General features: G+C 44.8%; 5 protein-coding genes across 5 annotated transcripts; all 5 read left to right on the plus strand.

The window, feature by feature from the left end:
• The first annotated feature begins 1,332 nt into the window (after positions 1-1,332).
• Positions 1,333-10,952, plus strand: LOC132710725 (uncharacterized). The gene is made up of 6 exons (XM_060687720.2): positions 1,333-2,489; positions 2,863-3,467; positions 3,721-3,835; positions 3,955-4,022; positions 5,667-5,796; positions 9,263-10,952. The coding sequence occupies exons 2-6, from the start codon at positions 3,054-3,056 to the stop codon at positions 10,492-10,494; spliced, it is 1,959 nt and encodes a 652-aa protein (XP_060543703.2). The 5' UTR covers positions 1,333-2,489; positions 2,863-3,053; the 3' UTR covers positions 10,495-10,952.
• A 7,916-nt stretch (positions 10,953-18,868) lies between these two features.
• Positions 18,869-47,666, plus strand: LOC132710687 (uncharacterized). The gene is made up of 8 exons (XM_087884938.1): positions 18,869-19,037; positions 19,414-20,017; positions 20,274-20,388; positions 20,508-20,575; positions 22,315-22,407; positions 23,624-23,753; positions 26,871-28,450; positions 45,289-47,666. The coding sequence occupies exons 2-8, from the start codon at positions 19,604-19,606 to the stop codon at positions 47,089-47,091; spliced, it is 4,203 nt and encodes a 1,400-aa protein (XP_087741064.1). The 5' UTR covers positions 18,869-19,037; positions 19,414-19,603; the 3' UTR covers positions 47,092-47,666.
• Positions 47,667-52,995: 5,329 nt separating this feature from the next.
• On the plus strand, positions 52,996-62,855 carry LOC117662553 (uncharacterized). Its single transcript, XM_087884876.1, has 6 exons — positions 52,996-54,173; positions 54,550-55,152; positions 55,402-55,516; positions 55,632-55,699; positions 57,343-57,472; positions 60,965-62,855. The coding sequence occupies exons 2-6, from the start codon at positions 54,739-54,741 to the stop codon at positions 62,317-62,319; spliced, it is 2,082 nt and encodes a 693-aa protein (XP_087741002.1). The 5' UTR covers positions 52,996-54,173; positions 54,550-54,738; the 3' UTR covers positions 62,320-62,855.
• A 3,129-nt stretch (positions 62,856-65,984) lies between these two features.
• LOC117659152 (uncharacterized) lies at positions 65,985-91,420 on the plus strand. Its single transcript, XM_087885387.1, is given in 12 exon segments — positions 65,985-66,134; positions 66,498-67,097; positions 67,358-67,469; positions 67,589-67,656; positions 69,489-69,618; positions 70,269-71,978; positions 78,536-79,122; positions 79,409-79,523; positions 79,632-79,699; positions 87,858-87,987; positions 89,153-90,982; positions 90,985-91,420. Coding segments are annotated over 11 exon segments (5,457 nt in total). The 5' UTR covers positions 65,985-66,134; positions 66,498-66,683; the 3' UTR covers positions 91,278-91,420.
• Positions 91,421-97,561: 6,141 nt separating this feature from the next.
• Positions 97,562-115,877, plus strand: LOC117658562 (uncharacterized). The gene is made up of 11 exons (XM_087885388.1): positions 97,562-97,651; positions 98,136-98,728; positions 98,990-99,104; positions 99,191-99,258; positions 100,315-100,444; positions 101,373-103,114; positions 104,887-106,041; positions 106,301-106,415; positions 106,524-106,591; positions 109,369-109,498; positions 111,455-115,877. The coding sequence occupies exons 2-11, from the start codon at positions 98,240-98,242 to the stop codon at positions 114,424-114,426; spliced, it is 6,984 nt and encodes a 2,327-aa protein (XP_087741514.1). The 5' UTR covers positions 97,562-97,651; positions 98,136-98,239; the 3' UTR covers positions 114,427-115,877.
• Positions 115,878-118,075: the final 2,198 nt, after the last annotated feature.

Raw genomic sequence — 118,075 nt, forward strand, 5'->3', positions numbered from 1 at the left:
TTTTAAAAGCCTTTGACGATCCCAGCTGAGCCGTGCGATCATCAGAGGCTTTTTTTTTTACTTTTAAAAGCATTTTTTTGCCCAAACGGGTTGTAGAAGAAATGCTTTTAAAATTTTTTTTAAAAAGCCTTTGTTGATTGTGCAGCTCAGCTGGGCATGGGTGGGGGCAGGGATTTTTGCTACTGGTTCTCCGAACCACCCGCCTCCATCGCTACCGGATTGGGTGATCCGATCCGAACTGGGAGCATTTCACCCGATAACAATGCATGGAATGTGGAACAACCTTTTCTCAGAATGGTAAACTTCTCATAAAAGGATCCACGCTCGGGAGAAAGTATATAGCATTAAATATTTAATTTAGCATTTAATATTAAGTATTAAACTTATCTACCACTCCACAAAGCTTTATAGGAGTCTTTAAGCAGTTTACTAAGTCAGCATATTGTCCCCAGAAATCTGGGTCCTCATTTTACCAACCTGACAATGGTTAAAGACTCAATCATGCATGAGCCGGTCAGATTGAACTCCTGGCTGTGGGCAATTATCTTCTGGTACTGCATTCTAACCTCTGACCCACCATGTCTAGAGATTTTTATGTGTATGCACATTGTGACTTTCTGATCCACATGAGACAAGGTTGAATCCAACAAAGTAAAATTTAATGTTGAGAAAAGTAAGGTTTTATACCTGGGCAGGAAAAACAGATTATGTGAAACCTGGCTCAAAAACAGTAACTGTGTGAAGGGACCTTGGGAATCCGAATGGATGATCGCTTGAATATGAGTCACCTGTGTGGGGTAGCAGCCAAAAAAGCTAATACAATCTTTGGTTGTATAAACAGAGGCATAAAATCAAAATCACATAAAGTATTAGAACTTTTTTTAAAGCCTTAGTAAGACCACACTTGGAATACTGCGTCCAGTTTTGGACATTACATTACAAAAAAGATGTTTAGTCTTTGCAAAAAGTGTAAAGAAGAGCAGCTAAGATGATTAAAGGCCTGAAGACTAAAACATATGAAGAATTGTTGTAGGATTTGGGTTTGGCTAGTCTAGACAAAAGAAGGATTAGGAGTGACGTAATAGCAGTATTCCAGGACTTGAGAGGCTTCCACAAAGAGGAGGGGGTCAATTTATTTTCCAAAGCATCAGAGGGCAGGACAAGAAAAAATGCATGTGAACTAATCAAGGAGAGAAGCAACCTGGAATTAACAAGAATCTTCCTTACAATGTGGACAATCAGCCAAAGATGTCTAGAAAGAGTGCAGAAAAGACTAACCAAGATGATTAGGGGACTGGAGGCTAAAACATATGATGAACAGTTGCAGAAACTGGGCATGGCTAATCTAGTGAAGAGAAGGACCAGGAGAGAATTTAGAATAACAGTTGGAAGGGACCGTGGAGATGGTCTAGTCCAACCCCCTGCTTATGCAGGAAACCCTATGCCATTTCAGACAAATGGTTATCCAATCTCTTCTTTAGAACTTCCAGTGTTGGAGCATTTACAGCTTTTGGAGGCGTGTTGTTCCATTGATTAATTGTTCTGTCAGGAAATTTATCCTTATTTCTCGGTTGCTTCTTTCCTTGATTAGTTTCCACCTATTGCTTCTTGTCCTACCCTCAGGTGCTTTGGAGAATAGGTTGGGCTCCTCTTCTTTGCGGCAGTCCCCGAGATACAAATACTGCTATCATGTCACTCCTAGTCCTTCTTTTCATTAAACTAGACATACCCAGTTCCTGCAATCATTCTTTATGTTTTAGCCTCCAGTCCCCTAATTATCTTGGTTGCTCTTCTCTGCACTTTTTCTAGAGTCTTAAGATCTTTTTTACATCCTAGAGACCAAAACTGGATGCGGTATTCCAGTAAATCCATGTATTTGCCATACACTAAATAAAACAAGCTGTATTTCCCAGACAGCCTCTGGTCCTTGTCTTCTGACCGCCCGTCTGTTTCTGACAGAACTTGGATCCTTTTGAGGCCTCTTCCAAACTCTGCCCAGCCTTCCGGGCAACTCTTCTGGAAGGAAGCGAGTTCAAATCCTCCAGAGAGATTATTCTCCATCTCCACAGATGGTTCCTTGACAGGAAAGAGAGGAAGATGGAGAAAGTGCTCCCTGTGGAGATTTTGAAGCCTTTGTTGGGCAGGGAGGCATTGAGAGGGGCCTTTCCTCCTACTCCCATGACCATCATCCCTGATCTTCCCTCAGATGCGCTCCTCTTTCCCGCGCTTTTCAGGGAATCCTGTAAATTTATGGAAAATCCACTAGAGGGCGCATTCTGCCAAGAGAAGGGAACTCCAGGCGCTTCCCCATTGGGCTACTAGAGGGCGAAAGACAGGGCTGCCTTTGTAGAGGAGGCTTGGAAGGAAATGGCGTCACACAACCTTGCCGCTCTAGGAGGCCGCACTTGCTTTCCTTAACCCCTGGGGCTCCGCAGGAGGTGGAGGACCTGTGGGAGAGTCTGGCCGGGGGAGATCCAGACGTGCCCCTGGTGAGTTGGGGGCTCCTATCGGGCAAAGGGAGGCGGAGGAGGGAGAGACCCTCGCCCGGCCCTCCTCCGGTTTCAACTCCGGGTCCCATGCTCCCCAGCCGCCCCGTGTCCAGGGAGAGCCCGAGTGGGGGGAGGGGAGGGTCGGCCTTGCAGAGACCCAGCAGGAGAGGAGAGAAGCCTGGCGAGGAGGCAGGATTCGCACCAGGCTCCCTGTCTCCGGAGGGGGAGAGAAGCGGGGCGGCCTCTCCAGCTGCCTCCTTCCAGGCCCTCTGCTGGGCTGAGTCTCTTGGGGCTCCGGGGAGGTTGTGTAAATGTTGTTCAGTGGCTGAATTCAATTTCTAATTCTTGGTATTTATTTTTCTTCCCATCTCAGATACAGAAACTGGAAGCCATTTGTGGTCTTTGCAAGGCAAACTTTTCTCTTGGGGGAAGAAGAAAAAGAGCGGAATCCCTTGCAGGGATCAGTCCTGCAGCCCCAGAAATGGTCCCGTGAAGGAAAAGGCATCTGGAGACCCACCAGAGTCCTTGGAGCCATTTGCAGTTGCTCTGCAGGACAGAGAAAGGATGGAGACACAACCTTTTGGAAAGGAGGGAAGCGGAAAAGGCCCTTCAGCTGCTCAGCCTGGGAAGCGGGGGAAGCTCTGGACAAGGACTGGGCAGGAGATCCTGGAGGAGGAAACCCTCCTCCCTTCACAAGTTCAGCCCTGGAACTTCACCCAATACTGGGAGGCTGAGGGTCCCCGAGGACTTTGCAGACGACTCCATGATTTTAGTAGGCGATGGCTGAGACCAGAAAAGCACACCAAAGCCCAGATGCTGGATCTAGTTATTCTGGAGCAGCTCCTGTTTCTTCTGCCCCCAGAGATGGAGGGCTGGGTGCGGGAGTGTGGAGCAGAGACCAGCTCCCAGGCGGTGGCCCTGGCGGAAGGCTTCCTCCTGAGCCAGGCAGAGGAGCAGAAGGAGCAGGTTGAGTTGCAGGTGAGACACTAGGGTGCCCAGAAGGGAATAAAGAATGTGTTTGAATGCTTCACCCCTCCTTCCCAAACTTCTCTGAAGTTCATAATATGTGACTATGTCCCATCAATTATTGTAGAATATTGTTCCATTGTTTTCTCACTCAACGTTACTGATGGATATTGGGGCTTTGAGGTTGAATTCCAAATATAAGAATGCACTTCATTCATGTGATGTATATTAATTCTGCTTCTTCCATCCTTCCTCCTATTTGAAGGGCTGTACTATGGAGATCAGAGATCCTGAGAGAAAGAAGAATCCATCAAATTCCCCTCAGGACCTATTTTTCAGGAGGATCCCTTGGGAAGATCAAAGTCAGGACACCTCGGGAGGTAATCGAACATTCTCTGATTTCCCAGAGAGATCCCATCTGTCTTACCTTATTCTCTTCTGTAGTATACCTTCTCTTATTTTGTTAAATATGCATTTTGAAATTATTTATTTCTTACAGAGAAACAAAGCATGAAGTTTTCAGGTTTTTACGATGGAGCACAAACTGTGATTGAACCTCCAAATCAAGTAAGAAAGAGAAACGTTATTAGATTTCCATTCTCCTTTCCTTCAGGAAGTGGTGTGCAGAGTGCTCTCTCCTTCTATTTCCCTCCCTTGTTTATACTGGATTCTTTTTATGTTCCTGTGCGACATGGACAGCATAGTTGCAGGTTCAAGTTGCTCTCAACCACCATAGCTTCCTCTGTAGACTGTTACTGGGACACAATGGTTTGTCATTTCTGTCCACAGATTCTGGTTAGGAAATGTTTTTTAAAGACCACTAGTTAACTGGTTCTGGTAGGTACTCCTGCAACTATGAGTTTACAAGAAGTAATTTTTTAAAAGTGCTTCAAGAGGTAGGAATAAACGTATCACAGTGGTAGTAACTGTAAGAGACCCATTCTTTTTGCAATTATTTGATTTCGAGTTGTGCAAGGCTAATGAAATTACTCACATTGCCACTTTACCATTTTTAAAAAGCTTTATTTATGACCAGTCATTCAAAAGATAAGCAAATTATATTAAAAAATAAAGCAGAATTTTAAAATCCAAAGAGAATGGCCACACAGAGCATGCAATCACAGTACTTTGGGCTACAAAATAATTTCCAATCCTCTGATTTGTGCCTGGATTAGGAGATCAAACATTCCCACTTTGCAAAGGTTTAGAAATGGCCTTCGCAGAGAATTTTCTCTTCTTTGGTTCTCCCATTCAGCCAATAGCTCAGACTACTACATCAATAAATGATAGGGTGATAGATAAATTGAACCAGAGATGGGATTACTGTACTGAAAGGCACTGAAAGTTCTGCAGAACAATCAGCTTGATAAAAGTTGCCCCAAATATTTCTTCAGTCAAACAAATTTGGAGAATTGTCCATTTTCTCACCTAAATTTAGGACTTGTGTGACACACAGCCATTTAAGTGGGTGCAAATCTTTGCTTTGGGAATTTGGGAACGATGGACCAGAATAACAGAATTGGTAGGGATCTTGGAGATCTAGTCCAACCATCTTCTCAGACAGGAAGCCCTATAATATTTCAGATAAATGGCTGTCCCATTTCTTCTTAAACTCCTCCAGTATGGGAGTATCCACAACTTCTGGAAGCAAGTCATTCCATTGATTAATTGTTCTCACTGTCAGTAAATTTCTCTTTAGTTGTAGATTAGTTCTCTCCTTGATTAGTTTCAATCCATTGCTTCTTGTCCCGCCTTCAGGTGCCTTGGAGAATAAGTTGGACTCCTCTTCTTTGTGGCAGCCCCTTAGATATTGCAAAACTGCTACCATCTCACCCCTAGTTCTTCTTTTCATTGAACTAGATATACCCAATTCCAGCAACCTTTTTTTATGTTTTAGCCTCCAGGACCTTAATCATTTTGGTTGCTCTTTCTAAAGTCTCAAGATGTTTTTTACATCGTAATAACCAATACTGGATGCCAAGTCCTGTCTTACCAAAGCATTATACACCATTGATTTTCATTTTGTTAGATGGGGCCCAATCTGTCGATTCTTCTATATTTCGAGCTCATCTTCTGGAGTATTGTTATTCCTGTCAATTTAGTCTTGTCTTCAAATTTGAGGACTTCCCCTTCTATTCTCTTATCTAAATCATTGATTAAGATGATCAGATACTGCAAATCTTCCTGTTCTGTTCTTTTTTCCGTGTTCAGGAGAGTCTTGTGTCCTTCGAGGAGGTGGCTGTGTATTTCTCTGAGGAGGAATGGTCTCAGCTGGATCCTGACCAAAAAGCCCTGCATTCGGAAGTCATGCTTGAAAACCATAGGAACGTGGTCTCTCTGGGTAAGAGTTTTCTAGTCCCCAATCAGAGAGTTCAAGAAGACAGATTATAGTTAGTTTTTTTATTTTAAAAAATCACTAATCCAATATTATTTCCTTGGAGGGAGAAGGAAACGATCTGGCCTTCTCGTACTCCAAGGAAGGAAAGAGGTCAATGTCTCTTTGTTTAAATTCTTTCTTTGAATGAGGTGTGCCCTTATGTGTCCTCTGGAGGTCAACTGAGAGGAATGTGTTGTCATTTGTCCTCTGAAACCTCCCAAAATTGTGTGAGAACAGAACATTCATGGTCAGGCCAATGTGACTCAGTGTATCCTAGGACATAGGTAATCCCAGAGTGATGACAGTTCACTTAGCGACCATTTGAAGTTATGATTTAGCTCCCCTCAATACTTTAGACCCAGTCCTAAAATTACGAATGTTGCACCACTACGGCCATCCACAGTTACGAATGACAATAGAGGCACTGCAACATTCGCCCTACTTATTCCCCCACCCTACTCTGTGACGATGTAGCGAGCCATCGGTTCCTTTGCCTGCTTTGGTACATTTTCAAAAAACATAGGGCTAAAGCGATGAGAAATCTTGCACTACTGATCTTGTGTGATCTCGTACTATAGTACATTAGGCCTCTGTTCTCTGCTAACTGAGGCCTGCACAAGATCCGGGGCAAAAGGCTTTGCAAACAGAGGGATGAACTCTTCGTTTTCAAAGACTTTACCCCCGATCACCATCACATGGATTTGTAACTGACAAACCAATCACACTCAACATGTAGTTCTCAATGGAACTGCATCTACATGGAGGGAAGTATGCAGTGGGATAGCCCAAGTCTCTCTCTTAGGCCCAGTACTCTTCAACATCTTCATCAGAGGTAGTATTTAGCCGGTTTGCACTGTTCGCTAGTACTGGTGGTGGCCATTTCCTGGAGGTCAGAGAACTGGTAGCGATGGCTGACTGGCCACACCCCCGTACCGGTCCCCCTGTCGCCGGTTGCTCACCCCGCCCGATGCTTGCGCCGCCTCACCTGCGCAACTCTGGCGGCTTCGGGAGACTCTAGCTTGGGGGGGGGGGGCAGCCTGGCAAGCTTTTCAGCCCGTCTGCTGAGAGGAGCAGCTGACCCAGGTGAGCGGTGTCCACCGGGGAGGGGTGGTAGGGAATGCGGCCGCCAGGCCAACCACGATTCCCATCGGCCTCGGCAGGGGAGCGCAGAGTGCTGGGGCCGTTGCTGAGGAGGCGACTGGGGGGGGCTTCCTCCTCCTCTGGGCACAGAGTGGCTTTTGCAGCCAGGCGGTCTCAGGGGTTGCAGGGCGTCCCGGAATGCCTTCCCACGCCTGCTGGCAGCGCTTCATGCTCCTGCGAAGCTTGCTGAGCTGACCCCCCTTTTCACCGGGCTAGAATCTCCCGAAGCTGCCGGCGTTGCAGCCCCCCCCCCGCCCCTGCTTGGAGCTCCGGGCGGCAGCCGGAGCTCTCAGCACTTTTTCCAGTGGCAGGAAAACATTATGAGGGGGAATCCTCACTCACCTTTCAACCTCTGGAGCTCAAAGAGGCAGTCGGGCGGTGGTGAATCAAAGCGTCAGGCAAAAGGTGAGCGAGGATTCCCCCTCAGAACTTTTTTCTGCTACTGGAAAAAGTGCTGGGAGCTCGCTGCCACTGCTCCCGCCATGACTCAGAGTGTTCCAATATTTCAGAGGCTACCATTAAGAAGAAGAGGGAATCAAGCTATTCTCCAAAGCACTTGAGGGTAGGAGAAGAAGCAATGGGTAGAAACTAATCAAGGAGAGAAGAATCGCCCAAAGAGATGGCTGCGCACATGGATGCTGCGGCTGGGCGCTCTTTCTTTCAGTGTATGATGTGGATGATTCTGTGTGTGTTCTGGATTTTTGAAGTTTTTAAGAAGAGATTGGATAACCATTTGTCTGAAATCGTATAGGGTTTCCTGCCTAAGCATGCGGTTAGAATAGAAGACCTCCAAGGTCCCTTCTAACTCTGTTATTCTATTCTATTTTATGTTGTGCAGTCCTCAGTTCGTAGAAAACTCAGGCCTAAAGTACTATAGTGTGAATGAGAGCTTGCAGTACTGAACCTGCGTGATCTGGCACTAAGGTAGTTTAGGCCTCTGTTCTCTGCTAACTGAGGCCTGTACCTTTTCTGGCCTAGGCGTTACCAAACCACGAAGCAGACTCCTTATCCCAACAAAAAACCCTTTTTATTAAGTTACTGTGAATTTCTCTCATTCACACTCAACAAAGTCTTTCAAGGGAGAATTTACAGTAACAGACCTTATCTGGCTTGGAGAGATGTCAGGCCAATATCTTCAAAACCGGGCAAGGAGTTTCTGAGAGTCACAAACCAATTAGGGGAACTACTGCATTTTTTGGAGTATAAGACTCACTTTTTCCCCCCTAAAAGAGGATGAAAATTTGGGTGCGTCTTATACACCGAATGTAGTCCCGCCCACCTTCCGGCCCCCCAGAAAATGAGGTGCACGGAGGCGGCAATAGGCTATGGCAATCCCTGCAGCTTGAAACAGGTGAGGCCGATCCAACCAACAATCAGTTGCTTGTGCTAATCAGGCTGTGATGAAAATGAAAATGAAACAGGCTGTTTGCTACAAAGAGGCAAATTGCTGGGAGGCAGAGGTAGATTTTTCTTTTCTTGTTTTCCTCCCCAAAAAAGGTAGGCGTGTCTTATTGTCCGGAGCATCTTATACTCCGAAAAATACGGTAACTGTCTCCTGCAAACTCCACTCCCCTTTTGCTCCTCTTTTATTCCCTCTAGAAGGGGCTAGTCAACGTCCACCTGTGGCCTTACTCCGAAGTCAACCCTTGTTCTTTAGCTGTTCCCTTTGTCTGGCAACTCTGCACATGCGCACAGTGGGAACAGGCTCCAGCTGTTCATCTGGCTAACTGATGTCTGACTCTGAAGGCAGCTAATAACTGGCATTCAGCCCTGGCCCCCTCTCTGCCTCCGACGCAGAGCCTTCATCAGAGCCTTTCCTAGAATCCAGGACTGGTCCATGTTCCTCCCCAACCTCCTCACTGTACGAATCTGCTGTCAGCTCCACTTGCCACTGGCGGGCCTCAACAGGACCAGATCTGGCCAAAGAACCCTTGTAAGCCAATGAGACTTTTGAGCAGTGAAATAGCCTTTCTTGAGCCTCCCAGCCTTTCCAGTCTTGGCGCAAAGAGCGTTTACAAGCCAAGGTTATTCCTTAACTCAAAACTGACTTTGAGTGGGATTTGCATATATATAGATAGATAATTGTAAAGAAAGATACTTTCTAGATATTTTCAAAGCTTTCATGACTCATGAATATAGAAATCATCATGTCTATATCACACCACTGTAAGCATGCAAAATACAACATAATGGAATTTTGGAAACATTCAGGAGAATATTCGCTGACTTTCTACAGTTTGATGTTTTTCTCTAACTGTGTTATCATTTTCATTTCTCTTTTCCTTTGAAGGTAATAATGGGCAGGAGGATCAAGATTCCTGTGAACTGTTCCAAGTGACCAATGCTAAAGATGAAACAGAGAAGTTTGGATTTCGAATGGAATTCGAAAGCCATGAGAGAAGCCAGTCAAATAATTGGAATCAGGATAGCTCATATTCCACTGATGCTCCAATTCAAGACTTTCTTGACCAACAAGAGAAAATAAGGAAAAAATATATTGGGAAAAGTGTAAACGAAGACTATTTAACCCAAAACAAAGGAAAAGATGCTATAAGATACAATGGACAAAATTACAATGGGACATTCATTTATTCTCTTGGAAATAACTTCTTTACATCTGAAAAAGTGATTCACACAAAAAAGAAACCTTATGAATGTTTGGAATCTGGAAAACATTTTGGAACAAGCTGGCAACTTACTTCCCACGAAAGGATTCACACCGGGGAGAAACTGTGTTCAGAATCCCCTTTAGCTCATGCAGCCCAATCCCTCCAAGCAGCAGGAGAGAAACCCTATAAATGCATGGAGTGTGGAAAGACCTTTGCTCAACGCAGGTATCTTGCTTCCCATAAGATTATTCACTCAGAAGAGAAACCATTTAAATGCATGGAGTGTGGAAAGAGCTTTGCTCAAAGAGGTAATCTTGCTTACCATAAGATGATCCACTCAGAAGAGAAACCATTTAAATGCATGGAGTGTGGAAAGACCTTTGCTCATAGAAGTACACTTAATTCCCATAAAATGATCCACACAGGGGAGAAGCCATTTAAATGCATGGAGTGTGGAAAGACCTTTGCTAAAAGATGTAATCTTTCTTACCATAAGATGATCCACTCTGAAGAGAAACCATTTAAATGCATGGAGTGTGGAAAGACCTTTGCTCATAGAAGTACACTTAATTCCCATAAGATGATCCACACAGGGGAGAAGCCATACAAATGCATGGAGTGTGGAAAGACCTTTTCTCGAAGAAGTAGTCTTATTTCCCATAATATGATCCACACAGGGGAGAAGCCCTATAAATGCATGGAGTGTGGAAAGATGTTTACTCAGAGTAGTACTCTTACTTCTCATAAGATGATCCACACAGGGAAGAAACCATTTAAATGCATGGAGTGCGGAAACAGGTTTGCTCAGAGCGGTGGACTAGCTAACCACAGAAAGATCCACACAGGGGAAAAGCCATTTAAATGCATGCAGCGTGGAAAGACTTGCTCAATGCCACTATCTTGCTTCCCATGAAATGATCCACACAAGAGAAGCCGTATAAATGCATGGAGTGTGGAAAGATGGAAGCCATAGACCTGAGCGAATCTGTGGAGTGGAAATATCAGAGCGTGCTCCGCAACCAGATCTTGGAGCGGCTGCCTGAGAAATTCAACAAGCTGAACTTGGGCACCCTGGGTCATTCACACCAGGCGGAAGACCCATAAGGAGCCAACTTTGACAATATTCCAAGTGCGGTCTTGCAAGGCATTGTAAAGCTGTATTAACACTTCATGTGGTCTTGATTCTATCCCTCTTAATGCAAGCTATGATTGAGTTGGGTTTTTTGGCAACTGCTGACTCGTGTTTAAGTGATTGTCCATTAGGCCTCCAAGATCCCCATTGCACTTTCTACTGTTGAGCCAGGTATCACCTATTTTATGCCTATGTATTTAGTTTTTTTTTCCTAAATAAAGAACCTTACATTTCTCAAATATTGTTTTTCATTTTCTTAGATGGGGTCCAATCTATTGATCCTTCTGTATCTTGAGCCTATCTTCTGGAGTATTGGTATTCTTGTCAGTTTGGTCTTGTCTGCAAATTTAATGAGTTCCTGTTTTATTCCCTTGCCTAAATCATTGATGAAGTTGAACAGATCTTGCAAATCATCCTGTTCTCTTCTTTTTTCCGTGTTCAAGAGTTCCCCTTGTTGAAATGTGCCCACCAGGCTTCTGTGCATTCCATCAGCCGAGGGCTCAGGGTAGACTTTCGAGCCGCTACCCTCCGCCGCAGGCAGATGGAACCGACTAGCTGATTCCGTCCCAGGTGCCTGATGCATCTGGATAGGTTCCTGACGGAGCTTGGGCCATTCCCTGAGGCTCTGGCTCACGACTCAACTGAAGAACTGGTGGCCGCCTCGGATAGGGCAGCCACTGGAGCTTTAGACCACGTCATGCCTTTGCAGCCTCTGACCTGGTGCCGATCCCAATTGGCTCCCTGGTTTTCCAAGGAGCTGAGAGATTAAGCGCCGGAAAAGACGCCTGGAGAGCGATTGGAGGGCCAGCTGTTCCGAATCTGACCGAACACTGGTGAGGTCTCATATTAAGATCTACCTAGTGGCGATAAGAGCAGCAAAATCTAATTATTTTTCCACTCTTGTTGCGTCTGCAGATAACCGCCCAGCCGCCCTGTTTAGGGTGACCCACTCCCTATTTCATTTGGGAGTGCGGGAAGACCCTTTGCAGGGTAGGGCTGATGATTTTGTGCAATACCTGCATGATAAAATCGCTCACATTTGGGAAGGCTTGGACTCCGATTGGGTAGGTTCAGATGAGGTGATGGAGGTGGGTCCTGAGTGTGTTATCTGGAAGGAGTTTGACCATGTGACTCCCGAGGACATGGACAGGGTTCTGGGTAGCCTTAGCGCTGCCACATGTTTATTGGATCCGTGTCCCTCTTGGTTGGTGCTGGCCTCGCGGGCTGTCAAACGAGGCTGGCTCCACGAGATTATTAATACTTCTTTGAGTGAGGGTTTCTTCCCCTCCGCCTTGAAAGAGGCGTGGTGAGGCCCCTCCTCAAGAAGCCTTCCCTGGACCCGGCTGTATTAGCGAACTACCATCTAGTCTCCAATCTTCGCTTTGTGGCAAAGGTTGTTGAGAGTGTGGTGGTGTGACAACTTCCCCAGTACATAGATGAAGCAGTCTATCTAGATCCGTACCAGTCGGGCTTCAGGCCGGGTTACAGCACGGAAACGGCATTAGTTGCATTGGTTGATGATCTCTGGAGGGCTCGGGACAGGGGTTGTTCCTCTCTCCTGGTCCTATTAGATCTCTCATGGCTTTTGATACCATCGACCATGGTATCGTGCTGTGCCAGTTGGAGGGGTTAGGAGTGGGGGGCACCGTGTTGAGGTGGTTCTCCTTCCTCTCTGACTGTACATAGTCTGTGTTGGCAGGGGGACAGAGGTCGACCTCGAGGCACCCTGTTTGTGGGGCGCCGCAAGGGTCAGTCCTCTCACCCCTCCTGTTTAACACTTATGTGAAACCACTGGGTGAGATCATCTGTGGTTTTGGGACAAAGTTCCATCAGTACGCTGATGATACTCAGCTGTACATTTCCACCCCGGACCACCCCAATGATGCCCTTGACGCAATGTCCCGGTGCCTGGAGGCCGTGCGGATCTGGATGAGGAGAATGTTTTATTGTGGCTGTGCACCGCCCTGAGTCCCTCGGGAGAAGGGCGGTATAAAAATTTAAATAATAAATAAATAAATAATTGTGTCCTTCTAGGACATTGACATGACATTGGCATCCTTCAGTCTCAAAACCTCAGTGCCTTCCGTCGCGCCCTTAAAACCCATTTATTTAAACAAGCCGGGCTGGCTTAAGATGAAATTTTTAACTGTTTTTAAATGTTTTAAACGTTTTTAATTGGTAAATGAGTTTTAATTGGGCCAAATTTATATATCTTTTAATTGTTTTTAATATTTGTTCTGCATGTTTTTTTAATCTGGCTGTACACCGCCCTGAGTCCTTAGGGAGAAGGGCGGTATAGAAATCCAATATAAAATAAAATAAAATAAAATAAAAGACTATGCTATTTAGGACCTCTGGAAAGAGGTCCTAAAACAGCATCTAGTGTGACTAAAAAGGCCAAGTCGAGAGTGGCAATCCCTTCCACACTGAGGACAGATACATTCTGTCCCCTGCCCAGCCCCCAGATTTTCCTGGTTCTGAGACTGTCTCTTTGCCTCAGCCTACTGAACAAGTGTCTCCTCTAATTGGAGAAGGCCATGCTGCGTCTTTAGCCTCCAAGCTGAACAGTTGGAGGTCAAGGTTTCCCAGTTGTTAATGTCCATTCCCAGGGCCTTTAGGTCCCTCTTGCAGATATCCTTATATCACAGCTGTGGTCCTTTGAGGAGGTGGCTGTGTATTTCTCTGAGGAGGAATTCTCTAAGCTGGATCCTGACGAAAAAGCGCTGCATTCGGAAGTCATGCTTGAAAACTATAGGAATGTGGTCTCTCTGGGTAAGAATGTTTTCTTATCCTGAATCCGAGAGTTCAAGAAGACAGATTATAATTTTTTTTTAATTAAAAAATCAATAATCAGATATCATCTCCTGGGAGGGAGAAAGAAAGGATCAGGCCGTCTTGTACTCCAAGGAAGGAAAGAGGTCAATGTCTCTTTGCTTAGATTCTTTCTGTGCCATTTCTTATCTGTATTTTTCCATTTAGAGTAGAATAAAAATAGAATAAAAATAAAAAGAGCCTTGGTAGTACAGTGGTTTAATGCACCCTGTTATTAACACAGCTGCCTGCAATTTCTGCAGGTTCAAATCTTACCAGGCTCAAGGTTGACTCAGCCTTCCATCCTTTCTAAGGTGGGTTAAATGAGGACCCAGGGCAATAAGCTGACTTTGTATAAAATATACAAAAGTATGAAGGCTATTGCTTAATGCATTGTAAGCCGCCCTGAGTCTCCGGAGAAGGGCGGCATATAAATCAAATTAAAAAAAAAAATAGAATAAGAGTTGGAAGGGATCTTGAAAGACTCCTAGTCCAATCCTACACCACCTCAAATAAATGGTTATCTAACATCTCCTTAAAAATTTCCACTGTTGGAGCATTCAGAGCTTCTGGAGGCAAGTTGTTCCACTGATTGTTCTGAGGAAATTTCTCCTTAGTTCTAAGTTGCTTCTCTTCTTGATTAGTTTCCCCCCATTGCTTCTTGTTCTACTCTCAGGTGCTTTGAAGAATAGTTTCACTCCCTATTCTTTGTGGCAATGCCTGAGATATTGGAACACTGCTATCAGGTCTCCCCCTAGTCCTTTTCATTAAACTAGACATACACAGTTCCTGCAACCATTGTTCGTATGTTTTAGCCTCCAGTCCCCTAATCATCTTTGTTGCTCTTCTCTGCATTCTTTCTAGAGTCTCAACATTTTTTTTACATCGTGACGACCCAAACTGAATGCACTATTCCAAGTGTGCCCTAACCAAGGCATTATAAAGTGGTCTTAACACTTCATGTGATATTGATTCTATCCCTCTGTTTATTTAGCCTAGAATTGTGTTGGCTTTTTTGGCAGCTGCTGCACACTGCTGGCTCATATTTAAATGGTTGTCTACTAGGACTCCAAGATCCCTCTCACAGTTACTATTGAGAAAGGTACCACATATACTGTACCTGTGCATTTTGTTTTTCTTGCCTAAATATAGAGCCTTACTTTTTTCAGCATTGAATTTCATTTTGTTAGATAACGCCCAATATTCAAGTCTGTCAAGATCCTTCTGTATCTTAAGCTTATCTTCTGAAGTGTTGGCTATTCCTGCCAGTTTGGTGTCATCTGCAAACTTGATGAGTTCCCCATCTATCTCCTCGTCCAAGTCATTGATGAAGATGTTGAAGAGTCCTGGGCCTAAAACAGAGCCTTGGGCTACCCCACTGCATACTTTCCTCCATGTAGCTACAGTTCCATTGAGGACTACACGTTGAGTGCGGTTGGTCAGCCACTTATGTATCCATCTGGTGGTGATGCTGTCTAACCCACATTTTTCTACTTTATTTAGTAGTAGGTTATGGTCTACTTTATCCAATGCCTTACTGTAGGCCAAGAAAATTATCTGAACAGTATTCCTCTGATCCACTAATTTATTTCTATTTGAACTTATCCGTGGAGGCTGAAAAGAATGAGGTGTGCTTTTATGTGTCCCCTGGAGGTCATGTGAGAGGAACGTGTTGTCATTTGTCCTCTGAAACCTCCCAGAATTGTGTGAGAACAGATCTTTCATGAACAGGCCATGGAAGAACATTCTCCCAAACCAATTGAAGAACGAAGGCCTAATGCAATGTGACTCTATCCTATGGTATAGGTAATCCCCAAGTTATGACAGTTCACTTAGTGACCATTCAAAGTTATGATTCCCCCTCCCCCCATACTTTAGACGAAGTCTTGAAATTATGAATGTTGCAGCACTGTGGCCATCCATACTTACGAATGACAGCAGGGGCACTGTAACATTCGCCCTACCTATTCCCCGCAAGCAAATCTCGCACTACTGATCTCATGTGATCTCGCAGTATAGTACATTAGGCTATAGTACATCTGTTTTCTGCTAACTGAGGCCTGTACTAGATCTGGCCGAAGAGCCCTTGCAGGCCGATGAGACTTTGGGGCAATGAAATAGCCTTTCTTGAGCCTCCCAACCTTTCCAATGTCGACGCGAAGTGTGTTTACAAGCCAAGGGGAGGCTTCAAGCAAAGAATTTTACCCCAAAATCTCATCACGGGGATCGAAGAACGGGCTGAGCGGGAGTCCTGCCTGCCAAACAGACGCCATGGAGCAGCTGTTCCAAGGTACACCGGGGAATGAACTTGTTTCAAAATTGTTTCAGTTCTCATGAGATCATCATGTCTATATCACACCACTGTAGGCATGTGGTATATAGAACATAATGGAATTTCTTGCCCAACAAGAGAAAATAAAGAAAAAATGTATTGGGAAAAGTGTGAAACTAATTATATGTAAATGAACACTATGTAACCCAAAACAAAGGAGAATGTGCTATAAGAAGATACAACGGAAAAAATTACAATGGGACATTCATTCCTTCTCATGGAAATAAGTTCCTTACATCTCAAAAAGTGATTGACACCAAAGAGAAGCCTTTTAAATGTTTGGAATGTGGGGCATGTTTTAGAACAAGCAGACAATTTACTTCCCATGAAAGGATTCACACTGGAGAGAGGGTATATAAATGCAGAGTCTGGTAACAGGTTCAGAAGATACAGTAATCTTATTTCCCATAAAAGGATCCACTAAGTAAATATTTACTCGTAGCAATGAACTTACTATCCACAAAACGATCCGTACGAGGGAAAAGCCATTTTAACGCATGGAGTGTGAGAAGCCCTTTACTCAAAATGGTAGCCTTATTTCCCATAAGATGATCCACACAGGAGTGAAGCTGTATAAATGCATGGAAAGTTGAAAGTTGAAAGACGCTATGTTTTCATTTGCATGCTGTGTTTCCTGAGATTGTTCGTGAAGAGACAGGTGAGTCCCTTATCCTTAACTGCTGGATGGAGGGCTAGGCTGGGCTGAAGCAGACGAGAAAAAGCGAGGTGAAAAGCTAAGGACAAGGGGCTCACCTGCCTCTCCACAAGACCTTTCGGGACACACATTGTGCAAATGTACTTGCAAACCCTAGCACGAGCAATAGCAGCTGTGCCTTCCCCCTTCCAAAACATGCCAGGATGTGATCTAAATAAGACCTGGCTTGACCTGCTATTGAAACTCTTTCCAGCTCTTTCTCAAAGTGTTATTGCAGCAGCTGCCTGAAAAATGCTTGCAACGGCTGCTGGATCCGGAGTGTCTTGTCCCATGCCTCTGCCTGCTGCCAGTGCCACCTGCAGCAGTTGAAAGCAAAAAGTGGGACTCACCTGCCGCCCCTTACACTGCGGAAGGCGGCAAAATGTAGAGAACAGCCACCGTCCCTTTGGGAAAGAGCCAGGAGGCGTTTCAATAGCAGTTCAAGCCAGGTCTTATTTAGATCACATCCTGGCATGTTTTGGAAGGAGGAAGGCACAGCTGCTATTGCCCGTGCTGGGGTTTGCAAGTTCTGCAGGATTTTTTAATATCTCCCTTCCAAAACATATGGATGACAGAGGAGTCCCGCTTTTGACACACTCACCACTCGCAGCAACTGACATGAGCGACTTATGGGGGCTCTTCATCCTCCTGACAGCAGTGCTTCGGCTGCCCTGCTGGGCTTCTCCTGCTTGACAGGGGAGGGGGGAGGCCCAAATCTATGGAGCACTCCTCTGCCACTGGCCTGCCAGGGCCCCTTCCTCAGCGGCTGCCACTGTAACCACGCCGCTTCCCCCACCACTGCATTCAGGCTGCTGAGCACTGTCCTGCGCATCTACTCTGCTGCAATTCTCTTCATTGCATTAAAAATTACTAACACACTAAACCATCTGGTCTGCAACCAGAGCCATTTAGACCCGTTTCCCATAGGAAAAAAAACATTGGGTGCCACAAAACCTGGGTGGGCGTGGCCAACTCCATGTCACTCATTCCCTCCAGTCTCATGACCCTTTAGCCATGCCTAACCAGCAGGTCATTAGGGCAGACAACCAGTTATTAATAAACAACCCACCGGGAACAACAACCCCCCCTCCCTTTACCTTCCCCTCTCTCCTCCCCCTCTGTATCTGTCTCTCTCTCCCTCCCACACTCTGTATCTCTCATCCCCCCCATCTTCCCTCTCTCCCCTCTCTGTATCTATGTCTCTCTCTCCCCCTCTGTATCTGTCTTTCTCTCTCTCTCTCCATCTATCTCTCCCCACTCTATGTCTCTCTCCCCCATCTTCCCCCTCTTTGTATCTCTCCTCTCCGCCTCTCTCTTCCTCTGTATCTCTCGACCCCTTTCCCCTCTCTGTATCTATGTCTCTCTCCTCCTCTCCTCTCTATCTCCCCTCTCTGTATCTCTCTCCCCCTCTATCTGTATCTGTCTCTCTGTCTTGCCCTCCCTCTCCCTCTCCCTCTCTCTCTGTATGAGATTCTCTCTGTCTCTGTCTGTCTCTGTGTGTGTATGTCTGTGTGTGCGAGCACGTGCACACCCAGCAAGTTCTCCTTGGGACTCTTCGCTACTCCTTTTTGTTCTTCTTGGCAACTTGCATCCTCCTCCACCTCCTCTCGCAACACACTGGCTGGCTGTGGCGGGGCTGGGAGCATGCGCACAAGTGGGAAGAGCCACCTCAAGCGGCCGGGCCTCATCATGAGGTAAAATTTCTGGAATATCCATGGATTTCAGCTTTCCCTCCATTTTGGAACTTTTTTTCTTTTTTGTTTTCCTTCACAGTCTTTCCGCAGATACAAGAGACGGGGTCACCCGGGGTGTTCATCAGAAGAGGCTGGAGGGGTCTCTGCCTTTTCTGCTTCCCCCGTTTGCTGTGAGGCTGAGGGAATAATTTGGGAAGGGCATCTGTATGTATTGAATTAAAGAAATAGAAAACAATAATTTTCCTCATTGTGGCTTCCCTTCCTGTGTCCCATCTTTCTCCACTTCAGGCTAACAAGAACAAGCTGTGTTTCCCAGAGAGCCTCCTGGTTCTTCTCTTCTGACAGGATTTGGACCCTTTTGAAGCCTCCACAGACGGTTCCTGGACAGGAAGGAGAGGAAGATGGCAGAATTGCTGCCTCTGGAGACCAAAAAGCTTTTCTCGTGCAGGGAGGCATTGAGAGGGGCCTTTCCTCCTACTCCCATGCCCATCATCCCTGCCCTTCCCTCAGATGCGCTCCTCTTTCCCGCGCTTTTCAGGGAATCCTGTAAATTTATGGAAAATCCACTAGAGGGCGCATTCTGCCAAGAGAAGGGAACTCCAGGCGCTTCCCCATTGGGCCACTGGAGGACGAAAGACAGGGCTGCCTTTGTAGAGGAGGCTTGGAAGGAAATGACGTCACACAACCTTGCCGCTCTAGGAGGCCGCACTTGCTCTCCTTAACCCCTGGCGCTCCGCAGGAGGCGGAGGACCTGCGGGAGAGTCTGGCGGGGGGAGATCAAGACGTTCCCCTGGTGAGTTGGGGGCTCTTCCGTGGGAAAAGGGAGGCGGAGGAGGGAGAGACCCTCGCCCGGCCCTCCTCCGGCTCACCTCCGGGTCCCATGCTCCCCAGCCGCCCCGTGTCCAGGGAGAGCCCGAGTGGGGGGAGGGGAGGGTCGGCCTTGCAGAGACCCAGCAGGAAGGGAGAGAAGCCGGGCGAGGAGGAGGCAGGATTCGCACCAGGCTCCCTGTCTCCGGAGGGGGAGAGAGGCGGGGCGGCCTCTCCAGCTGCCTCCTTCCAGGCCCTGCGCTGGGCTGAGCCTCTTGGGGCTCCGGGGAGGTTGTGTAAATGTTGTTCAGTGGCTGAATTCAATTTCTAATTCTTGGTATTTATTTTTCTTTCCCTCTCAGATACACAAAGTCGAAACCATTTGAAATCCTTGCAAACCAAAATTTTCTCTTGCTGGGAAAAAAAAAGAGCGGAATCCCTTGGAGGAATCAGTCCTGCAGCCCCAGAAATGGTCCCGTGAAGGAAAAAGCATCTGGAGACCCACCAGAGTCCTTGGAGCCATTTGGAGGTGCTCTGCAGGACAGAGAAAGGATGGAGACACAACCTTTTGCAAAGGAGGGAGCCGGAAAAGGCCCTTCAACTGCTCAGCCTGGGAAGGGGGGGGAGCTCTGGAGAAGGACTGGGCAGGAGATCCTGGAGGAGGAAACCATCCTCCCTTCAGAAATTCAGCCTTGGAAGTTCCTCCAATACTGGGAGGCTGAGGGTCCCCGAGGACTTTGCAGCCGGCTCCATGACTTTAGTAGGCAATGGCTGAGACCAGAAAAGCACACCAAAGCCCAGATGCTGGACCTGGTGGTTCTGGAGCAGCTCCTGTTCCTTCTGCCCCCAGAGATGGAGGGCTGGGTGCGGGAGTGTGGAGCAGAGACCAGCTCCCAGGCGGTGGCCCTGGCTGAAGGCTTCCTCCTGAACCAGGCAGAGGAGCAGAAGGAGCAGGTCAAGTTGCAGGTGAGACACTTTAGGGAGCTCAAAAAGAAATAAAAAATGCGTTCGAATGCTTCACCCCTCCTTCCCAAACTTCTCTGACATTCATAATATGTGACTATATCCCATCAATTCTTGTAGGATATTGTTCCATTGTTTTCTCACTCAACGTCACCAATGGATATTGGGGGCTTTGAGGTTGCATTCCGAATATAAGAATGCACTTCATGTCATGTGTTGTACATTAATTCTGCTTCTTCCATCCTTCCTCTATTTGAAGTGCTGCACTGTGGAGATCAGAGATCCCGAGGGAAAGAAGAATCCATCAAATCCCCCTCAGGACCTATTTTTCAGGAGGATCCCTTGGGAAGATCAAAATCAGGACACTTCAGGAGGTAATCCAAGCTCCTCCGATTTCCCAGAGAGATCCCATCTGTCTTACCTTATTCTCTTCTGTAGTATACCTCCTCTTATTTTGTTAAATATGCATTTTGAAATTAATTATTTCTTACAGAGAAACAAAGCATGAAGTTTTCGGGTTTTTACGTTGGAGATCAGACACTGGTTGAACTTCCAAATCAAGTAAGAAAGGGAAACATTATTAGATTTCCATTCTCCTTTCCTTCAGGAAGTGAAGCGGGTGTGCAGAGTTGGCTCTCCTTCTATTTCCCTCCCTTGTTTGGACTGGATTCTTTTTATGTTCCTGTGCGACATGGACAGCATGATTGCAGGTTCAAGTTGCTCTCAACCAGCATAGCTTCCTCTGTAGACTCTTACTGGGACACAATGGTTTGTCATTTCTGTCCACAGATTTTGGTTAGGAAATGTTTTTTAAAGACTACTAGTTAACTGGTTCTGGTTGGTACTCCTGCAACTATGAGTTTACAAGAAGTAATTTTTTAAAAGTGCTTCAAGAGGTAGGAATAAACGTATCACAGTGGTAGTAACTGCTAGAGACCCATTCTTTTTGCAATTATTTGATTTGGAGTTGTGCAAGGCTAATGAAAAATAACTAATTACTCACATTGCCACTTTACCATTTTTAAAAAGCCTTATTTATGACGAGTCATTCAAAAGATAAGCAAATCATATTAAAAAATAAAGCAGAATTTTAAAATCCAAAGAGAATGGCCACACAGAGCATGTAATCACAGTACTTTGGGCTACAAAATAATTTCCAATCCTCTGATTTGTGCCTGGATTAGGAGATCAAACATTCCCACTTTGCAAAGGTTTAGAAATGGCCTTCGCAGAGAATTTTCTCTTCTTTGGTTCTCCCATTCAGCCAATAGCTCAGACTACTAGATCAATAAATGATAGGGCGATAGATAAATTGATCCAGAGGTGGGATTACTGTACTGAAAGGCACTGAAAGTTCTGCTGAACAATCATCTTGGTAAAAGTTGCCCCAAATATTTCTTCAGTCAAACAACTTTGGAGAATTGTCCATTTTATCACCTAAATTTAGGATTTGTATGACGCACAGCCATACAAATCTTTGTGGAAATCTTTGCTTTGGGGACAGTGGAGCAGAATAACAGAATTGGTAGGGATCTTGGAGATCTCCTAGTCCAACCACCTTCTCAGACAGGAAGCCCTATAATGGCTGTCCAATTTCTTCTTAAACTCCTCCAGTATTGCAGCATCCATAACTTCTGGAAGCAAGTCATTCCATTGATTAATTGTTCTCACTGTCAGGAAATTTCTCTTTAGTTGCAGATTAGTTCTCTCCTTGATTAGTTTCCATCCATTGCTTCTTTTTTTTTTATTGAAAAAGTTTTTCAAATACAGATTTTTCCCCCTTTCCCCCCTCCCCCTCCCCTCCCCCCATGGCTTCTCCAAGATGAAATCCAAATTGATATCACATTATATAATACTTTACCACCCTTTTACACCACCCCCTATGTGCTAAACATTTCTTTCTAACATTATTATTATATCCCCCGTATACTATACATTTCAAAACAGCATTCGGCTATAAAACTATATAATAGATCCTAATTTGGCATTTATTCTACTCATAATCTACCCATTTCCTCCACCCCCATATGTATATCTCTTAATTCAAATCTTTTAAGTATATTAATATCTAAACATAACATCCGTTTTCCTAAACTAAGCAATCAGTAACCTAACCTATCTCCTTGTACCATATCAATTTTGTTTCACCCACTTTCCTGCAGGTCTACCATACATAATATATTTAATATCTTTATTCTTCTGCCCGTATCACTAAAAGATATTTCCATATATAAATAAAATCCTCAAATGACTTTAAATTTGTATTCCATATAGTATCTTCTGTAATGTCTTTCAACTAGATTGTTAATTCCATTGACCATGTTCGGGTAACATCAAATCCTGCTTCCAACAGTGTATTTAGTATCTTCAATTACCATCTGCCCCCATCATTGGTAAGTATTTCTGTATATAACCCCCCACCCGAGTGACTTTATATTTATATTCCATATGGTATCTTCTGTAATGTCTTTTGTCTAGATTATTAATTCCAACAACCACGTTAGGGTAACAACCAGATCATCTGCATGCCCCTATTCCATAGTTCTCTTGCCTTGTAGCTCAACATATGCGTAGTCCATCTTTCATAGAGTCCATAATAGAAAGTTCCAGTCCACTCAATCGCAGGCCATCTTCCACATCCCAAAGACACCAGCACTGCAGAGATCTGTTATTCTTCTCAAAATAGTATAAGTCTTTTATTTGCCTCCGTTATGTTTTCATGTATCTGCCTTCTATAAGTCCCACTTATTATATTAAATCGTCTCTAAATAACTGGCATTAGTCTGTTGGGAAAAAAGGTTTTTTAGTTTAAAATTTTTAAGTTTTGTAGAACCTGCTTCTTCTTTTCTTAACTTGTTGTGGCTTAGATCCCCACCATGGTTGCTTTTTTAAGACTTGTATGTTAACTGATTGAATTACATGCTGGTCTTTAACTTGATAAGACATCAAATCAAGATCCAAAGCCGCCTCTCTTATATTTATAGGTGATCCCACTATAGCCTCTGAGGGTAAATCCAAAAGCGGCTCATCCAAAAAGCCCTCTGTAACTTGTTGTTTTTCCATTACCTCCATCTCCATCTGCTTACTCTGAGCTGCAATCTCTTGTTCATTTCTCTGGTTTCTCTTCAAATCGTATAAATCTTTCGCCTTTTCCATCCATTGCTTCTTGTCCCGCCTTCAGGTGCCTTGGAGAATAAGTTGGCCTCCTCTTCTTTGTGGCAGCCCCTTAGATATTGCAACACTGCTATCATCTCATCCCTAGTTCTTCTTTTCATTGAACTAGATATATCCAATTCCAGCACTGTTTTTTATATGTTTTAGCCTCCAGGACCCTAATCATTTTGGTTCCTCTTTCTAAAGTCTCAAGATCTTTTTACATTGTAGTAGCCAATACTGGATGCCAAGTGCTGTCTTACCAAAGCATTATACACCCTTGATTTTCATTTTGTTAGATGGGGCCCAATCTGTCGATTCTTCTATTGTTATTCCTGTCAATTTAGTCTTGTCTTCAAATTTGAGGACTTCCCCTTCTATCCTCTTGTCTAAATCATTGATTAAGATGATCAGATACTGCAAATCATCCTGTTCTGTTCTTTTTTCCGTGTTCAGGAGAGTCTTGTGTCCTTTGAGGAGGTGGCTGTGTATTTCTCTGAGGAGGAATGGTCTCAGCTGGATCCTGACCAAAAAGCGCTGCATTCGGAAGTCATGCTTGAAAACCATAGGAACGTGGTCTCTCTGGGTAAGAGTTTTCTAGTCCCCAATCAGAGAACTCAAGAAGACAGATTATAGTTAGTTTTTTATTTTAAAAAATCACTAATCCAATATTATTTACTTGGAAGGAGAAGGAAACGATTTGGCCTTCTCGTTTTCCAAAGAAGGAAAGAGGTCAATGTCTCTTTGTTTAAACTCTTTCTTTGAATGAGGTGTACCCTTATGTGTCCTCTGGAGGTCAACTGAGAGGAATGTGTTGTCATTTGTCCTCTGAAACCTCCCAAAATTGTGTGAGAACAGAACTTTCATGGTCAGACCATGGAAGTATATTCTTCCAATTCAAGAACGAAGGCCTCATGCAATGTGACTCAGTGTATCCTAGGATATAGGTAATCCCGGAGTTATGACAGTTCACTTAGCGACCATTTGAAGGTATGATTTACCCCCCTCAATACTTTAGACCCAGTCCTAAAATTACGAATGTTGTACCACTACGGCCATCCACAGTTATGAATGACAATAGAGGCACTGCAACATTCGCCCTACTTATTCCCCCACCCTACTCTGTGACGATGTAGCGAGCCATCAGTTCCTTTGCCTGCTTTGGTACATTTTCAAAAAACATAGGGCTAAAGCGATGAGAAATCTTGCACTACTGATCTTGTGTGATCTCGTACTATAGTACATTAGGCCTCTGTTCTCTGCTAACTGAGGCCTGCACAAGATCCGGGGCAAAAGGCTTTGCAAACAGAGGGATGAACTCTTCGTTTTCAAAGACTTTTCCCCCCGATCACCACCACGTGGATTTGTAACTGACAAACCAATCACACTCAACATGTAGTTCTCAATGAAACTGCATCTACATGGAGGGAAGTATGCAGTGGGATAGCCCAAGTCTCTCTCTTAGGCCCAGTACTCTTCAACATCTTCATCAGAGGTAGTATTTAGCCAGTTTGCACTGGTTCGCCAGTACCGGTGGTTGCCATTTCCTGGAGGTCAGAGAACTGGTAGCGATGGCTGACTGGCCACGCCCCTGAACCAGTCCCCCTGTCGCTGGTTGCTCACCCCGCCCGATGCTTGCCCCGCCTCACCTGCGCAACTCTGGCGGCTATGAGAGACTCTAGCCTGCGTGGGGAGAGCGGCCTGGCAAGCTTTTCAGCCCGTCTGCTGAGAGGAGCAGCTGACCCAGGTGGGTGGTGTCCACCGGGGAAGGGTGACAGGGAATGGGGCTGCCAGGCCGACCACGATTCCCATGGGCCTCGGCAGGGGAGCGCAGAGTCCTGGGGCCGTTGCTAAGGAGGCGACTGGGAGTGGGCTTCCTCCTCCTCTGGGCACAGAGTGGCTTTTGCAGCCAGGCGGTCTCAGGGGTTGCAGGGCGTCCCGGAATGCCTTCCCGCGCCTGCTGGTGGCGCTTCATGTTGCTGCGAAGCTTGCTGGGCTGACCCCCCTCCCCACCAGGCTAGCATCTCCCGAAGCCGCCGGCGTTGCAGCCACACACACACACACACCCTCGCTTGGAGCTTCAAGTGGCGAACAGCAGCAGGAGTGAGCTCTCAGCACTTTTTCCAGTGGTGGGAAAACGTTCTGAGGGGGAATTCTCACTCACCTTTCAACCTCTGGAGCTCGAAGAGGCGGGGGGGCGGTAGTGAATCAAAGCGTTGGGTGAAAGGTGAGCAAGGATTCCCCCTCAGAACTTTTTTCTGCTACTGGAAAAAGTGCTGAGAGCTCGCTGCCGCTGCTCCCACCATAACTCAGAGTGTTCCAATATTTCAGAGGCTATCATTAAGAAGAAGAGGGAGTCAAGCTATTCTCCAAAGCACTTGAGGGCAGGACGAGAAGCAATGTGTAGAAACTAATCAAGGAGAGAAGAATCGCCCAAAGAGATGGCTGCACACATGGATGCTGCGGCTGGGCGCTCTTTCTTTCAGTGTATGATGTGGATGATTCTGGGGGTGTTCTGGATTTTTGAAGTTTTTAAGAAGAGATTGGATAACCATTTGTCTGAAATGGTATAGGGTTTCCTGCCTAAGCATGCGGTTAGAATAGAAGACCTCCAAGGTCCCTTCTAACTCTGTTATTCTATTCTATTTTATCTCGTGCAGTCCTCAGTTCGTAGAAAACTCAGGCCTAAAGTTCTATGGTGTGGGACCAGTAGAATGAGAGCGTGCACTCCTGAACCTGCGTGATCTGGCACTAAGGTAGTTTAGGCCTCTGTTCTCTGCTAACTGAGGCCTGTACCTTTTCTGGCCTAATTGTTCCCAAACCACGAAGCAGACTCCTTATCCCAACAAAAATCCCTTTTTATTAAGTTACTGTGAATTTCTCTCATTCACACTCAGCAAAGTCTTTCAAGGGGGAATTTACAGTAACAGACCTTATCTAGCTTGGAGAGATGTCAGGCCAATATCTTCAAAACTGGGCAAGGAGTCTCCGAGAGTCACAAACCAATTAGGGGAACTACCGTATTTTTCGGAGTATAAGACTCACTTTCCCCCCCCTAAAAGAGGATGAAAATTTGGGTGCGTCTTATACACTGAATGTAGCCCCGCCCATCCTCCGGCCCCCCAGAAAATAGGGTGTACTGAGGCAGCAATAGGCTATGGCAATCCCTGCAGCCTGAAACAGGTGAGGCCGATCCAACCGACAATCAGTTGCTTGTGCTAATCAGGCTGTGATGAAAATGAAAATGAAACAGACTTTTTGCTGCAAAGAGGCAAATTGCTGCAAGGCAGAAGTAGATTTTTCTTTTCTTGTTTTCCTCCCCAAAAAAGGTAGGCGTGTCTTATAGTCCGGAGCATTTTATACTCCAAAAAATACAGTAATTGTCTCCTGCAAACTCCACTCCCCTTTCACACCTCTAAAGAGCGCTTACAAGCTAAGCTTATTCCTTAACTCAAAACTGACTTTGAGTGGGATTTGCATATAGATAGATAGATAATTGTAAAGAAAGATATTTCTAGATATTTTCAAAGCTTTCATGACTCATGAATATAGAAATCATCATGTCTATATCATACCACTATAAGCATGCAAAATACAACATAATGGAATTTTGGAAACATTCAGAAGAATATTCGTTGACTTTCTACAGTTTGATCTTTTTCTCTAACCTTGTTATCGTTTTCATTTCTCTTTTCCTTTGAAGGTAATAATGGGCAGGAGAATCAAGATTCCTGTGAACTGTTCCAAGTGACCAATGCTAAAGATGAAACAGAGAAGTTTGGATTTCGAATGGAATTCGAAAGCCATGAGAGAAGCCAGTCAAATAATTGGAATCAGGATAGCTCATATTCCACTGATGCTCCAATGCAAGACTTTCTTGCCCAACAAGAGAAAATAAGGAAAAAATATATTGGGAAAAGTGTAAACGAAGACTATTTAACCCAAAACAAAGGAAAAGATGCTATAGGATACAATGGACAAAATTACAATGGGACATTCATTTATTCTGTTGAAAATAACTTCTTTACATCTGAAAAAGTGATTCACACAAAAAAGGAGCCTTATGAATGTTTGGAATCTGGAAAACATTTTGGAACAAGCTGGCAACTTACTTCCCATGAAATGATTCACACTGGAGAGAAACTGTGTTCAGAATCCCCTGTAGCCCAGTCCCTCCAAGCAGCAGGAGAGAAACCCTATAAATGCATGGAGTGTGGAAAGACCTTTGCTCAGCGCAGGTATCTTGCTTCCCATAAGATGATCCACACAGGGGAGAAACCCTATAAATGCATGGAGTGTGGAAAGACGTTTGCTCAAAGAGGTAATCTTGCTTACCATAAGATGATCCACTCAGAAGAGAAACCATTTAAATGCATGGAGTGCGGACAGACCTTTGCTCATAGAAGTAAACTTAATTCCCATAAGATTATCCACGCAGGGGAGAAGCCATACAAATGCATGGAGTGTGGAAAGACCTTTTCTCGAAGAAGTAATCTTATTTCCCATAAGATGATCCACACAGGGGAGACGCCGTATAAATGCATGGAGTGTGGAAAGACCTTTATTTATAGCAATGGACTTAGATACCACAAAATGATCCATACAGGAGAGAAACCATATACATGCATGGAGTGCGGAAAGACCTTTGCTCAACGCAGTTATCTTGCGTCCCATAAGATGATCCACACAGGGGAAAAGCTATTTAAATGTATGGAGTGTGGAAAGACCTTTGCTCGAAGAGATAATCTTATTTCCCATAAGATGATCCACACAGGGGAGAAGCCATTTAAATGCATGGAGTGTGGAAAGACCTTTGCTAAAAGAGGTAATCTTGCTTACCATAAGATGATCCACTCAGAAGAGAAACCATTTAAATGCATGGAGTGTGGAAAGACCTTTGCTCATAGAAGTAAACTTAATTCCCATAAGATTATCCACACAGGGGAGAAGCCATACAAATGCATGGAGTGTGGAAAGACCTTTTCTCGAAGAATTAATCTTATTTCCCATAAGATGATCCACACAGGGGAGACGCCGTATAAATGCATGGAGTGTGGAAAGATGTTTACTAAGAGTAGTTCTCTTACTTCTCATAAGATGATCCACACAGGGAAGAAACCATTTAAATGCATGGAGTGTGGAAACAGGTTTGCTCAGAGCAGTGGACTGGCTAACCACAGAAAGATCCACACAGGGGAAAAGCCATTTAAATGCATGCAGTGTGGAAAGACTTTTGCTCAACGCCGCTATCTTGCTTCCCATGAAATGATCCACACAAGAGAAGCCGTATAAATGCATGGAGTGTGGAAAGATGGAAGCCATAGACCTGAGCGAGTCTGTGGAGTGGAAATACCAGAGCATTCTCCACAGCCAGATCTTGGAGCGGCTGCCTGAGAAATTCAACAAGCTGAACTTGGGCAGCCTGGGGCATTCACACCAGATCAGGAGCGGCTGGAAGACCCATAAGGAGCCAACTTTGACAATATTCCAAGTGCGGTCTTACAAGACATTGTAAAGCTGTACTAACACTTCATGTGGTCTTGATTCTATCTTAATGCAGCCTATGATTGAGTTGGGTTGTTTGGCAACTGCTGACTCATGTTTAAGTGATTGTCCACCAGGACTCCAAAATCCCCGTTGCACTTTCTACTGTTGAGCCAGGTATCACCTATTCTATGCCTATGTATTTAGTTTTTCTTTCCCAAATAAAGAACCTTACATTTCTCAAATATTGTTTCTCATTTTCCTAGATGGGGTCCAATTTGTTGTGCCTTCCGTATCTTGAGCCTATCTTCTATCAATATCAACTATCTTGAGTGTTGGTATTCCTGTCAATTTGGTCTTGTCTGCAAATTTAATGAGTTCCTGTTTTATTCCCTTGCCTAAATCATTGATGAAGTTGAATAGATCTTGCGAATCCTCCTGTTCTCTTCTTTTTTCTGTGTTCAACAGTTCCCCTCGTTGAAATGTGCCCACCAGGCTTTCGCGCATTCCATCAGCCGAGGGCTCAGGGTAGGGGCGGGGGGGTGGCGGCTATTATAAAGGAAAGTCTTTGTCCGAGGGAGGCCACTGTACCTCAGATAGCCGGATGTGAGTCCCTCCTTGTGGGCTTGCTGATTGCGTACCTGGCTCCCTGCCACGTAGCGGCAGCCCTGCCCGAGCTGCTCAATGTAATAGCCGAGGTGGCGGTGGATACCCCCAGACTTATGGTCATGGGGGATTTCAACCTGCCATCTGTCAGTGAAATGTCAGAGGCAGCTCGGGAGTTCATGGCTTCCATGACGGCCATGGACCTGATCCAGTTAGTTCAAGGTCCTACTCACATGGGGGACACACTCTGGACTTGATTTTTGTCTCTGGTCAGTGGCTGAATGATCTAGAAACAGAGGATATAGCCATCAATCCCTTGTCATGGTCAGATCACTCCTTTGACTAGACTTTCGAGCCGCTACCCTCCGCTGAAGGGAGTCGGAACCGACTAGGTGGTTCTGTCCCAGGTGCCTGATGGATCCGGATAGATTCCGGACAGAGTTTGGGCCATTCCCTGAGGCTCTGGCTCACGACTCGACAAGCTCAGACTCAACCAAGACGAGAGTGGCAATCCCTTCCACACTGAGGGCAGATACATTCTGTCCCCTGCCCAGCCCCCAGATTTTGCTGCTTCCGGTACTGTCTCTTTGCCTCAGCCTACTGAACAAGTGTCTCTTCTAATTGGAGAAGGCCATGCTGCGTCTTTAGCCTCCAAGCTGAACAGTTGGAGGTCAAGGTTTCCCAGTTGTTAATGTCCATTCCCAGGGCCTTTAGATCCCTCTTGCAGATATCTTTATATCGCAGCTGTGGTCCTTTGAGGAGGTGGCTGTGTATTTCTCTGAGGAGGAATGCTCTAAGCTGGATCCTGACCAAAAAGCGCTGCATTCGGAACTCATGCTTGAAAACTATAGGAATGTGGTCTCTCTGGGTAAGAGTGTTCTTATCCTGAATCCAAGAGTTCAAGAAGACAGATTATAGTTTTTTTTAAATTAAAAAATCAATAATCAGATATTGTCTCCTGGGAGGGAGAAGGAAAGGATAAGGCCTTCTCGTACTCTAAGGAAGGAAAGAGGTCAATGTCTCTTTGCTTAGATTCTTTCTGTGCCATTTCTTATCTGTAGTTTTCCATTTAGAATAGAATAGAATAAGAGTTGGAAGGGACCTTGGAAGTCTTCTAGTCCAATCCTACACCACCTGAAATAAATGGTTATCTAACATCTTCTTAAAAACTTCCAGTGTTGGAGCATTCAGAATTTCTGGAGGCAAGTTGTTCCACTGATTGTTCTAACTGAGGAAATTTCTCCTTAGTTCTAAGTTGCTTCTCTTCTTGATTAGTTTTCCCCCATTGCTTCTTGTTCTACCCTCAGGTGCTTTGAAGAATAGTTTCACTCCCTCTTCTTTGTGGCAATGCCTGAGATATTGGAACACTGCTATCATGTCTCCCCCTAGTCCTTTTCATTAAACTAGACATACACAGTTCCTGCAACCGTTGTTCATATCTTTTAGCCTCCAGTCCCCTAATCATCTTTGTTGCTCTTCTCTGCATTCTTTCTAGAGTCTCAACATTTTTTTTACATCGTGACGACCAAAACTGAATGCACTATTTTAAGTGTGGCCTAACCAAGGCATTATAAAGTGGTCTTAACACTTCATGTGATATTGATTCTATCCCTCTGTTTATGCAGCCTAGAATTGTGTTGGCTTTTTTGGCAGCTGCTGCACACTGCTGGCTCATATTTAAATGGTTGTCCACTAGGACTCCAAGATCCCTCTCACAGTTACTATTGAGAAAGGTACCACATATACTGTACCTGTGCATTTTGTTTTTCTTGCCTAAATATAGAGCCTTACTTTTTTCAGCATTGAATTTCATTTTGTTAGATAGCACCCAATGTTCAAGTCTGTCACGATCCTTCTGTATCTTAAGCTTATCTTCTGAAGTGTTGGCTATTCCTGCCAGTTTGGTGTCATCTGCAAATTTGATGAGGTCCCCATCTATCCCCTCGTCCAAGTCATTGATGAAGATGTTGAAGAGTCCTGGGCCTAAAACAGAGCCTTGGGCTACCCCACTGCATACTTTCCTCCATGTAGCTACAGTTCCATTGAGGACTAAACGTTGAGTGCAGTTGGTCAGCCACTTAAGTATCCATCTGGTGGTGATGCTGTCTAACCCACATTTTTCTACTTTATCTAGTAGTAGGTTATGGTCTACTTTATCCAATGCCTTACTATAGGCCAAGAAAATTATCTCAACTGTATTCCTCTGGTCCACTAATTTATTTCTATTTGAACTTATCTGTGGAGGCTGAAAAGAATGAGGTGTGCTTTTATGTGTCCCCTAGAGGTCATGTGAGAGGGACGTGTTGTCATTTGTCCTCTGAAACCTCCCAGAATTGTGTGAGAAGAGATCTTTCATGAACAGGCCGTGGAAGAACATTCTCCCAAACCAATTGAAGAACGAAGGCCTAATGCAATGTGACTCTATCCTATGGTATAGGTAATCCCCAAGTTATGACAGTTCACTTAGTGACCATTCAAAGTTATGATTCCCCCTCCCCCCATACTTTAGACGAAGTCTCGAAATTATGAATTTTGCAGCACTACGGCCATCCACATTTGCCCTACCTATTCCCCGCAAGCAAATCTCGCACTACTGATCTCATGTGATCTCGCACTATAGTACATTAGGCTATAGTACATTTGTTTTCTGCTAATTGAGGCCTGTATTAGATCTGGCCGAAGAGCCCTTGCAGGCCGATGAGACTTTGGGGCAGTGAAATAGCCTTTCTTGAGCCTCCCAACCTTTCCAATGTCGACACGAAATGTGTTTACAAGCCAAGGGGAGGCTTCAAGCAAAGAATTTCGCCCCAAAATCTCATCACTGGGATCGAAGAACAGGCTGAGCGGTAGTCCTGCCTGCCAAACAGACGCCGTGGAGCAGCTGTTCCAAGGTACACCGGGGAATGAACTTGTTTCAAAATTGTTTCAGTTCTCATGAGATCATCATGTCTATATCACACCACTGTAGGCATGTGGTACATAGAACATAATGGAATTTCTTGCCCAACAAGAGAAAATAAAGAAAAAATGTATTGGGAAAAGTGTGAAACTAATTATATGTAAATGAACACTATGTAACCCAAAACAAAGGAGAAGGTGCTATAAGAAGATACAATGGAAAAAATTACAATGGGACATTCATTCCTTCTCATGGAAATAAATTCCTTACATCTCAAAAAGTGATTGACACCAAAGAGAAGCCTTTTAAATGTTTGGAATGTGGGGCATGTTTTAGAACAAGCAGACAATTTACTTCCCATGAAAGGATTCACACTGGAGAGAAGGTATACAAATGCAGAGTCTGGTAACAGGTTCAGAAGATACAGTAATCTTATTTCCCATAAAAGGATCCACTAAGTAAATATTTACTCGTAGCAATGAACTTACTATCCACAAAACGATCCGTACGAGGGAAAAGCCATTTTAACGCATGGAGTGTGGGAAGCCCTTTACTCAAAATGGTAGTCTTATTTCCCATAAGATGATCCACACAGGAGTGAAGCTGTATAAATGCATGGAAAGTTGAAAGTTGAAAGACGCTATGTTTTCATTTGCATGCTGTGTTTCCTGAGATTGTTCATGAAGAGACAGGTGAGTCCCTTATCCTTAACTGCTGGATGGAGGGCTAGGCTGGGCTGAAGCAGACGAGAAAAAGCGAGGTGAAAAGCTAAGGACAAGGGGCTCACCTACCTCTCCCAAGACCTTTCGGGACACACATTGTGCAAATGTACTTGCAAACCCTAGCACGAGCAATAGCAGCTGTGCCTTCCCCCTTCCAAAACATGCCAGGATGTGATCTAAATAAGACCTGGCTTGACCTGCTATTGAAACTCTTTCCAGCTCTTTCTCAAAGTGTTACTGCAGCAGCTGCCTGAAAAATGCTTGCAACGGCTGCTGGATACGGAGTGTCTTGTCCCATGCCTCTGCCTGCTGCCAATGCCGCCTGCAGCAGTTGAAAGGAAAAAGTGGGACTCCGCAGTGCCGCCCCTTGCACTGCGGAAGGTGGCAAAATGTAGAGAACAGCCACCGTCCCTTTGGGAAAGAGCCAGGAGGCGTTTCAATAGCAGTTCAAGCCAGGTCTTATTTAGATCACATCCTGGCATGTTTTGGAAGGGGGAAGGCACAGCTGCTATTGCCTGTGCTGGGTTTTGCAAGTTCTGCAGGATTTTTAAATATCTCCCTTCCAAAACATGGATGACAGGGGAATCCCGCTTTTGACACACCCACCACTCGCAGCAACTGGCACGAGTGACTTATGGGGGCTCTTCATCCTCCTGACAGCACTGCTTCGGCTGCCCTGCTGGGCTGCTCCTGCTTGACAGGGGAGGGGGGAGGCCCAGATCTATGGAGCACTCCTCTGCCACCAGCCTGGCAGGGCTCCTTCCTTAGAGGCTGCCACTGTAAGCACGCCACGTCCCCCACCACTGCATTCAGGCTGCTGAGCACTGTCCTGCGCATCTACTCTGCTGCAATTCTCTTCATTGCACTAAAAATTACTATCACACTAAACCAGGGGTCTGCAACCTTAAACACCCAAAGAGCCATTTGTACCCGTTTCCCATAGGAAAAAAACCACTGGGTGCCACAAAACCTGGGTGGGCGTGGCCAACTCCATGTCACTCATTCCCCCCAGTCTCATGACCCTTTAGCCATGCCTACCTAGCAGGTCATTAGGGCAGACAACCAGTTATTAATAAACAACCCACCGGGAACAACCCCCCCTCCCTTTACCTTCTCCTCTCTCCTCCCCCTCTGTATCTCTGTCTCTCTCTCTCCCCCCACCCTGTACCTCCCTCTCTCTCTCACTCTGTATCTCTCTCCCCCCATCTTCCCTCTCTCCCCTCTCTGTATCTATGTCTCTGTCTCCCACCTCTGTATCTGTCTTTCTCTCTCTCTCTCCATCTATCTCTCCCCTCTCTATGTCTCTTTCCCATCACCCCCCTCTTTGTATCTCTCCTCTCCGCCTCTCTCTTCCTCTGTATCTCTCGACCCCTTTTCCCTCTCTGTATCTATGTCTGTCTCCTCCTCTCTATCTCCCCTCTCTGTATCTCTCTCCCCCTCTATCTGTATCTGTCTTTCCCTCACTCTCCCTCTCTCTCTGTATCTCTCTCTGTATGTGATTCTCTATGTCTCTCTGTCTGTGTGTGTGTATGTCTGTGTGTGCGAGCACGTGCACGCCCAGGAAACTCTTCTTGAGGCTCTTCGCTACTCCTTTTTGTTGTTCTTGGCAAGTTTTTGATAATCCGAGCTGGCTGAGGAACGAGTGCATCCTCCTCCACCTTCTCTCGCAACACCCAGGCTGGCTGTGGTGGGGCTGGGAGCATGCGCACAAGTGGGAAGAGCCACCTCAAGCGGCCGGGCCTCATCATGAGGTAAAATTTCTGGAATATCCATGGATTTCAGCTTTCCCTCCATTTTGGAACTTTTTTTCTTTTTTCTTTTCCTTCACAGTCTTTCCGCGGGTACAAGAGACGGGGTCACCCAGGGTGTTCATCAGAAGAGGCTGGAGGGGTCTCTGCCTTTTCTGCTTCCCCAGTTCACTGTGAGGCTGAGGGAATAATTTGGGAAGGGCATCTGTATGTATTGAATTAAAGAAATAGAAAACAATAATTTTCCTTATGGTGGCTTCCCTTCCTGTGTCCCATCTTTCTCCACTTCAGGCTAACAAGACACAAGCTGTGTTTCCCAGACAGCCTCCTGGTTCTTCTCTTCTGACAGGATTTGGACCCTTTTGAAGCCTCCACAGACGGTTCCTGGACAGGCAGGAGAGGAAATGGCGGAATTGCTGACTCTGGAGACCAAAAAGCTTTTCTTGGGCAGGGAGGCATTGAGAGGGGCCTTTTCTCCTACTCCCATGCCCATCATCCCTGCCCTTCCCTCAGATGCGCTCCTCTTTCCCGCGCTTTTCAGGGAATCCTGTAAATTTATGGAAAATCCACTAGAGGGCGCATTCTGCCAAGAGAAGGGAACTCCAGGCGCTTCCCCATTGGGCTACTAGAGGGCGAAAGACAGGGCTGCCTTTGTAGAGGAGGCTTGGAAGGAAATGGCGTCACACAACCTTGACGCTCTAGGAGGCCGCACTTGCTTTCCTTAACCCCTGGCGCTCCGCAGAGGGAGGAGGACTTGCGGCAGAGTCTGGCGGGGGGGGGAGATCCAGACGTTCCCCTGGTGAGTTGGGGGCTCTTCCGTGGGAAAAGGGAGGCGGAGGAGGGAGAGACCCTCGCCCGGCCCTCCTCCGGCTCACCTCCGGGTCCCATGCTCCCCAGCCGCCCCGTGTCCAGGGAGAGCCCGAGTGGGGGGAGGGGAGGGTTGGCCTTGCAGAGACCCAGCAGGAGAGGAGAGAAGCCTGGCGAGGAGGAGGCAGGATTCGCACCAGGCTCCCTGTCTCCGGAGGGGGAGAGAGGCGGGGCGGCCTCTCCAGCTGCCTCCTTCCCGGCCCTGCGCTGGGCTGAGTCTCTTGGGGCTCCGGGGAGGTTGAGTGAAGGTTGTTCAGTGGCTCAATTCAATTTCTAATTCTTGGTATTTATTTTTCTTTCCATCTCAGATACACAAAGTCGAAACCATTTGAAATCCTTGCAAACTAAAATTTTCTCTTGGGGGAAGAAAAAAGAGCGGAATCCCTTGGAGGGCTCAGTTGTGGAGCACCAGAAATGGTCCCGTGAAGGAAAAGGCATCTGGAGACCCACCAGAGTCCTTGGAGCCATTTGCAGTTGCTCTGCAGGACAGAGAAAGGATGGAGACACAACCTTTTGGAAAGGAGGGAAGCGGAAAAGGCCCTTCAGCTGCTCAGCCTGGGAAGCGGGGGAAGCTCTGGACAAGGACTGGGCAGAAGATCCTGGAGGAGGAAACCATCCTCCCTTCACAAGTTCAGCCCTGGAACTTCATCCAATACTGTGAGGCTGAGGGTCCCCGAGGACTTTGCAGCCGACTCCATGATTTTAGTAGGCGATGGCTGAGACCAGAAAAACACACCAAAGCCCAGATGTTGGACCTGGTGGTTCTGGAGCAGCTCCTGTTCCTTCTGCCCCCAGAGATGGAGGGCTGGGTGCGGGAGTGTGGAGCAGAGACCAGCTCCCAAGCGGTGGCCCTGGCTGAAGGCTTCCTCTTGAGCCAGGTGGAGGAGCAGAAGGAGCAGGTCGAGTTGCAGGTGAGACACTAGGGTGCCCAGAAGGGAATAAAAAATGTGTTTGAATGCTTCACCCCTCCTTCCCAAACTTCTCTGACGTTCATATGTGACTATATCCCATCAATTATTGTAGAATATTGTTCCATTGTTTTCTTACTCAACGTCACTGATGGATATTGGGGACTTTGAGGTTGAATTCCGAATATAAGAATGCACTTCATGTCATGTGATGTACATTAATTCTGCTTCTTCCATCCTTCCTTCAAATAGAAGCGCTGTACTGTGGAGATCAGAGATCCTGAGGGAAAGAAGAATTCATCAAATCCCCCTCAGGACCTATTTTTCAGGAGGATCCCTTCGGAAGATCAAAATCAGGACACTTCAGGAGGTAATCCAAGCTCCTCCGATTTCCCAGAGAGATCCCATCTGTCTTACCTTATTCTCTTCTGTAGTATACCTCCTCTTATTTTGTTAAATATGCATTTTGAAATTATTTATTTCTTACAGAGAAACAAAGCATGAAGTTTTCGGGTTTTTACGATGGAGCTCAGACACTAGTTGAACTTCCAAATCAAGTAAGAAAGGGAAACATTATTAGATTTCTATTCTCCTTTCCTTCAGGAAGTGAAGCGGGTGTGCAGAGTTGGCTCTCCTTCTATTTCCCTCCCTTGTTTGGACTGGATTCTTTTTATGTCCCTGTGCGACATGGACAGCATGATTGCAGGTTCAAGTTGCTCTCAACCAGCATAGCTTCCTCTGTAGACTCTTACTGGGACACAATGATTTGTCATTTCTGTCCACAGATTCTGGTTAGGAAATGTTTTTTAAAGACTACTAGTTAACTGGTTCTGGTTGGTACTCCTGCAACTATGAGTTTACAAGAAGTAATTTTTTAAAAGTGCTTCAAGAGGTAGGAATAAATGTATCACAGTGGTAGTAACTGCTAGAGACCCATTCTTTTTGCAATTATTTGATTTGGAGTTGTGCAAGGCTAATGAAAAATAACTAATTACTCACATTGCCACTTTACCATTTTTAAAAAGCCTTATTTATGACGAGTCATTCAAAAGATAAGCAAATCATATTAAAAAATAAAGCAGAATTTTAAAATCCAAAGAGAATGGCCACACAGAGCATGCAATCACAGTACTTCGGGCTACAAAATAATTTCCAATCCTCTGATTTGTGCCTGGATTAGGAGATCAAACATTCCCACTTTGCAAAGGTTTAGAAATGGCCTTCGCAGAGAATTTTCTCTTCTTTGGTTCTCCCATTCAGCGAATAGCTCAGACTACTAGATCAATAAATGATAGGGCAATAAATCAGTTGATCCAGAAATGGGATTACTTCACTGAAAGTTCTGCAGAATCAATCAGCTTGATAAAAGTTGCCCCAAATATTTCTTCAGTCAAACAAATTTTGAGAATTGTCCATTTTCTCACCTAAATGGTCGGATTTAGTCGGATCATTCCCTCCTTCGCCTTGACCTTCGAACTGCTACACCCTGCCGCAGGGAGGCTGAACCGATGAGGTGGTTCCGGCCCAGGCACCTGATGGACCCGGATCAGTTCCAGATGGAGCTTGGGCCGTTTCCTGAGGCTCTGGCTCACGGCTCGACCGAAGACCTGGTGGCCGCCTGGGATAGGGTGGCCGCTGGAGTTTTGGATCGGGTCGTGCCTTTGTGGCCTCTGACCCGGCGCCGATCTCGCTCGGCTCCTTGGTTCACCAAGGAGGTGAGGGAGATGAAGCGCCGGAAAAGACGCCTGGAGAGCGGTTGGAGGGCCAGCCGGTCTGAATCTGACCGAACACTGGTAAGGTCTCATATTAAGACTTACCTTGTGGCGATAAAAGCGGCAAAATGTAACTATTTTTCCGCTCTTATTGCATCATCAGATAACCGCCTGGCCGCCCTGTTTAGGGTGACCCGCTCCCTGCTCCTTCAGGAAGCGCGGGAGGACCCCTTGGAGGGTAGAGCTGAGGAATTTGTACAGTATCTGTATGATAAAATCACTCAGATTCAGGAACATCTGGATTCTGGCAGGGTAGATTCAGGGGGGAGGATGGAGGCAGGTCTTGAGAATATTGTCTGGGAAGAGTTCGATTCTGTGACTCCCGAAGACGTGGACAGGATATTGAGTAGACTGAATGCTGCCACATGTTTATTGGACCCATGTCCCTCCTGGTTGGTGCTGGCCTCTCGGGAGGTTACACGAGGCTGGCTCCAGGGAATTATAAATGCTTCTCTGAGTGAGGGTGTCTTTCCTGCCACCTTGAAAGAGGCGGTGGTGAGACCTCTCCTCAAGAAGCCTTCCCTGGACCCAGCAATATTGGCGAATTACTGTCCAGTCTCCAACCTTCGCTTTGTTGCGAAGGTTGTTGAGTGTGTGGTAGCATGACAGCTCCCTCGGTACCTGGATGAATCGGCTTATCTGGATCCGTTCCAGTCAGGCTTCAGGCCTGGGTACAGCACGGAAACGGCATTGGTTGCATTGGTTGATGATCTCTGGAGGGCTCAGAACAGGGGTTGCTCCTCTGTCCTGGTCCTATTAGACCTCTCAGCGGCTTTTGATACCATCGACCATGGTATCATGCTGCACCGGCTGGAAGAGCTAGGGGTGGGAGGCACCGTGTTGTGGTGGTTCTCCTCCTTCCTCTCCGACCGGTTGCAGTCAGTGTTGGCAGGGGGGTAGAGGTTGACCCCGAGGCCCCTTGTTTGTGGGGTGCCACAAGGTTTGGTCCTCTCGCCCCTTCTGTTCAACATTTATGTGAAGCTGCTGGGTGAGATCATCCGTGGTTTCGGGGTGAAGTACCACCAGTACGCTGATGACACCCAGCTGTACATCTCCACCCCGGACCACCCCAATGATGCCCTTGAAGTGATGTCCCGGTGCCTGGAGGCTGTATGGATCTGGATGGGGAGGAACAGACTCAGGCTCAACCCATCCAAGACCGAGTGGTTGTGGTTTCCGACATCCCTATATAGTCAGTCGGTGCCATCACTGATTATTGGGGACGAGTCATTGGCCCCCACGGAGAGGGCTCGCAACTTGGGAGTCCTCCTGGACTCACAGCTGCCTTTAGAAGAGCACTTGATGGCTGTGGCTGGGAGGGCGTTTTATCAGCAACTGATTCGACAGTTGCGTCCCTTTCTGGATCGGGACTCATTAAATACGGTCACTCATGCCCTTGTCACTTCCCGCCTGGACTACTGCAATGCTCTCTACATGGGGCTCCCCTTGAGGAGCACCCGGAGGCTCCAGCTGGTCCAGAATGTGGCTGGGCGGGTGGTTATGGGGGCGACGGGGCACTCCCATGTGACCCCCCTCCACGAGCTGCACTGGCTCCCAGTGGTCTTCCGGGTGGGCTTCAAGGTTTTGGTTACCACCTTTAGAGCGCTCCATGGCTTAGGACCGGGGTATTTACGAGACTGCCTTCTGCCACCAGTAGCCTCTCACCGACCAGTACGCTCTCATAGAGAGGGGCTCCTCAGGGTGCCGTCGGCCACACAATGTCAACTGGCGGCCCCCAGGGGGAGAGCCTTCTCTGTGGGGGCACCTGCCATCTGGAACAAGCTCCCCCTGGAGATACGGAGGATCCCGGACCTGCATCAAAACATTTCTTTTCCAGCAGGCCGGCCGGCCTGGCCTAACCTCTCTTTTAAACTTTTTAAAATTTTAAAATTCTTCAATTTTAAATTTGTCTTATGAATTTGGGGTGTTTTAAATTTCGTTTTCCGGGCCAGAATAACAGAATTGGTAGGGATCTTGGAGATCTAGTCCAACCATCTTCTCAGACAGGAAGCCCTATAATATTTCAGATAAATGGCTGTCCCATTTCTTCTTAAACTCCTCCAGTATGGGAGTATCCACAACTTCTGGAAGCAAGTCATTCCATTGATTAATTGTTCTCACTGTCAGTAAATTTCTCTTTAGTTGTAGATTAGTTCTCTCCTTGATTACTTTCAATCCATTGCTTCTTGTCCCACCCTCAGGTGCTTTGGAGAATAAGTTGGCCTCCTCTTCTTTGTGGCAGCCCCTTAGATATTGCAACACTTCTACCATCTCACCCCTCGTTCTTCTTTTCATTGAACTAGATATACCCAATTCCAGCACCGTTTTTTATATGTTTTAGCCTCCAGGACCCTAATAATTTTGGTTGCTCTTTCTAGAGTCTCAAGATCTTTTTTACATCGTGGTAACCAATACTGGATGCCAAATGCTGTCTTACCAAAGCATTATACACCATTGATTTTCATTTTGTTAGATGGGGCCCAATCTGTCGATACTTCTATATTTCGAGCTCATCTTCTGGAGTATTGTTATTCCTGTCAATTTAGTCTTGTCTTCAAATTTGAGGACTTCCCCTTCTATTCTCTTGTCTAAATCATTGATGAAGATGATCAGATACTGCAAATCCTCCTGTTCTGTTCTTTTTTCTGTGTTCAGGAGAGTCTTGTGTCCTTCGAGGAGGTGGCTGTGTATTTCTCTGAGGAGGAATGGTCTCAGCTGGATCCTGACCAAAAAGCCCTGCATTCGGAAGTCATGCTTGAAAACCATAGGAACGTGGTCTCTCTGGGTAAGAGTTTTTAGTCCCCAATCAGAGAACTCAAGAAGACAGATTATAGTTAGTTTTTTTTTGTTTTAAAAAATCATTAATCCAATATTATTTCCTTGGAGAGAGAAGAAAACGATCTGGCCTTCTCGTACTCCAAGGAAGGAAGGAGGTCAATGTCTCTTGGTTTAAACTCTTTCTTTGAATGAGGTGTGCCCTTATGTGTCCTCTGGAGGTCATGTGAGAGGAATGTGTTGTCATTTGTCCTCTGAAACCTCCCAAAATTGTATGAGAACAGAACTTTCATGGTCAGGCCATGGAAGTACATTCTCCCAATTCAAGAATGAAGGCCTCATGCAATGTGACTCAGAGTATCCTAGGATATAGGTAATCCCCGAGTTACGACAGTTCACTTAGTGACCATTTAAAGTTATGATTTACCCCCCTCAATACTTTAGACCCAGTCCTAAAATTACGAATGTTGCACCACTACGGCTGTCCACAGTTACGAATGACAATAGAGGCACTGCAACATTCGCCCTACTTATTCTCCCACCCCACCCTGTGACGATGTAGCGAGCCATGGGTTCCTTTGCCTGCTTTGGTACATTTTCAAAAAACATAGGGCTAAAGTGATGAGAAATCTTGCACTACTGATCTTGTGTGATCTCGTACTACTCTGTTCTCTGCTAACTGAGGCCTGTATCTTTTCTGGCCTAGGTGTTCCCAAACCACGAAGCAGACTCCTTATCCCAACAAAAATCCCCTTTTATTAAGTTACTGTGAATTTCTCTCATTCACACTAGGCAAAGTCTTTCAAGGGAGAATTTACAGTCACAGACCTTATCTGACTTGGAGAACTGTCAGGCCGATATCTTCAAAACTGGGCAAGGAGTCTCCGAGAGTCACAAACCAATTAGGGGAACTACCGTATTTTTCGGAGTATAAGACTCACTCTTTTCTCCCCTAAAAGAGGATGAAAATTTGGGTGCGTCTTATACACTGAATGTAGCCACGCCCACCCACCGTCCCCCCCAGAAAATGGGGTGCACGGAGGCAGCAATAGGCTATGGCAATCCCTGCAGCCTGAAACAGGTGAGGCCGATCCAACTGACAATCAGTTGCTTGTGCTAATCAGGCTGTGATGAAAATTATTATTATTATTATTATTATTATTATTATTATTATTATTATTATTATTATTATTATTATTTATTGAATTTATATACCGCCCTACTCCCGAAGGACTTAGGGTGGTGAACAGCCAAAAGATAAAATACATATAATACAAATGTTAAAAAACCATTAAAATACAATTAAATAAATTGGCCCAGAGAACAAAATTTAAAACACCCCACATTTACAAGACAAATTTAAAATTTAAAAAATTTAAAAACAGTTTAAAAGAGAGGATAGGCCAGGCCGGCCTGCTGGAATAGGAATGTTTTGAAGGCACGGCGGAAATCGCACAGATTCCTCCAAATTTCCGGGGGGAGCTTGTTCCAGATGGCGGGTGCCCACACAGAGAAGGCTCTCCCCCTGGGGGCCGCCAGTCGACACTGTTTGACGGACGGCACCCTAAGAAGCCCCTCTCTATGGGAGCGTACTGGTTGGTGAGAGGCTACTGATGGCAGAAGGCGGTCTCGTAGACACCCCGGTCCTAAGCCATGGAGCGCTCTAAAGGTGGTAACCAAAACCTTGAAGCACACAGGGAAGACCACTGGGAGCCAGTGCAGCTCGTGGAGGGGGGTCACATGGGAGTGCCACGTCGCTCCCATAACCACCCACGCAGCTGCATTCTGGACCAGCTGGAGCCTCCGGGTGCTCCTCAAGGGGAGCCCCATATAGAGGGCATTGCAGCATTGCAAAATGAAAATGAAACAGGCTGTTTGCTGCAAAGAGACAAATTGCTGGGAGGCAGAGGTAGATTTGTACATCTCCACCCCAAATCACCCCAATGATGCCCTTGATGTGATGTCCCGCTGCCTGGAGGCCGTGCGGGTCTGAATGGGGAGAAATAGGCTCAAACTCAACCCTTCCAAGAGTGAGTGGCTGTGGCTTCTGGCGTCCCGGTATAATCAGCTGGTGCCATCACTGACTATTGGGGGTAAATCTCTGCCCCCCACAGAGAGGGCTCGCAATCTGGGCATCCTTCTGGACTCACGGCTGTCTTTAGAAGAGTACATGACGGCCATAGCCAGGAGGGGGTTTTATCAGGTTCGTCTGATCCGCCAGTTGCGTCCCTTTCTGGACCGGGATGCCTTGCGTACAGTCACTCACGCCCTCGTCACCTCCTGTCTGGACTATTGTAATGCTCTCTACATGGGGCTCCCCTTGAAGAGCACTCGGAGGCTCCAACTGGTCCAGAATGCGGCCGTGCGGGTGGTTATGGGTGCACCTCGTTACGCCCATGTAACACCTCTCCTGCGCAAGCTGCACGGGCTCCCAGTGGTCTTCCGAGTGTAATTCAATGTGTTGGTTACCAACTTTAAAGCGTTCCATGGCATAGGACCAGGATATTTACAGGACCGCCTTCTGCCACCAACAACCTCCCACTGACAAGTTCGCTCCCACAGAGAGGGACTCCTCAGGGTGCCGATGGCCAAGTTGTGCCGGCTGGCGACACCCAGGAGGAGAGCCTTCTCTGTCGGAGCTCCTGCCCTTTGGAATGAATTGCCCCTGGATATTCGTAACATCTCTGATCTCTGGGTCTTTCGCTGTGCCCTCAAGACCCTACTGTTCCGACAGGCGGGGCTGTCTAATTGAATGATTTTAAATTGGGTTTTAACTTTTGGTTTTAAAATTCGGCCAAAACTATTTAATGATTTTAATTAATTTTAACTATGATATTGTATATTTATGTTTTTAATTGGCTGTACACCGCTCCGAGTCCTTCGGGAGGAGGGCAGTATATAAATAAAATTATTCTTATTCTTCTTCTTCTTCTTCTTCTTCTTCTTCTTCTTCTTCTTCTTCTTCTTCTTCTTCTTCTTCTTCTTATTTATTTATTTATTTATTTATTTATTTATTTATTTATTTATTTATTTATTATTTTCTTGTTTTCCTCCCCAAAAAAGGTAGGTGTGTCTTATAGTCCGGAGCATCTTATACTCCGAAAAATACGGTAACTGTCTCCTGCAAACTCCACTCCCCTTTCGCTCCTCTTTTATTCCCTCTAGAAGGGGCTATTCATTGTCTACCTGTGGCCTTACTCCCAAGTCGACCCTTGTTCTTTAGCTGTTCCCTTTGTCTGGCAACTCTGCACATGCACATTGGGAACAGGCTCCAGCTGTTCGTCTGCCTAAATGATGTCTGACTCTGAAGGCAGCTAATAACTGGCATCCAGCCCTGGCTTCCTCTCTGCCTCCGATGCAGAGCCCTCATCAGAGCCTTCCCCAGAATCCAGGAATGGTCCGTGTTCCTCCCCAACCTCCTCACTATACGAATCTGTTGCCAGCTCCACTTGCCGCTGGCAGGCCCCACCAGGATCACATCTGGCCAAAGAACCCTTGCAAGCCAATGAGACTTTTGAGCAGTGAAATAACCTTTCTTGAGCCTCCCAACCTTTCCAGTCTTGGCGCGAAGAGCCAAGATTATTCCTTAACTCAAAACTGACTTTGAGTGGGATTTGCATATATATATATATAGAGATAGATAATTGTAAAGAAAGATATTTTCTAGATATTTTCAAAGCTTTCATGACTCATGAATATAGAAATCATCATGTCTATATCACACCACTGTAAGCATGCAAAATACAACATAATGGAATTTTGGAAACATTCAGAAGAATATTCGTTGACTTCCTACAGTTTGATCTTTTTCTCTAACCGTGTTATCATTTTCATTTCTCTTTTCCTTTGAAGGTAATAATGGGCAGGAGAATCAAGATTCCTGTGAACTGTTCCAAGTGACCAATGCTAAAGATGAAACAGAGAAGTTTGGATTTCGAATGGAATTCGAAAGCCATGAGAGAAGCCAGTCAAATAATTGGAATCAGGATAGCTCATATTCCACTGATGCTCCAATGCAAGACTTTCTTGCCCAACAAGAGAAAAAATATATTGGGAAAAGTGTAAATGAAGACTATTTAACCCAAAACAAAGGAAAAGATGCTTTAAGATACCATGGACAAAATTACAATGGGATATTCATTGATTCTCTTGGAAATAACTTCTTTACATCTGAAAAAGTGATTCACACAAAAAAGGAGCCTTATGAATGTTTGGAATCTGGAAAACATTTTGGAATAAGCTGGCAACTTACTTTCCATGAAAGGATTCACACCGGGGAGAAACTGTGTTCAGAATCCCCTTTAGCCCAGGCAGCCCAATCCCTCCAAGCAGCAGGAGAGAAACCCTATAAATGCATGGAATGTGGAAAGACCTTTGCTCAGCGCAGGTATCTTGCTTCCCATAAGATTGTCCACACAGGGGAAAAGCCATTTAAATGCATGGAGTGTGGAAAGACCTTTGCTCAAAGACGTAATCTTATTTCCCATAAGATGATCCACACAGGGAAGAAACCATATAAATGCATGGAGTGTGGAAAGACCTTTACTCAAAGAGGTCATCTTATTTCCCATAAGATGATCCACACAGGGGAGAAGCCATTTAAATGCATGGAGTGTGGAAAGACCTTTACTCAAAGAGGTCATCTTATTTCTCATAAGATGATCCACACAGGGAAGAAACCATATAAATGCATGGAGTGTGGAAAGACCTTTGCTCATAGAAGTAAACTTAATTCCCATAAGATGATCCACACAGGGGAGAAGCCATACAAATGCATGGAGTGTGGAAAGACCTTTACTCAAAGAGGTCATCTTATTTCCCATAAGATGATCCACACAGGGGAAAAGCCATTTAAATGCATGGAGTGTGGAAAGACCTTTGCTCAACGCAGTTATCTTGCTTCCCATAAAAAGATCCACTTGGAAGAGAAACCATTTAAATGCATGGAGTGTGGAAAGATGTATACTAAGCGCAGTGCTCTTACTTCTCATAAGATTATCCACACGGGGGAGAAACCATACAAATGCATGGAGTGTGGAAAGACCTTTGCTCAACGCAGTTATCTTGCTTCCCATAAAAATATCCACTTAGAAGAGAAACCATTTAAATGCATGGAGTGTGGAAAGACATTTACTGATAGTAGGGCTCTTACTTCTCATAAGATGATCCACACGGGGGAGAAACCATACAAATGCATGGAGTGTGGAAAGACCTTTGCTCAACGCAGTTATCTTGCTTCCCATAAAAATATCCACTTAGAAGAGAAACCATTTAAATGTATGGAGTGTGGAAAGACATTTACTGATAGTAGGGCTCTTACTTCTCATAAGATGATCCACACGGGGGAGAAACCATACAAATGCATGGAGTGTGGAAAGACCTTTGCTCAACGCAGTTATCTTGCTTCCCATAAAAATATCCACTTAGAAGAGAAACCATTTAAATGCATGGAGTGTGGAAAGACGTTTACTGATAGTAGGGCTCTTACTTCTCATAAGATAATCCACACAGGGGAGAAGCCGTATAAATGCATGGACTGTGGAAAGACCTTTGGTCAACGCAGTTATCTTACTTCCCATAAGATGATCCACTCAGAAGAGAAACCATTTAAATGCATGGAGTGTGGAAAGACCTTTGCTCATAGAAGTAAACTTAATTCCCATAAGATTATCCACACAGGAGAGAAGCCATACAAATGCATGGAATGTGGAAAGACCTTTCCTCGAAGAGGTAATCTTATTTCCCATAAGATGATCCACACAGGGGAGAAGCCATATAAATGCATGGACTGTGGAAAGACCTTTGGTCAACGCAGTTATCTTACTTCCCATAAAAAGATCCACTCAGAAGAGAAACCATTTAAATGCATGGAGTGTGGAAAGATGTTTACTAAGAGTAGTACTCTTACTTCTCATAAGATGATCCACACAGGGGAGAAGCCATTTAAATGCCTGGAGTGTGGAAACACGTTTGCTCAGAGCAGTGGACTGACTAACCACAGAAAGATCCACACCGGGGAAAAGCCATTTAAATGCATGCAGTGTGGAAAGAGTTTTGCTCAACGCCGCTATCTTGTCTCCCATGAAATGATCCACACGAGAAGCTGTATAAATGCATGGAGTGTGGAAAGATGGAAGCCATAGACCTGAGCGAGTCTGTGGAGTGGAAATACCAGAGCGTGCTCCGCAGCCAGATCTTGGAGCGGCTGCCTGAGAAATTCAACAAGCTGAACTTGGGCAGCCTGGGGCATTCACACCAGATCGGGAGCGGCTGCACGTCCCATAAGGAGCCAACTTTGACAATATTCCAAGTGCGGTCTTACAAGGCATTGTAAAGCTGTACTAACACTTTATGTGGGAGTGTGGGAGCACCCGCCCTCTGGAACGAGCTACCTCCCGTAATACGACTGATTCCAGATCTCCGTATTTTCCGTAAGACCCTGAAGACGTTTTTATTTCAGCAAGCCGGCCTGGCCTGAATAGGTTTTATGGGTTAGTTTTTAATGGAATAGCTTGGGGTTGTAAATTGGGAGGCCGATTAATTTAATTTATTTTTAGTTATCTTAACTTTTATATTGTATGTTATCTTAGTTTTCAGCTGTTCACCGCCCTGAGTCCCTTCGGGGAGAAGGGCGGTATATAAATTCAATAAATAAATAAATAAATAAATAAATAAATAAATAAATAAATAAATGTGGTCTTGATTCTATCCCTCTTAATGCAGCCTATGATTGAGTTGGGTTTTTTGGCAACTGCTGACTTGTGTTTAATGATTGTCCACTAGGACTCCAAGATCCCCGTTGCACTTTCTACTGTTGAGCCAGATATCACCTATTCTATGCCTATGTATTTAGTTTTTCTTTCCTAAATAAAGAACCTTACATTTCTCAAATATTGTTTTTCATTTTCTTAGATGGGGTCCAATCTGTTGATCCTTCTATATCTTGAGCCTATCTTCTGGAGTGTTGTTATTCCTGTCAATTTGGTCTTGTCTGCAAATTTTATGAATTCCTGTTTTATTCCCTTGCCTAAATCATTGATGAAGTTGAACAGATCTTGTGAATCCTCCTGTTCTCTTCTTTTTTCCGTGTTCAAGAGTCTTGTGTCCTTCTAGGACATTGGCATGACATTGGCATCTTTCAGTCTCAAAAGACTATGGTATTTAGGACCTCCGGAAAGAGGTCCTAAAACAGCATCTAGTGTGACTAAAAAGGCCAACTCAAGAGTGGCAATTCTTTCCACACTGAGGGCAGATACATTCTGTCCCCTGCGCCCAGCCCGCAGATTTCGCTGGTACCGGGACTGTCTCTTTGCCTCAGCCTACTGAACAAGTGTTTCTTCTAATTGGAGAAGGCCATGCTGCGTCTTTAGCCTCCAAGCTGAACAGTTGGAGGTCAAGGTTTCCCAGTTGTTAATGTCCATTCCCAGGGCCTTTAGGTCCCTCTTGCAGATATCCTTATATCGCAGCTGTGGTCCTTTGAGGAGGTGGCTGTGTATTTCTCTGAGGAGGAATGCTCTAAGCTGGATCCTGACCAAAAAGCGCTGCATTCGGAACTCATGCTTGAAAACTATAGGAATGTGGTCTCTCTGGGTAAGAATGTTCTTATCCTGAATCCAAGAGTTCAAGAAGACAGATTATAGTTTTTTTTTAATTAAAAAATCAATAATCAGATATTGTCTCCTGGGAGGGAGAAGGAAAGGATCAGGCCTTCTCGTACTCTAAGGAAGGAAAGAGGTCAATATCTCTTTGCTTGGATCCTTTCTGTGCCATTTCTTATCTGTATTTTTCCATTGAGAATAGAATAGAATAACAGAGTTGGAAGGGACCTTGGAGATCTTCTAGTCCAATCCTACACCACCTCAAATAAATGGTTATCTAACATCTTCTTTAAAACTTCCAGTGTTGGAGCATTCAGAGCTTCTGGAGGCAAGTTGTTCCACTGATTGTTCTAACTGTGAGGAAATTTCTCCTTAGTTCTAAGTTGCTTTTCTCCTTGATTAGTTTTACCCCATTGCTTCTTATTTTACCCTCAGGTGCTTTGAAGAATAGTTTCACTCCCTCTTTGTGACAATGCCTGAGATATTGGAACACTGCTATCATGTCATGTAGGACTCCAAGATCCCTCTCACAGTTACTATTGAGAAAGGTACCACATATACTGTACCTATGCATTTTGTTTTTCTTGCCTAAATATAGAGCCTTACTTTTTTCAGCATTGAATTTCATTTTGTTAGATAGCACCCAATGTTCAAGTCTGTCAAGATCCTTCTGTATCTTAAGCTTATCTTCTGAAGTGTTGGCTATTCCTGCCAGTTTGGTGTCATCTGCAAACTTGATGAGTTCCCCATCTATCCCCTCGTCCAAGTCATTGATGAAGATGTTGAAGAGTCCTGGGCCTAAAACAGAGCCTTTGGCTACCCCACTGCATACTTTCCTCCAAGTAGCTACAGTTTCATTGAGGACTACACGTTGAGTGCGGTTGGTCAGCCACTTACGTATCCATCTGGTGGTGATGCTGTCTAACCCACATTTTTCTACATTATCTAGTAGTAGGTTATGGTCTACTTTATCCAATGTCTTACTGTAGGCCAAGAAAATTATCTGAACAGTATTCCTCTGGTCCACTAATTTATTTCTATTTGAACTTATCTGTGGAGGCTGAAAAGAATGAGGTGTGCTTTTATGTGTCCCCTGGAGGTCATGTGAGAGGAACATGTTGTCATTTGTCCTCTGAAACCTCCCAGAATTGTGTGAGAACAGATCTTTCATGAACAGGCCATGGAAGAACATTCTCCCAAACCAATTGAAGAACGAAGGCCTAATGCAATGTGACTCAGAGTATCCTATGGTATAGGTAATCCCCAAGTTATGACACTTCACTTAGTGACCATTCAAAGTTATGATTCCCCCTCCCCCCATACTTTAGACGAAGTCTCGAAATTATGAATGTTGCAGCACTACGGCCATCCATACTTACGAATGACAGCAGGGACCCTGCAACATTCACCCTACCTATTCCCCGCAAGCAAATCTCGCACTACTGATCTCATGTGATCTCGCACTATAGTACATTAGGCCTCTATTTTCTGCCCTTGCAGGCCGATGAGACTTTGAGGCAGTGAAATAGCCTTTCTTGAGCCTCCCAACCTTTCCAATGTCGACGTGAAATGTGTTTACAAGCCAAGGGGAGGCTTCAAGCAAAGAATTTCGCCCCAAAATCTCATCACTGGGATCGAAGAACGGGCTGAGCGGGAGTCCTGCCTGCCAAACAGACGCCGTGGAGCAGCTGTTCCAAAGTACACCAGGGAATGAACTTGTTTCAAAATTGTTTCAGTTCTCATGAGATCATCATGTCTATATCACACCACTGTAGGCATGTGGTACATAGAACATAATGGAATTTCTTGCCCAACAAGAGAAAATAAAGAAAAAATGGATTGGGAAAAGTGTGAAACTAATTTTATGTAAATGAACACAATGTAACCCAAAACAAAGGAGAAGCTGCTATCAGAAGATACAATGGAAAAAATAATTATGGGACATTCATTCCTTCTCATGGAAATAAGTTCCTTACATCTCAAAAAGTGATTGACACAAAAGAGAAGATGATCTGCCCCCGTCCACACACACACACAAACACAGCCAGCCGAGGGTTAAGGAAGCAGTTGGCACACACCCAGGTCTTTGTCTCCAACTTGGCAGCGATATACACACCGTCTGCCAAGTGCTTTATTTTCACAGAAACAGAAAGATAATATACTCAGCGTACAAGAGTCCAACAGAAATAAATATTCCTCTCCGCAGTTTCGGACGAGGCTTTAGTGACTATCCAAGGTTTATTTTTGTTTGTCACAGGGATCACTGGCCACCACCCTCTATTATATAGTCTCTGGGGTGTGGTCCAGTGACTCAGTTCTAATCCCTAGCACGCCTCCTGAGCTGCTGCAATCGTTTATCACGCCTTCGGAGGCGTGGGTCCAGGAATGATGTCTCTCCTTCACTCTCATCCGAGACACCTGTCTCCCTGCTAATCTCCTCTCCCTCGGCCGGCACCTGAGACAGTGCCACAGGGGAGGGGCCTGGAGAGGGAGGCCTGGCTGACTCCTCTTCCTCATGCTCGGAGCTTTCTTCCTCCGATGGGATAGGCTCAGAGGGTGGGGCCACAACAAAAGCCTTTTAAATGTTTGGAATGTGGGGCATGTTTTAGAACAAGCAGACAATTTACTTCCCATGAAAGGATTCACACTGGAGAGAAGGTATACAAATGCAGAGTCTGGTAACAGGTTCAGAAGATACAGTAATCTTATTTCCCATAAAAGGATCCACTAAGTAAATATTTACTCGTAGCAATGAACTTACTATCCACAAAACGATCCGTACGGGGGAAAAGCCATTTTAACGCATGGAGTGGGGGAAACCCTTTACTCAAAATGGTAGTCTTATTTCCCATAAGATGATCCACACAGGAGTGAAGCTGTATAAATGCATGGAAAGTTGAAAGTTGAAAGACGCTATGTTTTCATTTGCATGCTGTGTTTCCTGAGATTGTTCATGAAGAGACAGGTGAGTCCCTTATCCTTAACTGCTGGATGGAGGGCTAGGCTGGGCTGAAGCAGAGGAGAAAAAGCGAGGTGAAAAGCTAAGGACAAGGGGCTCACCTGCCTCTCCACGAGACCTTTCAGGACACACATTGTGCAAATGTAAAAGCTTCTCCTTCCAAGTCAGCAGCAGCGCCTGAATCAAAAAGCACCGCAAGTCCGTGTGCCCTTTTTGTTTGGTGCCCTCTTTTCGGGAAGTGTTTCAATTATTCAGATCACATCACGGACAATAGCAGCTGTGCCTTCTCCCTAAACACATCAGGATGTGAACTGAATAAGACATGGCTTGACCTGCTATTGAAACACTTTTCAGCTCTTTCTCAAAGTGTTACTGCAGCAGCTGCCTGAAAAATGCTTGCAACGGCTGCTGGATACGGAGTGTCTTGTCCCATGCCTCTGCCTGCTGCCAGTGCCGCCTGCAGCAGTTGAAAGCAAAAAGTGGGACTCACCTGCCGCCCCTTGCACTGCGGAAGACGGCAAAATGTAGAGAACAGCCACCGTCCCTGTGGGAAAGAGCCAGGAGGTGTTTCAATAGCAGTTCAAGCCAGGTCTTACTTAGATCACATCCTGGCATGTTTTGGAAGGGGGAAGGCACAGCTGCTATTGCTGGTGCTGGGGTTGGCAAGTTCTGCAGGATTTTTTAATATCTCCCTTCCAAAACATATGGATGACAGGGGAGTCCCGCTTTTCACTTTTGACACACTCACCACTCGCAACTGGCACGAGCGACTTATGGGGGCTCTTCATCCTCCTGACAGCACTGCTTCGGCTGCCCTGCTGGGCTGCTCCTGCTTGACAGGGGAGGGGGGAGGCCCAGATCTATGGAGCACTCCTCTGCCACCGGCCTGCCAGGGCCCCTTCCTCAGCAGCTGCCAGTGTAACCATGCCACTTCCCCTGCCACTGCATTCAGGCTGCTGAGCACTGTCCTGCACATCTACTCTGCTGCAATTCTTTTCGTTGCATTAAAAATTACTAACACACTAAACCAGGGGTCTGCAACCTTAAACACCCAAAGAGCCATTTGGATCTGTTTCCCACAGGAAAAAAACCACTGGGTGCCACAAAACCTGGGTGGGCGTGGCCAACTCCATGTCACTCATTCCCCCAGTCTCATGACCCTTTAGCCATGCCTACCCAGCAGGTCATTAGGGCAGACAACCAGTTATTATAAACAACCCCCGGGGAACAACAAATCCCCCTGCCCCCTCCCTTTATCTTCCCCTCTCTCCTCCCCCTCTGTATCTCTCTCTCTCCCCCCACCCTGTACCTCTCTCCCTCCCTCTCTCACTCTGTATCTCTCTCTCCCCCCATCTTCCCTCTCTCCCCTCTCTGTATCTCTCTCCCCCCTCTGTATCTGTCTTTCTCTCTCCATCCATCTCTCCCCTCTCTATGTCTCTCTCCCCCATCTCCCCCCTCTTTGTATCTCTCCTCTCCGCCCTTCTTCCTCTGTATCTCTCCCGCCCTCTCCCCTCTCTGTATCTAGTCTCTCTCCTCCTCTCCTCTCTATCTCCCCTCTCTGTATCTCTCTCCCCCTCTATCTGTGTCTGTCTCTCTATCTCTCCCTCTCCCTATCTTTCCCTCCCTTTCCCTCTCTCTCTGTATCTGTCTCTCTATGTCCTTCTGTCTGTCTGTGTGTGTGTATATCTGTGTGTGTGAGCATGTTCGCACCCAGCAAGTTCTCCTTGGAGCTCTTCGCTACTCCTTTTTGTTCTTCTTGGCAACTTGCATCCTCCTCCACCTCCTCTCGCAACACCCTGGCTGGCTGTGGCGGGGCTGGGAGCATGCGCACGAGCGGGAAGAGCCACCTCAAGCGGCTGGGCCTCATCATGAGGTAAAATTTCTGGAATATCCATGGATTTCAGCTTTCCCTCCATTTTGGAACTTTTTTTCTTTTTTCTTTTCCTTCACAGTCTTTCCGCAGGCACAAAAGACGGGGTCACCCAGGGTGTTCATCCGAAGAGGCTGGAGGGGTCTCTGCCTTTTCTGCTTCCCCAATTTGCTGCGAGGCTGAGGAAATAATTTGGGAAGGGCATCTGTATGTATTGAATTAAAGAAATAGAAAACAATAATTTTCCTCATTGTGGCTTCCCTTCCTGTGTCCCATCTTTCTCTGCTTCAGGCTAGCAAGACCCAAGCTGTGTTTCCCAGAGAGCCTCCTGGTTCTTCTCTTCTGACAGGATTTGGACCCTTTTGAAGCCTCCACAGACGGTTCCTGGACAGGAAGGAGAGGAAGATGGTGGAATTGCTGCCTCTGGAGACCAAAAAGCTTTTCTTGGGCAGGGAGGCATTGAGAGGGGCCTTTTCTCCTACTCCCATGCCCATCATCCCTGCCCTTCCCTCAGATGCGCTCCTCTTTCCCGCCCTTTTCAGGGAATCCTGTAAATTTATGGAAAATCCATTAGAGGGCGCATTCTGCCAAGAGAAGAGAACACGAGGCGCTTTCCCATTGGGCCACTGGAGGGCGAAAGACACGGCTGCCTTTGTAGAGGAGGCTTGGAAGGAAATGACGTCACACAACCTTGCTGCTCTAGGAGGCCGCACTTGTTTTCCTTAATCCCTGGGGCTCCGCAGGAGGCGGAGGACCTGCGGGAGAGTCTGGCGGGGGGGGGATCAAGACGTGCCCTGGGTAAGTTGGGGGCTCCTACCGGGCAAAGGGAGGCGGAGGAGGGAGAGACCCTCGCCCAGCCCTCCTCCGGCTTCAACTCCGGGTCCCATGCTCCCCAGCCGCCCCGTGTCCAGGGAGAGCCCGAGTGGGGGGAGGGGAGGGTCGGCCTTGCAGAGACCCAGCAGGAGAGGAGAAAAGCCGGGCGAGGAGGAGGCAGGATTCGCACCAGGCTCCCTGTCTCCGGAGGGGGAGAGAGGCGGGGCGGCCTCTCCAGCTGCCTCCTTCCAGGCCCTGCGCTGGGCTGAGTCTCTTGGGGCTCCGGGGAGGTTGAGTGAAGGTTGTTCAGTGGCTGAATTCAATTTCTAATTCTTGGTATTTATTTTTCTTTCCATCTCAGATACACAAAGTCGAAACCATTTGAAATCCTTGCAAACCAAAATTTTCTCTGGCTGGGAAAAAAAAGAGCGGAATCCCTTGGAGGGATCAGTCCTGCAGCCCCAGAAATGGTCCCGTGAAGGAAAAAGCATCTGGAGACCCACCAGAGTCCTTGGAGCCATTTGCAGTTGCTCTGCAGGACAGAGAAAGGATGGAGACACAACCTTTTGGAAAGGAGGGAGCCGGAAAAGGCCCTTCAGCTGCTCAGCCTGGGAATTGGGGGAAGCTCTGGACAAGGACTGGGCAGAAGTTCCTGAAGGAGGAAACCATCCTCCCTTCAGAAGTTCAGCCCTGGAACTTCATCCAATACCAGGAGGCTGAGGGTCCCCGAGGAATTTGCAGCCAACTCCATGACTTTTGTAGGCGATGGCTGAGACCAGAAAAGCACACCAAAGCCCAGATGCTGGACCTGGTGGTTCTGGAGCACCTCCTGTTTCTTCTGCCCCCAGAGATGGAGGGCTGGGTGCGGGAATGTGGAGCAGAGACCAGCTCCCAGGCAGTGGCCCTGGCTGAAGGATTCCTTCTGAGCCAGGTGGAGGAGCAGAAGGAGCAGGTGGAGTTGCAGGTGAGACACTTTAGGGAGCTCAAAAGGAAATAAAGAATGTGTTTGAATACTTCACCCCTCCCTCCCAAGCTTCTCTGACATTCATAATATGTCCCACCAATTCTTATAGTATATTGTTCCACTGTTTTCTCACTCAGTGTCACTGATGGATATTGGGGACTTTGAGGTTGCATTCCGAATATAAGAATGCACTTCATGTCATGTGGTGTACATTAATTCTGCTTCTTTTTTCCTTCCTCCAATTTGAAGTGCTGCACTAGGGAGATCAGAGATCCTGAGGGAAAGAAGAATCCATCAAATCCCCCTCAGAAGCTATTTTTCAGGGGGATCCCTTGGGACAATCAAAGTCAGGACACTTCAGGAGGTAATCGAAGATCCTCTGATTTCCCAGAGAGATCCCATCTGTCTTACCTTCTTCTCTTCTGTAGTATACCTCCTCTTATTTTGTTAAATATGCATTTTGAAATTATTCCTTACAGAGAAACAAAGCATGAAGTTTTCGGGTTTTTACGATGCAGCTCAAACTGTGATTGAACCTCCAAATCAAGTAAGAAAGGGAAAAGTTATTAGATTTCTATTCTCCTTTCCTTCAGGAAGTGAAGCGGGTATGCAGAGTTCGCTCTCCTTCTATTTCCCTTCCTTGTTTGGCCTGGATTCTTTTTATGTTCCTGTGCAACATGGACACCATAATAGCAGGTTCAAGTTACTTTCAACCAACATAGCTTCCTCTGTAGACTATGAGTTTACAAGAAGTAATTTTTTAAAAGTGGTTCAAGAGGTAGAAATAAACGTATCACAGTGGTAGTAACTGCTAGAGACCCATTCTTTTTGCAATTGTTTGACTTGGAGTTGTGCAAGGCTAATGAAAAATAACTAATTACTCATATTGCCACTTTACCATTTTAAAAAAGCCTTATTTATGACCAGTTATTCAAAAAATAAGCAAATCATATTAAAAAATAAAGCAGAATTTTAAAATCCAAAGAGAATGGCCACACAGAGCATGCAATCACAGTACTTTGGGCTACAAAATAATTTCCAATCCTCTGATTTGTGCCTGGATTAGGAGATCAAACATTCCCACTTTGCAAAGGTTTAGAAATGGCCTTCGCAGAGAATTTTCTCTTCTTTGGTTTTCCCATTCAACTAATAGCTCAGACTACTCGATCAATAAATGATATATAAGTTGATCCAGAAGTGGGATTACTTTACTGAAAGGCATTGAAAGGTCTGCAGAATCAATCAGCTTGATAAAAGTTGCCCCAAATATTTCTTCAGTCAAACAAATTTTGAGAATTGTCCATATTAAGTTTCGGTTTTTTGTTTTTTTTTTTAAATTTGATTTATATGCCACCCTTCTCCGGAGACTCAGGGCGGCTTACAATGCGCTAAGCAACAGCCCTCATACTTTTGTATATTTATACAAAGTCAGCTTATTGCCCCCACAACTGGGTCCTCAATTTACCTACCTTAGAAAGGATGGAAGGCTGAGTCAACCTTGAGCCTGGTGAGATTTGAACCTGCAGTAATTGCAGGCAGCTGGTGTTAATAACAGGGTGCTTTAGATCACTGTACTTCCAAGGCTCAAGACTTGTGTGACTCACAGCCATTTAACTTGGTGCAAATCTTTGCTTTGGGAATTTGGGAACAATGGAGCAGAATTGGTAGAGATCTTGGAGATCTCCTAGTCCAAACCCCTTCTCAGACAGGAAGCCCTTTGCTTCTTGTCCTGCTCTCAAGTACTTTGGAGAATAAATTGGCCTCCTCTTCTTTGTGGCAGCCCCTTAGATATTGCCACACTGCTACCATCTCACCCCTCGTTCTTCTTTTCATTGAACTAGATATACCCAATTCCAGCAACCGTTTTTTATATGTTTTAGCCTCCAGGACCCTAATCATTTTGGTTGCTCTTTCTAGAGTCTCAAGATCTTTTTTACATCGTGGTAATACTGGATGCCAAGTGCTGTCTTACCAAAGCATTATACACCGTTGATTTTCATTTTGTTAGATGAGGCCCAACCTGTCGATACTTCTATATTTCGAGCTTATCTTCTGGAGTATTGTTATTCCTGTCAATTTAGTCTTGTCTTCAAATTTGAGGACTTCCCCTTCTATTCTCTTGTCTAAATCATTGATTAAGATGATCAGATACTGCAAATCCTCCTGTTCTATTCTTTTTTCCGTGTTCAGGAGAGTCTTGTGTCCTTCGAGGAGGTGGCTGTGTATTTCTCTGAGGAGGAATGGTCTCAGCTGGATCCTGACCAAAAAGCGCTGCATTCGGAAGTCATGCTTGAAAACCATAGGAACATGGTCTCTCTGGGTAAGAGTTCTCTAGTCCCCAGTCAGAGAACTCAAGAAGACAGATTATATTTAGTTTTTTTATTTTAAAAAATCATTAATCCAATATTATTTCCTTGGAGGGAAAAGGAAACAAACTGGTCTTCTCGTACTCCAAGAAAGGAAAGAGGTCAATGTCTCTTTGTTTAAATTCTTTCTTTGAATGAGGTGTGCCCTTATGTGTCCTCTGGAGGTCATGTGAGAGGGATTCTCTCAATTCAAGAATGAAGGCCTCATGCAATGTGACTCAGTGTATCCTAGGGTATAGGGAATACCTGAGTTACCACAGTTCACTTAGCGGACATTATGATTTACCCCTCTCAGTACTTTAGACCCAGTCCTGAAATTACGAATGTTGCACCACTATAGCTGTCCATAGTTACGAATGACAATAGAGGTGCTGCAACATTCGCCCTACTTATTCCCCCACCCCACCCTGCCAAGACTTAGCCTGCGACAATGTAGCGAGCTATCGGTTCCTTTGCCTGCTTTGGTACATTTGCAAAAAATATAGGGCTAAAGTGGTGAGAAACCTTGCACTACTGATCTTGTGTGATCTCGTACTATAGTACATTAGGCCTCTGTTCTCTGCTAACTGAGGCCTGCACAAGATCCGGGGCAAAAGGCTTTGCAAACATTTTCAATGTCAAAGTCATTTTCAAAGACTTTTCCCCCCGATCACCACCACATGGATTCGTAACTGACAAACCAACCACACTCAATGTGTAGTTGTCAATGGAACTTCATTTACATGGAGGGAAGTATGCAATGGGATAGCCCAAGTCTCTGTTTTAGGCCCAGTACTCTTAATCAGAGGTAGTATTCAGCCAGTTCGCACCGGTTTGCCAGAACCGGTGGTGGCCATTTCCTGGAGGTCAGAATACTGGTAGCGATGGCCGACTGGCCACGCCCCTGAACCGGTCCCCCTGTCGCTGGTTGCTCACCCCGGCCGACGCTCGGCCCGCCTCATCTGCGCAACTCTGACGGCTTCGGGAGACTCTAGCCCGGGTGGGGGGGTGGGGGCTGGCAAGCTTTTCAGTCCATCTGCTGATAGGAGCAGCTGACCCAGGTGAGCGGTGTCCACCGGGGAGGGGTGGCAGGGAATGGGGCCGCCAGGCCGACCACGACTCCCATGGGCCTCAGCAGGGGAGCGCAGAGTGCTGGGGCTGCTTCCGAGGAGGCGGCTGGGGCGGAAAGCCTCTTCCTCCTCTGGGCACAGAGTGGCTTTGTGGCCAGGCAGTCTCGGGGATGTCGGGGCGTCCCGGAAGGCCTTTCCGCACCTGCTGGTGGTGCTTCATGTTGCTGCGAAGCTTGCCGGGCTGCCCCCCCCCCACTGGGCTAGCATTTCCCGAAGCCGTCTGGCCCCCCTCCCCCACTTGGAGCTCCAAGTGGCAGGCTGTGGCAGGGTGAGCTCTCAGCACTTTTTCCAGTGGCGGGAAAATGTTCTGAGGGGGAATCCTCACTCACCTTTCACCCTCTGCCTGGAGCTCACTGCCACCGAACTTTCTTTCGCAAAGAACCCTTGCAAGCCAATGAGACTTTTGAGCAGTGAAATAGCCTTTCTTGAGCCTCCCAACCTTTCCAGTCTCAGCGCGAAGAGCGTTTACAAGCCAAGATTATTTCTTAACTCAAAACTGACTTTGAGTGGGATTTGCATATATATCTACAGGTGAAACTCAAAAAATTAGAATATTGTGCAAAAGTTCATTTATTTCAGTAATGCAATTTAAAAGGTGAAACCAATATATGAGATAGACTCATTACATGCAAAGCGAGATAGTTCAAGCGTTGATTTGTCATACTTTTGATGATTATGGCTTACAGCTCATGAAAACCTCAAATTCACAATCTCAGAAAATTAGAATATTGTGAAAAGGTTCAATATTCTAGGCTCAAAGTGTCCCACTCTAATCAGCTAATTAAGCCATAACACCTGCAAAGGGTTCCTGAGCCTTAAATGGTCTCAGTCTGGTTCAGTAGGAATCACAATCATGGGAAAGACTGCTGACCTGACAGTTGTGCAGAAAACCATCATTGACACCCTCCATAAGGAGGGAAAGCCTCAAAAGGTAATTGCAAAAGAAGTTGGATGTTCCCAAAGTGCTGTATCAAAGCACATTAATAGAAAGTTATGTGGAAGGGAAAAGTGTGGAAGAAAAAGGTGCACAAGCAGCAGGAATGACCGCAGCCTGGAGAGGATTGTCAGGAAAAGGCCATTCAAAAATGTTGGGGACTTTTACAAGGAATGGACAGAGGCTGGAGTCAGTGCATCAAGAGCCACCACACACAGACGGATCCTGGACATGGGCTTCAAATGTCGTATTCTTCATCAAGCCACTCCTGAACAACAAACAACGTCAGAAGCGTCTTACCTGAGCTAAAGAAAAAAAGAACTGGTCTGTTGCTCAGTGGTCCAAAGTCCTTTTCTGATGAGAGCAACTTTTGCATCTCATTTGGAAACCAAGGACCCAGAGTCTGGAGGAAGAATGGAGAGATGCTTGAAGTCCAGTGTGAAGTTTCCACAGTCTCTGTTGATTTGGGGAGCCATGTCATCATCTGGTGTTGGTCCACTGTGCTTCATTAAGTCCAGAGTCAATGCAGACGTCTACCAGGAGATTTTGGAGCACTTCATGCTTCCTACCACAGATGAGCTTTATGGGGATGCTGACTTCATTTTCCAGCAGGACTTGGCACCTGCCCACACTGCCAAAAGTACCAAAACCTGGTTCAATGACCATGGGATTACTGTGCTTGATTGGCCAGCAAACTCGCCTGACCTGAACCCCATAGAGAATCTATGGGGCATTGCCAAGAGAAAGATGAGAGACATGAGATCGAACAATGCAGAAGAGCTGAAGGCCGCTAGTGAAGCATCCTGGTCTTCCATAACACCTCAGCAGTGTCACAGGCTGATAGCATCCATGCCACGCTGCATTGAGGCAGTAATTGATGCAAAAGGGGCCCAAACCAAGTACTGAGTACATATGCATGCTTATACTTTTCAGAGGTCCGATATTGTTCTATGTACAATCCTTGTTTTATTGATTTCATGTAATATTCTAATTTTCTGAGATTATGAATTTGGGGTTTTCATGAGCTATAAGCCATAATCATCAAAATTATGACAAATCAAGGCTTGAACTATCTCGCTTTGCATGTAATGAGTCTATCTCATATATTAGTTTCACCTTTTAAGTTGCATTACTGAAATAAATATACTTTTGCACGATAATTCTAATTTTTCGAGTTTCACCTGTATATAGATAATTGTAAAGAAAGGTATTTTCTAGATATTTTCAAAGCTTTCATGACTCATGAATATAGAAATCATCATGTCTATATCATACCACTATAAGCATGCAAAATACAACATAATGGAATTTTGGAAACATTCAGAAGAATATTCGTTGACTTTCTACAGTTTGATCTTTTTCTCTAACCTTGTTATCGTTTTCATTTCTCTTTTCCTTTGAAGGTAATAATGGGCAGGAGAATCAAGATTCCTGTGAACTGTTCCAAGTGACCAATGCTAAAGATGAAACAGAGAAGTTTGGATTTCGAATGGAATTCGAAAGCCATGAGAGAAGCCAGTCAAATAATTGGAATCAGGATAACTCATATTCCACTGATGCTCCAATGCAAGACTTTCTTGCCCAACAAGAGAAAATAAGGAAAAAATATATTGGGAAAAGTGTAAATGAAGACTATTTAACCCAAAACAAAGGAAAAGATGCTATAGGATACAATGGACAAAATTACAATGGGACATTCATTTATTCTCTTGGAAATAACTTCTTTACATCTGAAAAAGTGATTCACACAAAAAAGGAGCCTTATGAATGTTTGGAATCTGGAAAACATTTTAGAACAAGCTGGCAACTTACTTCCCACGAAAGGATTCACACCGGGGAGAAACTGTGTTCAGAATCCCCTGTAGCCCAGGCAGCCCAGTCCCTCCAAGCAGCAGGAGAGAAACCCTATAAATGCATGGAGTGTGGAAAGACCTTTGCTCAACGCAGGTATCTTGCTTCCCATAAGATGATCCACACAGGGGAGAAACCCTATAAATGCATGGAGTGTGGAAAGACCTTTGCTCATAGAAGTAATCTTATTTACCATAAGATTGTCCACACAGGGGAAAAGCCATTTAAATGCATGGAGTGTGGAAAGACGTTTGCTCATAGAAGTAATCTTATTTCCCATAAAATGATCAACACAGGGAAGAAACCATATAAATGCACGGAGTGTGGAAATACCTTTATTTGTAACAATGGACTTAGATGCCACAAAATGATCCACACAAGAGAGAAACCATATAAATGCATGGACTGTGGAAAGACCTTTGCTCAGAGCAATGAACTTACTTCTCATAAGAGAATCCACACAGGAGAGAAACCATATAAATGCATGGAGTGTGGAAAGACCTTTGCTCATAGAAGTAATCTTATTTCCCATAAGATGATCCACACAGGGACAAAGCCATTTAAATGCATGGACTGTGGAAAGACCTTTGCTCGACGCAGGTACCTTGCTTCCCATAAGATGATCCACACAGGGGAAAAGCCATTTAAATGCATGGAGTGTGGAAAGACCTTTGCTCAACGCAGTTATCTTGCTTCCCATAAAAAGATCCACTCAGAAGAGAAACCATTTAAATGCATGGAGTGTGGTAAGACCTTTGCTCAGAATAGTAATCTTACTTCTCATAAAACGATCCACGCTAAGGGTAAAGTATATAGCAATAGCAATTCCACTTTAGACTTCTCTACCACTCCACAAAGCTTTATAGCAGTCTTTGAGCAGTTTACAAAGTCAGCATATTGTCCGTAGGAAGCTGGGTCCTCATTTTACTGACCTGACAAAGATTAAAGACTGAATCAACAATTAGCCAGTCAGGACCAAACTCCTGGCTGTGGGCAATTAACTTGTAGTAGTGCATTCTAACCTCTGATCCACCATGTCTATAGATTTTTATGTGTACGGATATTGTGCCTTTCTGATCCAAATGATTCCAGATTCAATCCAACAAAGTGAAGTTTAATGTGGAGAAAAGTAAGATTTTACACCTGGGTGGGAAACAGATTACATGAAACCTAGTTCAAAAACAGTAACTGAGAGGGACCTTGGGAGTCTGAAGGAATGGTCATTTAAACATGAGTCACTTGTGTGCAGCAGCAGCCAAAAAATCTAATACAATCCTTGGTTTGTATAAACAGACCACACTTAGAATACTGCATCCAGATTTGGTCATTACATTACAAAAAAGATGCTGAGACTTTGCAAAGAAGAGCAGCTAAAATGATTAAAGGCCTGAAGACTAAAACAAGAACTGTTGCAGGATTTGGGTTTGGCTAGACAAGAGAAAAGGAAGATTAGGAGTGATGGCAGTATTCCAGTACTTGAGAGGAGGTACAAAGAGGAGGTGGTAAATTTATTTCCCAAAGCACCATAGGGCAGGACAAGAAATAATGCATATGAACTAATCGAGGAGAGAAGCAATCTGGAATTAACAATCTTCCTTACAGTGAGGACAATTAACCAGTGGAACAGCTTTCCTCCAGACATTGTGGGTGTTTCATCACTGGACGTTTTTAAGAAGAGACTGGATAAGGACTTCCGGTGGCACCGCATGCGCTGACAGACGCTCCTCTCGGACCGTCAGCCCCGCGATTTCGTTAAAACCGCCAAGACAACGCAAATCAGCACCGCAGGCGCTGACAGACACTCCTCTCGGATACATTGTAAAAAAGTTAAAGCATTTTGGATTAAAATATGGTGGATTATCCAAGATATTCTTAAAAAGAAGATAAAGTTTACTTCACAATTGTTTTTGTTGGGTATAATTACAGATTGTACGGTTATAGAGACTAAATTGATTTTAAATGTAATAATTGCAGCTTGACTTTTGGTGGCCCAATATTGGAAGAAGGAAGATTTGCCTACTATTGAAGAATGGACATTAAAAGTAGCGAATTTGGCAGAAATGGCGAAGATTTCAGCATATTTGAAAGATCACTCACAAGAAAGATATATATCGGAATTGAGAAGATGGATTGATTATATTCAAAACAAATATCGGACTAAAAAGTATCAAATAGCTTATGAATGAACAGAAAAATTAAGAGTATTTATGTTTAGTTAAGTAAAAGGGGAGTTAAAGTGTGAAGGGAGGGATAGGAATCCTTAGTTTATTAGCTTAGTTTAGCATATGATTGTTAATTGTTATACCCTGTATTTTGTTCTGGGAAGTTCGGGGGGGTGGGGGGGGTAAGGAAGGGAGGGGGGAGGGGGAAATACTTGTAAAAAATTTTTTTCTTTTTCTTTTTCTTTTTGTAAAACACTTTAATAAAAAAAAAAGAAGAGACTGGATAAGTCACTTGTCTGAAATGGTATAGGATCTCCTCCTTGAGCAGGGGGCTGGACTAGAAGAGCTCCAAGTTCCCTTCCAGCTTGATTCTGATTCTGAACCCTCAATCCTCAATCCTTTCTTGTGATAACTGGGAAAGAAAACCATAAGGCCATAGGGACCTGATAAGTGGTCCTCAAACTTTTTAAATTCACGGTCCCTCTGTCTGTTGGGTGGCTGGACTGGCTGGGTGGGCGTGACTAGGTGGTCATGTTACTGGGTGGGTGTGGCCAATTTAACAGTCCATTAAACAATGCACACAAATTAAACTTTAATTTCTTTTGCTCCTGGGAGTGTTTTATTTGCTTTTGTTTGCATGTTGCTCTTTTGGTTGACTTTTCTTTTTACTACATTGTTTTTTCAGTTGTTTAGGAGTCTAGTGGTCGACTTAAGGAAACTCAGTTTTGCAGCAATTATTCTCAGCCTCAAAGATCTTACAATCAAGAAGTCTCTCTCTGTGTCTCTTGTCTCTCTCTCTCTCTCCCTCTCTGTCTATGTCTATATATCTCTCTCTCCCTGTCTATCTCTCTCTCTGTCTATCTTCTGGAGGTGGGGTGTGTGAAAAAGTGGCCTGTTTTTGGCCCTCCAGGGCATCTGCGTGCCATGTTTTTCATCTCCCCTGCCTCCAGAACGTCTCTGCAAGCCAAAAACAGGCTAAAATGGGCCGGTTTTTGGCCTAAAATGGGCCGGGTTTTGGCCTCCTGGGGTATCTGCGCACCTCGTTTTTCTCTTCCCCTTCTGCAGAAGCATTCTGCAGGCTAAAAATGGCCCATTTTTTGGCCAAAAACAAGCTAAAACGGCCCCGTTTTTCACCTTCCCAGCCTCCAGAACATATGTGGAGACCAAAATTGTTGGCCTTACCTTCCAGTTCCAGCCCGCAGAGCTCACAAAGGTAAATCCTGCGCTTGGCCGAAGTGTGGGGGCCAATGGATGGTCGGGGCAGCCTTGTGGTCCTGTGTCGGCCGGATTAATGGGTTCAACGGTCTGCATGCAGCCCGCAGGCCATACTTTGAGGACCTTTGCCATAAGGAGAACGAGGTTGTTGTTGTTGTTGTTGTTGTTGTTGTTATTATTATTATTATTATTATTATTATTATTATTATTATTATTATTATTATTAATTTGATTTGTATGCCACCCTAAATTAGAAAATGCAACTCATGGGCTCTTCGTCCTAATTTTGTGCTGATCTTTCCTTGCTTTCCCTCATGTTGCCCATCTCTGAACTCACACAATCTTATCAATATCTTTTTAAACTCGGGTCTCCAGAACTGGTCACAGTGTTCCAAATGGGATCTGACTAAAGCCCTATGTAGTGGGTTAGGACCTCCTTTTCACTGATGGTGATATATCTGGTGAGGCATCCCAGAATTTTGTTTGCCTTCAGAGCTGCTGGGCCACACTTTGCTCATTTTGCAGGTATCATTTTTTTCAGTTCTGTGGAAACTGTTCACACAGTTGTGTGAAAAAAGTGCTGCTTGAACTCAGAATAGTTCTAGCATTCTGGAAATATGCATACCTTTGTGTCTCTTCCAAGCTTTGTCCATACATGGAGCATTAAAGCAAGTAATTTTATTAAGAGAAAGTGGTAGGGAAATATGGATGCATATTACTCTCTCTCTCCCCCTCTCTCCCTCTGTATATCTCCTCATTCTCTCAGAAAGCCCAGTGACCACTCCTTGGGGCTGTTCGCTACTCCTTTTCTTTGTTTCTGACAGGATTTGGACCCTTTTGAGGTCTCCTCCAATCTCTGCCCAGTCTTCAGGGTGGCTGTTCTTGAGGGAAGCGAGTTCAAATCCTCCAGAGAGATTTTTCTCCATCTCCACAGAGGGTTCCTAAACAGGAAAGAGAGGAAGATGGAAAAAGTGCCGCCTCTGAAGTTGATGCCTTTCTCGGGCAGGGAGCCCTTGAGAGGGGCCTTTTCTCCTACTCCCAAACCCATCATCACTATCCTCTCCCTTCCCCTCAGACACGCTCCTCTTTCCCGCCCTTTCTACAATCCCGCCACTTTGCGCCAAATTCGCCAGGGGGCGCTCTCTGCTAAGACAAGTGAACTCCCGGTGCTTCCCCATTGGTCCACTGGAGGGCGAACGTCACAGCAGCCTTTCCAGAGGAGGCTGCGAAGGAACCCGCTTGACGCTCTAGGACGCCGCACTCGCTCTTCTTAACCCCTGGGGCTCCACAGGAGGCGGGGTGGCTGCAGGAGAGTCTGGCGGGGGGACATCCAGACATTCCCCGGGTGAGGTGGATATTCTTCCCGGGCAAAGGGAGGTGGAGGAGGGAGAGACCCTCGCCCGGCCCTCCTCCGGCTTTCACCGCGGCTCCCATGCTCCCCAGCCGCCCTCTCCATGCTCAGCAGGAAAGGAGAGAAGCCGAGCGAGGAGGAGGCAGGATTCGCACCAGGCTCCCTGTCTCCGGAGGGGGAGAGAAGCAGGGCGGCCTCTCCAGCTGCCTCCTTCCCGGACCTGCTGGGGTGGGGGCGGGGGGGGGGATCTCGGTCCTGCGCTGGTATGAGCTGCTTTGGGCTCCGGGCAGGTTGGGTGAATGTTGTCCAATTGCTAAATTCCACTTTCTAATTCTTGGCGTTGATTTTTCTTTCCAGGTACAGAAACACGAAGCCATGTGAAATCTTTGCAAGCCAAAAGTTTCTCTTCAGAAAAAAAAGAGCGGAATAACTTGCAGGGATCAGTCCTGCAGCACCAGAAATGGTCCCGTGAAGGAAAAGGCATCTGGAGACCCACCAGAGTCCTTGGAGCCATTTGCAGTTGCTCTGCAGGACAGAGAAAGGATGGAGACACAACCTTTTGGAAAGGAGGGAAGCCGAAAAGGCCCTTCAGCTGCTCAGCCTGGGAAGGGGGGGAAGCTCTGGAGAAGGACTGAGCAGAAGATCCTGGAGGAGGAAACCATCCTCCCTTCAGAAGTTCAGCCCTCGAAGTTCATCCAATACCAGGAGGCTGAGGGTCCCCGAGGACTTTGCAGCCAACTCCATGACTTTTGTAGGCGATGGCTGAGACCAGAAAAGCACACCAAAGCCCAGATGCAGGACCTGGTGGTTCTGGAGCAGCTCCTGTTCCTTCTGCCCCCAGAGATGGAGGGCTGGGTGCGGGAGTGTGGAGCAGAGACCAGCTCCCAGGCAGTGTCCCTGGCTGAAGGATTCCTTCTGAGCCAGGTGGAGGAGCAGAAGGAGCAGGTGGAGTTGCAGGTGAGAAACTTTAATCTAGGGAGCTCAAGAGAGAATAAAGAATGTGTTTGAATACTTCACCCCTCCTTCCCAAACTTCTGACATTCATAATATGTCGTGATGTCCCACCAATTCTTGTAGGACATTGTTCCATTGTTTTCTCACTCAACCTCATTGATGGATATTGGGGGCTTTGAGGTTGTGTTCCGAATATAAGAATCTACTTTATGTCATGTAATGTACATTAATTCTGCTTCTTTTTTCCTTCCTCCTATTTGAAGTGCTGCACTGTGGAGATCACAGATCCTGAGAGAAAGACGAATCCATCAAATCCCCCTCAGGAGCTATTTTTCAGGAGGATCCCTTGGGAAGATCAAATTCAGGACACAGGAGGTAATCGAAGATCCTCTGATTACCCAGAGAGATCCCGTCTGTCTTACTTTATTCTCTTCTGTAGTATACCTTCTTTTATTTTATTAAATATGCATTTTAAAATTATTTATTCCTTTCAGAGAAACAAAGAATGAAGTTTTCTGTTTTTTACGATGGAGCTCAAAGAGTGGTTGAACCTTCAAATCAAGTAAGAAAGAAAAAAGTTATTAGATTTGTATTCTCCTTTCCTTCAGGAAGTGAAGCGGGTGTGCAGAGTTCTCCCTCCTTCTATTTTCCCCCTTGTTTGGACTGGATTATTTTTGTTTTCCTGTACAGCATGGACAGCATAATAGCAGGTTCAAGTTGCTCTCAACCAGCATAGTTTTCTCTGTAGACTCTTACTGAGACACAATGGTTTGTCATTTCTACCCTTAGATTCTGTTTAGGAAATGTTTTTTAAAGACCACTGGTTAACTAGTTCTCCGAGGTACTCTTCCAACTATGAGTTTACAAGAAGTAATTTTTTAACAAGTCCTTCAACTAATAGGAATAAATGTATCACTGTAGTAGTGACTGCTAGAGACGCATTCTTTTTGAAATTATTTGACTTGGAGTTTTGCAAGGCTAATGAAAAATAATTAAATACTCACATTGCCATATTGCCATTTTTAAAAAGCCTTGTTCATAATCAGTCGTTCAAAAAAATAAGCAAATCATATTTAAAAAAAAACACAGAATTTTAAAATTGAAAGAGGATGGCCACATAGAGCATGTAATCGCAGTACATCGGGCTACAAAATAATTTCCAATCCTCTGATTTGTGCCCAGATTAGGAGATCAAACATTCCCACTTTTCAAGGCTGAAAAATGACCTTCGCACAGAATTTTCTTTTCTTTGTTTTCTCCCATTCAGCCAGTGGCTCAGACTACTAGATCAATAAATAATAGAGTGATAAATCAGTTGATCTAGAAATGGGATTCCTTTACTGAAAGGCACTGGAAGTTCTGTAGAATCAATCAATTTGATAAAACTTGCCCCAAATATTTCTTCAGTCAAACAAATTTTGAGAATTGTCCATTTTCTCACCTAAATTTAGGACTTGTGTGACGCACAGCCATTGAACCTAGTGCATATCTTTGCTTTGGGAATTTGGGAACAGAATAATAGAGTTGGTAGGGATCTTGGAGGTCTTCTAGTCCAACTCCCTGTTCAGACAGGAAGCCCTATAACATTTCAGATAAATGGCTCCAATTTTTTCTTAAACACCTCTAGTATTGGAGCATCCACAACTTCTGGAAGCAATTCATTCCACTGATTAATTGTTCTGACAGGAGATTTCTCTTTAGTTGCAGATTAGTTCTGTCCTTCATTAGTTTCCATCCATTGTTTCTTGTCCCGCCTTCAGGTGCTTTGGAGAATAGGTTGGACTCCTCTTCTTTGTGGCAGCCCCTTAGATCTTGCAACACTGCTATCATGTCACCCCTTCTTTCCATTAAACTAGACCTACCCAATTCCAGCAACTGTTCTTTATGTTTTTGCCTCCTGACCCTAATCATTTTGGTTGCTCTTCTCTGTATTGTTTCTAGAGTCACAAGATCTTTTTTACATATGGGAACCAAAACTGGATACAACAATCCAAGTCCTGGTCTTACAAAGGCATTATAATGTGGTACTAACCATGTGATCTTGATCCTATCCCTACCTTAATGCAGCCTATGACTGGGTTTTTTTTGGCAATTGAAGCATACTGCTGACTCATGTTTAATTGATTGTCCACTAGGACTCCAGGATCCCTGTTGCACCTATTCTATGCCCATGCATTTGGTAAATGTAGCACCTTACATTTCTTACTATTGAATTTCATTTTGTTCAATGGAGCCCAATCTGTCGCTCCTTCTTATCTTCTGGCGTGTTGGTATTCCTGTCAATTTTGTCTTTTCTGCAAATTTGATGGGTTTCCCTTATATCCTCTTGTCTAAATCATTGATGAAGATGAACAGATCTTCTGAATCCTGTTCTGTTCTTTTTTCCATGTTCAGGAGAGTCTTGTGTCCTTCGAGGAGGTGACTGTGTATTTCTCTGAGGAGGAATGGTCTCAGCTGGATTCTGACCAGAAAGCGCTGCATTCGGAAGTCATGCTTGAAAACCACAGGAACGTGGTCTCTCTGGGTAAGAGTTTTCTAGTCCCCAATCTGAGAATTCAAGAAGACAGATTATAGTTCGTTATATATTTAAAAAATCACTAATCAATGTCTCCTTGGAGGGAGAAGGAAAGGATCTGGCCTTCTCGTATTCGAAGGAAGGAAAGAGTCAATGTCTATTTGGTTATATGCTTTCTGTGCCATTTCTTATCTGTATTTTTCCATTTTTATTTGAAGGTATCTGTGGAGGCTGAAAAGAATGAGGTGTGCTTTTATGTGTCCTCTGGACGTCATGTGAGAGGAATGAGTTGTGATGTGTCCTCTGGAATCTCTAGAAATTACGTTAGAACATAACTTTCAAGATCAGGCCGTGGAAGAGCATGTAATGCGAGATCACGCGAGATCAGTAGCCTGAGATCTTGCACTACTAATCTTGCGTGATCTTGCACTAAAGTAGTTTACACCTCACTTCATAGAGAACAGAGGCCTAAACTTCGAAATCGTGCAAGATCAGTAGTGCAATACCTCAGGATAGTGAACTTGCGTGATCTCGCACTAATTCCTTCTTGGATGTTTCCCCTGATTATTTCTTAACTCAAAACCGGCTTTGAGTGAGATTTGTAGTTGGATCTTTTTCTCTAACCTTGTTATCATTTTCATTTCTCTTTTCCTTTGAAGCTAATAATGGGCAGGAGAATCAAGATTCCTCTGAACTGTTCCAAATGATCAATGCTAAAGATGGAACGGAGAACTTTGGAATTCGAATGGAACCAGAAACCCATGACAGAAACCAGTCAAATGATTGGAATCAGGAAAGCTCATCTTCCACTGATGCCCAACAAGAGAAAATAAGGAAAAAATGTATTGGGAAAAGTGTGAAAACTGTAAACGAATACTATTTAACCCGAAACAAAGGAGAAGATGCTATATGGCCAAATGGAAAAAATTACAATGGGACATTGATTCTTTCTCTTGGAAATAACTTCCTTACATCTCAAAAAGTGATTCTCACAAAAAAGGAGCCTTATAGATATTTGGAATCTGGAAAACATTTTAGAACAAGCAGTCAACTTACTTCCCATGAAAGGATTCACACTGGAGAGAAACGGTTTTCAGAAGCACCTGTAGCCCAGGCAGCAGAAGAGAAACCCTATAAATGCATGGAGTATGGAAAGACATTTGCTGTGAGCAATAGACTTACTATGCATAGAAAGATTCACACAGGGGAGAAGCTGTATAAATGCATGGAGTGTGGGAAAGCCTTTACTCGTAGCAGGGAACTTTCTAACCACAAACAGATCCACACAGGAGAGAAACCATATAAATGTATGGTGTGTGGAAAGACCTTTGCTCAGAGCAGTGGACTTACTATGCACAAAAAGATCCACACAGGGGAAAAGCCATTTAAATGCATGGAGTGTGGGAAAACCTTTACTCAAAAAGGTAATCTTATTTCCCATAAAATGATCCACACAGGGGTGAAGCCGTATAAATGCGTGGAGTGTGGAGAAACCTTTACTCAAAAAAGTAGTCTTATTTCCCATCAGGTGATCCACACAGGGGAGAAGCCGTATAAATGCATAGAGTGTGGAAAGACCTTTGCTCATAGACGTAATCTTATTTCCCATAAGGTGATCCACACAGGAGAGAAGCCGTACAAATGCATGGTGTGTGGAAAGACCTTTGGTCAAAATTGTTATCTTATTTCCCATAAGATGATCCACACAGGAGAGAAGCCGTACAAATGCATGGAGTGTGGAAAGACCTTTGCTCTGAGCAGTAGACTTACTATGCACAAAAAGATCCACACAGGGGAAAAGCCTTTTAAATGCATGGAGTGTGGAAAGACCTTTGCTCAAAGAGGTCATCTTATTTCCCATAAGATGATCCACACAGGGGAAAAGCCTTTTAAATGCATGGAGTGTGGAAAGACCTTTGCTCAATGCAGTTATCTTGCTTCCCATAAAAAGATCCATTCAGAAGAGAAACCATTTAAATGCATGGAGTGTGGAAAGACGTTTACTAAGAGCAGTGCTCTTACTTCTCATAGCAGAATCCACACAGGGGAGAAGCCATACAAATGCATGGCGTGTGGAAAGACCTTTGCTCAGAGCAGTGGACTTAGTTGCCACAAAAAGATCCATACAGGGGAAAAACCATATAAATGCATGGAATGTGGAAAGACCTTTGCTCAGAATAGTAATCTTACTTCTCATAAAAGGATCCATGCTCGGGAGAAAGTATATATCAATAGCAATTCAACTTTAGACTTATATACTACTCCACAATGCTTCACAGCACTGTCTGAGCAGTTTACAAAGTCAGCATATTGTCGCCAGGAATCTGGATCCTCATTTTATGAACCTCAAAAGGATGAAAGGCTGACTCAACAATGAGCTGGTCAGGATTGAACTCCTGACTGTGGGCAATTAGCTTGTAGTACTGCATTCTAACCTCTGATCCACCATGTCTATAGATTTTTATATGTATGCATATTGTGCCTTTCTGATCCAAATGAGACAAGGTTGAGTGCAACAAAGTGAAATTTAATGTGGAGAAAAGTAAGGTTTTACACCTGGGCAGGAAAAACAGATTACATGAAACCTGGCTCAAATACAGTAACTGTGAGAAGTACCTTTGAATCCTAATGGATGGTCAATTAAACATGAGTCACCTGTTTCTGTCGGGACAAGGAGTCTACTTCGTGGCTTGGGGAAACCTAGGTCAGAACAATGGAAAAAGTGCCACCTGTGCAGATGTTGAAGACTTTCTGTGACAGGGAGGCTCCTATTTCCTATGTTTTGCAGGGAATCCTGTAAATTTACGCAAAATCCACTAGGGGTCGCCTTCTGCCAAGAGAAGGGAACATCAGGCGATTCCCTATTGGCCCACTGGCATCCCTTAACCCGTGGGGCTCTGGCAGAAGCAGAGGCTGCCTTTATAATGCGTTAGTAAGATCACACTTGGGATACTGCATCCAGTTTTGGTCATTACATTACAAAAAAAGATGCAAAGAAGAGTAGCTAAGATGATTAAAGGCCTGAAGATTAAAATGAAGAGCTGTTGTAAGATTTGGGTTTGGCTAGTCTAGAGAAAAGAAGAATTAGGAGTGATAGCAGTATTCCAGTACTTGAGAGGTTGCCACAAAGAGGAGGAGGTCCATTTATTTTCCAAAGCACCGGAGGACAGGACAAAAAACAATGCATGTGAACTAATCGAGGAGAGAAGCAATCTAGAATTAATAATTTTCCTTACAGTTGTTCTGTCCCCGTCTCCACACACACACACACACACAGCCAGCCGAGGGTTAAAGGAAGCACTTGGCATGCACACCGTTTGTTATCAGAAACTTGGCAGCAAGACGAGCACCGACTGCCAAGTGCTTTTACTTCAATAAATGGGAGTATCCCTTCACCATATAAACAGAAATACACACAGTTTGCAAATAGTCCAGTTCAAAACAAGAAACCTTCGACAGAGTTTGCAAATAGTCCAGTTCAAAACAAGAAACCTTCGGCAGATTTAAGTGTTGTTCAAAGTGACTAGCCAGAGTTAGTTTTTGTCCGTCACAGAGTCTTAAATGGCCACCACACTCTCTTATATAGTCTCTGGGGTGTGGTCCAGTGACTCAGCCTAATCCCTGGCACGCCTCCTCAACTGCTGCAACCGTTTATCACACCTTCGTTGGCGTGGATCCAGGAATGACAGATTGCCTCCATCGCTATCATCGGAGTCACCTGGCTCCTGGCTAATCTCCTCTTCCTCGGCCGGCACCTGAGGCACTGCCAGAGGGGAGGGGCCTGGAGAGGGAGGCCTGGCCGACTCCTCTCCTTCATGTTCGGAGCCTTCTCCCTCCGATAAGATAGGCTTGGAGGACGGAGCCACAACAACAGTGTGGACAATTGACCAGTGAACAGCTTTCCTTCAGACATTGTGGGTGCTTCATCACGGCACGTTTTTAAGAAGAACTGGACAGTCACTCGTCAGAAATGCTATAGGAACTCCTGCTTGCGCAGGGCGCTGGACTAGAAGAGCTCCAAGTTCCCTTCCTGCTTGATTCTGATTCTGAATCCTCAATCCTTTCTTGTGCTTTTTTGCTAAGTTGGAGGTTTGAAAGCAAACATGAGCATCAGTGGAGATGAAGGTTATCGTTTGGCCTGAAAGTGATGTGTGGCTGCCAATATTTAAGTGGTGGAGATTCCCCAATCATTTCAAGAAGTTCCCTCTGATTAGTATTTCCACTAGAGCAGAGTTGCAGGCAGAAATGCAGAAGTCCTGAATCCCCTACTATTGTTTCAGCTTTTCTTACTTGCTTAATATTTACTTAATATTGTCAAAATCTGTCTTTTCACCCTGCCTCATACTATGTAATGCAAGTTATAAATGAGAGAAAACCATAAGGATAATGGGGTTATAATGATGGTGAATTAGAAAATGGAACTCATAAGCGCTTTCTCCTTATTTTGTGGTGATCTTTCTTTGCCTTCCCTCATGTTGCCCATCTCCAGCCTCACACAATCTTACCAATATCTTTTTTTAAGTGAGGTCTCCAGAACTGGACACGGTATTCAAATTGGGGACTGACTAAAGCCCTATGTAGGGGGTTAGGATCTCCTTTTTCTTGATTTTATTTATTTATTTATTCTGTGGAGAATCTATAAGATAAAAGATATAAGTATAAACATGATTATGATTACATGAAATGGATACAAATAAATGGGGACATTAGGACCTGGGACGGTAGGCATGCTGGTGCACTTATGCACACCCCTCACAGACCTCTTAGGAATGGGAGCGGTTTACCTTAAAGTTTGTGTCTATTCTGTGTGAGGGTATTGTGGTTGAAGCTGAAGTAGTCACTGAGAGGAAGGACATGGTAGCAGATAATTTTATGCACTACGCTTAGGTATATACATACATACATCTGGTGAGGCATCCCAAATTTTGTTTGCCTTCACAGCTGCCGGGCCACACGGTTTACTCGTTTTGCAGTTATCATTTTTTCAGTACCATGGTAAAGTGCTGCTTGAACTCAGAATAGTTCTAGCGTTCTGGAAATACGCATGCCTTTGTGTCTCTTCCGACCTTTGTCCATACATGGAGCATTGAAGCAAGTACTTTTATTAAGAGAAAACAGTGGTAGGGAAATTTAGATGCATATCCCCCAGCTAGCCAGTTTACTGACCAACCCAGGTAGTTTTTGATTTACAATAATTTATTAAGTAACCTTTTGAAATCACAATGGCACTGAATTAATGATGGTTCTAACTGCCTGCCTTCATTTTTTCTTTCCTCCCTCCTTTTGTTCCTTCACCGCCTCCCCGTCCCTCCCTCCCTTGTCCCAAATTAGGGATACTCTAGAGAATCAGAATGAAAATCATTCCAGTCAGTGTACTAACATTGCAAATGATCAAACAAGCAGGGAGACCTTTGAAAATCTTTGGGGTCAAACTAAGGTGAAATTAAGAACTACTTCAAAAAACTAGAATAGAATAGAATTCTTTATTGGCCAAGTGTGATTGGACACACAAGGAATTTGTCTTTGGTGCATAGACAGTGTACATAAAAAGACAAGATACACTCGCCGAGAATCACAAGGCGCAACACCCAGTGACAGTCATACGGTACAATAAGCAATCAAGTCATAGTAGAAAACAATATCAATATAAATCGCAAGGATACAAGAAACAAAGTTACAGTCATGTAGTCACAAGTGAGAGGAGATGGGCAACAGGAACAATGAGAAAACCAATAGCAATGCAGCCTAATGTGAATAGTTTGACGGTGTTGTCAAAAACATGTCAACTACTTCAGTCCTGTCCGTCTATCTTTGCTTGCGGAATGTGCAGCATAGCTGGAGAATGAGGTTGGATGGCATGGCGAGATGCCATCCTTGCACCACCTCTTGCCTCACCTCATGGCAGCAACACCAGCGGAGGTATGGAGAAGGCATGCAATCCAGTCTGCCGGATGCGCGGCCACCTACCCATTCTCTCTTATTCGAAGCAGTGATGGGGCAGGCAGCTGCGTATGTGTCCAGGGGCTGCATCGTATGCCTCCCCCAAACCCCGTGCCTCTCCTTTGTATGTGGGTGATGGTGCTGCCCCGAGGAGTGGTGGGGCAGGTGTGGTGCCATGCAGTGGTGGGTTTCAAAATTTTTTACTACCGGTTCTGTGAGTGTGGCTTGGTGCGCATGGCATGGCTTAGTAGGCGTGGCAGGGGAAGGATATAAAATCTCCATTCCCTCCCCACTCCAGGGGAAGGATGCTATAAAGACCCCATTTCCCTCCAATCACCTTGGACTCGGGAGGCAGAGAATAGATGGGGGCAGGGCCAGTCACAATTTTTACTACCAGTTCTCTGAAGTACTCAAAATTTCTGCTACCGGTTCTCCAGAACTGGTCAGAACCTGCTGAAACACACCTCTGATGCCATGCAACAGTCCCAGCCCATTTGGCCTCCGCTGTCAAATATGGTCCTCCAGCTCCGCTGCACACTCTGGAAGCAAAGACAGACAGTGGGGCAATGACGGGGAACAATGGGGCTTTTCATCCCTCACCTCAGAAGTAAGGGGAAAGGGAAGTAGGAAAAGTAGGTTGTGATTGTGGGAACCCGACGTGGAAGCAAGGCTCTGTTTCTTGCAGATTTGTCCCGACTCTCCCATCCCCTTTGAACCTGGTCTCTATTCTCGGAGGGAGATGGAAGGCTGGGCGGGGCTGAAGCAGAGGAGAAAGGGGGGTGGGAAGAAGCTGCACAGCAAAGGATGAGGGGCTCTTCAGCCTCTCCACAAGACATCCCAGAAAACCCGGTGTGCTGCTGGATATGGAGCGGCTAGTCCCATGCCTCTGCCACTGCCTGTGCCTCCTGCAGCAGTCCCAGTTGCTGCAATCAAGCAGTGAGCATGTAGAGAGCGAAAAGTGGGACTCGCCTGCCGACCCTTGCCCTGCGGAAGGCGGCGAAACATAGAGAACAGCTACCCTCCCTTTGGGAAAGAGCCAGGAGGCGTTTCAATAGCAGGTCAAGCTATTCAGATCACATCCTGGCCTATTTTGGAAGGGAGAAGGCGTAGCTGCTGTTGCCCATGCTGGGGTTTGCAAGTTCTGCAGGATTTATTTTTATCTCCCTTCCAAAACATACGGATGACAGGGGAGTCCTGCTTTTCACTTTTGACACACTCACCAGTCCCAACAATTGGCACCAGCAACTCATGGGGGCTCTTTGTCCTTCTGACAGCACTGCTCTTGGGCACCCTGCAGGGCTTCTCCTGCTTGACCATTCGGTGGGGAGCAGAGGTGGGTTTCAGCAGGTTCTGACCAGTTCTGGAGAATCGGTAGTGGGAATTTTGAGTAGTTTGGAGAATCAGTAAATACACCTCTGACTGGCCGCGCCCCATCTATTCTATTTGGTTTCCCAGAGAGCCTCCTGGTCCTTCTCTTCTGACTGCCCAGCTCTTTCTGACAAGATTTAGAGGCCTTCTCAAAATCTCTGGCCAGCCTTCCAGGTGGCTGTTCTTGAGGGAAGCGAGTTCAAATCCTTCCGAGAGATTTTTGTCCATCTCCACAGGTGTCCTGGATAGAAAGGAGAGGGAGATGGATGCTGGCAGCAGAGTTGTACAGTGAGGTTGGGGATGAACATGGACCTGTCCTAGAGTCTGGGAAAGCTTTGCATCAGAGGCAGAGAGGGGGCCAGGACTGTATGCCAGTTATCAGTTGCCATCGGAGTCAGACATCAGTGAGGCAGACAAACAGCTGGAGCCTTTCCCAGTATGTGCATGTGCAGAGTTGCCAGATGAAGGGGACAGCTAAAGAACAAGAGTCGATTTGGGAGTAAGGCCACAGGTGGACGATGAATGGCCCCTCCAGAAGGAATAAAAGAGGAGTGAAAGGGGAGTGGAGTGGAGTTTGCAGGAGACAATTAGTTTGCTTAATTGGTTCCTTGCCACGTTTTGAAGACATCGGCCTGACAGCTCTCCAAGCCAGATATGGCCTGTGACTGTAAATACTCCCTTTAAAGACTTTGATGGATGTAAAAGAGAGAAATTCACAGTAACTTAATAAAAAGGGGTTTCCGTCTGGAGAAGGAGTCTACTTCGTGGTTGGGGAAGTCTAGGTCAGAACAATGGAGGAAAGTGCCACCTCTGCAAATGTTGAAGACTTTCTCTGACAGGGAGGCTCCTATTTCCTGCGCTTTGCAGGGAACCCTGTAAAGCTACGCAAAAACCACTAGGGGTCGCCTTCTGCCAAGAGAAGGGAACATCAAGCGATTCCCAATTGGCCCACTGGAGGGCGAAAGACAGGGCTGGCTTTCCAGAGGAGGCCAGGAGGAAATGACATCATAGACCCTTGCCTCTCTAGGACTTTGAACTCGCTTCCATTAACCCCTGGGGATCCCCAGGAGGCGGAGAGGCTGCGGGAGAGTCGGGGGGGGGGGGAGATCCAGACATTCCCCAGGTGAGTTGGGGGCTCTTCTCGTGCAAAGGGAGGCAGAGGAGGGAGAGACTCACGCCCGGCCCCCCTCCGACTTCAACTCCAGAGCCCATGCTCCCCTGCTGCCCTCTCCATGCAGAGGGAAAGTGGGGATCCCAGGAAGGCTGGGGGATTTGGAGCTCCCTTCCCACCCGTGTCCAGGAAAGAGGCTGAGTGGGGGGAGGGGAAGGTGGGAAGGAGAGAAGCCGGGCGAGGAGGAGGCAGGATTCGCACCAGGCTCCCCGAGGGCCCCATCCTCAACAGCCCAGCCTGTGTCTGGAAGGGGAGAGAAGCAGGGCGGCCTCTCCAGCTGCCTCCTTCCCGGCCCTTCTCGGCGGGAACTCGGCCCTGCGTTGGGATGAGCCGCTTGGGACTCCTGGAAGGTTGGGTGAAGGTTGTTCCGTGGCTGAATTCCACTTTCTAATTCTTAATATTTATTTTTCTTTTCATCTCAGGTACAGAAACTCGAAGACATTTGAGATCTTTGCAAGCCAAAATTTTATTTTGGGCAAAAAAATAAAAATAAAAAGAGCGGAATCCCTTGCAGGGATCAGTCCTGCAGCCCCAGAAATGGTCCCGTGAAGGAAAAGGCATCTGGAGACCCACCAGAGTCCTTGGAGCCATTTGCAGTTGCTCTGCAGGACAGAGAAAGGATGGAGACACAACCTTTTGGAAAGGAGGGAGCCGGAAAAGGCCCTTCACCTGCTCAGCCTGGAAAGGGGGGGAAGCTCTGGACAAGGACTGGGCAGGAGATCCTGGAGGAGGAAACTATCCACCCTTCAGAAGTTAAACCCTGGAACTCCATCCAATACCGGGAGGTTGAGGGTCCCCGTGGACTTTGCAGCCGACTCCATGACTTTTGTAGGCGATGGCTGAGACCAGAAAAGCACACCAAAGCCCAGATGTTGGACCTGGTTGTTCTGGAGCAGCTCCTCTTCCTTCTCCCCACAGAGATAGAGGGTTGGGTGCGGGAGTGTGGAGCAGAGACCAGCTCCCAGGCAGTGTCCCTGGCGGAAGGCTTCCTCCTGAGCCAGGTGGAGGAGCAGAAGGAGCAGGTTGAATTGCAGGTGAGACGTTTAATCTAGGGAGCTCAAAAGAGAATAGAGAAGGTGTTTGAATGCTTCACCCCTCCTTCCCAAACTTCTCTGACATTCATAATATGTGGCGATGTCCCACCAATTCTTATAGGACATTTTTCCATTGTTTTCTCACTCAACCTCACTGATGGATATTGGGGGTTTTGAGGTTGTGTTCCGAATATGAATCCACTTTACGTCATGTGATGTACATTAATTCTTTAATTTTTTAAAGAATTCTTTAATTCTGTAATTTTTTCCTTCCTCCTATTTGAAGTGCTGCACTGTGGAGATCAGAGATCCTGAGAGAAAGATGAATCCATCAAATCCCCCTCAGGAGGTATTTTTCAGGAGGATCCCTTGGGAAGATCAAAGTCAGGACACCTCAGGAGGTAATCGAAGATCCTCTGATTACCCATCTGCCTTCCCTTCTTCCCTTCTGTAGAATACTTCCTCTTATTTTGTTAAATATGCATTTTGAAATTATTTATTCCTTACAGAGAAACAAAGCATGAAGTTTTCTGGTTTTTATGATGGAGCTCAAACAGTGGTTGAACCGCCAAATCAAGTAAGAAAGGAAAAACGTTAGATTTTGTATGGTCCTTTCCTTCAGGAAGTGAAGTGGGGGTGCGGAGTGCTCTCTCCTATTTCCCCCGTTGCTTGGACTAGATTATGTGTTCCTATGAGACATGAACAGCATAATATTATGAAAAATAACTAAATACTCACATTGCCACATTACCATTTTTAAAAGGACTTGTTCATAACCAGTAGTTTAAAAAAATTAGCTAATCGTGTTAAAAAAAAAACACAGAATTTTAAAATTGAAAGAGGATGGCCACATAGAGCATGTAATCACAGTACTTTGGGCTACAAAATAATTTCCAATCCTCTGACTTCTGCCCAGATTAGGAGAGCAAACATTCCCGCTTTGCAAAGGCTGAGAAATGAACTTCACAGAGAATAATCCCTTCTTTGTTTTCTTCCATTCAACCAATGGCTCAGACTACTAGGTCAATAAATGATAGGGCGATAGTTCAGTTGATCCAGAAGTGGGATTACTTTGCTGAAAGGCACTGAAAGTTCTGCAGAATGTATCAATTTGATAATACTTGCCCCAAATATTTATTCAATCGAATAAATTTTCCGAATTGTCCATTTTCTTCCTTAAAATTAGGACTTGTATGAAGCACAGCCATTGAATTTAGTGCACATGTTTGCTTTGGGAATTTGGGAACAATGGAACTGAATACCAGAGTTGTTAGGGATCTTGGAGGTCTTCTAGTCCAACCCCCTACTCAGACAGGAAGCCCTATAACATTTCAGATAAATGGCTATCCAATTTCTTCATAAACACCTCTGTATTGGAGCATCCACAATTTCTGGAGGCAAGTCATTCCACTGATTAATTGTTCTCACTGTCAGGAAATTTCTCTTTAGTTGTAGTTTAGTTCTCTCCCTGATTTGTTTCCATCCATTACTTCTTTTTTTTTTTGAATATTTTTTTAATTTTTTTTAAAGAAAACAAAAAAAATCATAAAACACATTTTTCAAAACGAAGCTTTGCTCCAGTCAGGAATGAAAACAAATCATTAACAAATCTTATTTTCAATTAACACAACTCAATATTTTACTCCCTCTGAGAAGGCTCGCAATCTTGGCATCCTCCTTGATTCACGGCTGTCCTTGGTGGACCATCTATCGGCTGTGACAAGGGGGACCTTTGCACAGGTTCGCCTAGTGCGCCAGTTGCGGCCTTTCTTAGACAGGGATGTCCTCCGTACAGTCACTCAAGCTCTCATTGTCTCTCGGTTGGATTACTGCAATGCCCTCTACATTGGGTTGCCCTTATGGTGCACCTGGAGGCTCCAGCTAGTCCACAATGCGGCCGCGTGGGTTTTTACGGGAGCTTTCCATTACTCTTGTGCAACACCTCTCCTGCGCGACCTGCACTGGCTGCCGGTGGCCTTCCGGATCTGCTTCAAGGTGCTGGTATTGACCTATAAAGCTGTTGTGACTCCGAACCCCGAGCCCGTCTTATCGGAGGGAGAAGACTCTGAAGGTGAAGGAGAGGAGTTGGCCAGGCCTCCCTCTCCAGGACCCTCCTCTCTGGCAATGCCTCAGGTGTCTCCCGAGGCAGAAGAGATTGACCAGGAGCTAGGTATCTCCGAACAGTCACAGTCGGACAGTGACGGAGATAAGTCTTGGCTGGATCCACGCCAGCGTCGGAGAGACAAGCACACGCAGCAGAAAAAGAGGCGTGCCAGAGATTAAGCTGAATCACTAGACCACACCCCACAGGGGATAAAAGGGGGTGTGATGGCCATTCAGGCTCTGTGACGGACAAAACTAAACAACTAGTGAGTCGCATTGTATCTCTGAAACTACCTTATCTGCCTGCTTTGGATTTAATACGGACTGGACTTGACAATTCTTTGACTTTGTGTATTTGTTTTGGTTTATCTGACAGCGGAGGAACACCTCCCTCTGTGAGTAGTTCTTGGCAAGCAGCTACTGGGTTGCTGCCAATCCTGTTATCGAAGGAATTTATTGTCTGCAAGTTTTATTTAACCCCTGGCTGACTGTTTGTGTGCGTGTGTGAGACAGGGACAGAACAAAAGCCCTACATGGCATGGGCCCGGGGTACTTGCAGGACCACCTCCTACCAGCCTCCCACTGCCCTGTGCATTCACATAGAGCTGCCCTCCTCCGGGTGCTGTCGACCAGACAGTGTCGGCTGGCGACTCCCAGGATGAGGGCGTTCTCTGTGGCTGAACCAACCCTTTGGAATTGGTTACCCACCGAGCTCTGGATGGCTCCCGATCTCCGCACTTTCCGCGCTGGCCTGAAGACATGGCTGTTCCAGCAGACTCCCTGATCATTCTACGAGGTTTTAAATTTGGGAATTTTAATTTTAGATTGGTTTTAGATTTTATTGTTATTGTGTTTTATTTATGTGAGCCGCCCCGAGTCCTTCGGGAGAAGGGCGGCATATAAATTTATATATATATATATATATAAATAAATAAATAAATAAATAATTTAAACAAATATTTCCCTCAAATCTATCTATATAACTATGCCATTATCCCCAAAAGCCCGTTACTTAAATCTTAAATCCTAACCAATTATCAATTCATGTTTTTCTTTCCTTTGCTTAGATGGATATTTTAACAATAAAAATCATACAATTATATTAAACAAATTAAAAATTCATTTATTATTCAATTATTATTAAACCTAACTTACACATTTTATCTTAACTATCACTCTCAACATACACCTCCTCTTTTAATTATCCCACCTCTTTTTAGTATCTTTGATGTTAAACCAATCATTTCTATTTCTTGACTGTTAATCACAGCATGACCCTTTGTTTTAGCTATTGAATATAGCATATTTTTATTTTTGGCCATTACCCAGCATGACCTTTGTTTGGCTGTTAAACACAGCATATTAATTTTGTTTTTTGGGCCGTTACATGGCATCTTCAGGTTTGTTTGGCTGTTAAACACAGCATCTCTATTTTTGTTACACAGCATATTAAGTTTCGGTTTTTTGTTTTTTTTTAAATTTGATTTATAAGCCGCCCTTCTCCAGAGACTCAGGGCGGCGTACAATGTGCTCAGCAATAGCCTTCATCCTTTTGTATATTTATACAAAGTCAGCTTATTGCCCCCACAACTGGGTCCTCAATTTACTTACCTTAGAAAGGATGGAAGGTTGAGTCAACCTTGAGCCTTGGCGAGATTCGAACCTGCAGTAATTGCAGGCAGCTGGTCTTAATAACCAGCTTAATAACAGAGTGCCTTAGACCACTGTACTACCAAGGCTGATACCCAGCATGATCATTTGTTTGGCTGTTCAATACAGCATATTATAGCTTTTTGGCTGTTAAAATACAGCATGTTCAAAGTTGGTTTAACAATCTCCACTTAAACCTTTCTTTGTTGTTTCCCTCCATCTGTACATTGCTTTTCATTTAATCATATTTTTCTTTGTCCTTTTTCATAACATTTTAACCTTGAGACATGGTTCTTGCTTAAAACATATTTTTAAGTATATTTTTAAATTCCTTTTAACATTTTCAATTAATCATATTCACCCTTATTCTTTATCTTAACATTTTACCATTAAAGCATAGTTCTTGCATTAAACATATCATTACATGTATTAATTAATTTCATTTAACATTCTTAATTTCTATAAAAGCCTCCCTTTAATTTATTACACTCATCTTACTTTATTTTAGTTTTAATCACATTATCTTCATTTCCTCGTCTGCAAACATAAATTTCCTTCCATTTTTCAAATTTTTGATTTTATTCTCCATAAGTCCAATTAAGTCTCTTTCATATTTTTATTCCGGATATAATGTATCAAATCTCTTTCTTTTAAGGCTGCGCTTAATCCTTCTTCTATTCCTGCGCCAACATTCAAATTATTATTATTCAACTATAGGAGTTTCATTGTAGATTCCTTTTCTTTTCACCAAAGTCCAGCTGCTTGCAGTCAGGAAAAAAAAAATCCTCCACAGTTCAACAATTTTTTTTTTCCCTGTAGGGCTCAAAGTTATCATAACAAAGGGAGGTTACAAAGTTCCTCTTTTACGCTAGATGGTGTCTCTCTACAATCCACATTTCCCATTAGTCATGCAAGACTCCATTTTATTTCTTATTATATAACCATCCACTTTATTTTCTTTTAGTTAAAAAGTATCAAATCTTCTTTTTTTTTTCCTTTAGTCAAATTCAAATTTTTGATGTGTTTAATCTTTTTGCCATATCTCTAAATTAAGTCTCTTAGTTCTGTTCTAAAGCAGTTGTTTCTCGGGTCTTTGTTTTTTAAAGTTACAGTTTTAAAAAATTCCAAAGCCCCTTTGTTTCTTAGCCGCTGTTTTAGGCTAGGGGTCTTCTAGTTATTAATATAGCTCCAAACATTGTTACAAGCCAGGGCTGTTATCACTCACCCAGCTTCAAAAGGCTCCGTTTTACTTCACTTTTCTTGCCCGGTTGTCCCAGCTTCGTGGCAGCTGACATGGCTGCCGCCCCCTGCCGCCGACTCACAGAGGGTTGCCTCTGACCTCCGAGGAACTTGCCTGTTCCTCTCGGTCTTCCGAGGTGCCCCTCTTCTTCCCCCGTCCCTGCAGGACAGGCTCGGTCCGCAGACCCATCGGCGGCGGTTCGGCACCACCCATTACTTCTTGTCCCGCCTTCAGGTGCTTTGGAGAATTGGTTGGCCTCCTCTTCTTTGTGGCAGCCCCTTAGATCTTGCAACACTGTATCATGTTACTCCTAGTCCTTCTTTTTATTAAACTAGATATACCTAATTCCAGCAACTGTTCTTTATATGTTTTAACTTCCAGGCATCTAATCATTTTGGTTGCTCTTCTCTGTACTCTTTCTAGAGTCTCAAGATCTTTTTCATTCTGTTAGCTGGGGCCCAATCTGTCAATCCTTCTATATCTTGAGTTTATCTTCTTGAGTGTTGGTGTCAGAGTTCCAGAAAAAGAGTTCCCTCTCTTCCAAGGAAAGACTCTGAAGCAAGCATTTTCAAAGTTCTATTTAGTAGAATAGATAAACTGGCACATCTGGGAAAACCCAAATCTGAGAGGTCCGGGTTTTCCCTCAGTAAATCAAAAAACCCCAAACCATCCCCTCAGTCCTCAGTCGATCACATGCTCCAATCAACCGCCATCCCATCTCGAGACATCCTCCAGATGCAGGATTGTCCTGACCTTGACCGACAGGAAGAATGCTATTATGTCTACAAACAACCCCTCTACTAAATCCCTCCTCCTACTTTCCCACACATGAGAAGGTGGCAACATGGAAGCTTCTGGCCTAATATGGCTTCCAAAGCTGACAGGCGCCCCACCCCCACCCTGCAGGAAAAAACGCACCCTGAAAAATAAAACACACAAGGTTGACACCTTGTACAGGATCCCTTAACCCCCTCTCCCCCCTCCAGGCGGACCTTTTGGTTTCTCAGGGAATTTATCATGAAATTGCTTTACTAGAGTATCAGCATTCACTTTTCACCCAAGTAGCTTCAGACAACGGGTACCCTTTCCAATGTACCAAATATTGTAACCAACCCCTGTATAGTCTAGAGTCAAGGATCTTCTTCACCTGATAATGAGTTTTCCCTTGTACTACCAAAGGAATGGGGGTAGCAGCTGGTAAGGGCCTTAAGTTAGATTCTCTTGCTGGTTTCAAATAAGCTACTGTAAAAAACTGGGTGCACTTTCCCTCATATGCGAGGAGGCTAAATTGGACAGTCACTGGGTTAATCACTTTCACTATAGGGAAGGGACCTATGAATTTGGGTCCAAATCTCTTGCTAGGTAACCTCAATCTTAGGTATTTGGTTGACAAATACACCTTATCTCCTATTCGGAAAGGTGGTTGGAGAGACTGGCGTTTGTCAGCCTGGGCCTTATATTTTTCTGCTAATTCAGCTGAAGCTTACTTAGTATTCTCTCAACCCTTTTTTAATGAGATCATCCATTCTGTTAGGGACATGGAAGTGGGCGGCTCTCTAGGCAACTCAGGCATCGGTACAAAACCCATGCCCGTAGTTATCTGAAAAGGAGTCAACCCAGTACTGCCGTGTACTGCATTATTATAAGCCACTTCCGCGAATGGTAATAAGTCTGCCCAGTTTTCTTGTTGATGATTTACATAACATCTAATGTATTGTTCCACCACTGAGTTCAATTTTTCAGCCGATCTGTTAGTCGATGGGTGGAAAGCTGAGCTAAGCCCCTGGGATGACCCAATGGACTTGAGGAACTCTTTCTAGAACTTAGCAGTGAACTGGACCCCGCGATTTGATTCTCCTTGGAACCCCATGTAGTCTGTAGATATGCTTCATGAAAAGCTTTGCCAGCTTCTTGGCCGAGGGTAGTCCGTTGCAGACAGTGAAGTGTGCTTCTTTGGAGAATAAATCAATCACAGTCCTAATCACCTTGTCCCCCCCCCCCGCTGTCAGGGAGTTCGACTATGAAGTCCACTGCAATCTCCTCCCAGGGTTTGGTGGGTTCAGCCATGGTCTGGATAAGCCCAGGGGGCTTCCCTGGTCTGGACTTCATGGTGGCGCAGGTGGCACAGCTTTTTACATTGTCTTCTACATCAGCTTTCATTCTTGGCCACCAGAATAGTCTCCTAGTCAAATGGAGGGTTTTTAAAAATCCAAAATGGCCCCCTAGTTGAGAATCATGACCCCTCCTTAGCACCAGACGTCGCATGCTGCTGGGCACATAAATCTTACTCCCCTTCCAAGCCAATCCCTCTCTTAGGGTTAGGTCCGTCTGGTTTTCCTTGAACCAGGAATCGGTTGAGAGCGCTCTGCTGTCAACTTGTCTTCAGGGAGGTTGGAACCATGGTGCGTTTGCGCTCTAGTGCGGTCTTGGGCTGCTGGCTGAGTTTCAGAGATCATGGCATGAACTATCTCTTCTCATCGGCTGTCAAACTGGCGTTTACGGGAGAAAGCATCAGTTAATAGGTTCCCCCCCACCCCGGAATGTATTTCAGGTTAAAGCTTTTGAAATACTGAGCCAAGCGAACCTGCTTGGGGAAAAGCTTCCGTGGGGTCTTCAGCGCCTCAAGGTTTTTGTGGTCAGTCCACAGTTCAAAAGGCTCCCTAACCCCCTCTAGGAAGTGTCTCCAGGATAGGAGAGCCCATCACACCGCAAAAGCCTCCTCTCTCATATCGCCCATCTGCGCTCAGTGTCCGTTAGCTTTCTCGATATGTAAGCACATGGCATTAGTTCATTTTGGGTGTTCCTTTGCAGTAGAATAGCAGCCACCGCCACATCATTCGCGTCAGCCTGGACCACAAAGGGTTTATTTGGGTCAGGGTGCTGGAGGATCGGGTCCACTGCAAATAGGCATTTTAATTGTTCAAAGGATTTTTGACAATCCATTGTCCAAGCTAGGGGTTGGCTAGGTTTTGGCTTGGTGAGAGATGGACCGGTTTTTAGTAATTCCATCAAGGGGAAAGCAACCTCAGCAAAGGAAGGGATGAATTGTCTGTAAAAATTTGCAAACCCCAGGAAGCTTTGAAGTTGCTTACGGGTTCATGGGGGTTGCCAGTCCAGCACTGCCTTCACCTTCCCTGGGTCCATTTCAATTCCTTGATTCGACACCCTGTATCCCAGGTAGTCCTCCTTATGGAACTCACATTTTGAGAGCTTTGCATAAAGTTTGGCCGCTAGGAGTTTTTTCAGCACTTGCCTGACTAATTTGACATGTTCTTCCATATTTTCGCTGAATATAAGAATGTCATCCAGGTAAACAAGGACCCCCTTCCACAGGTACTCATGCAGAACTTCATTGATCAGTTGCATGAAGACTGCGGTGGCCTCTTGGAGTCCCTAAGGCATAACCCGGAATTGGAAGCTGCCCAGGGGGCAGTTAAAAGCAGTCTTCCATTCGTCTCCCTCCTTTATGCGAACCCGGTAGTAGGCTTCCCTTAGATCTAACTTGTGAAAATCTTGCCTTTTGACATATGGTTCAGCAAGTCTTTCATTAGTGGTGGGGGTAGGTATTTTGTATTCAAATGAAGTTTACCCCCCTAAAGTCGACACACAACTTGACAATTCCTGTCAATTTTGTCTTCTGTGCAAATTTGATGAGTTCCCTTTCTATCCTCTTGTATAAATCATTGATGAAGATGAACAGATCTTGCGAATCCTCCTGTTCTGTTCTTTTTTCCATGTTCAGGAGAGCATTGTGTCCTTTGATGAGGTGGCTGTGTATTTCTCTGAGGAGGAATGGTCTCAGCTGGATCCTGACCAAAAAACGCTGCATTCGGAAGTCATGCTTGAAAATCATAGGAACGTAGTCATGCTGGGTAAGAGATTTCTACTCCACAATCAGAGAGTTCAAGAAGACAGATAATATTTAGTTTTTTATTTTAAAAATCACTAATCAGAGATCATTTTCTTGGAGGGAGAAGGAAAGGATCTTGCCTTCTGGTACTCCAAGGAAGGAAAGAGTCAGTGTCTCTTTGCTTAGATGTTTTCTGTGCCATTTCTTAGCTGTATTTTTCCATTTTTATTTGAATTTATCTGTGGAGGCCGAAAAGAATGAGGGGTGCTTTAATGTGTCCTCTGGCGGTCATGTCAGAGGAATGTGTTGTCATTTGTCCTCTGAAACCTCCCAAAATTGTGTGAGAACAGAACTTTCAAGCTCAGGCCATGGAAGAGCATTGGTTCCTTTACCTGCTTTGATGCATTTGTGCAGAAAATATAGGGCTAGAGGAGTAAGAGATCATTTGAGATCAGTAGCGCGAAATCTCGCAGTACTGATGTTATGTCATCTCGCACTATAGTTCGTTAGGCCTCTGTTCTCTGCTAACTGAGACCCGTACCAGATCTGGTCGAAGAGCCCTTGCAAGCTGATGAGACTTTGGGTCTCCCAATCTTTCCAGTCTCGGTGTGAAGAGCATTTACAAACCAACGGGAGGCTTCAAGCAAAGGATTTTGCCCCAAAGTCTCATCACTGGGATCGAGGAACGGGCAAGTGGGGGTCTGGCAACCAGAGACATATTGCAGAGAAGCTGCTCCAAGGTACACCGGAGAAGGAGCTTCTTTCAAAATGGTCTCAGTTCTCATAGGTCTCTACTGAAATTAGCCCACCTCAATAAAACTTAAGTTTTCTCCTAATTTCTTCTTGGATGTTTCCCCTGATTATTCCTTAACTCAAAACTGGATAGATTTACATATCTATCTATCTATCTTTATATCGATCGATTGATCGATCGAAATAGATAGATAGATAGATAGATAGATAGATAGATAGATAGATATGTAAAAAAAGATACTTTCTAGATATTTTCAAAGCTTTCATGACTCATGAATATAGAAATCATCATGTCTGTATCACAGCACTGTAGGGATGCAATATACAATTTAATGGAATTTTGGAAAAAAATCAGAACAACATTTGTTGACATTTTGCAGTTTGATCTTTTTCTCTAACCTTGTTATCATTTTTGTTTCTCTTTTCCTTTGAAGCTAATAATGGGCAGGAGAATCAAGATTCCTCTGAACTGTTCCAAGTGATCATTGTTAAAGATGAAATAGAGAACTTTGGAATTCGAGTGGAACTAGAAACCCATGAGAGAAACCAGTCAAATGATTGGAATCAGGAAAGCTCATCTTCCACTGTTGCTCCGATGCAAGACTTTCTTGCTCAACAAGAGAAAATAAGGAAAAAATATATTGGGGAAAGTGTAAACGAACACTATATAACACAGAACTACGGAAAAGATGCTATAAGAAGACAAAATTACAGTGGGACATTCATTAATTCTCTTGGAAATAACTTCCTTACATCTCAAAACATGTTTCACACAAAAAAGGATCCTTATAAATCTTTGGAATCTGAAAAACATTTTAGAACTAGCGGGCAACTTACTTCCCATGAAAAGATTCACACTGGGGAGAAACAGTATTCAGAAGCACATGTAGCCCACACAGCCCAGGTCCTCCAGGCAGCAGGAGAGAAACCCTATAAATGCACGGAGTGTGGAAAAACCTTTACTAAAAAAAGTAATCTTATTTCCCATCAGGTGATCCACACAGGGGAGAAACCATATAAATGCACGGAGTGTGGAAAGACCTTTGCTCAGCGCAGTTATCTTGCTTCCCATAAAAAGATCCACACAGGGGAGAAACCATTCGAATGCATGGAGTGTGGAAAGACCTTTGCTCAAAGTGGTCATCTTTTTTCCCATAAGATGATCCACACAGGGAAGAAACCATATAAATGCATGGAGTGTGGAAAGACCTGTTCTCGAAGAGGTCATCTTATTTCCCATATGAAGATCCACACAGGGGAGAAGCCGTATAAATGCACGGAGTGTGGAAAGACCTTTGCTCAACGAAGTTCTCTTACTTCCCATAAAAAGATCCACTTGAAAGAGAAACCATTTAAATGCATGGAGTGTGGAAAGACATTTACTAGGAGCACTGCTCTTACTTCTCATAAGAGGATCCACACGGGGGAGAAACCATTTGAATGCATGGAGTGTGGAAAGACCTTTTCTCAAAGAGGTACTCTTATTTCCCATCATATGATCCACATAGGGGAGAAATATAAATGCATGAAGTGTGGAGAAACCTTTAATAAAAAAAGTAGCCTTATTTTCCATCAGGTAATCCACACGGGGCAAAAGCCATTCAATTTCATGGAGAGTGGAAAGACAGTTGCTCAAAGTGGTCATCTTATTACCCATAAGATGATCCACACAGGGGAGAAACGATTTAAATGCATGGAGTGTGGAAAGATGTTTACTAACACCAGTGCTCTTACTTCTCATAAGATGATCCACACAGGGGAGAAACCATTTGAATGCACGGTGTGTGGAAAGACCTTTGCTCAAAGAGGTAATCTTATGTCCCATCAGATGATCCACACAGGGGAGAAACCATTCGAATGCATGGTGTGTGGAAAGACCTTTGCTCAAAGAGGTAATCTTATTTCACATCAGATGATCCACACAGGGGAGAAACCATTCGAATGCATGGAGTGTGGAAAGAGGTTTACTAAGAGCTGTGGTCTTACTTCTCATAAGATGATCCACACAGGGGAGAAACCATTTGAATGCATGGAGTGTGGAAAGACCTTTGCTAAAAAAGGTAATCTTATTTCCCATCATATGATCCACATAGGGGAGAAATATAAATGCATCGAGTGTGGAAAAACCTTTAGTAAAAAAAGCAGTCTTATTTTCCATCAGGTAATTCACACAGGGGAAAAGCCATTTAAATGCATGGAGAGTGGAAAGACCTTTGCTCAAAGTGGTCATCTTATTACCCATTAGATGATCCACACAGGGGAGAAGCCATTTGCATGGAATGTGGAAAGACCTTTGCTCAGAGCAGTGGACTTAGTTGCCACAAAAAGATCCATACAGGGGAAAAGCCATATAAATGCATGGAATGTGGAAAGACCTTTGCTCAGAATGGTAATCTTACTTCTCATAAAAGGATCCATGCTCAGGAGAAATTATATAGCAATAGCAATTCAACTTTATACTACTCCACAATGCTTCACAGCACTGTCTTAACAGTTTACAAAGTAAGCATATTGTCACCAGGAATCTGGATCCTCATTTTATCAACCTCAAAAGGATGAAAGGCTGACTCAACAATGAGCCGGTCAGGATCGAACTCCTGGCTGTGGGTAATTAGCTTCTGGTACTGCATTCTAACCTCTGACCCGCCATGTCTATAGATTTTTATGTGTATGCATATTGTCTTTCTGATCCAAATGAGACAAGTTTGAATCCCACAAAGTGAAATTTAATGTGGAGAAAAGTAAGGTTTTACACCTGGGCGGGAAAAACAGATTCCATGAAACCTGGCTCAAATACAGTAACTGTGAGAGGGACCTTGGAAATCCAAATGGATGGTCACTTGAATGTGAGTCATCTGTTTCTGTCCGGACAAGGAGTCTACTTCGTGGTTTGAGGAAGCCTAGGTCAGAACAATGGAAAAAGTACCACCTCTGCAGATGTTGAAGATTTTCTCTGACAGGGAGGCTCCTATTTCCTTTTTTTTTTTTTTTTTTTGGTTTGATTTATATGCCACCAAATTTGATTATTTGCACCAAATCCACCAAGGGGCGTTCTCCGCCAAAAGAAGGGAACATCAGGTGGTTCCCTATTGGCCCACTGGAGGGTGAAAGATCCAGACATGACACTTTATAAAGCCTTAGTAAGACCACACATGGGATACTGCATCCAGTTTTGGTCATTACATTATTAAAAAGATGTTCAGACTTTGGAAAAAGTACAAAGAAGAACAGCTAAGATGATTCAAGGGCTGAAGACTAAAACAGATAAAGAACTGTTGCAGGATTTGGGTTTGGCTAGTTTAGAGAAAAGAAGGATTAGGAGGGCCATGATAGCTGTATTCCAGTACTGTCACAAAGAGGAGGCGGTCCATTTATTTTCCAAAGAACCAGAGGGAAGGACAAGAAACTGCATGTGAACTAATCCAGGAGAGAAGCAACCTGGAATTAACAAGAATCTTCTTTACAGTGTGGACAATTGACCAGTGAACAGCTTTCCTTCAGACATTGTGGGTGCTTCATCACGACACGTTTTTAAGAAGAACTGGACAGTCACTTGTCAGAAATGCTATAGGAACTCCTGCTTGCGCAGGGCGCTGGACTAGAAGAGCTCCAAGTTCACTTCCAGCTTGATTCTGATTCTGAATCCTCAATCCTTTCTTGTGTTTTTTTGCTAAGTTGGAGGTTTGAAAGCAAACATGAGCATCAGTGGAGATGAAGGTTATCGTTTGGCCTGAAAGTGATGTGTGGCTGCCAATATTTAAGTGGTGGAGATTCCCCAATCATTTCAAGAAGTTCTCTCTGATGAGTATTTCCACTAGAGCAGAGTTGCAGGCAGCAGTGCAGAAGTCCTGAATCCCCTACTATTGTTTCGGCTTTTCTTACTTGCTTAATATTTACTTAATATTGTTGAAATCTGTCTTTTCACCCTGCTTAATATTATGTAATACAAGTTATAAATGAGAGAAAACCATAAGGATAATGGAGTTATCCCTGGGACGGTAGGCACGGTGGTGCACTTATGCACGCCTCTTACAGACCTTGTAGGAATGGGAGCGGTTTACCTTAAAAGTTTGTGTCTATTCTGTGTTCTGGTATTGTGGTTGAAGCTGAATTAGTCACTGAGAGGAAGGACATGGTAGCAGATAATTTTATGCACTACGCTTAGGTACATAACATACATACATCTGGTGAGGCATCCCAAATTTTGTTTGCCTTCACAGCTGCCGGGCCACACGGTTTACTCGTTTTGCAGTTATCATTTTTTCAGTACCATGGTAAATTTGTTCACACAATTCTGTGAAAAAAGTGCTGCTTAAATTAAGAATAGCTTTAGCATTCTGGAAATACGCATGCCTTTGTGTCTCTTCCGACCTTTGTCCATACATGGAGCATTGAAGCAAGTAGTTTTATTAAGAGAAAACAGTGATAGGGAAATGTGGATGCATATCCCCCAACTAGCCATCTTACTGAGCAACCCAGGTAGTTCTTGATTTACAATCATTTATTAAGTAACCTTTGAAATCACAATGGCGCTGAATTAATGATGGTTCTAACTGCCTTCCTTCCTTTCTTCTTTCCTCCCTCCTTTTGTTCCTTCCCCCTCCAACCCTCCCTCCCTCCCTTGTCCCAAATTAGGGATACTCTAGAGCAGTGGTCCTCAACCTTCCTAATGCTGCGACCCTTTAATACAGTTCCTCTTGTTGTGGTGACCCCCAACCATAAAATTATTACTAAGACCATTGAAAATATGTTTTCAATGGTCTTAGGAGTCCCCTGTGCCCCCCAAAGGGGTCGCGACCCACAGGTTGAGAACCACTGCTCTAGAGAATCAGAATGAAAATCACTCCAGTCAGTGTACTAACATTGCAAATGAACAAACAAGCAGGGAGACCTTTGAAAATCTTAGGGGTCAAACTAAGGTGAAGTTAAGAACTACTTCAAAAAAACTAGAATAGAATAGAATTCTTTATTGGCCAAGTGTGATTGGACACACAAGGAATTTGTCTTTGGTGCATACGCTCTCAGTGTACATAAAAAGACAAGATATACTCGCCGAGAATCACAAGGCGCAACACCCAGTGACAGTCATACGGTACAATAAGCAATCAAGTCATAGTAGAAAACAATATCAATATAAATCGCAAGGATACAAGAAACAAAGTTACAGTCATGTAGTCACAAGTGAGAGGAGATGGGCAACAGGAACGATGAGAAGACTAATAGCAATGCAGCCTAATGTGAATAGTTTGATGGTGTTGTCAAACAGTTGTCAACTACTTCAGTCCTGTCCGTCTATCTTTGCTTGCAGAGTGTGCAGCAGAGCTGGAGTATGAGGTTGGACGGCGTGGCGAGGTGCCATCCTTGCACCACCTCTTGCCTCACCTCATGGCAGAAACACCAGCAGAGGTTTGGAGGAGGCATGCGATCCAGCCCGTCGGATGCGCAGCCACCTGCCCATTCTCTCTGTATCTGGCCGAAGCAGTAATGGGGCAGGCAGCTGCATGATGCGTCCAGTGGCTGCATTGCATGCGTCCCCGACACCTCGTGCCTTTCCCTTTGTATGTGAGTGATGGTGCTGCCACAAGGAGTGGCGGGGCAGGGGTGATGCCATGCAGGGGTGGGTTTCAAAATTTTTTACTACCGGTTCTGTGAGTGTGGCTTGGTGGGCGTGGCATGGCTCGGTGGGTGTGGCAGGGGAAGGATACTGTAAAATCTCCATCCCCTCCCCACTCCAAGAGAAGGATACTGCAAAATCTCCATTCCCACCCCACTCCAGGGTAAGAATACTGTAAAATCGCCATTTCCTCCCAATCAGCTGGGACTCAGGAGGCAGAGAATAGATGGGAGCGGGGCCAGTCAGAATTTTTACTACCAGTTCTCTGAAGTACTCAAAATTTCTGCTACCGGTTCTCCAGAACTGGTCAGAACCTGCTGAAACCCACCTCTGGTGCCATGCAACAGTCCCAGCCCATTCAGCCTCTGCTGTCGAATCTGGTCCTCCAGCTCCGCTGCATACTCTGCAAGTAAGGACGGGGGGGAGGGGGAAATGACGGGGAACAATGGGGCATCTGACGGCTGTGGCCAGGAGGACTTTCTATCAGGTTCGCCTGATCCGCCAGTTGCGTCCCTTTCTGGATCGGGACTCCTTATGCACGGTCACTCATGCCCTCGTCACTTCCTGCCTGGACAACTGTAATGCTCTCTACATGGGGCTCCCCTTGAGGAGCACCCGGAGGCTCCAACTAGTCCAGAATGCGGCTGCGCAGGTGGTTATGGGAGCGACATGGCGCTCCCATGTAACACCTCTCCTGCGCGAGCTGCACTGGCTCCCGGTGGTCTTCCGGGTGTGCTTCAAGGTATTGGTTACCACCTTTAGAACGCTCCATGGCTTAGGACCTGGGTACCTACAAGACCGCCTTCTGCCACCGATAGCCTCCCACTGGCCAGTATGCTCCCACAGAGGGGGGCTCCTCAGGGTGCCATTGGTCAAACAGTGTCGACTGGCGGCCCCCAGGGGGAGAGCCTTCTCTGTGGGGGCACCTGCCTTTTGGAACGAGCTCCCCCCCCCCCGAGATACGGAGGATGCCCTCAAGACTTTTTTATTCCAACAAGCTGGGCTGGCCTAACTCTTTTTAATTGCTTAATTTTAAATTTGTTTTAAAAAGGGGGGTTTTAATTAGTATGGGCCAAATTTGTTTAATATGTTTTAAATTGTTTTTTAAATTTGATATTGTATGTGTTTTATTTTGGCTGTTCACTGTCCTGAGTCCTTTGGGAGAAGGGCGGTATATAAATCCAAATAAACAAACAAACTTTTCATCCCTCACCTCAGAAGTAAGGGGAAGGGGAAGGAGGAAAAAGAGAGCGGTTGTGGTTGTGTGAACCCAGCATGGAAGCAAGGCTCTGTTTCTTGCAGATTTGTCCTGACTCTCCCATCCTCTTTGAACCTGGTCTCTATCCTCAGAGGGAGATGGAGGGCTGGGCTGGGTTGAAGCAGAGGAGAAAAGGGAGGGGGCAGGAGAAGCTGCGCAGCAAAGGATGAGGGGCTCTCCAGCCTCTCTATAAGACCTGCTGTGAGAACCGGTGTGCAAATGTAAAAGCCTCTCCTTCCAAGTCAGCAGCAGCGCCTGAAGGAAAGAGTGCTGCAAGTCCGCGGGCTCTTCCACTCTGTTGTCTCCCTTTTCAGGAAGTGTTTGGATACCAGGTCAAGTCGGGTGTTATTCAGATCACATCCCACCTTGTCCCAAAACACGCCGGGATGTGAGGTGAATAAGACACGGCTTGACCTGCTGTTGAAACACTTCCTGGCTCTTTGCCAGAATGTGCTTACAGTGGCTGCTGGATGCAGAGCGGCCGGTCCCATGCCTCTGCTTCTGCCTCCTGCAGCAGTCCCAGTTGCTGCAAGCAAGCAGCGAGCATGTCGAGAGCAAAAAGTGGGACTTGCCTGCCGCCCCTTGCCCCGCAAAAGGCTGCAAAATGTACAAAATAGCTACCCTCCCTTTGGGAAAGAACCAGGAGGAGTTTCAATAGCAGGTCAAGCTATTCAGATCACATCCCAGCCTGTTTTGGAAGGTAGAAGGTGTAGCTGCTGTTTCCCGTGCTGGGGTTTGCAAGTTCTGGAGGATTTATTTTCATCTCCCTTTCAAAACATACGGATGATAAAGGAGTTCTGCTTTTCTCTTTCGACACCCTCACCACTCACAACAATTGGCATGAGTGACTCATGAGGGCTCTTTGTCCTCCTGATAGCACTGCTCTCGGCCACCCTGCTATGCTGCTCCTGCTTGACCAGGGGGCGCGGAGCAGAGGTGAGTTTCAGCAGGTTCTGACCAGTTCTGGAGAACCGGTAGTTGGAATTTTCAATAGTTTGGAGAACTGGTAAATACCACCTCTGACTGGCCCTGTCCCATCTATTCTCTGCCTCCCGAGTCCCAGCTGATCGGGAGGAAATGGGGATTTTGCAGTAACCTTCCCCTGGAGTGGGGTGGGAATGGAGATTTTACAGTATCCTTCCCTTGCCATGTCCACCAAACTATGCCCACCAAGCCACACCTAAAGAAATAGTAGTAAAAGATGTTGAAACCCATCACTGGTGGAGAGGCACACATTTACAACCTCTGGCGCTCTCCCCCACCCCCGGTCTGCCAGGGCCCCTTCCCCACGGCTACCAATGTGACCCCGCCACCTTGCCCGCCTCCATGTTCAAGCTGCTGAGTGCCATCCTGCGTGTCTACTCGGTGCTGCAATTCTCTTTGTTGCCTTAAAAATTGCTAACACAGTCAACTGTTTGGATGCCTGGGGGTGGCATATTCCGGCTCTTGCTGGGTTGAAGCTGTTTTTTCAAAAATTGCTTATTAAACGTTCTATGTGAAACTGTGTGAGGTAAATTTCCTACTCAATCCCTATGTAAAAATGTTTCTTTTTTTCATCATAGATATCGGCCTGGCACCTCTTCAAGCCAGGTATGGTCTGTGACTGTAAATTCTCCCTTGAAAGACTTCGATGGATGTGAATGTGAGGAATTCACAGTAACTTAATAAAAGGGGGTTTCCGTCTGGAGAAGGAGTCTACTTAGGGGTTTGGGGAAACCTAGGTCAGAATAATGGAGAAAGTGCCACCTCTGCAAATGTTGAAGACTTTGTCTGACAGGGAGGCTCCTATTTCCTGCGCTTTGCAGGGAATCCTGTAAATTTACGCAAAATCCACTAGGGGTCGCCTTCTGCCAAGAGAAGGAAACATCAGGCGATTCCCAATTGGCCCACTGGAGGGCGAAAGACAGGGCTGGCGTTCCAGAGGAGGCCAGGAGGAAATGACATCATAGAGCCTTGCCTCTCTAGGACCTTACACTCGCTTCCCTTAACCCCTGGGGATCCACAGGAGGCGGAGAGGCTGCGGGAGAGTCTGGGTGGGGCGGAGATCCAGACGTTCCTCAAGTGAGTTGGGGGCTCTTCTCGTGCAAAGGGAGGCAGAGGAGGGAGAGACTCCTGCCCGGCCCTCCTGCGGCTTCAACCCCGTGTCCCATGTTCCCCAGCCACCCTCTCCATGTAAGGGGAAAGCGGGGATCCCAGGAAGGCTGGGGGATCCAGAGCTTCCTTCCCGCCCATGTCCAGGGAAGAGGTCGAGTGGGGGAGGGGAGGGTCGGCCTTGCGGAGGCCCAGCAGGAGAGGAGAGAAGCCGGGTGAGGAGGAGGCAGGATTCGCACCAGGCTCCCCGAGGGCCCCATCCTCCACAGCCCAGCCTGTGTCCGGAGAGCATTAGAAGCAGGGCGGCATCCCTAACTACCTCCTTCCCCGCCCTGCTGGGGGATGCCCTGCCCCAGGATGAGCCACTTGGGGCTCCAGGCAGGTTGGGTGAAGGTTGTTCAGTGGCTGAATTCCACTTTCTAATTCTTAATATTTATTTTTCTTTCCATCTCAGGTACAGAAACTCGAAGCCATTTGAGATCTTTGCAAGCCTAAATTTTCTTTTGGGGAAAAAAAAAAAGAGCAGAATAATTTGCCTGCAGCACCAGAAATGGTCCCATGAAGGAAAAGGCATCTGGAGACCCACCAGAGTCCTTGGAGCCATTTGCAGTTGCTCTGCAGAAGAGAGAAAGGATGGAGACACAATCTTTTGGAAAGGAGGGAACCAGAAAAGGCCCTTCAGTTGCTCAGCCTGGGAGCTGTGGGGAGACCTGGACAAGAACTGGGCAGAAGATCCTGGAAGAGGAAACTATCCGCCCTTCAGAAGTTCAGCCCTGGAACTTCATCCAATACCGGGAGGCTGAGGGTCCCCGTGGACTTTGCAGCAGAGTGTATGACTTTTGTAGGCGATGGCTGAGACCAGAAAAGCACACCAAAGCCCAGATGCTGGACCTGGTGGTTCTGGAGCAGCTCCTGGCTCTTCTGCCCCCAGAGATGGAGAGCTGGGTGCGGGAGTGTGGAGCAGAGACCAGCTCCCAGGCAGTGGCCCTGGCTGAAGGCTTCCTCCTGAGCCAGGTGGAGGAGCAGAAGGAGCAGGTCAACTTGCAGGTGAGGCATTTTAATCTAGGGAGCTCAAAAGAGAATAGAGAAGGTGTTTGAATACTTCACCCTCCTTCCCAAACTTCTCTGACATTCATAATATGTGGTGATGTCCCACCAATTCTTATAGGACATTGTTCCATTGTTTTCTCACTCAACCTCACTGATGGATATTGGAGGCTTTGATGTTGTGTTCTGAATATAAGAATCTACTTTACGTCATGCGATGTACATTAATTCTGCTTCTTTTTTCCTTCCTCCTATTTGAAGTGCTGCACTGTGGAAATCAGAGATCCTGAGAGGAAGACAACTCCATCAAATCCCCCTCAGGAGCTATTTTTCAGGAGGATCCCTTGGGAAGATCATAGTGAGGACACATCAGGAGGTAATCTGTTTTACCTTCTTCTCTTCTGTAGAATACCTCCTCTTATTTTGTTAAATATGCATTTTGAAATTATTTATTCCTTACAGAGAAACAAAGCATGAAGTTTTCTGGTTTTTACGATGGAGCTCAAACAGTGGTTGAACTGCCAAATCAAGTAAGAAAGGAAAAACGTTGTTAGATTTGTATTCTCCCTTCAGGAAGTGAAGTGGGTGTGCGGAGTGCTCTCTCCTATTTTCCCCGTTGCTTGGACTGGATTATGTGTTCCTATGCGACATGAACAGCATAATATTATGAAAAATAACTAAATACTCACATTGCCACATTACCATTTTTAAAAAGACTTGTTCATAACCAGTAGTTTAAAAAAAAATATCTAATCATGTTAAAAATAAACACAGAATTTTAAAATTGAAAGAGGATGGCCACATAGAGCATGTAATTACAATACTTTGGGCTACAAAATAATTACCAATCCTCTGATTTGTGCCCAGATTAGGAGAGCAAACATTCCCGCTTTGCAAAGATTGAGAAATGAGCTTCACAGAGAATAATTCCTTCTTTGTTTTCTCCCATTCAGCCAATGGCTCAGACTACTAGGTCAATAAATGATAGGAGGATAGATCAGTTGATCCAGAAGTGGGATTACTTTGCTGAAAGGCACTGAAAGTTCTGCAGAATCTATCAATTTGATAATACTTGCCCCAAATATTTATTCAGGCAATAACTTTTCCGAATTGTCCATTTTCTCCCTTAAAATTAGGACTTGTATGAAGCACAGCCATTGAACTTAATGCACATGTTTGGTTTGGGAATTTGGGAACAATGGAATCGAATACCAGGGTTGTTAGGGATCTTGGAGGTCTTCTAGTCCAACCCCCTACTCAGACAGGAAGCCCTATAACATTTCAGATAAATATCCAATTTCTTCATCAACACCTCTGGTGTTGGAGCACCCACAATTTCTGGAGGTAAGTCATTCCACTAATTAATTGTTCTCATTGTCAGGAAATTTCTCTTTAGTTGTAGGTTAGTTCTGTCCCTGATTTGTTTCCATCCACTACTACTTGTCCCGCCTTCAGGTGCTTTGGAGAATTGGTTGACCTCCTTGTCTTTGTGGCAGCCCCTTAGATCTTGCAACACTGCTATCATGTCACCCCTAGTTCTTCTTTTCATTAAACTAGACTGTCCTGTTCTTTTTTTCCATGTTCAGGAGAGTCTTGTGTCCTTCGATGAGGTGGCTGTGTATTTGTCTGAGGAGGAATGGTCTCAGCTGGATCCTGACCAAAAAGTGCTGCATTCAGAAGTCATGCTTGAAAATCATAGGAATGTAGTCATGCTGGGTAAGAGATTTCTACTCTACAATCAGAGAGTTCAAGAAGACAGATAATATTTAGTTTTTTATTTTAAAAATCACTAATCAGTTATCATCTTCTTGGAGGGAGAAGGATTTGACCTTCTCGTACTCCAAGGAAGGAAAAAGTCAATGTCTCTTTGCTTAGATGCTTTCTGTGCCATTTCTTAGCTGTATTTTTCCATTTTTATTTGAACTTATCTGTGGAGGCCAAAAAGAATGAGGTATGCTTTTATGTGTCCTCTGGAGGTCATGTCAGAGGAATGTGTTGTCATTTGTCCTCGGAAACCTCCCAAAATTGTGTGAGAACAGAACTTTCAAGCTCAGGCCATGGAAGAGCATTCTCCCAATCCAATTCAAGAATGAAGGCCTTGAATGCCGAAGTTACCACAGTTGACAAGTTAGACTTTGGGTCTCCCAGTCTTGGCATGAAGAGCGTTTACAAGCCAACGGGAGCCTTCAAGCAAAGGATTTTGCCCCAAAATCTCATCACTGGCATCGAGGAACGGGCGAGTGGGGGTCTGGCACGCCAGAGACATATTGCAGAAAAGCTGCTCCCAAGGTACACTGGAGAAGGAGCTTCTTTCAAAATGGTCTCAGTTCTCGTAGGTCTCTGCTGAAATTAACGCAAATTTCTCCTTGGATGTTTCCCCTTATTATTCCTTAACACAAAACTGGCTTTGAGTGAGCATATCTATCTCTCTATCTATGTAAAGAGAGAGATAATTTCTAGATATTTTCAAAGCTTTCATGGCTCATGAATATAGAAATCATCATGTCTGTATCACAGCACTGTAGGGATGCAATATACAACTTAATGGAATTTTGGGGAAAAAATCAGAACATTTGTTGACATTTTGCAGTTTGATCTTTTTCTCTAACCTTGTTATCATTTTCGTTTCTCTTTTCATTTGAAGCTAATAATGGGCAGGAGAATCAAGATTCCTCTGAACTGTTCCAAGTGATCATTGTTAAAGATGAAATAGAGAACTTTGGAATTGAAATGGAACTAGAAACCCATGAGAGAAACCAGTCAAATGATTGGAATCAGGAAAGCTCATCTTCCACTGTTGCTCCGATGCAAGACTTTCTTGCCCAACAAGAGAAAATAAGGAAAAAATATATTGGAGAAAGTCTAAACGAACACAATTTAACCCAGAACAAAGGAGAAGATGCTATAAGAAGACACAATAGACAAAATTACAATGGGACATTCATTAATTCTCTTGGAAATAACTTCCTTATATCTCAAAACGTGTTTCACACAAAAAAGGATCCTTATAAATGTTTGGAATCTGGAAAACATTTTAGAACTAGCGGGCAACTTACTTCCCATGAAATGATTCACACTGGGGAGAAACAGTATTCAGAAGCACATGTAGCCCACACAGCCCAGGTCCTCCAGGCAGCAGGAGAGAAACCCTATAAATGCACGGAGTGTGGGAAAACCTTTACTAAAAAAAGTACTCTTATTTCCCATCAGGTGATCCACACAGGGGAGAAACCATATAAATGCACGGAGTGTGGAAAGGCCTTTGCTCAACGCAGTTATCTTGCTTCCCATAAAAAGTTCCACTTGGAAGAGAAACCATTTAAATGCATGGAGTGTGGAAAGATGTTTACTAAGACCAGTGCTCTTACTTCTCATATGATGATCCACACAGGGGAGAAACCATTTGAATGCAAGGAGTGTGGAAAGACATTTGCTCAAAGAGGTAATCTTATTTCCCATCAGATGATTCACACAGGGGAAAAGCCATTTAAATGCATGGATTGTGGAAAGACCTTTGTTCAAAGAGGTAATCTTATTTCCCATCATATGATCCACATAGGGGAGAAATATAAATGCATGGAGTGTGGAAAAACCTTTACTAAAAAAAGCAGTCTTATTTTCCATCAGGTAATCCACACAGGGGAAAAGCCATTTAAATGCATGGAGAGTGGAAAGACCTTTGCTCAAAGAGGTCATCTTATTTCCCATAAGATGATTCACACAGGGGAGAAGCCATTTAAATGCATGGAGTGTGGAAAGACCTTTGCTCAACGCAGTTATCTTGCTTCCCATAAAAAAATCCACTTGGAAGAGAAACCATTTAAATGCATGGAGTGTGGAAAGATGTTTACTAAGCGCAGTGCTCTTACTTCTCATAAGATGATCCACACAGGGGAGAAACCATTTGAATGCATGGAGTGTGGAAAGACCTTTGCTCAAAAAGGTAATCTTATTTCCCATATGGTCCACATAGGGGAGAAATATAAATACATGGAGAGTGGAAAGATCTTTGCTCAAAGTGGTCATCTTATTTCCCATAAGAAGATCCACACAGGGGAGAAGCCATTTAAATGCATGGAGTGTGGAAAGACCTTTGCTCAACGCAGTTATCTTGCTTCCCATAAAAAGATCCACTTGGAAGAGAAACCATTTAAATGCATGGAGTGTGGAAAGATGTTTACTAAGCGCAGTGCTCTTACTTCTCATAAGATGATCCACACAGGGGAGAAACCATTTGAATGCATGGAGTGTGGAAAGACCTTTGCTCAAAAAGGTAATCTTATTTCCCATCATATGATCCACATAGGGGAGAAATATAAATGCATGGAGAGTGGAAAGACAAAGTGGTCATCTTATTTACAGTTAGATGATCCACACAGGGGAGAAGCCATATAAATGCATGGAACATGGAAAGATCTTTGCTCAGAATAGTAATCTTACTTCTCATAAAAGGATCCATGCTCCGGAGAATGTATATAGCAATTTCACTTTACATTTAGAATAGAATAGAATAGAATAGAATAGAATAGAATAGAATAGAATAGAATAGAATAGAATAATTTTATTTCTATACCGCCGTTCTCCTGAAGGACTCAGGGCAGTGTACAGCCTATTAAGAACACAAGACAACATCAGTTAAAATTGTTTAAAATTATTAAATGAATTCGGCTCAATTTAAAACCCCAGGAATTTAAAACCCAATTTAAAATTGTTATGTTGATAGCCCAGCCTGGCGGAACAACAGGGTCTTGAGTGCACAACGAAATGCCCTGAGGTTGGAGATCTTACGCATTTCCAGGGGCAGTTCATTCCACAGGGCTGGGGCTCCCACAGAGAAGGTCCTCCCCCTGGGTGTCGCCAGCCGACATAACTTGGCCGATGGCACCCTGAGGAGACCCTCTCTGTGGGAGCGAACTGGCCGGTGGGAGGCTATTGGTGGCAGAAGTTGGTCTCGAAGGTACCCAGGTCCTAAGCCATGGAGCGTTTCCCATTTCCATAACAAGAGCACTTAGACTTACAGTACAGTGCTTTACAACCTCTCTAAGCAGTTTTAGAAAATCAGCATAATGCCCCCAACAGTCTGGCTCCCCATTTTACAGACCTTGGAAAGAAGGATGGAAGGCTAAGTCAACCTTGAGCTGCTGAGACCTGAACTGCCAAAGTGCTGGCAGCCCGTGATCAGCAAAAGTAGCCTGCAGCACTGCGTTCTAACTACTGTGCCACCACAGCTCTTATATATACCAGTCCACAAAGCTTTAGAGCAATCTTTGAGCAGTTTACAAAGTCAGCATATTGTCCCCAGCAATCTGGGTCCTCATTTTACCAAATTGAGAAAGATTAAAGGCTGAATCAACTATGAGCCGGTCCCATCGAACTCAGCTTTAGGCTTTTCCTCCATTTTGGAACTGGTTTTCTTTTTTCTTTCTCTTCAGAGTCTTTCCGCAGGTCACCTGGAGTGTTTATCAGAATTAGGGTGTCTGCCCTTTCTGCTTCCCCCCTTCAATGTGAGGCTGAGTGAATAATTTGAGAAGGGCACCTGTATGTATTCAATTAAAGAAATAAACAAATGCATGAAAATCATTTTCCTGATTGTGGCTTTCTTGCCTGTGTCCCATCTTCCACCACTTAAGACCAGAGTTCGCAAGAACAGCAAGACACAAGCTGTGTTTCCCAGAGAGCCTACTGGTCTTTCTCTTCTGACCACTCAACTGTTTCTGACAGGATTTGGCCCCTTTTGAGGCCTCCTCCAATCGCTGCTCAGCCTTCAGGAGGGCTGTTCTTGAGGGAGTTCAAATCCTCCAGAGATTTTTCTCCATCTCCACAAACAGTTCCTACTTCTGGGACAGGAAGGAGAAGATGGAGAAAGTGGCACCACTAGAGACGTTGAGCTATTGTCTGACAGGGAGACATTGAGAAGGGCCTTTACTCCTACTCCCAAGCCCATCATCCCTGCTCTCTCCCTTCCCCTCAGACGCGCTCCTCTTTCCCGCCCTTTCTACAATCCCGCTACTTTGCGCCAAATCCACCAGGGGGAGCTCTCTGCTAAAACAAGTGAACTCCCGGTGCTTCCCCATTGGTCCACTGGAGGGCGAACGTCACAGCTGCCTTTCCAGAGAAGGCTACGAAGGAACCCGCTTGACGTTCACGTGACGCTCTAGGACGCCGCACTCGCTCTCCTCAACCCCTGGGGCTCAGCAGGAGGCGGAGCGGCTGCGGGAGAGTCTGGCGGGGTGAGATCCAGACGTTCCCAGGGTGAGTTGGGGGCTCTTCCCGTGCAAAGGGAGGCAGAGGAAGGAGAGACCCTCGCCCGGCCCTGTTCCGGCTTCAACTCCGGAAGCAGAAGAAGCGGGGATGCCGGGAAGGCATTGGGGATCCCTTCCCGCCCATGTCCAGGGAAGAGGTCGAGTGGGGGAGGGGAGGGTCGGCCTTGCGGAGGCCCAAGGGGAGAGGAGAGAAGCCGGGCGAGGAGGAGTCAGGATTCGCACCAGGCTCCCACAGGGCCCGATCCTCCGCAGCCCGGCCTGTCTCCGGAGGGGGAGAGAAGCGGGCGGCCTTTCCAGGTGCCTCCTTCCCGGCCCTGCTCAGGGGGAACCTCGGCCCTGCGCTGGGATGAGCCGTTTGGGGTTCTGGGCAGGTTGGGTGAATGTTGTTCAGTGGCTAAATTCTACTTTCTAATTCGTGGCGTTTGTTTTTCTTTCCATCTCAGATACAGAAACTGGAAGCCATTTGAAATCTTTGCAAACCATTTTTTTTTTTCTTGGTGGAAGAAGAAGAAGAGCGGAATCCCTTGTAGGGATCAGTCCTGCAGCACCAGAAATGGTCCCTTGAAGGAAAAGGCATCTGGAGACCCACCAGAGTCCTTGGAGCCATTTGCAGTTGCTCTGCAGGACAGAGAAAGGATGGAGACACAACCTTTTGGAAAGGAGGGAAGCAGAAAAGGCCCTTCAGCTGCTCAGCCTGGGAGTTGTGTGGAGACCTGGACAAGAACTGGGCAGGAGATCCTGGAGGAGGAAACTATCCTCCCTTCAGAAGTTCAGTCCTGGAACTTCATCCAATACCAGGAGGCTGAGGGTCCCCGAGGACTTTGCAGCCGACTCCATGACTTTTGTAGGCGATGGCTGAGACCAGAAAAGCACACCAAAGCCCAGATGCTGGACCTGGTGGTTCTGGAGCAGCTCCTCTTCCTTCTGCCCCAGGAGATGGAGGGTTGGGTGCGGGAGTGTGGAGCAGAGACCAGCTCCCAGGCAGTGTCTGTGGCGGAAGGCTTCCTCCTGAGCCAGGCGGAGGAGCAGAAGGAGCAAGTCGAATTGCAGGTGAGACATTTAATCTAGGGAGTTCAAAAGAGAATAGAGAATGTGTTTGAATATTTCAACCCTCCTTCCCAAACTTCTCTGAAATTCATAATATGTTGGGATGTCCGACATATTCTTGTAGGACAGTGTTCCATTGTTTTCTCACTCAACCTCACTGATGGATATTGGGGGCTTTGAGGTTGTGTTCCAAATATGAATCCACTTTTCGTCATGTGATGTACATTAATTCTGCTTCTTTTTTCCTTCCTCCTATTTGAAGTGCTGCACTGTGGAGATCAGAGATCCTGAGGGAAAGAAGAATCGATCAAATCCCCCTCAAGACCTATTTTTCAGGAGGATCCCTTGGGAAGATCCAAGTCAAGACACATCAGGAGGTAATCGAAAATCCTCCGATTACCCATCTGCCTTACCTTCTTCTCTTCAGTAGAATACCTCCTCTTATTTTGTTAAATATGCATTTTGAAATTATTTATTCCTTACAGAGAAACAAAGCATGAAGTTTTCTGGTTTTTACGATGGAGCTCAAACAGTGGTTGAGCCGCCAAATCAAGTAAGAAAGGAAAAACATTGTTAGATTTGTATGGTCCTTTCCTTCAGGAAGTGAAGTGGGTGTGCGGAGTGCTCTCTCCTATTTTCCTCGTTGCTTGGACTGGATTATGTGTTCCTACGCGACATGGACAGCATAATATCATGAAAAATAACTAAATACATTGCCACATTATCATTTTTAAAAAGCCTTGTTCATAACCAGTGGTTTAAAAAAATAAGCCAATCATGTTAAAAAACAACACAGAATCTTAAAATCTAAAGCGGTTGGCTACATCATGTAATCACAGTACTTTGGGCTACAAAATAAATTCCATTCCTCTGATTTGTGCCCAGATTAGGAGAGCAAATATTCCCACTTTGCAAAAGCTGAGAAATGAACTTCACAAAGAATAATCCCTTCTTTGTTTTCTCCCATTCAGCCAATGGCTCAGACTACTAGGTCAATAAATGATAGGAGGATAGATCAGTTGATCCAGAAGTGGGATTACTTTGCTGAAAGGCACTGAAAGTTCTGCAGAATCTATCAATTTGATAATACTTGCCCCAAATATTTATTCAGGCAATAAATTTTCCGAATTGTCCATTTTCTCCCTTAAAATTAGAACTTGTATGAAGCACAGCCATTGAACTTAGTGCACATGTTTGCTTTGGGAATTTGGGAACAATGGAACCGAATATCAGAGTTGTTAGGGAACTTGGAGGTCCGTCTTCTAGTCCAACCCCCTCCTCAGACAGGAAGCCCTATAACATTTCAGATAAATGGCTATCCAATTTCTTCATCAACACCTCTGGTGTTGGAGCACCCACAATTTCTGGAGGCAAGTCATTCCACTGATTAATTGTTCCCACTCTCAGGAAATTTCTCTCTAGTTTTAGGTTGGTTCTTTCCTTGATTAGTTTCCATTCATTGCTTCTTGTCGTGTCTTCAGGTGCTTTGGAGAATAGGTTGGGCTCCTCTTCTTTGTGGCAGCCCCTTAGATAATTGCAACACTGCTATCATGTCACCCCTACTTCTGTTCACTAAACTAGACATACCCAATTCCAGCAACCATTTTTTATGTTTTACCCTCCCGGACTGAATCATTTTGGTTGCTCTTCTCTGTATTCTTTTTAGAACAGTGACGGCGAACCTTTTTGGCACCCAGTGCCGAAAAGGGGGTGCACGCTTGTGTGCACTCATCAAGGCCGCAACCAGGAAGAGGAACTGCCCAGGGGGCATGCGCGCGCTGGATAAAGTACTTTTGGGTTCGGCCATGCACATGTGCACTGGCCAGCAAATCTTCCAGTTACTGCCGTGCATACACATGTATTGATCAGCTAGCAGCCTGCATGCTCATGGCGCCTATGCTCACATGCATGTGTGCCAGGCCAGATGCTTCTAGCCCCAGAGGAGGGATCCGCAGTTCTGCACTGTGGGGAGGAAGTGTTTATCTTGGCCTTTTGTGATGGGAGGGACAAGGGGCAGCACCAAGTGTTTATCTCAGACTTTTGAGATGAGATGCCAGAACAAGAGGCAGCACCAATGAGAATTCTTCCTGCTTCAGCGTCATCGGTCTCTGGGCAGAGTCCTTTGGGACTTCACCTGAAGGAGGAAAGACAGTTCTGCGGAGAGAGAGAAGAGGAGAAGGTGGGAGGGAGGATCTTGGCCCGAATAACCAACTTGGCTTCTTCTCTGCGCAGAACTCTCTCCTCCAGTGGGTGAAGTCAAGGGAGATTCTGCCCAGAGACCGATGACACTGCAGAAGGGCGAATTCCTATTGGTACTCCTTCTTTCTGGACACTCACAATTCGAAGTTTGAGGAAGCCCCGTTCCTGGCTCACAGACCAGCAATTCCGGTTTTCCGGCACTGCCACTTGCACAAAGGCCAGCTGATCGTCGCATGCGCATGTGTGCCAGAATCCTGGAACAGGAACGGGTGACACCGTGCATGCCAGGTGACATGGCTCCGTGTGCTACTTTGGGCACATGTGCCATATGTTCATCATCATGGTTCTAGAGTCTCAAGATCTTTTTTACGTCAGTCATCACCCAGCCCACTCTACCATGCATATATGCACTCCTCCCACCGGCCAGCTGGTTTTCGGGTCTCTGCTGCATATGCACGGGGGCAGGGCGCATGCGGTGGGACGCGTGCAGGTGCACGAGCCCCCAAAATGCAATGTGCCCTGTTTTACCCTGGAAGGCCTCCTGCACCAACCTGGAAGCAAAAACGGTCCACGGGGGTGTCGCACGAGGGCCCCTGCCCCCCCCCATTTTGGGCCTGGAAAGCAGACGTAGTATTCAGCCAGTTTGCACCAGTTCAGGCGAAACAGTAGCAGCAATTTGGCCTGGGTCACTGAACTGGTAGCAACTTCTGGCTGGCCACGCCCCCTGCCCAGTCGCCACTCACTCGACCGGTTGCCACTTGCTCACCCCGTCCGGCTGCTCAACGCTTACCCCAGCCACCCCTGCCCTATATATGTTGCCTTCGCCACATGGCCCAGCTAATCGCCTCGCTAGTCACCTCACTAATGCCTGCTCAGCTCACGAAATGTAATCAATGCATGCCTTCCGCTTGCTCTTTGCTTTGGGTCGGGGCCCCAGGGACACGCAATTTCCTTAGGTCTTGGAGGCACTGCCCACCTCAGCTGGGTCAAGGAAAGTGTGCTTCCCTGGATCCAGCCTTGCCCTGGAGCTGCTGCCCACTTTGATGAGTTCCCCTTCTATCTTCTTGTCTAAATCATTGATGAAGAAGAAGAGATCTTGCAAATCCTCCTTTTCTGTTCTTTTTTGTTCAGGAGGGTGTTGTGTCCTTTGAAGAGGTGGCTGTATATTTCTCTGAGGAGGAATGGTCTGAGCTGAATCCTGAACAAAAAGCGCTGCATTCGGAAGTCATGCTTGAAAATCACAGGAACGTGGTCTCTCTGGGTAAGTTTTCTAGTCCGCAATTAGAGAGGGAGAAGGAAAGAATCTGACCTTCTCATACTCCAAGGAAGGAATGAGTCAATGTTTCTTTGCTTACATGCTTTCTGTGCCATTTCTTAGCTGTATTTTTCCATTTTTATTTGAACTTATCTGTGGGGGCTGAAAAGAATGAGGTGTACTCTTATGTATCCTCTGGAGCTCATGTGATAGGAATGTGTTATCATTTGTCCTCTGAAACCTCCCAAAATTGTGTGAGAACAGAACTTTCACTCTGAGGCCTCATGAAATGTGACTCAGAGCATCCTAGGACAGTGATGGCAAACCTTTTTTTCCTTGGGTGCCGAAAGTGTGCGTATGCACGACAGTGTCCAAACGCGTGCCACACCCATAATGCAATGCTGCCCCATAGGCCATGGCCCCCATGCATGCGTGCCTGAACACCCCTCTCCCCCATGCACATGCAACCCCTGTTTTGGTGCTAGCAGGCCTCCCTGAAGCCTCCTAGGACCAAAAATGGGGCACAGTTGCGCCACGCCCCCCTCCCCACGCCTGCGCTCGTGACACACACACCCCTGGCGCGTGCACGTGTCTCCTGGTAGACACCCAAAAATCAGCTGGCCAGCAGGAGGCGCATGGGTATGCATGGTGGAGCTGACCTGGGTGTCGGCTTGCATGCTTGCAGAGATGGCTCCACATGCCATCTGTAGCACACGTGCCATAGGTTCTCCATCACGGTCCTAGGGTATAGGTTATGGCCAAGTTACACAGTTCACTTAGCAACCATTCAAAGTTATGATCCCCCCACCCACTACTTTAGACCCAATCCTGAAATTTCAAATGGCCGTCCACACTTTACTAATGACAGCAGAGGTACTGCAACATTTGCCTTACCTATTCCCCCATCCCACCCTGCCAAGACTTGCCTTGTGATCATGTAGAGTTCCTTTGCCTTCTTTGGTGCATTTGCAGAAAACATTTCAATTTCAATTTCAAATCTTTATTGTCAGTGCATAACATATGTACAATGAGATTGGTTGAGCTCCCTCAATGCAGTGAAGTGATGACCAGGTGAGAGTTGTCCCTGAGAATTTTCCTCATTTTTGTAAGGCAACAAGCCCTAGTGAGCTCATCTAGTGGTATCGGGACAGTGCTTCCTCACCGAAAGTTCTCCACCGCCACTTCGACTGGCCACTGGGCTCTTTTGGGGGCTGCCGCTTGTTCAGGCCTCCCCCCCCCAGCTTTCCCTGCTTTGCTCCCTACTTTTTCCTCCATCTCTCCACCTTCCCTGAGTCTTCCAACTCCCTGGGGTGTCCAAGGAGCAGCCAGGGCTCAGGATCCCAGAATGTAACTCTGCTTGGAGCAAAGTTTAGGGAGTACTGGCTTAATGTCAGCCTCCAAGTAATGCATCCATCATAAAATGAACTCCGAGGCATTCCAGTTCCTCAAAGAACAAATTTATTTAGAAATACCATCTTGGTACTAACTAGTGGAAAGCCAGTACTGAAAGTTCCCAGGCTTTCCATGACACTATAAATAGCATTTTCTCAATTTTTCAAAACAATATGTCACATTGTCCAATTATTTCACCGTCCCAACTGGAGACAGCTCCCAGTCAATCCCATCTAGGTGCAGGCTGAGTGTCCTTGACTTCCAGAAAAAGGAATGTTGTTATGGCTAATTCTCCACCGGCTCCTTGTTTTCCCAGGCACTAAATGTGGCAGCCCTGAAGCTCCAAAGAAAAAGATGGCTTCCAGGGCTGACAGATATTTTCTAGATATTTTCAAAGCTTTCATGAATTATGAATATAGAAATCATCCTGTCTATATCACACCACTGTAGGCATGCAAAATGCAACATAATGGAATTTAGGAAAAATTCAGAAGAACATTTGTTAACTTTTGACAGTTTGATCTTTTTCTCTAACCTTGTTATCATTTTCATTTCTCTTTTCCTTTGAAGATAATAATGGGCAGGAGAATCAAGATTCCTGTGAACTGTTCCAAGTGATCAATCGTAAAGATGGAATGGAGAAATTTCAAATTCGAATGGAATTAGAAAGCCATGAGAGAAAACAGTCAAATCGTAGGAATCAGGAAAGATCACCTTCTACTGATGCTCTGATGAAAGACTTTCTTGCCCAAGAAGAGAAAATAAGGAAAAAATATATTGGGAAAAGTGTGAAACTAATCAAAGATAAATTACATGTAAACAAACACCATTTAACGCAAAACAAAGGAGAAGATTCTATAAGACACAACGGAAAAAATTACAATGGGACATTCATTCATTCTCTTGGGAATAACTTCCTTAAATCTCAAAAAGTGAGCCTCAAAAAGGACCCTTATAAACGTTTGGAACCATATAAATGCTTGCAGTGTGGGAAAACCTTTACTCGTAGCAATGGACTTAGAATCCACAAAATGATCCACACAGGAGAGAAACCATATAAATGCACGGAGTGTGGGAAAACCTTTACTCATAGCAATGGACTTAGGTACCACAAAATGATCCACACAGGGGAGAAGCCGTATAAATGCACTGAGTGTGGAAAGACCTTTGCTCAGCGTGGTCGTCTTCTTTCCCATAAAATGACTCACACAGGGGAGAAACCGTTTAAATGCACGCAATGTGGTAAAACCTTTACTCGTATCTATGAACTTAATATCCACAAAAAGAGACACACTGGAGAGAATCCACATAAATGCTTGCAGTGTGGGAAAACCTTTACTCGTAGCAATGGACTTAGAATCCACAAAATGATCCACACAGGAGAGAAACCATATAAATGCACGGAGTGTGGGAAAACCTTTACTCATAGCAATGGACTTAGGTACCACAAAATGATCCACACAGGAGAGAAGCCGTATAAATGCACTGAGTGTGGAAAGACCTTTGCTCAGCGTGGTCGTCTTCTTTCCCATAAAATGACTCACACAGGGGAGAAACCGTTTAAATGCACGCAATGTGGTAAAACCTTTACTCGTATCTATGAACTTAATATCCACAAAAAGAGACACACTGGAGAGAATCCACATAAATGCTTGCAGTGTGGGAAAACCTTTACTCGTAGCAATGGACTTAGAATCCACAAAATGATCCACACAGGAGAGAAACCATATAAATGCACGGAGTGTGGGAAAACCTTTACTCATAGCAATGGACTTAGATACCACAAAATGATCCACACAGGGGAGAAGCCGTATAAATGCACTGAGTGTGGAAAGACCTTTGCTCACCGTGGTCGTCTTCTTTCCCATAAAATGACTCACACAGGGGAGAAACCATTTAAATGCATGCAGTGTGGTAAAACCTTTACTCGTATCTATGAACTTAATATCCACAAAAAGAGACACACTGGAGAGAAACCACATAAATGCATGCAGTGTGGGAAAACCTTTACTCGTAGCAATGGACTTAGAATCCACAAAATGATCCACACAGGAGAGAAACCATATAAATGCATGGAGTGTGGGAAAACCTTTACTCATAGCAATGGACTTAGGTACCACAAAATGATCCACACAGGTGAGAAGCCGTATAAATGCACTGAGTGTGGAAAGACCTTTGCTCAGCATGGTCATCTTCTTTCCCATAAAATGACTCACACAGGGGAGGAACCATTTAAATGCACGCAGTGTTGTAAAACCTTTACTCGTATCTATGAACTTAATATCCACAAAAAGAGACACACTGGAGAGAAACCACATAAATGCATGCAGTGTGGGAAAACCTTTACTCGTAGCAATGGACTTAGAATCCACAAAATGATCCACACAGGAGAGAAACCATATAAATGCATGGAGTGTGGGAAAACCTTTACTCATAGCAATGGACTTAGGTACCACAAAATGATCCACACAGGGGAGAAGCCGTATAAATGCACTGAGTGTGGAAAGACCTTTGCTCAGCGTGGTCATCTTCTTTCCCATAAAATGACTCACACAGGAGAGAAACCATTTAAATGCACACAGTGTGGTAAAACCTTTACTCGTATCTATGAACTTAATATCCACAAAAAGAGACACACTGGAGAGAAACCACATAAATGCATGCAGTGTGGAAAAACCTTTACTCGTAGCAATGAACTTACTATCCACAAAAAGATCCACACAGGGGAAAAGCCATTTAAATGCATGGAGTGTGGAAAGACCTTTGCTCTCAGCAATGTACTTAAAAACCACAAAAGGATCCACATTGCAGAGAAACCATATAAATGCACTGAGTGTGGAAAGACCTTTGCTCTGAGCAATAGACTTACTATCCATAAAATGATCCACACAGGTGAAAAGCCATTTAAATGCATGGAGTGTGGAAAGACCTTTGCTCAACATTGTCATCTTATTTCCCATAAAATAATCCACACAGGCGAGAAGCCGTATAAATGCATGGAGTGTGGAAAGACCTTTGCTCATAGAAGTAAACTTAATTCCCATAAGATTGTCCACACAGGGGAGAAGCCATATAAATGCATGGAGTGTGGAAAGTCCTTTGCTCAAAGTAGGAATCTTATTTCTCATAAGACGATCCACACAAGGGAGAAGCCATTTAAATGCATGGAGTGTGGAAAGACCTTTGCTCAACGCCGTTATCTTGCTTCCCATAAAAAGATCCATTCAAAAGAGAAACCATTTAAATGCATGGAGTGTGGAAAGACGTTTACTAAGAGCAATACTCTTACTTCTCATAACAGAATCCACACAGGAGAGAAGCCATATAAATGCATGGAATGTGGAAAGACCTTTGCTCAGAATGGTAATCTTACTTCTCATAAAAAGATCCACGCTCGGGAGAAAGTATATAGCAATAACAATTCCACTTTAAACTTATCTACCACTCCACAAAGCTTTATAGGAGTCTTTGAGCAGTTTACAAAGTCAGCATATTGTCCCCAGAAATCTGGGTCCTCATTTTACCGACCTGACAAAGATTAAAGGCTGAATCAAGCATGAGCCGGTCAGATCGAACTCCTGGCTGTGGGCAATTAACTTATAGTATTGCATTCTAACCTCTGACTCACCATGTGTATAGATTTTTATGTGTATGCATATTGTGCCTTTCTGATCCAAATGATTCAAGATTCAATCGAACAAAGTGAAATTTAATGTGGAGAAAAGTAAAGTTTTGCACCTGGGTGGGAAAAACAGAGTACATGAAATCTGGCTCAAAAACAGTAACTGTGAGAGGGACCTGGGAAATCCAAATGGATGAACACTTGAATGTGAGTCACCTGTGTGCGGCAGCAGCCAAAAAAGCTAATGCAATCCTTGGTTGTATAAACAGAGACATAGAATCAAAATCTCATGAAGTATTAGTACCACTTTATAAAGCCTTAGGAAGACCACACTTGGGATACTGCATCCAGTTTTGGACATTACATTACAAAAAAGATGTTTAATCTTTAGAAAAAGTGTAAAGAAAAGCAGCTAAGATGATTAAGGGCCTGAAGACTAAAACATATGAAGAATTGTTGCAGGATTTTGATTTGACTATTCTAGAGAAAAGAGGGATTAGGAGTGACGTAATAGCAGTATTCCAGGACTTGAGAGGCTTCCACAAAGAGGAGGGGGTCAATTTATTTTCCAAAGCACCAGTTCCCTTCCAGCTCCTGATTCTGATTCTGAATCCTCAATTTTTTCTTGTGCTTTTTTGCTAAGTAGGAGGTTTTAAAGCAAACACGAGCATCAGTGGAGATTAAGATTATCATTTGGCCTGAAAGTGATGTGCGGCTGCCAATATTTAAGTGGTGGAGATTCCCCAATCATTTCAAGAAGCTCCCTCTGATGAGCATTTCCACTAGAAATACTCATCAGAGTATTCTGCAGGCAGAAATGCAGAGGTCCTGAATCCCTTACTATTGTTTCGGCTTTTCTTACTTTGCTTCATATTGTCAAAATCTGCCTTTCCACCCGCTTCACATTATGTAATGCAAGTGATAATTGAGAAACAAAAACATAAGGAGAACTGGGTTATAGTGAGGCTGAATTAGAAAATGGAACTCATAGGTTCTTTGTCCTAATTTTGTGGTGATCTTTCTTGCCTTCCCTCATGTTGCCCATCTCTGGACACATGCAATATTATCAATACCTTTTTAAAGTGAGGTCTCCTGAACTGGACACAGTATTCAAATTGGGGACTGACTAAAGCCCTATGTAGCAGGTTAGGACTTTCTCTTTTGTTGTTTGCAATACATCTGGTGAGGCATTTGAGAATTTTGTTTGCCTTCACAGAGTTGTGTAAAAAAAGTGCTGCTTGAACTCAGATAGTTCTAGCATTCTGGAAATATGCATACCTTTGTGTCTGTTCCGAGCTTTGTCCAACATGGAGCATTAAAGCAAGTAGCTTTTTTTTAAAGTTTTTTTTTTTAATAAAAATGTCAAATCAATGTGTGAACAGTGTAGCATCTGGGGGCCATACATTCCAACACAAAGAAAAGTGAGCAAATTAAGGATTATTGTTACATTCAATCAATTTATGAAATTCCTATTACAATACACATCTATAGTAGGTTACAATCTATCATTATTCAATTATGCCACCTATTTCTCATTATTACTTCCATTTTAGCAACTAAAAATGTAACACATTAATGTTCCCTTTATTTCTATCTCTTACTCTAGCTTTTAATCATATCACCCTATATTAAAAAGCTTTTTCTTTCTTTCCTGTCTAACTTTTAATCATATCATCTGCCTACAAAAAAAGAGAAAGAGAATAAAGAGGGAGAGATAGGGAAAGACAGTTCAAAACAGCAACTGGGAGAATCATCCTTCCATCATCTCTTGCCCGCTTTATATTTTAATTGCTATGCTTTTAAAAAAAGGGATAGAGAGAAAAGCAAGTCGAAACAGGATGCCAAGATCCCTCTCACATTTTCTACTATTGAGTGAGGTACCACATATACTGTACCTGTGCATTTTATTTTTCTTGCCTAAATGTAGAACCTTACTTTTTTCATCATTGAATTTCATTTTGCTAGATAGCACCCAATGTTCAAGTCTGTCAAGATCCTTCTGTATCTTAAGCCTATCTTCTGAAGTGTAGGCTATTCCTGCTAGCTTGGTGTCATCTGCAAATTTGATGAATTCCCCACTGTCATCTTTTAACAACTCTGTAACCCCTTGCGGGGTGGAGTCTCAGCAACTGAATGGAGCTGAGTGTTTACTGGCTGGATGCTCTTCCTGTCACCAATGCAGAGTTTTGTTCAGCACATATATTCTCATTGTGCCCAGAGAGAGAAATATTAGCCTCTATCTAGGATTGAACCTGGGGTGAAATGTAAAATTTGTTACTACCGGTTCTGTGGGCGTGGCTTGGTGGGGGGGGGGGTTAATGTGACTTTTCAAAGCATTTTTTCTGCAAAAGCAGAAAAATAATATTTTTTTATCTTCTCCCAAGTCAAAAACAAAGCTTCACGTATCTGATGTCTTCTAAAATACCTCTGAATTTTGGTTCCTTTATACCATAAAAATCATGCCACCCCATCAACAAATCATGTCCCTCTAAATTCAATAACCTAGTGTTTTTCAATGTTACCCATTCTTTAATCCACATTAAACAAACCGCATGATAATATAATTCAAAGTTCGGTAAACCAAAGCCACCTCTCTTCTTAGCATCTTGTAACAGCTTAAGTTTTATTCTTGCCTTCTTTCCCTGCCAAATATATTTCAAAACCATTTTATTTAAATCTGCAAAGAATTCCTTACCCAGCTTTATTGGAATTGTCTGAAAAAGGTATAAAATTCTAGGTAAAATATTCATCTTAATAGTTGCAATTCTACCAATCAAAGATAACTGCAAATTTCCCCATTTCACCATGTCCTATCTGTTGCTTAAGCTTATTGTAATTATTTTCTTTAAGAGAACTAAATCTTGTTGTCAGTTAAATCCCCAAATACTTTACCTTATTTGTGACCTGCATCTTTGAAATCTCCACCAATTCTTCTTTTTGTTTTTTTAACATATTTTTAGTCATTATCTTCGTCTTTACTTTATTAATTTTCAAACCAGCAACTTCAATATAAAAGAACTACAATATTTAATTGTGAACATTTTAACAGCGGCTAGAATTGTATTTGCAAAAAATTGGAAAGGAGAGAAGATAATCACCGATGAAGAAATCATTAAGAAAATGTTAGACTGTGCTGAAATGAATAGATTGACATTTGAAATAAGAGAACAGGAAGATAAACAGTATTATTTGATATGGGAGATCATTATCAATGGTTTGACAATAAAGTATGGAGATGAGATAGTATATATGAAATGAAATTTCGATGAAATGTTTAAATATCTATCTTCTGTTCGAGTAAAGAATAATTGTATGATGAGATTTGGAAAATTGTAAGCACGAAATGATTTTAACCAATTGAGATGCTGTCTGTAATTGTTTATAAGGATGATATTTTTATGTTGTTTTTTATTTTTAATTAAAATAAAACTTTTTTTCAAAAAAAAAATTCTCTCAAAGTACTTTTGAGATGCAAACATGGAAAATGTTACCAAACTGCCGAGGCAACTTCACAAGAAGTTGAAAATGCAGAGGAGTGTATCGCAGCCTTGGAAGAACCGGATATTAAC

Source organism: Pantherophis guttatus, chromosome 2, assembly GCF_059756535.1.
Source record: "Pantherophis guttatus breed Tessera chromosome 2, ASM5975653v1, whole genome shotgun sequence".
Classification (NCBI taxonomy): Eukaryota; Metazoa; Chordata; class Lepidosauria; order Squamata; family Colubridae; genus Pantherophis; species Pantherophis guttatus.

Excerpts from the sequence above, each read along its gene's own strand:
- LOC132710725 (XM_060687720.2), top strand. The coding sequence starts at position 3,054 with ATGGAGACACAACCTTTTGGAAAGGAGGGAAGCGGAAAAGGCCCTTCA. Across the intron at positions 3,468-3,720 it reads AGGAGCAGGTTGAGTTGCAG|GGCTGTACTATGGAGATCAG; the intron begins GTGAGACACTAG and ends TCCTATTTGAAG. Across the intron at positions 3,836-3,954 it reads AAGTCAGGACACCTCGGGAG|AGAAACAAAGCATGAAGTTT; the intron begins GTAATCGAACAT and ends TATTTCTTACAG.
- LOC117662553 (XM_087884876.1), top strand. The coding sequence starts at position 54,739 with ATGGAGACACAACCTTTTGGAAAGGAGGGAGCCGGAAAAGGCCCTTCA. Across the intron at positions 55,153-55,401 it reads AGGAGCAGGTGGAGTTGCAG|TGCTGCACTAGGGAGATCAG; the intron begins GTGAGACACTTT and ends TCCAATTTGAAG. Across the intron at positions 55,700-57,342 it reads TGATTGAACCTCCAAATCAA|GAGAGTCTTGTGTCCTTCGA; the intron begins GTAAGAAAGGGA and ends TTCCGTGTTCAG.
- LOC117658562 (XM_087885388.1), top strand. The coding sequence starts at position 98,240 with ATGAAGGAAAAGGCATCTGGAGACCCACCAGAGTCCTTGGAGCCATTT. Across the intron at positions 106,416-106,523 it reads AAGTCAAGACACATCAGGAG|AGAAACAAAGCATGAAGTTT; the intron begins GTAATCGAAAAT and ends TATTCCTTACAG. Across the intron at positions 109,499-111,454 it reads CAGGAACGTGGTCTCTCTGG|ATAATAATGGGCAGGAGAAT; the intron begins GTAAGTTTTCTA and ends TTTCCTTTGAAG.
- LOC132710687 (XM_087884938.1), top strand. The coding sequence starts at position 19,604 with ATGGAGACACAACCTTTTGCAAAGGAGGGAGCCGGAAAAGGCCCTTCA. Across the intron at positions 22,408-23,623 it reads ACCATCTGCCCCCATCATTG|GAGAGTCTTGTGTCCTTTGA; the intron begins GTAAGTATTTCT and ends TTCCGTGTTCAG. Across the intron at positions 23,754-26,870 it reads TAGGAACGTGGTCTCTCTGG|GTAATAATGGGCAGGAGAAT; the intron begins GTAAGAGTTTTC and ends TTTCCTTTGAAG.